At 32.3% G+C, this 139,014-nt stretch overlaps 5 protein-coding genes across 9 annotated transcripts; 2 read left to right on the top strand and 3 right to left on the bottom strand.

The window, feature by feature from the left end:
* Positions 1-1,994: 1,994 nt before the first annotated feature.
* On the bottom strand, positions 1,995-15,698 carry LOC124360620. Its single transcript, XM_046814382.1, has 3 exons — positions 15,487-15,698; positions 10,084-10,213; positions 1,995-3,666 (listed from the first exon to the last, which is right to left on the bottom strand). The coding sequence occupies exons 1-3, from the start codon at positions 15,510-15,512 to the stop codon at positions 3,589-3,591; spliced, it is 234 nt and encodes a 77-aa protein (XP_046670338.1). The 5' UTR covers positions 15,513-15,698; the 3' UTR covers positions 1,995-3,588.
* Positions 3,145-3,537, bottom strand: LOC124361296 (phosphatidylinositol N-acetylglucosaminyltransferase subunit P). Its single transcript, XM_046815343.1, has one exon. It carries the CDS (start codon positions 3,535-3,537, stop codon positions 3,145-3,147), a length of 393 nt encoding a protein of 130 aa, XP_046671299.1.
* A 1,588-nt stretch (positions 15,699-17,286) lies between the features above and the next one.
* Positions 17,287-75,986, top strand: LOC124360621 (anoctamin-1). 3 transcript variants are annotated; one of them, XM_046814384.1, is made up of 19 exons: positions 17,287-17,481; positions 21,667-21,828; positions 27,317-27,421; positions 27,706-27,855; positions 32,676-32,747; positions 35,804-35,955; positions 40,126-40,297; positions 40,985-41,217; positions 41,566-41,726; positions 45,864-46,111; positions 47,469-47,633; positions 53,152-53,355; positions 54,689-54,786; positions 56,714-56,847; positions 60,744-60,949; positions 63,951-64,117; positions 68,266-68,371; positions 69,981-70,242; positions 71,276-75,986. In XM_046814384.1, exons 2-19 carry the CDS (start codon positions 21,778-21,780, stop codon positions 71,314-71,316), a joined length of 2,727 nt encoding a protein of 908 aa, XP_046670340.1. In that variant the 5' UTR covers positions 17,287-17,481; positions 21,667-21,777; the 3' UTR covers positions 71,317-75,986. The 3 variants fall into 3 exon arrangements, with proteins under 3 accessions (XP_046670340.1, XP_046670339.1, XP_046670342.1); XM_046814383.1 differs by having other exon boundaries at positions 69,981-75,986; XM_046814386.1 differs by lacking the exon at positions 32,676-32,747 and having other exon boundaries at positions 69,981-75,986.
* Positions 75,987-77,834: 1,848 nt separating this feature from the next.
* LOC124360624 lies at positions 77,835-79,270 on the top strand. Its single transcript, XM_046814390.1, has 2 exons — positions 77,835-78,162; positions 78,877-79,270. Exons 1-2 carry the CDS (start codon positions 77,869-77,871, stop codon positions 78,889-78,891), a joined length of 309 nt encoding a protein of 102 aa, XP_046670346.1. The 5' UTR covers positions 77,835-77,868; the 3' UTR covers positions 78,892-79,270.
* Positions 79,271-84,847: 5,577 nt separating this feature from the next.
* On the bottom strand, positions 84,848-137,718 carry LOC124360622 (conserved oligomeric Golgi complex subunit 1). Of its 3 annotated transcripts, XM_046814388.1 has the most exons (18): positions 137,262-137,718; positions 130,693-130,848; positions 129,337-129,482; positions 127,116-127,252; positions 124,857-125,067; positions 122,707-122,851; positions 121,211-121,376; positions 116,912-117,099; positions 113,330-113,421; positions 108,752-108,944; positions 105,527-105,662; positions 105,110-105,256; positions 103,234-103,379; positions 98,126-98,279; positions 96,589-96,711; positions 92,132-92,290; positions 89,551-89,576; positions 84,848-85,025 (listed from the first exon to the last, which is right to left on the bottom strand). In XM_046814388.1, exons 1-17 carry the CDS (start codon positions 137,396-137,398, stop codon positions 89,559-89,561), a joined length of 2,454 nt encoding a protein of 817 aa, XP_046670344.1. In that variant the 5' UTR covers positions 137,399-137,718; the 3' UTR covers positions 84,848-85,025; positions 89,551-89,558. The 3 variants fall into 3 exon arrangements, with proteins under 3 accessions (XP_046670344.1, XP_046670343.1, XP_046670345.1); XM_046814387.1 differs by lacking the exon at positions 89,551-89,576; XM_046814389.1 differs by lacking the exons at positions 84,848-85,025; positions 89,551-89,576; positions 92,132-92,290 and adding an exon at positions 92,534-92,677.
* Positions 137,719-139,014: the final 1,296 nt, after the last annotated feature.

Here is a 139,014-nt window from a genome sequence, read left to right on the forward strand (position 1 = left end):
ACAAATTCAACTTGATATTGATTTTTTTCAACTGACTTGAGATCAAATCATATTTACTGGCACAATTGAACTTAACAGTTGTGTGGTCATGTCTCAATACATTATATCAATTGAAAAGGTTAAATCATTTACACAAGCAAACATTTTTTTCAACTATATTCTTCATGTAAATTGTAATATTTGGTTTTTACAATATGTATCAAATTTATTATCTATAATATAAAAATGAATCGCCAAATGTGTTGGTAAGCGCAAATCTTGAGAACGACTGGACCACTTTGGTTAATTCCTTTTGTAAAATGTTCATTAAAATCCATGGATGGTTTTTATGAAGCAAAATATAAGAAAAGTTACCTAGAATATTTTGAAATTCAGAAAAAATGGAGTTTTTACGTTGCATAATCCAAATTAAACTGGCACTAAACAGCTGTTCAAACCTTGAGTTTTATGTCAACAAATTAGCTAAAACATCGGTTTACATTTAAATTTGATGCAATATTAAGTAAACAGTGATTGGTCAGCAGTGTAATGCAGATAGTAAATATGAAGTTAATATATAAATTCTAATCCAGATTGCACCAATGATGGATTTAAATAATCTAATGCATTTTAAATATTATTTAAACATTGTTATGTAACCAAGCTTAATGAACAAATTTATGAATGTTTTCACGTAAGTTACTTTAAACTGGTGGGTTTCCTTGACATTGTGATATTGCATTTTAACAGTGGCTTAAGGAAACAAAGAAATGAACACTAACATGCCTCAAAGATTCATTGTTTCCCTGGCTACAGTCCAAAAAGCAAGACTGGTATAATGTAAAACTTTAATAACGATTATTTTGAAATGTTGCATAAACTTAATAAGGATTTCCCCCTTATACCGAAAGTACATAAGTAGGTAGGACTTCCCCCTAGGTCGTAATAGGCTTTTCAGTCCTACTTATGTGTGTATTTTCTTCATCAGAACAAGGCAAACTCAACTATGTCAACACCATTTTGACCTTGAACATATATAGTATTTTGATCAAGGCAATATGGCAAGCTAAACTGTGACATAGTAGGTAAGTGAATTTAAACGGTCTTAAGTAGACACTTTTTAACCGAAGTAGACATCTCGGTCCTACGTAAGTAAATGTATTTTTTCTTCGTCAGAACAACAAGGCAAACTCTACTATGGTACTGGAAATATCTTAGACCTGAAATATATGACAAGGACTGGCAATATACGCTTTTTGACCAATGTAAGTTTCAGAGACCTGTGTGATCCAAGATTTGTGTTTTCTTGATCGAGATGATAAGGCAGATTCAGCTGACGTTATGTATATAATTAATAATTAGAACCAGAAATGCTCCTACACGTGCCAAACATGATATAATAATTAAGTTAAACTCAGATACTATTTACCATGAACTTAAATAATATCTACTTATGTTTTAAAATTTGTATAGGACTCCCATCATATTACATCATAATTGTTTTTACTAAGTAATATAAGGACTTCGGTTCTAAAGATTGCATGCGAAGCCGCGGTTAACAGCTAGTATATTCATATAATTGTGATAAATACATTAGTATTAATTCTAAGTATTTATTTGGTACAAGTGATATTATAATAAAAACATTAATACTGTTTACAGCACTGAATATTAATTAATAATTGTTATAACTTCATTTTCTGTGACAGTTATGGGTACACATCAATATAACAAAAATCTATTGTTTGAGTCCACTCAGTTCTCCAGGTCCTAGGAGAATCATAGTTAACTTTTATGTACCTACCACTTAAAAACAATTTCTGAAACTGTCTAATATTACTCTAGCAATAAGTATGAGTATAACTCAGCAAGTTAGTGGGAAGTGCGAGAGAAAATAATCAATTAGCAAGAGCACAGATCTCGTAGTTTTCTATTGAGCCAGATAAAAGATATTCACAACAAAACCATATGAAATAAACAACACAAATGCAGGTTACAAATAAATGTACACATTCTTTTAGAAATACTCTACGTTTATTTCAATGGGCTATGGTAAAACCTAAATTTAATCTGAATACAGTAGTCCCTCATTAGTCCGGCCCTGCGCCAGTCCGGTCCCCCAGTAATCCGGCCAATAGACAAAGGCAGGGTGTCATCATAGCCGTCAATTTTCTATCACAGCTCATAACGACAGTGTATTTAACAGCATTGCTTCTTCTGTTTTTATAATAGAGTACATACAGTAGAGGAAGTTTCTGACATACTTTGCTGATTTTATTTTTTGATTATTGTGTCATTCATAATTTATTAGTGGTTAGTATTTGTAGTGTGTTAAGTTAATACATTTTGTACTGTGTATATAATTTAATGATAGTAACACAGTGACGTTGTACTGTACTGTTACTTTATTTGTGGTTTGAAATATTATCTGATATTGGAATCAGCATTTTTTTATTACTATTATTTTATGAATCAGCAGTTGAGTCTTATGAACAAAATTTTCCAAAAGTCAGTGATTTGAAACTTGTTCCGGACAAGGTGTATAATGCAGGCAAAAGTGGACTTTTTGGAGGCTTTTACTTAATTAAAAAAAAAGTTGTGCATAAAACTGAAATTAGTGCTCCAGGCCGATAAGTTTCGAAAGAAAGAATGACATTTATGACATGCGAATGTTGAGTTTAGCTCCAGTTCAACTTCCTCTTGTGTGCAACATTTGAAATCTATGCCATGTGCTAACTTCTTATTTTAAGACTCTATTGTACATCTTTATGGTAAGAATTAATCTTTTTAGTGACAATACATTTTATAATGTAATTTAAACGTGATTTTTAATTGAATTCCAGTAATCTGGCTTTTTTACTAACCTGACACATGTCTGGTCTAAATTGTGTCAGATTATTGAGGGACTACTGTACTGTTGTACTTGTTTCCATGACTTGGACCTATAGAGAATCTCATGGGAGTAAGTAGAAATTGGTAGACCTAGCACTAATTGGCAACAGTATGGCACTTACACAACTAAAACATATGTGGTAGTAAAATAAAAAAAAGAAAGTGATCAATGAATACACAAAAATTAATATAAATTTAGATTTTTAACATCCAAACTTCAGAATAAATCAATTATCTATGGTATAAATTTCAAACTTACAAACTACGCTCACTTCAATCACCACCCCTGAGATATAAATTTTTACAAACTTCATCTAATGGTAAATCACACACTGCTGGTATACCTTTTGTAGATATTTTAACATTTTCTGGCTTAATGGAAAATTCATCATAGATAATTCGGTTATCATTCATTGGAGGAATGAGTGTCAAGTTGATTGCTGGGTAGAAACAGAAAGCAAACAACGCCAGAGTGACGAGCACGTGGATAGGTACAGCCAGAGCCCAGTATTTCTGTGGCCAGTACGTCAATCCCACAGAGTGTAACAAATCGTCCGGCACAAATGCCCAAATCACATAGATGCCGAACACAGTGTACGAGCCCAGGTACAGAGCAAAGCCGTAGTTAGCTCTGCTGGGGGTTGGAGCTGGTGTGCTCTGAGACATTATTAGTGGGTGTAACTCTCAGACAGTGGTGGTCCAAACTTCTCCACAGTCTCAATCGACAAGATGGCTAAATCCATGAATGAGTTCATTCCGATCCTCAGGCTTTTTGCGTCTGGAGCAGTTAACTCCCTAAGACAAATGAATACCATAATTTTAGGTGATTGATTTGCAACATTAAACACTTTTTCTTTTGCAGTGCAGGTATAAATTTAATTTACATCAATAAGGTACTAAAATTTCTAAAAAAATATAAATTAGAAATAGATGGTAGAAGGTAGAAATTTGGAAAATAAACTTTACCTTTGAAAGATAACGATATACCGTGATATAACGAGATAAACTTTCTCATTTGATAACCAGACATTTAGACAAGACTACATTGATTTTCTACAAAAACTGAACTTTTAGATTTACATGTTTAGGATATGTCATACTTAAGAGACTGATGATAAAACAGTGTAATTTTTCTATTAACATCTGATCAACTCTAGAAGTGACAATTGTGTAATGTTCCAATATTGAAATATCAAGATCAATTAAATCGAATTTCAATGATTGCACAATAGCTTTTTTCATCTTACAAATTCTACTTACCTGTATACGTATCTCTGTCCAAAACAAGAGTTGTACATTGATGGAAATAACATAATATAAACTTGTATATCTTTTGGTAACAATCATTAGTAAACATTATTTTTTGTAACGTTGTAAGCAAATATTACAACTATTAAAATTCATGAACATTCTTATTGCTCTTTGTCTATGTTTCATTACAAATATATTTTTATAAATTATATTACATTTTTATAAACATATCACATATTATACTAAGCATTTCTTGAACAATATTAGTCTAGAAGACCAATGCCTAATGTTTAAAACCAAATACATATCACTATATCAAAATATTTTTTTAACTTCAGGAATCAAAATATTATCACCAAAGTACTACAAACATAATGTAAACAAATAAAATAAATATGTTTTAATGCAATGACTTATTGTGTAGCACCACAAATAATATGTTTCAGTAGTTAAAATTTAAATTATAAAAAACCTGTTACTGTCTATTTTAATCAAGCACAGGATTTTATATAGCCATTTGTTTTCCATATAAAGGAATCATTCCAAGAGGTATGTTTGGATATAATTCAAGCTTTTTCCATAATAATAAGATGTTAATTAATCAAAACAAACATAAATCAACAATTCATGCACCTATCACACACATATTTCCAACAAAGTTCTTTAACAGAATAGAATGAAGTGGTTAAAAACACACACACACACAAAATCTCATTAAAAGTTGGATCACTAGTTTTGTTGATGAAATAAAATATTGTAAAGGGTCTTGTAAATGGGACAATATTAGAAGTAAGAAGATTGTTTGATAATACTATGATTGCAAAGAACTCAGGAAGCTGAAAATTAGGGAGTATTTTTATTCACTGCATTGATCTAATACCTTCAGATACACACTTGCATTCATAATTTAAATCAGGATAGCATGCTCGATTTCAAGTACCAGTATCACATATTACTCTAGGATGTCAAGTTTCCTACCATTATTTCCAAATTTGTAAAACCTCCAGATGTCCCTCATGTGATAATTATTTTCAAAAATAAGGACAAATTACTACTTGTAGATAGATTTTGTTACAGGGTCAACAAAAAGTCAGAGAACAGAATTTTATTTTTTGAACTATTGCAGGTAAAGCAACGAAACTTTACACATGAGTACTATGTTAATTACAGAGTGTCTCTCATTATTTAATTTCTAAATTTCTATCATCAAAATGTGCAGTGTCTTTCTAACAAACATTCGCTGATTGAAAAAGTGGCCATTAACTTGAACCTAGATATTACTATGTTTATCGGAACATTGGCTTTCCTCTGAGGAACTCAATGAATAATTCTAACATTGGTAACCTTTCATTAGCCTATGGTTACTGCCGCTCCTCAAGGATACACGGTGGAGTAGCCATATATTCTAGGTTCTCACCCACTCAATATAAGGTAATTGAAAAATAAATAGCCTATCCACTGAACTGGATTGCGAACTAGCCTGCATTTGAACTTGTAGATCTAAACTTAGTTTTAATTAATGTGTACAGAAGTCCAAATGGACACTATGACAATTTTATGGATATAATGGAAAAAAGTGTTAAGCCATATTAATCAAAAAAGTGGAAACGCAATTGTGTGCGGAGACTTCAACCTTCACTTTTCGCCTCAAGGCCAGGACAAGAATGCCGGAAAACTTTGTTAACCTTTGCTCCATGTATGGACTTAAAATCACAATAACTGACCCCACTCGACATAACACTTGTTTAGACAATGTTTTCACTTCCTTTGGGGATCAGTTAAATGTTAGCTTAAGAAACTTCCATGTTAGTGATCACTTAGGTCAACTTTTTTGTGTTAAAAAAAATGTAGAGTTAGTTTCAAATTTTTAATAGCAACCCTTGTCCTAGTCTATAAAAAAATGTGCCAAATATTAATGATAAAAACCATCAATCTGTTTAAGTATCTGTTAAGTAAGGAAAGCTGGTCTGATGTTTTTATTGACGAAAGTATTAATGAGAATTTTAACAACTTTGGTAAATAGTTTTAAATATTATTATGACATAAGTTTTTACTAAACATATTAGAATAAACCCTGAAACACTAAGAAACCCAATAGGCCTACAGGAGGTACACATTGGTACACCTCCTGAGCTTGGAGAAATAAAGAATAGGCTAGACTTTCTCTACTCACTAGCTAAAAATGGGAGTGAACAGCAAAATTTGCAATCTCTTTAGAACTAGTTTATAATAGCTTAAAGCATGTTATAGAACAAAATAAGAGAAGCAAAAAGGAGGCAAATATGTTAAAAATAAAGTGTTCAGAAAACCAAACTAAATCATTGTGGAATATTGTAAAATAAGTCTTAAGAAGGGTCAAGTGGAACTCATAGGTTTGATAATAATGTTTTTACTCCAGATGAATTTAATAATTATTTTGTAAATGTTTCAAAAGAAATCAAACAGACCCTGACTAGTCAAAATACAACTCATTGTGCTTTAGATTTTTTAGTTCGTAGAGATGTTCCTGAGACTGTAACTTGTTTTATTTTAATGATGTCTCTGAAAATGATGTATTAAATGTAGATTAAACAGTTGTCCAATAAGTCAAGCAAAGATCATTTTGGTTTCTCAAACAGACTGGTAAAAAGATACCATCTGCTGTTACATCACTCCTCTTACTGCTCTAATTAATAAGTGTCTGTCCTCAAGGTGAATTTCCTAACATTTTAAAGGTTACTAAGGTGATTCCTGTTTTTAAAAAGGGTAAAAAAGATCAACTTAACAACTTTTAGACCTATTGCAATTGTTCCTGTCTTATCTAAGGTAATAGAAATTATAATCAGCAAACAGCTTATGCATTACATGAAGTTTAACAAGTTAATCTGTAGTTCACAATTTGGTTTTAGAAAAAGGTCTTTCTACAGCCAATGCCTTAATAAAATTGGTGGAACAAATTCTAGGCTGCTTTGAAGAAAAGGAACTTGCTGCGGTCACCTTTTGTGACCTCAGCAAGGCCTTTGACTGTGTGTCTCACGAGCTTTTAGTAAAATAAACTTCAGCACTATAAAATTGAAGGCTCTGCCTTAAAAATTTTCCAAAGTTACCTGAAAAATCGCAAACAATATGTAGTAAGCAACAACAAGGAATCAAGCAGCCTAGATGTAAATTGTGGTCTGTTCCCGCAAGGGTCAGTGCTTGGCCCCATACTTTTCATTATTATGATCAATGATTTGAGTGAATGTGTACCTGCGGATGTCGTCCTCTATGCTGATGACACTACAATCATAAATAAACAACCTAGTAGCAGTCTAGCATTGGGCACATGGCTAAATCAAATCAAAATCTCATTCAAAATTGGTTGACTGCTAATGAATTGGTATTAAATACAAATAAAACAGTGACAACCATTTTTTTGGCCTTAAAGAAAAAACCAGAACAAAATACAGAAAATCCAACTTTTTTTGGGCTTAACCCTTGATCCAACATTATGTTGGCATCAACACATAATTGGTCTCAAAATTAATACTTAGCAGAAGCATTTATGCCTTAAAACGCTTATGTGGTGAATTGGACCAGAACGGGATCCGCACCTGCCTATTTTGGTATTTTCCAATCACATATTACCTATGGTCTTGTTGTATGGGGTGGAGCCCTCCCATGCGAAGAGGTATATACTACAGAAAAAAGGCTATCCGTATCATTTGCTGGAGCTGAGGTAGGCTTGATCACTGTAGGGATATTTTTGTACAGCTCAGGATTCTCACTCTACCTTGTCTGTATATAATGCAATGCTTTGTTGTATCTTAGAAAAAATGAAGACAGAATTATGCTCAGAAATGAAATCCACTCGTACAATACAAGAAAAGAAATAGCCATTTAATAAATTTACCTCCACATAGACTTAGCAAAAGTGAAAAAAACCCTCTGCACATTGCATCTAAATTCATGAATAAATTGCCTATGGAAATGAAAAAATTAAAAGACTGTTCTTTTTAAATCAAAATTATATAATTTCTTGTTAAATAATGCATTTTATTCAATAAGTGAGTTTTTATTGAGTCAATGGACTGACAATGACTTCTTTAACTAGTGAAGTACAATTATAAAATTATACTGACCTGCCTATTGTATTTGTGTGAAATATCTTGTGGCCAATAAATTATTCTATTCTATTCTATATCTAAAAATGTACTTTTTTTAGCAAACTTATATTTTTTCCATCATACTGGGGTTGGTCCACAAGGAATCAGAAGAAAATCTTAAACGAGAGCATACATCAAGTTGCACAATAAATTAAAGGTTAGGAGAACACAATGCCACAAACCCAACTTCAAAAAGTTCATCCAAGCCAAAGGTGGTTTAAAGCTACAAACTGGAGGTTGTTCAATAAAGCTTAGTTGTCATCCCTTGAGTTAGATAAAATAATGAAACTCCAAAAATCTCACAGCGTACAAAAATAAATTTTGTAATTGTGAATGATTTTACAAAACATTCAGAAACGGCCTAGGAGCCTTTGAAAATGTTCTACATGTCACAAAATAATAGAACTTTTAGTAGTTCCAGATGAGGTTAACTTTATAGCTTACCTTTTTTTACAATGGATGCCCAAACTGTTTTCTCTCTGCAGTTTGACAGTGAGCAAGGCAGTTGTAGTAGCCATCCATAACATTTCATAGCATCTCGGCAGACATGCCTGCTGCTTCATGTAGTATTTTTTGTGTTAAATCATTCAAGTTAGAGGGCTTGGTCTCATAAACTTTGCCCAAAGGTGACATACCGAATTTAATGTACAACTTGACCTATACTCTCATTTAAGATTTTCTTCTGACTTCTTGTGGACCTTCTCCAGTATGACAGAAAACTTTATATTCACTTAAAAAAGTAGATTTTTAGGTATAGTACGTACTTTTGTGTAAAGTTTCCTTCCTTTACCTGCAATAGTTCAAAGATAAAATGCCGTCCCCAAACTTTTTTTTGGATACTGTGTACGAAATCAATCTATTTCAATTGACTTTATGGAAGTAGAAGTTAATTAAAATTTCTACATAACTTCATCGAATATGATTCCTAGAGTTCAAAACCACCCCTGATCTAAAGTTTATACACATAATACGACTTATAAAAACGATAAGTATCCCCAAAAAAGGCTCAAACAAATTGAAACTTGGAACTGTACAAAAATTAATCTAATAAATATCTTGGATAGAATACCATTTTGTTCTAATATGCTGGCCTTTCAAATTGATAAAAATCACAACTCGGTTCTTTGCAGGCCTATGTAAAATTAAAAAGATGTTTGTTTCAGAATACATATAACATGTCCTAAACATTTTGTTATAACCATTTTTTTGTGTCACTAACAGTTTTCAAGATACTGAAGTACATGAAAATCTGATGAGAAATTAATTATTAACATTGTGGTTATCATAAAATCTACCTACTTCTTCTAAATGAGCCAAACGACTATTTTATTTTCTGGTTGGGACAATGCTTTTATGAATCTTACTTTGAACTTGTGACAAATTCAAAGTATAACCACTCATATTTTCCATAACTTACCTTGCACACACCAGTTCCATAACTCTTTCTGTTTGTTATTACGGATCATGTTGAATGTTTGGGAGGTTAGTATTACAATTACATGTATAATAACTAGTGAACTAAAACCCTTTTTCAAATTATTTATTACACTGATGATGGTTGAATACTGAAACACGTTTATGGCTATAAAAAAAAATTTTTTAAGGGTTTTAGTTTACTATTCATTATACTAATATAAAGATAACCCTTTAATTTGGAGTTAATAACTATTGTCCTGGCGGAGCAAGTACTTTTTGTGATTCAATGTTTATTGAAATTAAATTAGGCTATTGCCACTTATACAAATTTAATGAATGAATATATATATATATATATACAGAGACCAGTATCAAACAAACAAAATATTTTAAACTGCTTTATTAAAATTTAAATACTTACGCAATCAGTTTGTTTTCTTCCACTGACAATAATTTTTTTTATCTGTTTTCTTGTTGGTTCAATGTCAACTCGAAGAGAGTGATACACTATATTAGCTTCTCGTTGGCTTGGGAATGGAATTTCTATTTTTCTGCAGAATTGTTAAGAATTATAAAAAACATACTAGTTGAATTAGTTACTATAGAATTTATTAAAACTTACTAGTTCAATTATTTGGATCAAGAACTTTAAATAAAGTCTAACAGACAATTTCAACTGATTTACGGATGGCCATCTTGATTGGAATCCAATAAAAACAGTGTTAAGCTTCAAACACATTAAACACACTTTTACTTTTAATCATAGCAGTACAGGAATTGTCTCTTTTTTTTAAAGAAACACATGCAAAGACCTTTGATTTTATTTTATTAACCAATAAAAATATCAAAAAATAAATCTTAACTATTTTACCTTCCAATGTTTAAATATTCAGAAAGTATAAACTTTATAATAAAAACTGAACAGTACTTGAATAAGTATATATCATATTTTTAAATAAGACATCCCATAACCAAAAAGTTAAAGTTAAAGTCAAAGTTATTTCACCACAAGGGCTCCTATTGTAATTAAAAGAAAGACTGGCAAACACTTACTATAACTATGGTGGGAAGGGTTGATTCAATGTAAATTGATCCAGTCACAGACTTGACTTTTAGAATCTGTTGTCATGATTGTATGAAGAGATCCAAAAAAAGGGGCTCAAAATGAACTGTTTACATATTTCAACATCAGAGACACCTAGAATACAAAGTATAGTGTAATCTTCAGCCGAGAGCAGCAAAGAAAGCCGTTGGGGTCTGGCCAATAGTGTCACAGTCCGTCATCGCTGTTGCCATATCGCCTTGCACCTGGCAAACTGCTTTTATTTTGGTGGCTTACATTTTTTTAGGAAACCTAGTTAAGGTTTATCTCATTCACAAGTGGTTAATCAGCATAATAAGTGTTACTGAAATCTAATTTGTGCAATATATAGACATACTAAACACTTCTTTTATTTATTTTATTTCTATCACCATAAATTAAAAATAACATTTTAATTTGTATATTTTTAACACTAACTAGTTAGGAAGGAATTTGTAAAAAAAATGTAAAAAGTAATTCTTGGCAATTATTGGTAAACTTAATGAAATCTAGCTCGTTTTCACATTCTTGTTTGACATGTATGTTTTCTCTGCACTAGAAAATAAAAATATAATATATTTCGATATTTTTCTAAAGGGAGCAATTTTTTATAATACTAAAAAAATAATCAGTTGTGTGTAAATATTACATTAATATTAGTTTATTGAAAATATGAACAATTTATGGAACGTTATATAGCATTTCCTACATGAGCAATTTAAAATTTATTGACTATATATGGTTGGAAGAAAATAATATGCAAAAATATTTTAGAATTTAATTAGTGGTCTCAAAATATAAGTAAAATAAAGTGTAATTTCTCAAGAAAGGGTCTGCAAATGTAGGTACAGTAAGACAGCGTGTTTTTCTAGTAGTCAATTTTGATAACGGGATTACAGTAGGGATGGGTTAAGTTGACAATGAATTTCTCTGGCCTTGTGACTCGATAGTCGGAGTCCAATTGAAGGGGTCATTGGTTATAGTTCGGTTAAGGGAAGGGGTCGATATAAAAACCTCAGACACGCGCATCTCAGCGTCTTTTTGACCATTGTTTGTGTTTTTCTGATTAATTTATTACTCTACAAGTCTGCACGGGATTTTGCGTATGTAGCTCTTTTATAGTCGAAGTACGATTTTCATGTGGGAAATTTGTTGTCAAGTAATGATAACTTTCTTTTGCAGGGATTATTGTATTATTTTTATACAAATGGAAATAAGAATATTTGGAATTCATTTAATACCTAACTAAAGTTTACAAGTGAGCACTTGTCGTTGCAAGTATTGATACAATATCATACAACAGTCAGAACTACATCAAGATAGTGTTTAATAAATATTTTTAGGTAACACATAGTTAAATTCCAATTTGAACTTTGAATCTGATCCAACAGTAAAAAGTTGTGATTCACATTGGACAAAGAATTTTCTAGCAAGTTTTTTAGTTCAGTTTTATTTAACTTCATAGGCTACATGATTTTCAATGTATTTGTAATGCCAAATTTAGAATGTTCAAAACAAGTTTTCTCAAGTGTTTTTTTTTTTCAACGCCATTTGTTCAGACTTTTCTTGCAGCGAAACACTATTTAATTTCCGCCTTTAATTCTAGTTTTCATCTCCTCACTACAAACTGAACACTTCAGATTTAAAGTAGCAAGGTCTTCATTATCTTGTAACCTTTTAAAACATTGTTCAATGTTTAAAAATACATTTTGAGACAATTGCTTGTTCATTACCATTGTTCTTGCCAATATCACTAGCCTACTAAAATTGGTAATGTGTTATTCTTGTTGTTAATCTGTCATAATTCTTGTTTAATATATATTGAATTTGGATAGTATATAGATTAGTCCCATAGTAACAGCCGAGTGTAGGCCACTTGTTACAGTCTCCCCATCCAATGTTGTACAGTTTCAAATTTCTAATCGATAATCATGATTCAATATTGTAGTAGTGGTCGCTTAGGGTAGGGTACGATAAGCGGACCCGGTTTTTTATACCGAAGAATGTAATCATCGATACCTAATATTCGCATCTCGAATCCTAGACTATCAATCGATATAAAAGTATCTATAGTCATCGATAACAATCATATCGTTTATATTAAAATATGGATTTAATATTTACAGTGATGAAACACCACATTTGCTCCTCTCACAGTTACAATTGTTTCTTACCCACAAATTTCACATAATGGATTTTTCGGTACGAGTCCAACATGTTGAAGCCACAAAAACAATATATTTTATTTATGTCTTAACATCTTTCAAAGCAATGTCATGTAGTTTTCTAACATTGACTGCCATTTTTCATAATTAAAATTACTTCAATGTAAAATTGAAATATTACCCTACGTGTATTATTTTAAAGTGTTTACAGCTATTTATATAGATTATTTAAGTTAATTGTTCAAAATAATTAATTAATCAGTATCGATTGATTATATCTGTGTTTATGATTAAGTAATATCGTTTGCCAATTTCGATATAAATAACGGGTCCGCTTAACGTACCGTACCCGTCGCTTATTAAACTGCAGTCGAAGCGGAACCTGTAAACATTTTTACAAAAGGTTAAGGGTAGGGTACGATAAGCGGACCCGGTTATTTATATCGAAGAATGTAATTATCGATACCTAATATTCACATCTCAAATCCTAGACTATCAATCGATATAAAAGTATCTATAGTCGTCGATAACAATATTGTTTATATTAAAATATGGATTTAATATTTACAGTGATGAAACACCACAAAACACGTCTTATATTTCAAAGCAACGTCTAGTTTTCTAAAATTGTCTGCTATTTTTAATAATCAACTGTTACTTATCTAAAATTGAAATATTACCTTACGTGTATTATTTGAAAGTGTTTACAGCTGTTGATATACAGTGCTGGCCAAATTATTAGACTAAAGTACATTTTTGTGTTTTTTCTTCTCAATTTTTACTAAAAAAATTTTTAATTTCATTTTGGTTTATGTTAAAGTATATACCCTCATTCGTGTGTTACTTTAGAATAGTATTAGCAGAAAATTTGGTAATTTTATGTTGGCGGGTGGCAACACTGCCTGTTTTGTTTATAATCTGCCTTTACAAATCTACCAGCTCCATAACCACAATCAGGCTACAGTTAATTTTTCATGTGGTTAACATGTTTTAGGTTCAGTAGATCTTTCTATTAGTGTGTTCTGTTATTATTAAAGTAAGTTTAAGGTCATTTGTGAGTGTATGGAATCACTTTTTTACTTCCTTATTGGCTATTTATAAAATTATCAGGAAATGGGTAAAAAGGCGGACCTTTCACCAAGGAAATGTGCTGTGGCCAAGGTTCTTTTGGAAGAACAACATTACACACAAACTGAAATAGCACACAGACTAAATATTTCACAGAAGTCAGTTAGTAGGATCAAGAAAACACTTGATATCAGTGGTATTTATAAATCCAGCTGTATCGGAAAATGTGGCCGGAAGAAAGCGTTAAGTCCAAGGATGGCCAGAAAGTTGAAAAACATGACACTAGTCAATAGAAAAATGACCAGCAAGGTTCTTAGTGACCAGTTAAGAGATTATGGCACCATCAGAAGAACCTTGAATAAACAAGGTCTTCGCGCATGCAGGCATACAAAAACATAAAAAATAACACCAGCAATGGCTAAGAAGAGATTGGAATGGGTGAAAGGGATTCAGTTCTCTACTGAATCCTGAGGATACTGTACCTTGTTCCAATCATCATCAGTGAACTGAATGCCTTTGGCCCATTCCAATCACTTCTTAGCCCTTGCCGGTGTTATTTTTTGTTTTTTGTAGGCCTGCATGCTCAAAGAACTTGTCCATTCAAGGTTCTTCTGATGGTCTTGGGCGAAACATTTGTGTCATAATCTCTTAACTGGTCACTAAGAACCTTACTGGTCATTTTTCTATTGACTAGTGTCATGTTTTTCAACTTTCTGGCCATCCTTGGACTTAACGCTTTCTTCCGGCCACATTTTCCGATACAGCTGGATTTATAAATACCACTGATATCAAGTGTTTTCTTGATCCTACTAACTGACTTCTGTGAAATATTTAGTCTGTGTGCTATTTCAGTTTGTGTGTAATGTTGTTCTTCCAAAAGAACCTTGGCCACAGCACATTTCCTTGGTGAAAGGTCCGCCTTTTTACCCATTTCCTGATAATTTTATAAATAGCCAATAAGGAAGTAAAAAAGTGATTCCATACACTCACAAATGACCTTAAACTTACTTTAATAATAACGGAACACACTAATAGAAAGATCTACTGAACCTAAAACATGTTAACCACATGAAAAATTAACTGTAACCTGATTGTGGTTATGGAGCTGGTAGATTTGTAAAGGCAGGTTATAAACAAAACAGGTAGTGTTGCCACCCGCCAACATAAAATTACCAAATTTTCTGCTAATACTATTCTAAAGTAACACACGAATGAGGGTATATACTTTAACATATACCAAAATGAAATTAAAAATTTTTTTAGTAAAAATTGAGAAGAAAAAACACAAAAATGTACTTTAGTCTAACAATTTGGCCAGCACTGTAGATTATTTAAGTTAATTGTTCTAAATAATTAATCAGTTTCGATTGATTATATCGATGGTTATGATTAAGTAATATCTAATATCGGTTGTCAATTTCAATATAAAAAACCGGGTCCGTTTATCGTACCCTACCCAAGGTTAATAAAGTAGAACCTAACCTATTTCCAAATGAATTTGAAAGGATACAAGCTGACCATGTCATTTACTTCCATGTCCACATTTATTTCTCCATTATATCAATGAAAATTTGTTTATATTTGATAATTTACAATTAGTACATTATAATTTATTTGGTAAAAGCACAATAACGTACTTAATAATAATGTACAAAATACTACTCAAATAACCTCACTTATGACAGTATGCGACAAACAAACAGGCATGACATAGGATAGATAGACCCATGGACAGCTGCATGGTTGATTTTTCGGGTTAGCTAGCACCAACAGGTAAAAGGCGTTGGGGAAACCAATGCTGCCTCGTAGTAAACAAAATTTGTGCTGTGTTTTTTGTGTTGTCACTTTCTTATTGAAATGTAAAGGAAAGATTTGGTCAGTTGGTAAAAGTTTGTATTTTATTATGTATAAATATTAGTGGGTGGACATATATATTTCTAAATATATACATGTTATGTAGTTTATATTGTTAATTACTTAAACTAACCAATATATAATCATCAAATAACAATGAATAGTAATAAATTAATAAATGCATGTATAAAAAAGTATATGGGATAAAAGAAATAACAACTACAAAAGTAGAGTAAATAAATAATTTAGACAACAAAATTTTGTTGAGCTATGATTAATAGCAAATAATAAAATAATACATAACATCACAAAGTTAGCAACAACGATAAATAGCTTCATACATATTGTTAAGTAATAACACAAACAATACCAGATACTATTAACACTACACCTTGTTAATATAATTTATTGCACAGCAAAAATAAAATAATATCGTAACGTAATAAATTATTTAATTCAATTTAGTAATTTTAATTTATATCAAAGACATCTGAAAAAAGTAGCTAATACAGCAGCAAGCAAGCTCTCTCAGTGCGTGACCAAGTGTTTGTGCGCAAGATTATTTCTTCTTTTATATTCTATGTACAAGATATTGTTCTGTAAAATAGAACATTTTATGGCAATATCCAATATATTGCCACCAAGACGTGATTAAAAGGATCTCAACATAATAAATCCTAGGGAGTTTCCATCGAAGGAGTTGCGTTTTGTCTTTAGTGAAAAATTTTTATTTTCACAAAACATTATGGGTTTTTTTATGAATATTACAACCTCATTGGATATAATTAAGTTAAAATTTAAAATGTATACATTTTTTTAATCAAAATGTGTAAAAGTATAAGATATTCCCAAGCATTAAATAAATTTTAATAGTAAATTTAGTAAAACTTAATAATAAATTATGTCGATTATTGAAATATTGTGATTTTTTTTAGCACAAACACAACACATACTTAAAATTTTGGCTAATATGGTTAATATATCTTAAGTTGTTGATTGCTGCAATTGCAAACGGATGTCATAATATTGAGTTTATGCTATTGTGAAGCACATAACTTAATGAATTGCTAATATTAATCTCCTCGAGAGGTTTATAACTAGCAAAGGGAGATGTTTAGTATTGCAAAACCTGTAAAAGTAGAAGTGTGCGTTAAATAAAAAAATAAATAAAAACTGAAATCCGTTCCACTTTATACGTTGTTGAGTGCAAACTAGCGACACAAGAATGTAATTACGATTATAGATATATTTAAAAAACCAACACGCGTTTTAATATATAAAAATTAGCATTCTCGAACGAAATTTCTGTCATACAACATATGGTTGTACGGTCTATTCACTGGAGAGATAAAGATATGGGGTTTAACACTGTAATTTATATTTGTCATTTTCTTGTGTGTAATACAATATCTATGCTCGTCAGCTGTCATCCTCATTAACAGCTGGTGCGTAAGCATCGTCTGCTTCGCGGCCCTTGTCGGTTATTATTATTAGCTTAGTTGTTATTGTAGGGATTTAGATTTAGAAACATGTGAGTTCGTTTTAAATATAATTGTAAATTGAAATATCGAAACTTATGAACCGAACACAATTTTAAAGTTAAACTGTAAAGGGAATTATTTTCATGCAAGAAGATGTTAGTATGATAGAGGTAAAGTCAGAAACCCAAAGGTTATAATTATACTTATAATAAATGAATGATTAACTTTAAGAACGAGCTCTTGGTATGGGAAAACAAATTATTGCAGTAATAGAAAATACATAATTGCACAGTAATTTTAAATGTATTGCATGAGGTTTTTCAATGTCAAAGATGCTATCCTCGGGTGTGAATTCAAACAATTTGAAACCCTATTAATGTCTTAACAATTCAAAAACAATTAGGCTATCATCTGAATAATCTATACTATTATGTAAAAATGTAATGTCGACTCTCTCTCTTTCTGTGTCTGTGTGTGCCTTACACAAAGAATAAAAGGTACTGGACCAATTTTACTGATTTTTTTATGAACATTCTTGGGATCCTTGGTTAACATGTAAGATTATTCATATTTTTTAAAATCCCTCAGGGTTATGCCTCTCTGGCCTCTGAAGTTGTAAAAATACCTGTAAGAAATGAATAGCAGCAAACACATGAGAGATCCTGTTAAAAGTTAATCAATTGTTCCATATACACATATGGAACATATGACAACACAATCATTTGCTTAATTAATTTAAGTATAATTTTTTTATTTCGTTACTTTTGTAATCTTGAAAGCATAGAGTAATCTTAAAAGTAAGGGTTACAGTATAATAAGCGGCCACCACGACAGTCAAATCAACTATCAACTAGAAATATTTAAACTATCGAATATAAAACTGTTTGACCTATAGATGTTTATTATAAATTCATTCAAACAGTGTAAAATCATGTGTATGGTATTTGAGTAATGGCCGGCTGCAAGTACAATGGGGATGTACATGTGTTATTTGTGTCACAAAGTGTCGTTATGTTTATCCTTCGAAGTAGTAAAAAGTGACTAAATGTTACACTGCTTTGTTTGCTACATTCTGTAAATATACGTAGCTTAGATCATTATTTATTTATCATTAATTTATTACTTTTTAGTATATAAAAATAGCTGAACTATACTCTAATATGAAATACCTATAACATAATTTTAGTAGTTAAAACAATAATTCGTTACTCATGAATAATGATGATTCGATTGTCGTCGTGGCTATTTATTATATTGCAGCCAAAGTAACAACATGCCTTATTTGAACCTTTTCTGTAATCACTATTGAGCATATACAGTGTTGCCAGAAAGTTTAGGGACACCCCACATAAAGTGATATACTACTTGTGTCCCTATACTAACAGCAGATTGGCTAACTCTATATATATTTCCACATTAACGCAGTGAAAAACGAAGTATTTTGGTGTGACTTTCATAACTTTATGTATAAAATCTTTCAAAAAATGAACTTTTTTGTGATTTTAAAATTTTGGAGGAAACACCTGTTTTTTGAAACATTAAAATTTATAACTTCTAAAATAAATGTCCAATCATCTTAATAATTGGTACATTGTTTTAACATAAGATATGGAGTAAATAAATGCTATTGTGGCAACTAGGAAAAAATTACTTACAGTTTGGTGATCGCTCAAAGTTCCTTTATTTTTTTTTACAAACACGGAAATGGCGATGTTTGTAGCTGACAGCAACAAAGCAAATGATGAAAAAGGACTGCGTGCGCATCAATATCCCTTCCTCTGTTTTGTGAGGAACAAGCTGGTGTGTGTGGATTACCTACCACTCTCATAGTTCGAGCGCTACAACGCACCAAAGTTATCAGTTTTTCATTTCCGAAAAAAATAAAAATAAAGTAACTTTGAGCGGTCACCAAACTGTTAGTTATTTTTTTCTAGTTGCCACAATAGCATTTATTTACTCCATATCTTATGTTAAAACAACGTACCAATTATTAAGATGATTGGACATTTATTTTAGAAGTTATAAGATTTAATGTTTCAAACAACATGTGTTTCCTCCAAAATTTTAAAATCTCAAAAAAGTTCATATTTTGAAAGATTTTATACATAAAGTAATGAAAGTCACACCAAAATACTTCGTTTTCACTGCGTTAATGGGGAAATATATAGAGTTAGCCAATCTGCTGTTAGTATAGGGACACAAGTAGTATATCACTTTATGTGGGGTGTCCCTAAACTTTCTGGCAACACTGTATGTTATTGAAGTAATAAAATTGAAAGTTTTTGTAAAAACATACTTTCAACGTTACATGTGACCAAATAAGTATGTCTTTTTTCGTCAGTAGTGTAATATAACTTTTGCTACAGATTTAAAGGCTGTTATAAAACCCACCTTACTTGTTTTCTAAACAGTTGCAGGTTTTAGACCTATATATATATACATTTTCTTAATTGGGCCAAGAAAGTACCTAAATTCAATTAATGCGTTGGAAATGTAAGTCATTTGAATCTGAAGTGCTAATACATGGGCACTGCTTAAAATAATAGCAATTCACTATTTTACTCAAGTATTCTTGACGTGCTTTTGTGCCATAAGGTGTTTGACACACTCAACTTGTTAACCATAAACACAAAAAATGTACCTATAATATGCCTACTTCCATTTAAAAATGACATTTAAAGTCTCATTGTTTATTACATCATAAGTGCATTAACTGAAAAGCTAAGGACCTCGAGTGTAGGATTCCTCCACATTGACCTAAAATAGTTAAATTGTTTTTAAAATCGGAGTATTGAATAAAAAATCCTGAAATATTGGAAAGAAATAATTATTTCATAGGTACTTATTAAAACTAATCTGTATAATACTGTGACAAGGCATGGCCCAAATTTATATTCTCAACGAATAGCCATCAGTAACAAATTTAATAAATGGCAGCTCCAGAATATTTTATACCTTTTGTTGCTTTTTTGTCTTGTGATGCTAAACAATTTAAGTTCAAATATTTCAGGATTACCTAAGGATAGTGTAGTGTTAAATATTTTATGTTCAATGAATATTTTTAAGATTTGTTGTTTTAAGGATTTATTTCCTTACGGACACTTTGTATGTTTCATAAGCGTTAGGTTCTTCTTGTTTATAAACTGATTTTAATAATTGGAAGCTTTTAAAGATGTGATTGGATTCTAATGTATGTTTTAGAAATTTGCAGATTTTTTTTTAGTTTGTCCATATTTATAATACCTTTCATGTTTTTTATATCTTTTTTAACAGTTCTTTTTTCAGACTAATTTAAATGTTGTCATAATTTTTACAGTAAATTTTGTAAATTCCACTTTTATTTTCATCTAAAATTTCGTCTTGGATTTCCAAGTAAATGATTCGTCTTGTTCATTGTGGAAGAAGATTATATTCATGTCAAAATTTTTTCTAAATATACCTCTTTTATTTCTTAATAAAATTGATCATACCTCATGGATTGCCAAACACGTTTTTCTTCTTTGTCACTTTTTAAAGGGGTTCTTGATTTTTTTGGATAAAGTCTTATTTTGGTTTTTAATAAACTGTCAATTAATTAAGTTGAATGTCTGTTGAAAACTATTATACTTTATATATTATTTAGTTCTTCGTATATTCATCGTTCTTAAAGTGTGTTGTAAGTACTCTGTTAATCATAGTGTAGAAGGCAAAATCCACTCTTCCAAAAAAAAAAACTGCTTTCCACACTACGATTAACATATTACAGATTATTTTGTGTTCTAAGGTGTCCGTCAGCTTGTTAAGTCTTATTCTACCTGTCCTCAGGGGCCACTGGCCTGTGCTTGGATCTTGTCAAACATATAAAGGAGAGTCAATACAGTACAAGGTTGATGGTACTGATATACAGTGCTACTCGGCCATCGGCCTACAAAACTAGTTTTAAGATATTAAGGTAACATGTTTGCAACGCTCTTTGCCAAATTTTATTCACCATTATAAGAAAATTCTAAAAGCTTATAAATTAATCTTTATCTTATTAGATATAATTATAAATTTATGTATATGTAAGCACTATCTTCTCTACCTATTAACACATCTTCAAGTAAGAAACTATAGTATTGAACATTATAGGTCATGAACATTTCCTAACCTTATTTACTGGTCATGTTAATGTCATAAATTGATTTTATGGTGCAGTTTATAAAATAAATGTAAACTGTACCTCGAGTTCTGCAAGAACATATTATATTGTAGTATTACTCAGTCTTTTATAAAATATAAACTATACTTGTACAAAGCATCTGGATAAACACCTTTTACCAATATTGAGTTTTCTTCCTCACAAGTAATTATTTCTATGAAATTTTCTGTTTTAGGATCTACAAATTAGTTCTGTATCAACTTGTTATAGAGAAAGCAGAACATACATAGCGATATCTACATGTTTTAAACTGTTTAATTACAGTACTTTACCAGTAAATTAAAATATGGAAGGAAAGATGGCAAACGGTGATAAATATAAAGTACCAGAATTTGAGGTGAGAATGATAAGTATTTTTATATTAACATATTGTGTTAATTAATTTTGGTGGAAATATAATAACCAATAGTGATGAGAAATGAGTTAGACAGATTGATACTAGTCTGATAATGAACAATACCATGTGCTGAAAACTGTAAAGAATCATATAGTCAACTAAATGTTTTAAGTGACCTTTATTTCACCCCTATATCAGTAAACAAGTACCTAAGTATAAAATATAGCTATTCATTTCTCTTCATTCTTTGGTGGTAGTATATGTGATTAAAAAATGTATAAATTGTAAAATGACATAATAACAAGTTCATTATTATGAAGTCCTATCAAATATTGTTTTAGCAAAACTGTTAAATAGTTTCCAAAGGTTATAGAAATTTCTTAGTCCATAGACATATTCCTTATTTGTCATTTCATTAAGGAATACAATGGCGTCTTATTAAGTAAAATAAAATATTTTAATTGCAAAAATTTATCTATTTCAAACATTATTATTATTAGCTTTTAATTCTCCAGTCGTCATGCAACTTACTTTAGTATGAGTGGTTGCAAGTCTGTCTACACCACGCTATTGTGTTTATTTATTATCTTATGTAATTATAAAATAATATTTACATAATATGATTTAAAATAATGTTTTAAGATAAGATATAAAATATTAGATAAAAAGTACTGTAAAATTATCAACACCATACATTACAATCATTTTGATCAAATTTAATAATATGAGTGCATTAATGTACAATGTACATACAATTTTAGGTTCTACATACCACCTTGTTTCCTTATCCTTATATATATATATATATATATATATATATATATATATATATATATATATATATATATATATAAGTGACAGATCAGTATCTTGTCTTTATTGCATAACAATATCCTCATTGTCAACTATGTTTTTATTAGCTGAGCCATCACCACATGGTTCTTTTTTACTTTACTTATTGACTCTGTTTTCTCTCAACTATAAATTCAACTAATGTCAGTCATGCTCATGACTTGAATCAGTCATGATTACATTAATAATAATCTTCAATTTCATCAGGATCCTCAATACCCAGAACACTTTCATAATCATTGTTTTCTGTTTCAACTATAAGTTCAACTATTGTCTGTCGTGCTCATGACTTGAATCAGTCATGATTACATTAATAATAATCTTCAATTTCATCTGGATCCTCAATACCCAGAACACTTTCATAATCATTGTTTTCTGTTTCAAGTATAAGTTCAACTATTGTCTGTCGTGCTCATGACTTGAATCAGTCATGATTACATTAATAATAATCTTCAATTTCATCTGGATCCTCAATACCCAGAACACTTTCACAATCATTGTTTTCTGTTTCAAGTATAAGTTCAACTATTGTCTGTCATGCTCATGACTCAAATCAGTCATGATTACATTAATAATAACCACAGAAACAATAAAGGTAAAATGATTTTTTGAAGATTTAATAACCTGCGAAATATAAAAAAAGCTAAATATATAACTTAATTACAAGGTATGTCCACGAAGTAAGTTCTATTAGGTTATATAAAAAATGTGTACAGATATCGAAGAAATACTTATTGTACAAAATCTGCAAATCTTATACTACTTTTATACACATTTCCAGAATTTTGTAGACACATGTCATAGTGTGGCACAAGATTTTGTATGCCTTCTTAATATTAGGTAGCCACCTGTGTTTTGCCAACCATGTGATTACATGTTCTTTCAGCTTGTCGTCATTGTTGGAATGTTGATCACCAAGGAAAGATTTCAATTATAAGAAGAGATAAAGTCACTAGGAGCAAGGTCCGGGTTGTAAGGGGGATGGTCAAACACATCCCAGCCAAATTTCTGTAAGAGATTTTTGTCACGTTGGCAGTGTCCACTTCGTTCTTCATCATGCACTTTATCACTTCCTTCATTGAACAGTCTGACCCATCTTCTAACTATTAAATCACTCATAGCATTTTGTCCGTAAACCTCACAGATTTGCTGATAGATTTCAATTGGCTTAACTTCCATTGCATTTAGAAATGAATCACAGATCTGATTTCATAAACGGTAGTATTTTTAATTAACGCTGACATTATAAAGAAGACTACGAAGCAAATGTTGGCAGCAGTGATCTCAAAATGGTGTACGTTTCTTCTCCTTCAGTCAGAATAACTGTCACACATGCACAGAACTGCAATGGCAGTGGTGATGCAGATAGTCATTTGGATTTATGGAATGAAAATTACTTTATCAGTGATCAATAGAGAAAGAGATGGTCAAGCAAGAACTGATGTAGCCTATTCAGAAATACGCAAATACAAAATTCTTTTCATTCATACTGTAAATGATTGTTTATCTTTCAATACATAACTAAAATTTCCACCCACAATATCAGAAGAAAAACTGTTAGTTCCAATTTCAAAGTAGATCAAGTTTTTCTCAAGATACCTCAAAAGTAAAAGAAAAGGTAGGAAGAAACTGTAAACACCAAGGACATGTTTTTTTCCTTGACTGATTAAGATGACAATCTGTTAATGAATATTTTAATGGAAATAAGTAATTTGACTCTTTAATTTGAACTTACTTTTCTGTAATACTTATTCTGTATATACAATTTAATAATAAAATGTAATATATTGAAATTATATTGTGAAACTTTTAATGGCACACCTATAATGAGATTGACCCTAGTTATGCAACTTAACACGTTCGCTACCGAGCGTCACGTATGTGTGACGCATGGGTGTTTCTAGTGGACCAAATACGAAACGTTGTAGTTTCACTACAGGCCAGTGCAAAAGTAAACTACCATAACCTCAGACTGAAACTCTTTTTTTGTTAAAACTCATTTATATTTCAAATTTATGTCAATTAAAAAATGCTTAATTTACTATATTAACCATTTTTTTAGTTCTAAGGTTCTTTTTTTACGTCACGCATGCGTGACGTCGGGCCACAGCGTTGTGATAATCTGCTGCAGACCGACCGTCACATATGTGTGGACTGTCAAGAAAAATGTGTATTTAGAAAATCTATTACACATCTATATTGCCATCTTTATTTTGTTTTTGTTGTTGTTTGAATAAAAACGATATTGTACAAAAAAACTTGTGTTTATTTTACAAACTACATATAATAGGGCTAAACGAGATGAATAAAAAAGAACAAGTTTTTAGTTCTTGATTACTCCTTATGCCAATCTCCAAAACATGGGGCTGCGCAAAGTCCAATTTTGTTGTCACTGTTATCTGTGCAAACTTCACAATAGTAAATCGTTGCCTTCCTCTTCTTCTGAGTCTTGAAGCACTGACGACATCTTACTCTTCGGTCCCCCCTTCACGAGTCTGTGCTGTTCATTAGGCCTAGGTCGAACAGGGCGTTGTGGGCGTTGGCTGTACTTGAAGGAAGTGTGCTATGATTGTGTTTCTTAAATCCAAATAGGTTATCTTTACTTCCCCGGTTCTTGCATAGAATGTACTTGCTATTCCAGAGAGATGCATCAAGGAGGTGGAAAAATATTTTGACATACCAACGAAGTGACTTCCTTGGAGTACTATAATATGAAATCATTTGATCACAGCGATCAATGCCACTCATGTTCTTGTTATATGCAAGTACCATTGAGGGTTTGGTTATGGTTTCCACCTCTTTTGTTAATTACTTCTTCTGTTCCGGGTCCATGGATTGTGGAAATTGTCAAAACATTGCGTTTGTCCTTCCATTTCATAAACGGTTACACTTCCTTTTTGGCGACTTATACATTCACCCTTCTTCAGTTTTGCCGTGATGACCTGCTGCGGATTTTCCTGCTCGATTTGTTTTGTAAAGTACCACAAACATTGGTTTTTGCACTGCATCAAGTGCTCTGCAAGGTCCACGCTGTTGTAAAAGTTGTCTAGGAACAATGCATGTCCCTTACCTATGTAATCCTGCATCAAGCGAGTAACAACTTCAAAGGAATGTCCTTTTACGGGATCTGATATCGTACCTTTTGCCTGTGTATACGAGAATATTTAAAATATATCCATCTGGAGTGCAAACCTCATAAAGCTTAATGCCATATTTTGTGGCGCTTTGTTTTTGATATATTGTCTAAAAGACAATCTTCCCCGCCACAATACCATGGCCTCATCAAGTGACAGATTCTTCCCAGGACTGTAGGCTCTTGTGAAATTCGTCAAAAGATGCTGCAGTACATTTTTTATTTTATGCAGTTTGTCATCTGCAGAATCAACATTAGGGTTATAAAAACATAAACATCTAAGTATCGCCTCAAACCTATTTTCTGGACATGGTTTTACCAAAGATGGGGTGGTCATAAAGCTCACAAGTTGACCAGCAGTGCTTCATGGAAGGGAAGTGCAAGTTTCCCATCAGTATGGAGAGGCCTAAAAATTTCTTAAATTCCTCTAAATTTACAGGCTTCCACCATCGCATTTTTGAATGCTTGGTAGTAGGAGTTCCCTGAACAAATAAGGCACGAGTATTTATCCAAGCTACAATTTTCTTTAACAGATCTTCATCAAATATATTTAAAAATATTTCAACAGGATCTGTCGATTGAATGTGTATCTGTTCTTGCCCAGTAAAATTGTGGACCTGAGGTTCATTCTTTGTGTCAGTCCAAACACCTTGTTTTACTCTGATAATCATCATGGATGTTTGAAACAACAAACAACACGTTTGGATCATTGGAAATGTTTTCAAGATTTATTACATCATCATGTACTTCTTCGAATTGAACCTCTATGTCAATCTGCTAAAGGGCTATTTGGGTTTAGGCCCAAGTCAACGTACATATTTATTGGTTTCAAAATGCTCACCCTCATCACTAGATGAACTTGGAATGTCTGAGTCAGGAACATACTCAGAGGCAACCGTCAGAACTAAATAATTCATCACTGTCATCTTCCGTCCCATCTCACGATCGATTTCGCTCACAGACATAAAAGGTCTCTTCCTTTCACCCATCGCGCACGATAAAACAAAAAGCAGTTCAGTTTTTAACTACAAAAGCACATATAAATCTTCCACTGTTATAGGTTAGACAACACACGAGGATTGGAAATATTACACAGAAAACCAGGTTTGCCAATACGATTCCCCAGGTTTTGCCAATACGATTCCTCCCGCATAACAAAAATAAAAATCCCACGCTCAGACCATGCGACCAGTATATGTGACGGACATTCCCACTGACCGACATGCAATAATATAGTTTGGAAAAGTAGACCGACTGCAACCAAAAAACATTTAGTAATACAATCCGTGTGTCACAAATACGTGACGTCGGGCTATAGTTTGTGCCCCGAGAGTCACACATGTGTGAAGTTGGTCTATGGTATGAATCGGTGCGTCACAAATACGTGACGTCGGTCCTATTTTAAAAGTCCAATTTTAGAGTCGGTAGCGAACGTGTTAAATAATTTATTCAAATACATCATACTTTAGCTTTAGTATGTTGGTTTAATTTTTTATTTTACAGACACAATGGACATTTAAGGATAATTTAAGAACAATAGACTTTGTTCTTTCCTGGGATGAAAACTGCGAGATTGCAAGTTCTTTATCCAGCATAGAAAAGAGAAAGGTAAATATAAAGATGTTATTATAAAAGAAGTGGAGCATGTGACCACACAAACGTACAATAATTTACTAAATACTCAAATGCTTAGAATAATATAATGTTCAAAAAATTTTATATATAATTTAATTGTTTTAAAATTGGATAGTTATTTTAAAATTGCCCATTACAAGTAATTGTTAACATAATACAGTTCTTGCATATACATTTTTAATTATTAGACATTTTAGCTGTAACAGACATTTAGTACAGAATATTAAATAAATAAAACTTTGCCTGTTTTGCCATAGACTTATGAAGAAAATCTGTGCGAGGAAGGTTTAGATATTGAAGCAGAATTTATTGAAGAAACTGGATTACACTTTCTAAAAATCCATGCTCCACTTGAAGTTCTTCACCGTTACACTGAGATACTGAAGTTGCGCATGCCAATGAAAGAGGTAAACTTATGTATGTGATTGTTTTGTAAGTTGAGTTTGACTTCCATGGCAAATAACTTTCCTGTGTTGTTACATTAATTTGAATATTATGTCACTATGTAAGTTTATTGCAGAATGATAAGAGTATCAGTTATAAATTTGTACAAAATAATACGTTATTAGTGTCAGAATATAGGCAATAGACAATATCTTTATTAACAGTAATATTAATATATTATGCTATAGTGTTATACAGTTGTTAGAGTTAGTTATTAACACAAATAAATTAATAGTCAAGTCATAGTTCATCATTCCATGATGATGCTCTGGCAGCTTGTTGAACATTTTCACCACAGCATACTAGTATTTTTGTTTTTGTTTTTTTTGTAAGGCTGTTCTGTGTACTGGTAATGCATTATCTTCTGCTTGTGTGGTGTAATTATTATGTAGATATTTTTGTTTGGAAGCATCCTTGGTTGTACAGTAAAGGATGGTTTCTAGAATATGTATTGATGTTACTGTTAGTACTTTACAGTGGTAGAGGTAGGACCTAGAACGTTTGATCTAGGTTCTACTTCTACCATTTTTATTACTGCCTTATATTGTATTACCAGAACTCTGTAAGTATTACCATGAGATGAACCAGTCCGATTGTATAACACATGGTATGCTGTTTTTGTGGCTTCATGAGTACTGATGTTCTTGACTCTAAGTACAATATTATACAGCTTCAACAGCCTCCCTAACATTCTGGACATAGCTCCATGTGATTTCTGGCTGTTACTAAACTTGAAAACTCCTCTTGTGAGTGAAAAAGATTTGAGAACATAGAAGAAATCAGACAAAATGCAATCTGTTAGCCATTTCAAAAAATGAGTTAAAGAAATATTTCTGAAAAAAAGATGACCGCTAGATGATGACAGTGATTTGTGGTAGAAAATACATTGAAGGGGACTGGCTTGCAGTTACGGCAGAGTCAGTTGCCAAAAGTTGATATTGTATATTTTTATATAAACCTTGTATACCAATTTAAAAGTAAAAGAAAAATCAAATACTAGTTTTTCTCAACAGCAAGGTTAGGAAGTTACTGACTGAACTTGTCAGAAAGAAAGTGGGGAACCACTAGTTGAATGTGTAATCTGAACTAAGTAGGAAACAACCAAACATCCATATACTGGCTCTTGAAGTAACAAAGGGTTTATCTCAAACAATAACAATTTGATCATTTCAATTGATTCACTTCAGTTATAACTAAAGAAAAATACTAATAAATTGTTTGAACACCCTATTTTGGGTGAATTATAATAGAATAGTAACATATACCCAAGGTGCGATTGAAGTGGAGTAAATAGAATAAAGAAGGAATTGTGAATTTAAAGGGGGGGGGGGGGGGGGTGTAAAATCTTTACTAAGGCTCTTGCTCTTGAACAGTCCCATGAACATCAACACTGTTCTCTCACTATTTTGTACAAGGCTTCTATTACTACTGACTGACAAAACTTTAATAGAATAATTAGTATCTAAGTTATAGTGCAGCATCTGATGAAATTTAATACGTCTCCTACATTTAAATGTGGTATGTATGTCTACATTATTCTTTCCCTAGTGTAGTTGCTTTTTCTAATTTGTAATTACTGTATGTACAGTTTACTAGTAGTATGACTTTAAAAAATACATGTTTAGAAGTACTTCAATGATGTTCTATTTATTTATATCTCTTATCTTATTTAACTGTCAGGCAAAATTACTCAACATGTTTTTTTGAAACAAATAATGAATCTCATATACACATTTTTGCCTTATGTATCCTTTACTGGTCTGTTTCAAATCTGAGAAAAATTACTTTCAAACCTTTGAGTACTGTTCTTATTGTCACTTCAATTGCCAAAAGCATTACAAATATTGGAGAATTTTGTATTGCTCTAATAATAACTATCTCAATCCACTTGTCTTCCTTCTATGTGAGGCTCTCACTGAGAAAATATGTAGGGTTGCAGACTTACTTCCAATATTTGATGTGCTAAAATTAAATGAAGGAAGACAAACACACAAAACTATTATTAACAATTTCCATAAATTGAATTTATTCATAAAAATAGTATTTACTGAAATAGGAGCCTTAAATACTTGAAGGAAAAACTGGTGTTAGACAAGTTTGGTAATTATAGGACTTGTTGACATCACTGATAAGAGTTTTCATCAATTGATAAGTCAACATTATTGTATTCATAAACTCAAATTTAAGTTAAACAATGAGAAGTGTAAGGAAAGTAATTAATGGAACAATGTTCTGCCATTCGATTTTTAATCACTGAAGTTGAAAAGCCAACAAATATCTAGTCCAGAATGATTCAATTATTGTTTGAACCTTTGCAATTTATATGAGTGTGTAGAATATTTTAAAAAAATGTCAAAATACTGATAAAGGTTTAATGTTCAAGCTGGCTAGTTGGTTTTCAACTTCCTTATTTGGAACTAAAATTGATAACATATCAGTGGAGTGAATAAAAAGTAGTAGTTGCTAATGCCTAGTTAATTTTAAGTTGCAACTAAGTTTTATCTGAATAACACGGAGCAGTACCTACTCTATTTGTAGCTTATACTTCACTAAACCTGGAAGATATGACATAAATTTGAATTGAATAAAAAGTAGTTACTACTTATGTCTAAGTGTATCTTACTGTATGAGGCAATATCATAAATATTGTATGGATCACATTAGTTTACAACTTCATTTTAGTTTATTTTGAAATTCCTCCTTTCTCTCTTATGCAGGCTCTGGCTTTAGATCGAACTAATTGTATGGTGCTCCACGCAGCTGTGTTTGTGCCCTGTACACAAAAAAGAAATCTAGTATCATCAGCGTAATTTATACATTATTTCTAAAAGGTTATTAATTTTTTAAATGGGCTGAGTTAACTCAGCATTTCTGATAACCAGAATTAAAACAAGGACTTCTTCTACTGTATGAGTTTTTGAGGCAAAGCTCGTTTTTTATTTCATTATGCTTAACAATCTACAGTACCTACATTTGGAACTGATTTGCTGTTAATTATTGTTAATTTTTTATCAAATTCGTGTCCTACAAACAGTTGAAGCCTGGAATATAAATATTTTTCTCTTTAAACAAATGGGTACGTCCTAGTATTACAAATAGTAATTTATTACAGTTTTAATTTTTGTAAGGTTAGCCTTGGCATAGGCATAAGAAAGGTTAAGCAAATTACATATATAATAAGCCAATTTGGTGTATGCTATAGTATAGAGAAAAGATAAATTTCTATTTCTAAAAATTTAGTTGTAAGTAGTCTGTTTTTATATGGAATATGTTCAAAGGTTCATGTTAAATTTTTAATATAATTTTATATCTCAAGGAGGCAACTTCTTTCATTGGTAGGAATTACCAATGGATCATACAAGCAATTGAAGCATTCAGGAATGAAAAATACATAAAGCAGTGTCTGTATTTGCTTGGATCTTTACTCAACACATTTAATTATTATAATTCTATGACAAAAATGTTATACACGAGAATATTAGTTAGAAACTTTGATCAAAGTTTTCTTTTAATAGTGTCAAATGAAACATGAAATATGAGGGCATTTTGATAAGTCTGGTAAATTTGTATGAAACAGCAGGAAATTTTTGGAACCTGTACTGTTGTTGTTAAGCCTGATATTTCTACAGATATTATAGCAAGTTTCGAATGGCAGCTGTTATTAGTTGATTGTTGACAGCCAGCTGAAGTGGTAACTGTGTAGTGAGTTCTTTAGGATGGAAAAAATGACTTTTGTGCGTTCATTAAGCATTTGGAGTTGGACAGCTGCACAGATCAAATCCGAGTTGGATGAAGTCCATGTGGGTCCTGCACCAACATTTGAAGACCATTTACTTTTGAATTAATGAGTTTAAACGTGGCCAGAGAAGCAAGGAAGATGAAGCATACTTCGGTTGGCCTGTTAAAGTCACCCATTGGATGAGAAAGTGTCCGTCGGTGTGACAGAGTATTTTGTAGAGTTTGACAAAGCCTACTTTGCTAATGGGTTGAAAAATTGGAAACTCCAAGTGTATAGCTTTGCAAGGAGGCAATGTTGAGAAATAAAGTGAGTTTTTGCCTATAAAACAATATTTTATTCCATTTTTTAAAGACTTATCAAAACACCCTTGTATCTTTGACTATAAGTCTTCTGTCTTATACAGTGCAATATGTCCGAAGAATATGGCAATTCTGACAACCCCAGATCTGCAATTATCACTTCGCTTCAAATGTATCTGAATACATTATAGAACCCCATTTAATATCATAAACATGCAAAATTTTAAACACAGTATATTATACAGTATAATTCTTTATTGCTGTATCTTTTACTGTAAACTTTTTATTTCGTTGAATAATTTTCTCAATTCATATATACGTGTTGTATTCTTTTTTTAATTCATATCATATTACCTGCAAGTTTTACAATAACCCCCTTCCCCCCTCCAAGTGTGGAGTCCTGACTGACAATCCGTGCCTAGTCTCCTTACTAGCAACTGTACTTCCATTCTACAGAATATACAGTTGACTGAATATTCTGTCAGAATATATAATGGATGATGATATTGGATTTGTTTCCATTACTAATCATAGATACCATTTGTACGTAAAAGTAGTTTGCAGTGACATCTGTCTACTACTACCTTTATGATAGTAAATTTCATTGGACAATAAAGATGCTATTTTAAAATTTATATAATTATGTGATCTATGCAGAAATCACATGATCAAACAGCATGCACAATGAAATAAGTTCTGTAGTGTAATTAAAAGTTATATGTTTTGTAAGTCTCTTCTGTTTTAGGAGTTTTATTCAGGATCTAAATATACCAAGCAAAGTTCTCTCATCCAAATGTCGCATTATATATCAGAGAAGGTAAATAAGTGGTCAAGCTCTGTACGCAACATGTTACTAATTGCTGCTGTTGCCTGGCTCTTTTTTGTGTATTAGTTTCTCGTTGTGTTGGTATGCTTTCATATTGCAATTTCATATTAATTGGACTTTGGTTGTTACTTATCATCTGTTATGCTGTAGGCTAACTGTGGTCCTGTTACTAATCTTTATGAAATTATGCATATTCTTTATGAAAACAAAACTGATCTATTTAAATGATAAAATATTGATGGAGCCACCTGAAATGTCCCTCTCTCTCTTCAGTAAGATTTTCTTAGTATTATAAGAGTCTGTTTTTATTATTTTGGTGCTATTAAATTGCTTTACAGACTTGTTAAAGAATTAACACTATGATAGAAATATCACCTAATTGACCCAAATCTGATTCCATTATACGTTTTTTTAAATGTGGTAAAATGTTACTCTAAATGATCAAGGCTTATCTAATGTTTTTTAAAGTATGTTTGCAATTTCCATCATAATCAAACCGTAGTCAAGTTTGGTCCTTTTTATTTATTTTATGTAATTATTTATATATTTTTTTCTATAGAATGCTCTAAATTATGGGTCAGTCCGTGAAAAATGTATAGAGAAACTAAGATCGTTATCCAGCAGAGGTGCAGTATTAATTTTCCTTTAGTTATCCTAATGTTACCTTCATTCCGTATAAAATCCTTTTGCAAAATAAATTAACTAATTAAATAAATAATTTTTCATAATGTTACTAATATGTAAATACATTAAATATTGACGTATTGATGTCATTGGTAGTGATACACTTTTTTTTAATATGTACCTTTTAAAAATAGTTATGTGAAATAAATACCTTCTCCTCAAATAATTAATTTTAAAATAGTTATGTGAAATAATTAGACATAATTAGTCACAAAATATGATGATTTTGTTAGCAAGTCAATTTTTACAATGGTCATAAGTGGGTACAGACCTTGTCAGCAGTCTCAACATACTGGTCAGCGATGCTGTCAGCCCTTCTGTCATAATGACATGTGTGTCACTGCTGACAAGCTTGTGATACTTTGATTGTGTATGAGAGCACTGATTGTATTTGTATTAATTGTATTAAAGTATTCCTGTATTTTTATTTTCTATACTTTTGTATTGTTTAATGGGCTTTCAAAAATCTTCTTATTTAAGGACAATTAAGAGAATAATAAATAATACTACATGTTCTCTACTAGGAGCATAGTAACTTACGAGTCACATGTATAGTTTTTTTTATAGCTAGTTTTGGAACATCCTGTAGTATTTTATATGATAAGAAGATTGTTTTGACAATTGATCATTTAGACTAATACTGTCTGAAGTCATAACCTTCATATTTTTTTGATATCCATTTGTTAATACATGTAATATTTTATAACTTTCCATACTATTTATTTATAAAATAACAGAACTAATATTTATATATGTGTACAGTGTTAAGGATTGCAATTTGTGAGTTAATTTTGGCAGATTTAACCAGTTTTTTATTTGCGCTTGTACAATAGTTATCCTTTACTATTAAGGTATCTGGCACTAATTCTACGTTTTATTATTGGAATTGGAGATTTTGAAAAGATTACGTTGTTAATTTATTTAAATTTAATTTGTACATAATCCACCAAGTGCTAGGTTAGTATATCAAGTTTACAGGTACTGCACTAAATAAGTGATATGTTATATTTTTAGATGATGTATATATTATAGTACATTACTGGTATAATAGTTTTAAAGTTCATGGTCTAATGCATATTGTTGATTTTTAATTATTTAGTTTATTGTTTACGACTTTCCCTTTAATCTCTGAAGATGTGCTGAAGATGTAACCTACTTTCTTTACTAGCTATGACTGTATACTGAAGCACTGATACGTTGTATTAAATGATATAATTGTATAAAGGATAAAGCCAACAGTTATTTTATCCTCGGTGAAATACTACTGAGCTTTCAATATGTGATCATAACATTGTTGTATTAATTGTTGACTAGCATGGATTTGATTAATGTATTCATGAACATCCTAATGAGCAAGTGGAAATACAGTTGTAGTAAATATAAAGCATTTAATATTACTAGGATGTTTATTTATAAGTAAAAGATCCTATCTTAATAATTAGTTGTCATTAGGCTGCAACTTATGATGGTACATTAAAGCACTTACCAAACAACCTGCACCATCACAAAATAATAAAATTGTGCCACCTGTGAATGTAGCCAGTTGTTGGCATCAAATTTGTGGTTATTAAATTTTCTCCGTCACAATTTCATGTACAAAAGGAAACTATCTGAGATTCCTGTGGTGGTATACTTCATATCCCCTCATAATTTTGTTGATTGATTACAAAATCTCATTGACGAACACCCCGGTCATTCTTTTACTAACATGACCCTCTTGTACTAACATTTCTACTAATCGTTAATCGTTCAAATACGTTTAAAATAATATCCAAATTTATATATCTCCTGAAGTTAAAACAAATGAAAGAAATAAAAGTATACAATTCTCTTAACCCTGTGATAGGGAATTTACTTGGGAATCTTATAGTAATATTTGACTCAACATCTTTGCAGATCATATATATATATTTTTATACTAAGGATAACTAAAAGTTTAACACACAAGAAAACTTTGAATTTAATTCTTAGATATTGTCATTTGGAATCTCTTGTATCAGTGCGCAGTATGACAGTCATTTAGTTGTTAAGCCTGCTAGTTAACACTGTGGAAGCATTGTTTAATGCAATGAAAACCCTGAAATATTTTTTCCTCACTGCAGGGAGCCATGTTTATCAACACTGAAGATAGATTTTAATTGTGTTTACAATATTTTGATGCATTAGAGGAACCCAGACGACATTGATAATAGTCAAGACACTGACTGTATAAGGCTTTGAACTAATAGAAGACTATTATCATTACAAAACTTGATTATTACAAAATTATATCAAATATTACAACTATTATTACAAAATTTGATTTTTCAAAATGGTATTAATCTTTTTACTTGCTGATATTTAACATTTGTATTTGTTGCCAGTTACCCAATGTAAGGGGCTCATGGAAACTACTTGAAAACCTCTGTTCGTGTTGTGGAGATTGGTTTACTCGACACATTTTTGTGGACAGAAAAGTTTTCCCAGAACACCGTCAAAGATTTACTGCCATCTATAGTCGTGACAAACATTATCTGTAAGTTGAAATAACACATCACTGGATGTTATAAATGTCAAACTCTTACCTATTTAAAATTTTAGTTTGTGTAAATTATTTCTTTGTTCGCATGTCTATACAAATTAAGATGTTTCTTTATTTCCCTGTCTTTACACTAATTCTCTTATTTTAACATAGTAGTAGTTTAGCTTGTTTTCTTAATGTTTCTTTCTAATTTGCATTATACTTGTGTCCCACCACGTCTCTTACAATGACTGACTACATTTAATAATGGCTTAAAGGAATGTAATCACTGGAATAAATAATTTCTATTATTTTAAACATGTGTATTACTGGATTTAACATAAGGTGCAGTGAAGTTGGTGTTATTGAAAGCCAAAATAAATAATCCTTATGGTTTAGTTAAGAGAAGTAGGTATATTTTGTGACAACTGATATTTTAATAACATTTCTTATGGGATTGATATGTAATTGGTAAGCCTTTTGAGATACAATAACATTTATTACATAACGTTTAGAAAAGCTTAAAATTAAGCATTACAGAACACTACTTATTTTCTTCCCTAGTTATATAAATAACAAAGTTCTGAATTTGTTTAAAGTTTTGATAGCCGCCAAATTTGGAATAAAATGGTACACTAAGTCTGAAGTCAAGAAACATTTTGTGCTTAGAATTTTACATTCACCATCTCTTATTCATGTGAGACTGTTAGAAAACATGTACTAAAGAAACTAATCACTCTATTTCAAAGTGATATTTGAACTTCAAGAGAAATGTTTTCATTTCTAAGAAGGAATCAACAGGTATGCCATAAGTAAGAAATGACATTGTGAATTAAGTAAGAGGATATTTTTACATAGTCAGAAACAGGATCACTGCTAGATTTTGCTGAAAGCTAATATCACAGAAATCAGTTTAGAATATTGTATGTTAATATATAAAATTAAAATTTTACAGACCTCAGTTTATAAAAAGACAACTACAGTCTGTCATCTTATTTTGAATTCTAGTTTCGGATAGCAGTACACTGGATAGCAGTAAAAACCTTAGATAAAACCAAAGATTACATCAATCATATCTTTACTGTTCCTACTTTAGATCAGCCGTTACCTGTGCAACTATTTGAGTCTTACATGAAGACAAAGTGACATGTCCATTGCCATGACATTTTCTGTTTAATCAAAGGAGTACAATAAACTAAACTTGAAACCATGCTTGATTGACCATACCTTTCTTGCCAAAACTAGTAAGTAATATTTTCCATTTTTTGGCTTAATTGTCAACAAATTTTAAACTATTTAGAACGAGAAGATTTCTAGGTTAATACCCACTTGATTGTTCTGGAACCAATTTAAAAGTTACTTTTTAAGTTAGCAGACCTAAGTTCAAACGTGTAGTATCCATTTCTTAATTTGTTACATACATAAAGTTTAGTATCTTTAGTTTATGTACTCTTAAACTTTTGAAAAAAGTTCAAATAAACCATTCAGTACCCTTTCTATAGAAATATATACAAGCGATATCTTGCCAGAAATATGCTCTCACTTAAATATTGTATTCTGAGTTTCTCGCTCATCTAAAAGTGCTTTAAAAACCCCAATTTAATTTAAACAAAAATGTGTATGTATTATGTGGCAAGACAATTCAAGAAAGATTTCATCTGTAACTTGAAATTTTGCATGAAACTTCACTTATACTTCGAGAAGAAGGGCTGGTGGTGCATGTCCAACCGTGGAATTTGACTGAGGACTACTGAAGGCTCAGTAGGTTGACACAATTTCTCTTTTGTTTGCGGGGTGATGTAACAATTTCTCTTCCATATGATTGTCTGTCATTCTATTGATCAATAATAAAAGTTTACATTGGACCACAGTGAAGCATGTTATAAGACACATGGTGTGGCAAACTCTTACTTTGTAGAATAGAGAGGAATCAAGACTATTGCTTATCATGTTCTTTGTTTGTAATCCCAATAGAAAAATGTTTGTAAAATAACTTTTCTAGATTTTACAAAATGTAATAAAAATTCCTGCTCATGTAGTTTTTACAGTCTAAATATACAAAAGAATATTCTTGACTTAATAATTTTATGTTCAAGAAATGTGCTTATCTTTTTCACACATAGTGGTTATTGGTATCTAGTCTGTTTCCATTGTAAAATAGAAATATTTTAGTGTAATTGTGTTTATTTGTTGAATAATTCTTTGTTTAACATGGTGTTTTAGACAATTTGGCTGGCATGGAAATCAGTCTCTCTTCAGTAAGGTATTATATTATCTCACAGGTGGTGGTTGCTTCTCAGTATAAGGTTGTAGGATTTTTGTATAGTCTTCCCTGATGACATGTCAGAAAATATATAAAATCAATTTTATTATTCCTCCATAAGTAATTATAAGAATTTAAGTAATAATGTTGAGTAGTTTTTAAACCAAGCTCTATGAAAAAAAGTTAAAGAGAAAGATACAAATTTTTTACAGTTAGTATATAAATTCTGACAAGGGAATTACATTTCTTAATTAAATATGATGATTACATTAAACATCAGGTAAAAATTAATATCTTTTAATTGAATATGACACAAAAATAAAACGTTTTCAAACACAATACCTATTTGAAAACGTATATAATGTCCCTTCAGTCATACATTATATACATACTGTGAAGAATTAATATCCTTATATTCTGCTGTTTTTCTATGGGTTTGATTTCAAGGTGGCCTTACATGTTACTGTAAGCATAGCAATTCCTCATGTAAAGACCCAAAAAAGTTTTCTAGCATACACATTTGTCTGAAGGATAAATGTGTAAGGCAGAACAATATCCTTATATTTTTCAAAATGGCAGTGTTTAGAAAATCTATTTTAGAAATGCCATGATTTACAAAATGTAAAAATAGCTTATGAGTTTTATTCAAAATATTTTTTATTCTTACTTATTTTTCATATCTCTCAAGATTTAAGACCGCAACCGTTGAAAGTATAATCAGTTTTAATTTGGCACGATTACTTTTCAACTATAAAGCCCTTTTAGAGCAAAACTTAATAGTATTTTGGAATTGTTGCTATTTTATATATATATATATATATATATATATATATATATATATATACACACACACACACACATATATATATATATACACACACACACACACATATATATATATATATATACACACATATGTACATATATATATATATATATAAATGTATGTATGTATGTAATGTTATTATTGAATAGCATTGTTTTCTATGCATAAATAATCACTTTGGTCCTACAATTTCAAGCAATTAAAAATTATTATGTAAAGCACTGGCCACAGCAATTGACTAACTTAATCTCTTCTTTCAAAAAATATTCGTTTTACTTTATAGACTTCACAAAATTCTAATAAAATTTTGTTTGGTTTGGTTTTATGAAATAGGTAGTATATCAATAGTTTAATGTAATCTGATAAACGATAATGTTTACGTTCATGCAACATTTATATAGTTTTGTCTATTATGATTGGCATTATGTTTTAATTATTTTTTTATTGTTGGTAAGTATTTGCATCATTTGTGGCAGGTAAACCCAAAATAACCCTTTTCATAAATATTGTGTAAATATGAAACATGTTGTGGAATATGGGTTCTTCTGAACTGAAGAAATTCCAAAAAAGTTGACGAATTTAGATGAAACTCACCACACATATTTGGATTAGAGAAATCTTGGATAAGTTTATGATCCAAAAAAGTAGACACTAGACAATAGACAATAGGCTTTATTTATACATTCTTAGAGAGTTACAATTGCGTCAAAACAAAAGTATAATTCAGGGATAATACATGTATTCAAGTATCTTGAAATCTTTTAAAATGACACTTGGAAGATTATACTTGTAAAATAATTAAGAGTGACTACTCTGTTTTGTAATAGATGAGTAGTTAGTTTTATTTGTAACAAACAGATTCAAGAGCAGACAGCTTACAAATAGATACTGATTGAAATGGTTTGGTAGCAAGTGCAGGGAATCTAAAAAAAAACTTAGAAATTGAAAAGTATGTAAAGGAATATATTAGTCTCCTTAAAATATTTTTACTGTCACTTAGGGCACATAAAAACACTATTACTTGCCAGTCCTGCTTAAACACATTTAAAAATCTTATTTTAGGTTGATTTAAATAAAATGTTATATATATTTTCAGATTTGACTGTCAAACACCTGGATTTTTTACCCCTGCAATCAAATCCAGGATAGTTCAGTTCATTTTGGACAGAACATTTTTCATGAAGACTGATGCTTCTGATGTGTTCAGCTTTGGTATTGAAAGACTAATTGACTCGTCAGTGTACACGGCTGCTTACCCTCTGCATGATGTATGTACAATGCAAACAGTATTTTAAAAATAGGAACACCTATAAAAATATTTGAGGTTAATTGTTGTGTTATTGAAACTATTATTTTAATAAGTATTGTAACAAAATATATAATAGGCAATAAACTATAGATAAACCACTTATAAAAAAACATGGGTGATTTTAGTTCATGCAGGATGGGATAAATACCTCTCTGCGGCTGTGATGCCACCCGCTCCCAGTATCCCCACCACTGCTCGGCACTCGCCCGCTTACTCTATCCTCTGATCTGGCCACTGCCACTTAGTGACTAACCTCACTCCAAAACACAAGCTCTCTGGATGTGTCTATGGCTACATTAATGGTCTAATTAATATTTTACGCTTGTATAAACATACATACAAAAATACAATATTTGTATAGAATAGGTAAGTAACTGCAGTGTAAACAAAATGGCGCGAGCGAGACATGATCCACACAGCTGATCAGAGACGAGGAAATGCTTGTCCAACTCCCCACCACTGGGGGGGGGGGGCCCTTCTGCACATGGCCACTCAAATATTTGCTTCTGCGCAGGTTTCTTTGCGAGCGGTTTATCTATAGTGCAACACTCAAAAATAAAAAAGTGCAAACAAATAAGATCAGACGTGTAAGTAATTTTGTTTAAATTTGATTTGGATTTGTAAAACTAAGTGATTTATTTGACAGGGGGACTTGTCCACTCCTGGCAGTGTGCGCTACAAGTTGTATCACCACTGGGCTCCTGTCCGCAAGTGGTACAGGTACCAGCCCATTGACCATATCAGGAACTACTTTGGCGTGAAGATAGGCTTGTACTTTGCTTGGCTTGGCTTTTACACTCACATGCTGGTACCGGCCTCAGTAGTGGGCTTGGGCTGTTTCCTTGTGTCACTCTTCCTCCTGGGAAATGATGAACCTACGTAAGTGTCATTAACATATGACGGTAAACAAAAAGATTTAGTTAAAGAGAAGTTGGAATTGGAAATTTAATTTCTTTAAGTGAAGTTATATTTAAAAAATTATTATACTGACCTTGAGATAAGTTGTAGAAGCTGAAATGTAGTGCTATTTCTAGTTTAAAACATAAAATTGTGAGTTTATGATGCAGGCTAAGTGAGAGAAAGGAACATGTAGCCCTAACTTTGCTCGTCAACGTGAAGATGTTTTCATTTTTACCCTGTTGTGTCAGAGAACTCACTCATAGAGCTCTGATTACTTCTATCTGTATGTATATAACTGTTTAAAATCTCTTTTGTTTGTTGCTGCAGGAAGGATATATGCTCAGGAAAATTGGATGCCAAGATGTGTCCTCTCTGTGACCACTTTTGTCACTATTGGGACATTACAGAGACATGCTCTTATGCCAAGATTACATTTCTCTTTGACAACTATACCACTGTGTTCTTCGCTGTTTTCATGTCTTTTTGGGGTTAGTATAAATTTAGTTGTGTGATCGTATAAAGGTATGATCTTATACTAAAGTTACATTACCGATAATTATACCACTGTATTCTTCACTGTTTTCGTTTCCTTTTTTTATTTTTTTTATTTATTTTATTGCACATATTCATAGAGAACAGAGCAAAGGTCACTTGTGTTAGTGTTACAATTTGTGTTCAATTCAGTGTCTGTTATTACAAGATGCTGGTTCTCCATTGGGTGAACTCTTGTACGGTGTAGTGTGGACGCTCCAGAAGCCAGCATTTTAAGGAAGATTTGAAGTTCTTCTCTGGAAGCTTCCTCAAGGATTCGGGCAGTTTGTTGAAAAACAGCGCTCCTCTGTACGACGGTTTTTTCTCAAACAAGCTCAGATGGTGCTGATTGAGGAGGAAGTTGCTCCTGTTTCTGGTGCTGTAGGGATGGTTGTCACCAGTTCTTGCTTGGCCTGTTCTTATTGCAAAGAGGATTGTTTCTTGGATGTAGATGTTTACCACAGTCAAGATTCCCAACTCCCTGAAGGCAGCTCGACACGAGTCTAGTGGTCCTAGTTCTTTTAGAATCCTAATAGCACTTTTTTTGGATAATAAGTACCCGTTGAAGGTTTGCGATTGTCGTGCTTCCCCAGACGATCAGACCACATCTCAGGTGAGATTCTAACAGGGAGTAGTAAGCTGTTAAAGCTACTCGGGTGCTGCTGATTTGTTTCATTCTCCGTACTGCATATAGGCTGCTGTTAAGTTTGTGACAGAGTTGGTTTATATGGGGTTCCCAAGAGAGATTTTGATCTAAGATTATTCCAAGGTATTTTCCTGTTTCTATTGTTGTTATTTCTGGGACGCCATGGAAGTTGTTTGGTCTAGCTGTGAAAATTAATTGCTGTGTCTTCGAGTCATTTAAAACTAGATCGTTGAGACAGCAGTATTGTTTTGCCTGGTTATATGCAATAAAAGAGTCTATGTCGAGTTGGTCCTTGTCCTTATTTGCTAAAATTAGAGCTGTGTCATCAGCGTACATTACTATTTTGCAGTAGTCCTTAAGATAGTCTGAGAAGTCATTAGTTACTAGAATGTACAAAACAGGTCCGAGTACGGAGCCTTGAGGTACTCCTCTGCTCACTGATAGTTGTTCGGATTTTACTTTCTTCACAGTACCTTTTGGTGTTAGTGTATATTTGCAACTCCCAACTATATTCCTGCACACAAATACACACAGCAGGGCTCAAGGAATATAAAGTGGGTCTACTTTCCAGCATACAGGTATAGCAGTACAGGTGGTAGTAGGCTTAGACAATCAATAGACATGCAATTTGGCATGGAACTATAAATAAATAACATAAATGCTTACTATAAATCCAAAAAGCTACTGGTAGGATTATGCAGACTACACATTGTGCTAAGCCTTTAATAACTAAGTGGCGAGCAACTCACTATGACGATACTTAGGACTGCCTATGCTACTTGTCAGATTAACTGGAGAAAACTTTCATAAATCATCAATAAATGCACCACTACTTAGGTGACGGGGTGAGCAGGAACTAGCCTAGCCTAACCTCAATACTTTTTTCTACAGCCCATGTGCTGGTTCTATTTTCTATTTATAATTGTAATAAATAGACTTACACCAGCTTTATAGTTACAGGTAAACTGTCAAAATATAGTCAATTAATTCAAACATTGAATTGGCAGACCAACCAATCAGTCAAGATTAGGCCGCTTTGATCGCCATTCTGAAAAATGAACTAAAACGAAAACCAAAATTATCAAACAGTAAAAACAAGATGGGGGCAGAAACCGTGACGATTGCCATTTATTATTGGCCTCTGGTCAGTGTGGGTGGATAATCGGTGAATGCAGACCTATTGTGACTTGTATTCTGTAGTTCAGTTTTATTAATTGTGTTGTGTTTTGTTTTCATTAAGTGCATGTTTGAGAGTTAGTGACTTGACAATCATGTCACAGCGTTCTGGTATGATTTGTTTATTTTAACCTACTTTGTAATTATGTGTTAGGTTAGTTATTTTCCTGAAGAAGAGATCTGATTGTAAACTTAGTGTTAATGGTTTTTTTTGTATTACTCAACAACATGATGGCAAATGTCAGGAAAAATCCTGTTTCCTTCACAGTCCTTCCATCCTCAAAAACAAATTTCAAACACAGAGTCAATTAATTATTGCCAGTTTACAAGAGGGCATTCTATTAGTTAATCGCTATGAGTTTTACCAGCAGAGGTCTACAATAAAAGACTGGCTATCTAAGCCTGTATAAATATCATGTAATCGTTCGTAGCCAATATAACTTTTAATTAATATAGCAATATCGTATGACCACATGCACCGAGCTACAAGTGCAATAATGATATTATGGACTAGAATTAATTATGAAATTTAATAAATAAATCTTTGGTACTTACCATCTTATGGATCTGAATACTTTTTCTTTCAATAATTTGCATTGATAACCCAGCTATCTTGTATCATTGTGCTATAATAATGAAATGGTCTTTATTTACAGATGTGGAGTTAGGACTAAAGAGTCTCTCTACCACTCAACCTCAAAACAATATCAACAGATACAACAAAAATATTAGAACATTATAGATACTTAAAACATAAATAAAATTAACAAATTCTTAATAACACAAATCATAGACCTTTATAGACAAAAGTAATAAAATGAAATACAACTCTTGATAATCTTAATTATTATTTTACATATCTTTCTCATTCATACGTAAAGCCTCGTCACTGCCAAAGCACCATGGTTTATGCCTGCCTACCACATACAAACCATTCCTTAAGCCTTACTCCAAAGCTTACAAAGTTTTCAGAAATTTGATGACGTCGTGGAAGAAGTTCCACATCCTGCAGGCAGAAACTGTGCATGAGTTGTAGTTGTTCGACAGGCAGGAATAAAGAATCGAAAAGACACATGCAAGGTTTTATGCATACTTACAGAAGACATAAAGACAGATTGCTTGGAGAAGTACTAGGAGATCCTGTTTTAAGAGTTGCGTACAGAAGATTGTGTATGTTGTAGTTACATAACTCCCTCAATTTAAGAATAGGTAATTTGCCTAAAATATGGAGTCACTGGTCATATTTAGACTAAAAATGAAACAAGAATAATTTTGTGAATATTGAAGCCTGTCAGAGAGCTCAAGTTTTATGTAATTTATTACTACATCGCAGTAGTTAAAGTGGGGAAAGATTGGTGTCTTTCATTATCTTAACATCACAAAGTGGGAACAGAGCAAATCATTTATGGCTATGATCTCCAGCAAAAACTCTCTTGGCTGTGTTCAAGTCAAGGATTGTGGACATAACAGCACAACAAATCTAATATTTCTTGTCACAGTTCTCATTTTGTTGAACTCTTTTCCTTGAGATACTAATATTCATTTGCCAGTAATTAATTCGTGGAAACCCAGCATAATGAATAATAATAGCCTACAACAAAATAACACACAAAATCACCATAACAACCAACCCACAAGGCCCTTTGCACGGCTTCTCTTTTTTATCCCTCTCTCAATATTCCATTCCCATTCAATTCCCAGTTATACTGTTCCACAGTGCTAAGTTTTTTATTGCTGAACCAACATACGATAACGTTACATTGTGTAAATTATCACCGGTTGTAGCCACAGCCGCCTATTGAACTGTCACTGCCTGTTGTAACATTACTCTATCAGGTAATTTGTCCAATATTTGTAGCTTAAGTCCTCAGTAAAATTTGCCTTGTTAAACTCTTACTAACAGAGTACAATATAAAAAAATAAAACTTCTGAATATTCTAAAACAAATGGGGGCAGCTACAGCGGACTATCCAGTACGTGACCTCTCTGTCCATTCTATCAGAGCCTTGTAGAATATGTATGAACTGATTATTCATGCATTTACTTGTCAATTACATAAAAAAGTGTGAATACTAGCCTACAGTTTGCATTTCCTTTATTGAAAAAACCAGATAAATTTTGTGAATATTTAGTTAATTTCATTTTAGTTTGAGAACATAATGTAATAATTAAACAATTAATTAATTTTATATTGAAATTGTAAAAAATAATATTCTTTTAATTAGGTGGTATTAACGTGTTATTTATTTCAGGATATTCACATTGTTCACAGCTGCAATGTTTCTGGAAATGTGGAAGAGATATTCTGCAGAAATAACACATCGCTGGGATCTGACAGGTTTTGACACACAAGAAGAGCACCCTCGTCCTCAGTACCTAGCCCGGTTAGCGCAGTTAGACGCAGACAATAAGGCTCAATACAAGCTTAATGTAATAACAAACTATGTTGAACCAAGAGTGCCATTTTGGAAGATCAGATTTCCTGCTACAATATTTAGTTTCTCAATTGTTTTACTATTGGTAAGTGATATTTTCTTTAAAATACCTGTGAACTACATCTAACAGTTTGTTAAATGGAAAGGTGAATCTTTTGATTTTTTAACAACTTGAACATTTTCAGCAATTAATTATGAAACTCCACAAACATTCTAATAATAGTTATAATCATCTTCAAATCTAGTAAAAGGAAATAACATTCAATAAATAAAATAAGATCATGTTTGAAGTTACACCCTACACATTTCAAACGTTCATGACATGTACCCCATCAGGTACATGCCATCTTTCACAACTGCTGTCGTGTACCCGATTGGGTACATACCGAGTTTTTGTAAAATCCATACCATCTGATAGGGTACACGTTGCTATGCATTTCTTTATTGCTTGCGTGTCTTGGTGTTTGTTAAATTTGATCCCGCGCTTAAATAAATACCTCAGACTATTGTGTACCCTGTTGAGCACACGTTTACTTAATTTTTAAAGTAAATTCATTTTTTAGGTATCTCTTGGGGTACACGGAGACACATTGAAATAATTTTTTGGTGCAGAAATGTGAAGCCTACATACCGTACTTTTCTTGTTATACTTAGACGATAAGGTAAAAAACAAACTATTACATTTTTTTGCCATTATTATTGAAAAACTCAATGGAAAATAAAAAAATCCGGAAATAAGCTGTTGTGAGATGAATGTGTTAATGAAGTAATAATTGGAGATGAATGTGTTAATGTAATAATAAATGTATTTCACAAGAATGAACTTGAGTGTAAACAAATTGCATACTAGGAATTATACTGCCACTGTTTATAGTGTCAAGGCAGCGCTACATAAAATAAAACATAAACAAAAGTGGTTGAGTCCAGCTGTTTGATTATTACAAGTAGGAGCAGTTCCATAGTTCTTCCCATCTGATTGCAGAAACAAAATTTATACTATCTAGTACATAATTTTAAAATCTAATTAACAAAGCATTGCAGAAGACTTGAAAGGTTGTATCCGAACATGAAAAGTAACTTAATAGTTACTTTTCATTTTACAATTATAATTAATACAATACAGTGTTACAATATGCAATATTTCAGGTACTATGAAATAAGCAACTTTTACTGTCTTCAACTGAGTACACTGTTTAAAAAGCAAAAATCAGCATTAATAAGTACTAATTTTTTACTTGTACAGTAAAACTTTCAAACTTATATAACCTTTAATGTCTGCTGTTAAAAGAATGTGGGCCTACATAGTAAACTAACATTATCTATGAACGCACATGCAGGCATTAAGTACACTCATAGCTTGCACTAAGGACTGTCAGTCTTTAAATGTCTCATTATAATATCAATACTGTTGTAAACATTTTGTGATGTGAGGTGTGGTCCAGGTCTCACTGGCTATCGCTGCTGTCATTGGAGTGACTCTGTACCGGATGTCAGTATTGGCAGCTCTCAGTGTATATGGTGAATCTGTCATCACCAGCTATGCCATCATAATCACATCAACCACAGCTGCTACCATCAATCTCGCTTGTATCTTTGTTTTTAACTGGGTAAGTCATTTTTCAAATTAGCTATAAATTAAGGAAGTCATAAAATTTACAAATTCTTCAGCTTTGAAAATTGTACCATTCATCTGTAGTACAATAGGGACATGATTATTTGGCATGGGGTTATCTGAAGTACATTATAAGAATGACTTTTTTTTTAATTGAGTCGTTAGTAGTAAATATCCATTTTAAACAGAAATTTACTCAATAAACAATTTTTGTGAAATACTATGTAGTCCACATTACTACAACATGAAAAACATATTGTTAGCTACAAAATGTCTTTCATGTGTGTTATGGCAGTTAATGAATAAATTATAAGTGACCACTACTAAGAGCCAGACTATGTTGGCCATAGCAATACTTGTGTACATGTTCTATTGCCTTGACTGACAATCCATTGGTTGTTACATATGCAATCTTCCCTTTCTGCCAATCTACTAAATGTCACCCCTACTTTAACACACCTGTTGAGACTGGTTACAACTACAATTTTATTCAGTTGTTGAATCTTTTGCCCTTCATAAGTGTTACTGTACTTACTTATCTGTTAACTGAGTGGTCCTCCAAGTATATGTTCTTTGACCAGTACTTTTCATTCTCTTCATTAACTACTTGCCACAATACATTGAAGGTGCATGCTTAACCTTGATGTATGCTGACAATAGAACCCTGGTATGTAGTGGAACCTCATTCTTTATAATCCTGACCTGGCATATCAGTACTGCCAAAAAATTGCAAAACATTAAACACCACCAAAACTGACCAAATAACTTTTGGATGGGAATCCAAATGTGTGTAATGTATAGCAGAGGTTACAATGAACAATGAAGTCACTTTTTAGGCATAACTCTTGATAAAAACTTATCCTGGACTTCTCATTTAGACAAACTCTGTAGGAAGTTAAGTTCCAGCCTCTTTGCAATTAAAAACGTCAAAGCTTCTACTGATGAAACAACAATAAGAGCAGCTTATTTTGCTTGGTTTGAAGTTCACATGAGATATGGCTAGTATCATGGGGTATAAAAATAACCTCAGCTGGTTAGATTCAAAGTGTTTAAAAAAAAAAAAAAACAAGAAATGCAGTCAGAATACTTGCAGGCCTGCAACCTCTTGACAGTTATAGATAGACATTTAGAACGCACAAGATCCTCACTAGTATCACTATACATTCAATAAACTGTGATGTACTCAGTAAGAGAGGGCTTACCAAAGCAGTGTGAAGCTCATCAGTACAACCTGAGACACTACTTTGCATGACTTTCTAGCACACCACTGTCACAGTTCGAAAAGAAGCCTGCATACATGGCGAGGAAGCTTTATAACCATCAGAGTTGAGAGACAAAAGAGAGAAGGAACTCAAACCTGCACTACACAATAGCCCGTTGACCGTCCCTTTTACTCCATAGACGAATTCTTTCAAAAAGCATTTGAAATTTTAATTTTACAATGTAACCTTTGTAACATTACAAAAAATCACAGTAAGTAAATTTTGGCTAAGTAGGTGACATACAATTTGCCAACTTAAGGTCACTGGAGAAATATTGTCAGAAGATTAGGGGCTGTTAAGCAATACAAAACCAATTTTCAGGTATTTTTATCAAACAAAAATTGTAATCCCTCCCAGACATACAGTAGTGAGATAGGTTTATTTTATTTTTATATAAAAAAATAAATGATGCATTTTTGCTCAATTATTTGTATCAGCATTAGACAATAAAGTGGTGTTTGGACAATGACAATAGTTTTTAATGTTTTTTTAACATTTGGTCCTTTAGTTAGACAGGAGTTAAAAAAATATTTTACCTCAAAATATGACCGCATTCACCCACCTATGGACTGAGGCGTTATCGAGCATTTAAAGTGATGTTCCAGAGAACTGTTGCCTGGCATATATTGAAGAACATAAAGAAATTGAGGCCAAGAAGGAATTAATTTATGTTCTTAAGTATATAAAACATCATATATACGATTCCTGCAGCTTAGGAAGAAGTAAAAGAGTGTACATTACAAAATTTTTGGGGGAAACTGTGGCCAGATATATCTAAAACAAGTATTGTTAAAGAAGAGACACACAGCATCATTCTGAAGAAAGTTAAATAAAAAGAACTCTTCAACTTGTTGGAAGAAGTTGAAAATTGTGAGGACCTAATTAAAAAGGACATAATGCAATGGTAAACTTTGACAAACACAATCAAGAATTTTGACTTTTAACTGAAGACAAAATCTTAGACCAGTATTTGCCATATACAGTTACCGAAAAAGACGGAGACGATGATATGCCGAATGAAACAGTGCCTCACTCAGGAGCTATGTTGTCTATTGAATGTGTGATGTCTATCTCAAGAAGGAAAATAATACATCACAGCAGAATTTTTTAAACTTTTAACATCTCAGAGAACGACCAACAAAAAAAAGCCATGCACATTTAAATAAAGTGTATTACAGAGATTTGTACTAGAAAGTAAATAGACATATCCCTAATGAGAATTAAAGAGATCTATGTCTATAACCTCAATAATTCTTTTTTTCTGCCAACATGAACACAATTCTAATCCTTCAAATAAAGGCAATTAGAAACCTTGCAGATGTTCATCCCCTAGAAAGCTGCAGAGAGGCCTTCTCAACCCTAAATATCTTGATTGTGATACCTCTCTACATCTAAGAACTTGTATAGTATATGGACAAGAAAACTTCACAAGGTCAACTGAGACACTACTTTGTATGACTTTCCAGCACACCACTGTCACAGTTCGAAAAGAAGCCTGCATACATGGCGAGGAAGCTTTATAACCGTCAGAGTTGAGAGACAAAAGAGAGAAGGAACTCAAACCTGCACTACACAATAGCCCGTTGACCGTCCCTTCTACTCCATAGAAGAATTCCTTCAAAAAGCATTTGACATTTTAATTTTACAATGTAACCTTTGTAACATTACAAAAAATCACAGCAAGTAAATTTTGATTAAGTAGGTGACATACAATTTGCCAACTTACGGTCACTGGAGAAATATTGTCAGAAGATTAGGGGCTGTTTTATCAAATTTTAGGCATTTTTATCAAACAAAAATTATAATCCCTCCCAAACATACAGTAGTGAGATAGGTTCATTTTATTTTTGTATACAAAAATAAATGATGCATTTTTGCTAAATTATTTGTATCAGCATTAGACAATAAAGTGGTGTTTGGACAATGACAATAGTTTTTAATGTTTTTTTAACATTTGGTCCTTTAGTTAGACAGGAATTAAAAAAATATTTTACCTCAAAATATGACCGCACTCACCCACCTATGGACTGAGGCGTAATCGAGCATTTAAAGTGATGTTCCAGAGAACTGTTGCTTGGCATAATTATTGAAGAACATAAAGAAATTGAGGCCAAGAAGGATTAATTTATGTTTTTAAGTATATAAAACATCATATATATGATTCCTGCAGCTTAGGAAGAAGTAAAAGAGTGTACATTACAAAATTTTTGGGGGAAACTGTGGCCAGATATATCTAAAACAAGTATTGTTAAAGAAGAAACACACAGCATCATTCTGAAGAAAGTTAAATAAAAAGAACTCTTCAACTTGTTGGAAGAAGTTGAAGATTGTGAGGACCTAATTGAAAAAGACGTAATGCAATGGTAAACTTTTACAAACACAATCAAGAATTTCGACTTGTAACTGAAGACAAAATCTGCCATATACAGTTACCGAAAAAGACGGAGACGATGATATGCTGAATGAAACAGTGCCTCACTCAGGAGCTATTTATCTATTTGAATTTGTGATGTCTATCTCAAGAAGGAAAATAATACATCACAGCAGAATTGTTAATCCTTTAACATCTCAGAGAACAACCAACAAAGAAAAAAGCCATGCACATTTAAATAAAGTGTATTACAGAGATTTGTACTAGAAAGTAGATAGACATATCCCTAATAAGAATTGAAGAGACCTACGTCTATAACCTCAATAAATGTTTTTTTCTGCCAACATGAACACAATTCTAATCCTTCAAATAAAGGCAAAGCAAATCCCCTAGAAAGCTGCAGAGAGGCCTTCTCAAACCTATATATCTTGATTGTGATACCTCTCTACATCTAAGAACTTGTGTAGTATATGGACAGAGAAAACTTCACAAGGCTCGAAGGCTTACAGTACTTACAATATGTGCAACTCAACAATGTCCCCATTTCCTGCTCATCATTTAGCACAGTATGAGAAAAACCAACCAACATGAGATGGAAGCTGAACAATTACCTGCCAAGATACGTGCCTGATGGTTAAAGAGGGAGACACAATTCAAAATTGCACTCCGAAGATTGTTTTCACACTTGAGGAGTTCTACCAAGAAGTCTCAAACCAACAGCACATCATATACTTCAATGTCATGGACTCAACACTATCTTTGCACATGATGTTCAAGAATAAAGCATAATACTTTTAAAAAAAGCAAAATATGCAGATTAAAATATCATTGTGGTTTTTTTTTTAATAAAATGATAGAATAACTTAATCAGTTGTTCTTTGTTTGAAGTTTGTTTTTGACGATGGAAGGATTGTGAATGAAACAAGATTTTTCAAATTTGCCATTGTCCTGAACGATAACAAATGTACAAACAAATCATGTTTCCTTCATAATCAGTTGTATTAAAATTTGTAATGCTGTCTTTCACATCACAGCCCTGTGAGTAGGCTAGGTTAATGTCTAGTGAGAAGGTGCTTTGATAGTTGGCAAGAACGTTTTCATTAAACATGAATTATGTTCTACTTAAATTTTAATTCAGATAAAAATATTTTTAGTGTTGTTTCCGAACAACCTTGTATTGACAATAGAAGTTTCACTGGACCAACTATACGTTTTTTTTTTTATCAAATAATACCAAACTAAAATTTCTTAGTGAGTTGCAGGTCTCTAATAATTAAGATATTGTAACTAACTCATTTGTATATTAACCTAAACATAATAAATGTTATAACAACATTGTTAAACTGTAAATTAGATTAAAATTATTGTGTGCTATGCTGTAAGGTGAAACATAAAATAAAGTAGGTGACAGATAAATTATGTTCTTAAACATGTTCTTTTTTATTCCTAAAATACAAGTACAAAGATATGGTATAGAGTACTTTTTCAATAAAAAAATGTAAAATAAAATCAGTTCAACAATACAAAATCTGTAGACAGTTTTATTGTTGTTCTAATTTTAGATATACTACAGTTCTGAAGCATTGAAAAGCTAATAGGAGGACCAATTTTATTTAAAGTTCCAGCTACTTCTACATTTTTAATAAGCTATTACATACAGCTCCAGCCAATGATTTAATAATGTATATATTAAAATTAAAATTGTTTGATATCTATTGCCAGATATAGTAATCATTTGATATAAAGAAAGAAAAAGTTTCTGAGGATTAGTTGAACAATTAATTAAACGCATCTAAATTATTGTAATTTTATTCTTAATGAACTGAGATTACAACCTGTTGTACAATTCACATAGAGTAAATATTAAATGGGATGTACAGATGTATGGTGTTCTGGCAGAGTATTTGACAGAGCTAGAGTTATTGCGCACACAGACTGAGTTTGACGACTCACTCACACTCAAGATGTACTTGCTGCAGTTTGTCAACTACTATGCCTCTATCTTCTACATTGCCTTCTGTAAAGGAAAACTTGTAGGTTACCCTGCACATTACAACCGTTTGTTCGGCTATCGTCAGGAGGAGGTAAGTTACCTTCCTTGCCAATTATTAGCAGTTAACCTTTTTAAGTGCTGTGGCCATTGTATAAAGTTATGTGTATTAATTGCCAACATTCTGTAAATTTCTAAATATCTGGGGAAAAGAACTATCCAACACTTTTCATGATTCCTTTTTGGGTTTTTTAGCAATAAAATATGATGCATAACTCTAAGAGTTGTAAAATAAATAAACATAAAAGAATGTGTTTAGCGACATATTTTAATACTTGTTTACAAAATATACATTTTGAACTAATTTTAGTGTATTTGATACTTATATATTTACAACTATATTTAAACTGATTTTTACAACTATATAATATGAAATTCTTTAAAAAAATTAACTGAATTTAATCTATATTACACTTTTTTAAAGGGAAATACAATCTAATAATATAGTAATATTACATCAAAATGCAAGGAGAAATATAAAATAAAAATTTAACTCTAAACGTCACTGAAACAGTTAAAGGAAATTGCATTACATAACTATTACTTTTTAAAATGTTCTAATTTCCTAAGTTAACTTTTTTTACATTTTGATATTACTAAAGTATTGTAAAATATGTAGAAACACATCTTTTGTAAATTTTATTATACTGAGATGTATGCAGATCTCTATAAGACACTAACCTTAACTCAATTATCTGCACTATTTGTTAAATGAATATTACGTAAATCGGTAGTGTCTCCATCATGATCTACCAAAACCTGTTAAAAACAAATCTAATAGTTCATAGTATTGTTTAGCAATTTTGTATTATGCCCACTGATACTATTCTCAGACGAATTACTCTGTCCAGTCACTATGTCCTAACCTCTTTCTAAACATGAACACGTCCTTTACACTTGTGATGTTCCCCATTAATTTTTTCAAATAATAATTTTTTAACTCCACCATGAACCATGGTTGCCACCATGAACTCTTCTTAAACAGATAATTAGCTTCAAGCCAATACATTAATTAATATGAAATAAAAGAAAACCTGCTTGATCAGAAGGGTTAACCTACCTAGCGGGTGTGATTAGAACTTCAACAGTTTGCTTCAAAACATCTCTGAGCGATGAAATCTGTGAGGCTTCTTACTGAAGCTATCCATACAACTGGCTATCACCATGGTTAGCAAGCAAGCCTTCAACTCTTGCCTTGAAATTGTGTTTTCATAAGTTTAATCATTGTCCATATATGCAGTGTGGGCCTGGAGGCTGTCTACTGGAGCTGTCCATACAACTGGCTATCATCATGGTTGGCAAGCAAGCCTTCAACTCTTGCCTTGAAATTGTGTTTTCATAAGTTTAATCATTGTCCATATATGCAGTGTGGGCCTGGAGGCTGTCTACTGGAGCTGTCCATACAACTGGCTATCATCATGGTTGGCAAGCAAGCTTTCAACTCTTGCCTTGAGATGGTGTTTCCGTAAGTGTAATCATCGTTAATCCTGTTAATAAGTTCCTTTCAACCCAAAGGAACCATTGTTAAAACTTTTTAAAATTTGATTATCTTAGAAACCAGTAATGCTTTTCAAGAATAACATTTTTAGAGAGTTTAGTCACACATCTAATGACACCAAAAGTAATGAAATCAAATAATAAATTACTGGTTTCGAGCAAATTTACTGTAACAAGATATGACCCATATTGAGGTTATCAATGCATAGCCAATAACAGAAAAGTAAATAAATAGCAGCTTCAAAATATCTTATGATTTTTAAAATTATAAAAAATTGTATTTGTGAAGTTACCTAAAGATACATAGTTACCTCTTTAGCATAAAATATACTTATACAAGTGTTGTTCAGAAAGCAAGTTGCTTTAATAAATAATGTTTTATATGTAACTTTTAAAGCTCATATGTTGTACACATTAGAAAGAACAATATTCTTAAAATATGTGTCATAAAAATGTGGGATTGTAGAAAACATTGAGCCGAAATGTTTGTAAATATGAATAAATAAGACTTTAATAAACATTTTTTTGAATTGGCAGAATTCTTGTTTCTTGAAACAATAAATCAAGGGATATCGTCTAAACTGCGCAAAACCGGCTTTTATAATAGATTTCTGAACTATATATTAAAACTTTTAATATGTGAAGGAAAAGCACCCCCCAAGCTAGAATGCCATAAGAAAAAAGGGATTGCATATAAGCAAAATAAACGATTTTAGTTTTGATCAAAACTCAAAATGCCATGTAACTGCCTAAAATCAAATATATACTTTCTTGCTTTATTTGATTTAAAATTAATGTGATCTATCCATTTCATTCGAGAATCAAACAACACACCCAAATATTTGTATGACGACACTTTCTCGATTTTATTACAGCCACAGGCATTGTTATAGTGATTATTACAATTATGAATAATTAAATCGTGTAAGTTGTAATCTGAATTTCATGTTAGAGAAAGGGGCATACATTTAGTTTTTGAAACGTTAAGTGATAAAACATTTTGGTCCATCCATTTTTTAATTGTCACGAGGTCAATTAAAGGTTTATTTTGAACATCCTGCCAAGATTTACCTTTGATAATAATTAAAGTGTCGTCAGCAAAAAGAAATAGTTTACCATGAATCTGCAGTTTTGGAATGTTGTTAATGTATATCAAAAATAATATAGGACCCAGCGTACTTCCTTGAACTACACCATAGTCCACATGAAGCTCATCACCATTCACACCGCAGATAGACACAAACTGCCATCTGTCTGCAAGGTAGCTCCTAAACCATGCAAGAGCATTACCCGTTACACCTATTATAGCTGATAATTTATAAATTAATTTATTTCTATCTACGCTATCAAATGCTTTCTTTAGGTATATTTCTGTAATAAGAACAAACTGTGAAATAGGCAGGCTGATCCCAACCTGCAAATGTAAAGTTGTTAATTGAATTTAATTGTAGTGATAGCAATTCTTCAATTAACATTTCATCTTTATTTGAATAAAAAATTATTTAAGAATACAGTTGAATTAAAGAACCGTAATTTATAACATTATAATAAAGAAATCTCTAATAAGACAAAATATGGAAGTTTGTATTTTATAATTGGTTGTTAAATATTATGCTAAGAATAGATAAATCTGTCCATATAAAGTGTAATAAATAAAAATAAAATAATTTTACTATAATGATTAGAGGCAACCTACTTAATTCATATATCAGTTTAATATTCTAAACATAGTTTTAGTATATAATATTTATATATAGTTATTGATAGATAACCTATATTTACTAACTATCTTCGTCTGAACTCTATTCATCCTACCTTTCAGATATGTTACTTTCTCAATATTTTATTATTATGTTAGAAATATATGTGATAGTTTGGTAGTTGTTATGGTATAGGCGAGTGTACAAGTGGTGGAACTCACGTCACCTGAAGCGGCGCTGCTCACGAGCTCGGACTTCCCAATGGGAGAAGGACTACAAGCTAATGGAATGGGGTTCTCAGGCACTCTTCCCTGAGTACCTGGAAATGGGTGGGTTCTAATATTACATTAAAGGCAAAAAAAATCCTATTTTAAAAATTATAACATTTCTCTGCTATTTTGTGTCTTAAGCTTTCATTTTTAAACTCATATAACAACGTCAGGGCTGTTTTTTTTTTTTTCAGGCAACACAGAATATCTATATTAATTATTAATCAATTTCGACTTTCAAGAAATTTAAATCTTTGTTTCATTTGGTTCATTTTGAATTGAGTGTCAATTGACTGAATAAAAGTAAATGAATTTGAAGCAAATTTTCAATCAATTCTTTTAAAAGTCTTTTTATTATAGTACTTTATATGTGGTTGGTTGACTGTCACCGGCTGAATCAGACATGCCATTCATAAGCTGTTTACTTGTTGTTGTTGTTTACTGTAACTAGTGTATGATGTTATTTTGTTTACATGACTTTACAACCTTTTCAAGTTATTAGGTATTATTACTGCATTCCAGAGAAGGACATGGCCAGTAATTTTAGTTGCAGGTTGAGAGAATTGTTATCCCCTGACAAATTTGTTTTACAAATAATCTGTGTTGTAGTTAAACGTGTATTTTAATTATTTATTTAATTAATATGAGTTTAAACCATAATGAAGAAATAAGCTGCTATTAAGTTGGTTAGATGATTGAGAATAAATGCTTGATCAAAACATGTGTGTTAGTAACCAACTGTTTTAAACAACAAAATTACTCTCTTAAAATTAACATTGGTATTTTGGAAGCCCTATAATAGTCGGATGCATTTAAAATCTACAAATGGCATATCTGGAAAGTGTATAAGCTTTTGATTGATGCCAAATATGTATATAAAATGATAGTTTTAAATACCTAAACATGGCATAGAAAAATAAAAATTCTTTTAATGTATAAATATTATATCTATATATTAGTAGAATACTTGGAAAATAATGAATGTCTTAGTTATTATGTTTAGTCTTGTCCAATACCCTATTCATAAAACTAGCTTTTTAGAAAAATATCTTTACTTCAGTTGCATCATTATTTATAACCATTTCCCAGCCAAAAAGGGAAATAAACCATTCCTTAAGAAGTTTAAAAAAGAAACTCTTAAACTAGAGTTTCTCTCCCTCACGGTTTACTTGATTATATTATTGATGAATATTTTATATCCAAATTATAATTATTATCATAAAACAGCACTGAAACTTTTATCATAAAACAGTACATTTTCAATTTTGTTGTTAAGTAGGAAAGACTTTTTAATAAAAAAATTCCTCTTGAAGTCTTTTGGGATATAATGGCATTATTTAAATTCAATATGTATTTAGTCTGTGATAATTCTGTATACAATTTATATATTTATTTATGTATCATCTTGAATTTTATTTACTTTACAAAAAAATTTACATTAGTATTACTGCTACAAATATTAATAAAATAACTATTACACTTTCACTGCCTACAACGTTATTTGAAGTCGTGCATGTAATTCTATAGACTTTGGCATTGATAGTCATTCGCTATTTCCAATGTTTTTATTTCTTACTCAATGGATTATGATCTATGAAATGTTGTTGGCAGTCATCTGGAATATCGGAAAAAAAGTGGTTTGTTTACAAACTCGTTACGTCGCGTTGGCTGTTTGTTGTTTGTTCTGCTAATTCATCGTCTGCATTGTTATTCTTTTGCTTGCTATTACTTAAGTTTACAAAAATTGTTTTGTGAGTAAATTTATGAGTAAATATTTTTAGTGTGCAAGTCTTGAAACATGATTCTTTGCACATGGCAATTTTGCACTTGCTACACTGATAGGAAGTGTCTCTTCTTACAACCTTGCCTGATTGTTTTTTTAGCTATCTAAAAACATAATAAAATTTTTTATTTCTATTTTGCTTGTATTTGTTATTTGATTAGTAAAAAAACAATATCAGCAAATTTATACTTGAATCTCCAAGAAGTCTTTCGGTAGTAAAATCAGGATCATTATCTGTGTCATCTTGGAATAAATCATCACTGTCTCTCGAAAATCTGAGTAACTCTTCTAGCACTTGATTGTCTTCAATACTGTCACGATTCATTGTATTGAACGATGACAACAAACAGCTGACGAGTTCGTAAACAAACCACTTCTTTCCGATATTCTAGATGACTGCCAACAACATTTCATAGATCATAATCCATAGAGTAAGAAATAAAAACATGGAAATAGCGAATGACTATCAATGCACATTGTTGTCCACTTCCTGGATTATAGTAAGGCTTTTGACTGTCTGAGGCACAACCTAATCTCAAAAAAGTTACAATAACTGGGAGTCAGAGAAGGAGTAAACAACCAAGGAATTTGTAAATAAAGATTGTATTGTATTGTATTGTAAACAACTGGTTTATGAGCTACCTTGAAGGATGACATCAAGTAGTGGAGGTAGAACATACAGTTGACAAGTGCACCATCACATACCGGTCTAACCCTCAACCCATGACACGAGGTGTCCCTCAGGGGTTCGTTCTTGGCCCGATACTCTTTATCCTTCTATCAAATGACTTCCCTGGACTACATCTAAAGCTTATTAATCACCTGCATCATGTATGCTGATGATACTACACTTCTCCTGAACAGCTATATACGGCAAATGCCATGAAAGACATCACAGTCACATCCCTCATTAAGGTCCTAGACTACTGCAAAAGCAATGATCTTGTTATGAACCCAGCTAAAACCATCAAAATTAACTATAGTACAAAACATGACCCTATTTTCCGACATCCCAAACATCCCAGAACAAACTAGTACAAAGGTCCTAGGAGTCACTCTAGACAAAAACCTCATGTGGAATGGACATGTTAATAATATCTGCAAAAAGATGAGCACTGTGCTAAATATTGTGAGGCGAATAAAATGGACCAGCAACCTAGAGGCTGCTAAGATTGCGTACTATGCACTAGTTGACTCCCACCTGAGATCTGTGATTGCGGCATAGGGCAGATCATCGGCTGGTAATCTTACAAGAGTACTGATTAGTCAAAGAAAGGCCATAAGGGTTGTAGCTGACCTTAATCAAGAAGAAAGCTGCATGCAAGCGTTCAAAACTCTTGGCATCCTAACAGTCACCAGATTCTACACCCTTCAAGTAATCCTTCATGTTGACAACTTTAATTTCGAAACAAACCAGGATGTCCACAATTACAACACGAGGCATGCAGCAAGATACACTCTCCCCCGACATCAGACAGCCCTTTTTGAGAAAGCCTTTTCATACATTGGATGCAAACTAAAAAACTGTTACCAAATAATCTCCAAGGTCTAACTGGAAAAATCCTTAAGAAAGAACTCCAAAAGTATCTACAGGAAAATCCAGTGTACACCTTGGACGAGTTTCTGGGACTACTACACTGAAGTAATGCAGTTTTTGACATGAACCCATTTCTTGATGTTATTGAATTTGTAATGTAAAAACATTAATAAATAAAATGCCGAAATGCACTTTTATTGCTGTAAAAGTCGGTGCTGTTGATAGTCAATAGAATTCCATATGCGACGTCAAATGTCATTGTCTGCAGTGAAAGTGTTAAGCGCACTGAACCTAACTATTAAGTGTAATAGAGGAACTTCTTATTTACAATAAAGTAAGTTAACTTAAGAAATTTATTAAATATGTTTACTTAGAAATAATAATCTTTCCTCATTCCAATTTAGTATATATGACATAAAAACTCCTGCATATGGAGTTAGAATTTTTGTTTCTGTTGAAAATGGTTTATTCTTTAATATTTGTTAATTTTTTGTTTCTTTTTCCAATATTTTAGTTTACGTATATGGAAGACCATCAAATCATTTTATCTGAAGATGTTTGTTTTCACTAATGAATATAAGTCAAAATAATAGTTTCTTATAAAAATCTGTGATACAACAATTTGTATATTTTCAGTTTTACAGTATGGGTTTGTAACAATTTTCGTGTCAGCGTTTCCACTAGCTCCACTGTTTGCACTTCTCAACAACATCCTGGAGAGCCGGCTGGACGCCCAGAAGTTGTTAACTTATCATCGCCGCCCTGTCGCTCAGCGAGTAGCTGACATCGGTGTGTGGTTCAGTATCTTAGACTCCATCTCCAAGTTGGCTGTCATTACAAATGTAAGTTAACAGTACTTGCAAAATTTTACTTAATCAAAATTGTTTGCAAAGTTTTTATTAAATTTAACCTGATAATGTGACAATTTGTTTTATTTACATGCATTCCAAACATTTTGATACAAATACAAAAAACAAAACAAAAAATATAATAAACCATTTTTGTTTATATTTTTGTCATAGTTTGTAGAACTGATTACTGTTTTGTAAATCAATATTTTTCCTTTTTATAGTCTCAGAAGATTGAATTTTTACGTCATGTAGATCATAGTTTGCAGAAATTATAAACGTTTTAAAGGTGTTCTGAATCCAGGTAGAGTTTTGCAATGTTTTTAATAACTTCTTCATCAATGGTTTGTGGATAAGGCAGATATCCCATGGTGATGAAGATGTGCCTAAATCCTGAAATTATTGTAATCAGAGATTGGAATCCAAATTTAAAAGTATTTCGATTCAGTCAAGTTACACAACAGCAAGTTAAAAAAATTGTCAGTTCATTTAATAATAAATATTCTACTGGTTTTGATGAAGTACCAATTGTAATAATAAAAAAGCAATAAGGCATTTATTAAGACCGTTAACACACACAATAAACTCTTCTCTAATATCTGGTAAATTCCCAGATGAACTGAAAACGGCTAAAGTAATTCCTATTTACAAAAAGGGAGATCCTCAGTTGCCGGAGAGCTACAGACCAGTATCATTATGATCGACGTTTTCTAAAATATTTGAGAAAGTTGTTAATGAACAACTGTTAAATTATCTGTCGGAAAATGATCTTCTTGATAATCAACAACATGGTTTTCCGGCCAGGCAGGTCAAAAAAATTACTGCATCAGTAGAATTTGTGCAAAATTTAATAGAGGAATTAGATAAAGGTAATAGACCTTTTATGGATTTGACTAGAGCGTTTGACAGCGTAATTCATGACGAACTTATAAATGTTCTGGAAGATTTAGGCTTAAAAAATAAAGAAATAAATTGGTTTCACTCTTACATCAGTAACCGTAATCAATACGTTGAATTATCATACTTAAAAGCTCATAAAGTATGGCGTACCACAAGGTTCAATTTTGGATCCCTTACTATTTATTTGCTATATAACAGGAATTTCTACAGTAGCAGAGAAAACAAAATGTGTTTATACGCTGATGATGCAAGCGTAATTGTCAAAGGAAAAAGATCCTAAGGTAATTGAAACATCATCTCTTAATTGTTTGAATAAAATTAACTCTTTTTTAACTAAAAAAAAATTTGTTACTTAACCCCGGCAAAACACATTTTATACCCTTTAAAACACACCAATCGAAGTTTAATTTTCAATATGACATTAAGATAAATAACCAAAATATAATGGAGGTAGAGAAAACTTGTTTTCTAGGTCTAATAATAGATCAAAATTTTAAGCTGGAATCAACATGTACAAACCATAATAAAAAAGCATCATCTGGCCTGTACGCCCTTAGGCAGATGGCAAACCTTTGTAACCAGGATACTTTAAAACAAATTTATTTTTCTTTAATACATTCCCCATATAAGCTACGGGATCAGTGTATATGGAGCTACTTCAAATAAAAAACCTTGAAAAATTCTTATACTACAAAAAAAATCAATACGGTTAATTCTAAATTTACCATGGCAAGCAACCGTTAAACATTTATTTGCACAATTAAGAATTTTAACTGTTTACAGTCAATACATATACGATATAATAACTTACACAAAATTTAAAAATATACCTAACTATACCACTCATAGATATAATACTAGAAGTAGTATAATTTTTGAAAATCATAAATTAGAGCTGTTTAAAAAGAAAACTGAATACGCCGGTACACACAATTTATTCAATACATTCCTATTGACATAAAAAATTGAAGGAATCAAATCCGTTTAGAAATAAATTAAAAAAATTATCTGATATCACGATCATTTTATTCTTTTGAAGAATTTTTTGAGGGTTTGGGCCATTAAACAAAAATAAAAATTGTGTTGATTTTAGTTGTTTAAATTAACAATATTTATGTTAAGTTAACATAAGATTTTAGATAAGTTAACCTGTATCCGTGATGATATTAGTCTATCTGTATTTGTGACACTATTCTGACTGTATTTATAATATTACAGCTTTGAATAAAGATCTATGACTATGACTATGACTAGGTGTGATCTATTCTAGAATCTTTGTGGTCTTATTTTTATCTCTTTGTCTCTGAAAAATATATTAATTTAATTTCTCCTCATACACACATGGTGTCTTATGGAGGGACTTGGAGCCAATCCCAAAAAGTCAATAGTAGTTCCCTTCACCAGGAAAAAGACCTTGTGTCTCTTTCCCAATTGAAGCTGGGAATTACCCAGCTTGCTTTCATGGAGTTGTTGAATTATTCAGGACTCACTCTAGATTTCAAGCTGACATTGCTACAGCAGTATGTGATCTAATACTAAATATGACATCAGATGCTATGACAAAAGAGTCAGTATTTAGTAAGGCCTTTGTAGTAACCATCCGATCCTGGAAGGACTGGAGAAGAGGGAAAGAATAAAACTAGACAAGTGATATATTCTGGTACACAGATGGCTCCTTAATGGAGGGTAAATCTGGCTATTTACGGTTTGCAATTCATCTCCAAGAACAGCTCTCAGTGACAGTTTGGGAGAGCATTGAACAGTTGTTCAGGTTGAAATCTACGCTATTTTAGCTTACGCTAATTTAGGATTGACTAGGAATTATGTTGATCAATGGATAGTGACTATCTGATCTTAGGGCCCTTAACTCTACAGATTTTACTTCACCAATAGAATACCAAACTACAATTTTCCACACAACATAAGCTTTCTCTCTGAGAACTAAGAATATTTTATACATCCTTTTAATCTAATCTAATTATCTTCTTTATTTTTAGTATAATTGTAGTCTTACATTCTGCAAAGTAATTTAAACCATGTTTAGAGTGAAATCATAATATATAAAATTTAACAATAGTGTGTTAATCGATTACAGGGTTTTATAATAGCTTTTACATCGGACTTTGTGCCTCGGTTGGTTTACACGCTGAGTGTGAGTCCAGATCATAGCTTGACTGGTTACATGAACCACTCACTGGCCTATGTGAGCACAGCTGACCTAGACATGTTTGGCAAAACCAACAGCTCACTCCAATACTGCAGGTCAGTCATACTTTATGTACCCTTGTAGTGTTATTTTATACTTTTCTGACAAAGCCGTTTCTGTATTTTTATTCAACATTTTTATACAGAACAAACACGTCCCTGTATAACTTTTTGTAATGAACTTAGTCAATGCACCAATGTGATTTATGCACCATTAACCCTTTAAGGACCGGACCCTAAAATGGATGTTGCTCAATACTGTAATACCTGCTGTGTGGACCAGCTCCCAAAACTGTTCAGTTGTCAGTCATGCTGTTTTGAAGTGGTTCAAGAGAAAAATCATAAAAAATGTATTTATTGGCGTATGATTATATATTTGGTTTCAAAATGTACATTTTAAATCAGCCTAACTAGGTAAAACTCCAAATTGTCTTATGTGACCCTCCTTTTTTGCATTTATAAAAAAAATAAAAATAAAATAACAAAATTATTTAATAATTTTTTAGTTAATTATGTTTTACTGAAAACACCAAAGAGTTTTTAACTGTCGGAAACCAGTTTATTTTACAGAGAATATTGTTTTCTACATGTGTACCAAATTTTAACTTATTTGAAATACAAATAATAAAATTACACGAAATTTATCATGTTGCTACAAAAGCAATAAAAAAGTTGTTCGGAAATATCAGTACAGCATCGAAAATATAAAAATAATTGGAGTTATACAAATTCTTATTTTATTTTACAATATAGTGAAGATCAAAATAGGCATAAGTCAATAAAATGTACTGTTTACAATGGCATAAAGTAAAAAAATACGAGTATATACACTATGTACAAACAATTGTCACTCGGAGCACTATTTACACACGTTTGCCAAAGCAAAGAGAATGGCAACCCTCTTTGCACCAACTGCAAATCTAGATTATTTTTTCTTGATTGCTTGTAGTTTTAACCAGATCTTGAAGGTTGTAGAATAGGGTTATAGGTGGGATCTGCGTCCAAGTCTATCAAATGGAATTGAAGAATCAGACGAATCTAGCTCCCTATCTATTTCCCTATCAAGTTCACTTGTTCTAAAGTTCTCATATGCCATTTTCATCACAATTCACTCAAAAATTATTAGTACGAAAGCAAACATTACTACTCGAAAACACAAACAACAAACAACAAACGGACAGAACATAAACATGTACAGTTTGAGGACTTTAGCTGCGTGCGTGACCTTGAGTGTGTGGTGATAGGTGGGAGGGGTGGCGGGGGTAGCATTATGCGCTGCGTCCCGAAAACATTTCCTGTGACTCATGGGTAAAACCCTCGTTTCAGGAATCGTATTAGCCCAAATAACTCATCACACTCGCTAAAATCAGTCTGTTTTGTGACAGTGCTGATTATGGTGGAATTAAATAATAAGAAAATACCAAATAATAGAAACAATAGGACTTATACTTGTTTTTCAATTAAATCGTGAGTTTAAAGTCGTTAAAGAGATTGTTGCGCCTTCATCGCAACAGCTAGCACGTAAACGCAACCCGCCACACAGATAGCGTTTTTTTGTTGAAAGGGTAGTATTTGGGCCCTACGGGCACAGCTAAATTCCTCCAACTGTAGACAGTTGGCAAGGCGAGCCACTACGCAGTGATCAGCTGACAGCGCTATTGTATTGCTGCTGTGTAATATTTTGTAGTTCATTCAAAACAATATTTTTAATATCCTTAATACTTTTAACTAAGTGTATATGGTTTAGAGTATATAATAAAATCATATTTTAAATGCTAACATTATTATATTACTTATTAAAAATACCGAAATTCCGGCGTCCAGAAATCGATCGCCTGGTCCTATTAGCGTGATTAACGAACGTCCAGAAATCGACCATTTGGTCTTTTGAGCATACTCATCAGACGTCCAAAAATCGACTGCTTGGGGTCCAAAGGGTTAAATCAGGGAAAAATTGACTAATTGAAAGCTATGAATTTTCCTTTTTATTATTAGGGGTGTAACTGAAACGTAAGAAATGATTTATTATAACAGAAAAGGGCATTTCTAATTATTGTCCTATTCACCATTTTGCCATGCACTGCTATGTTAACAGTCTCTTAAGTGTTTCAGTGTTATAATCGGTTTTTGGTGAAAGTTTATAAGTGATAACAATTATGTTTTAAAATAAATAAGTGTATTTTTACTAAAATATGTTTAATAAATTATCAGCTCTTGATCAGCCATTGAGTTCAAGCGAGTTGGACTATCAGGTACAAAACTTAGTTCACTTTATTATGTCTACATACAGTAAATATTTAATTATTGATGTAACCGTTTTATGACTGATGACTGTAGTAAACCTCTACAGTAAAATTGATGTTTATAGCTCAATGGGCTTACCAGTCAACTTGTTTTATTACTAGGTTTTTATTATTCTAAATGTTATGAATCTCGAGATTCTTTTATTTTTACAAACTTCACAAAATATTAAAAATATTGATGTATTTTATTTTGGATTTTTTAACCTCTATGTAATAATCTTTTAATAGATAATAAATTAACTGTGAATAACCTACGAGTAATATATCTTTCACATACATTGTCATTACTTCACTCCAATAAAAGGCAGGAACTTTAAATTTATTCCATTTCACTTACATATACATTTAGTTTAAGATTATTTATTTTTAAAATGTTATAAAATAATATGGAGTATTTATTTATAGTAAAAAGAAATCATTCCTACGATTCATTTTTTAAAACTTATTAAAGAAACTAGGTAAAAAAGTATTTTTTTGCCTGAAAGCTGTTACTGTCAGCAAGTAAAAGCTAAATTAAAATATCAGTTTGAGGATTTTTAGGATGGGAGAAACCGCAGGGCTGTATTTTTTTGAGGACGGCATGGGAAGGACTGTTACCGTCAATTTAGCTTGCCTTGTGGCAATGCTAAGAAACTTTTTCGTCCTGCAGGGACTGGTTAAGAAGCTGTCTAGTGTCAGCAGAATGGTGTAACTTGTCACACATGTTTCTCAATGACTAAGATATTTGTTTCTGGAACAACTGATTCCACGATTTGATGTTCCGTGGTCTGTACAATCACCAGATCTCACGTCTTGTGACTATTGGCTATGGGGCTATCTGAAGAATAAAGTCTGTATCTAAACTCTGCGATATTCCTGAACTAAAGAAATGCATGTGAAATGAGGTTTGCTGCTGTTCCTGAAACAGTGTTACAGAAAGTAACTGCAAGTATGCAGAAAAGATGGAAGATCTGTGTAGATATTGTTTACCATAACTAGAAATGACAGTCATATAAATACAAAGGCTATACAAAGTAACTGCCGTTTGGTTATTAAAAAACACCCAATCAGATAAACAGATTTTATTATATACATTCAAATATAATATATACTACTGAATATCTTAACAGAAATCCATAAAAATCTGTGTATGGCTGCTTCATTGACATGTTTGGGCACTTATAAAAAAGATGGTGACTCACTGCTTGATCAAATTATTACAGGAGACGAAACTTGGGTAAAACACGTGAACTGCAAAACCAAATTACAGTCTATGGAGTGGGGCACACACACTCCCCCAAAAAACCAAGGAAATGCATGCAAACATTGTCGGCAGGGAAGATTATGGCAACTGTTTTTTGGGACAGGGAAGGAGTTCTTCTTGTTAATTTCTTGGAAAATGGTACAACTATAAATTCTGTGAGGCATTGTGGAACCTTGCAAAAGTTGAGGAGAGCAATGCAAAACAAGCGCAGAGGAAAGTTAAGTTCAAACATTTTGGTTTTGCACAACAATGCCCAAACAAAAACGGCAAATCGGACTCGAGAAGTCCTGGATACTTTTATGTGGGAGTTGTTTCCACATCTGCCTTAAAGTCCGGGCCTTGTACTCAATGACCACCACCTTTTTACAGCAATAAGAACCTGGCTTGTGACACAGCGCTTTGAAAACATAGAACTGCGGGAGGGTGTGAATACCTGGTTGAAGTCTCAGGCGGCAGAATTTTATAACTTTCGAAATTTAAAGTAGTTCACAGCTATGATAAGTGCTTAAATTTATATGGTGATTATGATGAAAAATAGTATTTTAGTGTCACTTTCAATTGTATTTAATACAATTTTTTTCTTGTACATTGTTTTTTGTTTATAACAAAACGTAATCTACCTTCTGGATACCCCTCATATATACAAGATTGTGTTTTAGATACAAGGAATACAGAGAACCACCATGGTCCCAGTACAAGTATGATCAGACAGCCATGTACTGGCATGTTTTGGCAGCAAGATTTGCGTTTGTTGTTCTGTTTGAGGTATGTAAAGTAAATGCTTGGTATGATTTATGTCGATAAGATCTATACTACGGGGTACCCAAAAGAAACTAATTATTTGTAAAAGCTACAGTGTATATTTTCAAAATTTTTACAAAATCTTATCCCCTTCAAAACACTCTCCATTACAACTAATACGTTTGTCCCACCTGTGTTTCCACTGTTCGAAACTTTTTTTTGTACTCATCTTTAGAAGTGGTTTCAGCAGCATTTTTACCGAGTACGAAACAAAATTTTATAGCTGTTTACTTAAACTTGCCATCATAAAAATGAAATAAGAACAAAACAGCACTAGCAAAAACACTTTCTGCAGATGAACGGAACAAGCCAGATTGACAATACAGGCGGCACTGAACTGTCTATATGTTTCGTTATACACTCCTAGTGGCAGAAATGCATACTGCACAAGCTCCACCCAAGGCAATGCTATTCCTGTTTCTTTTGGGTACCCCTTCGTATTATAATATTTTTTAACAACTGATTTGTATAGAAATATTGAAAGTTAACTTTCTGAAGTTATAAATATCTTGAGATTAAAATTTAACTCAATTGATACGGAACAAGAAAGACTTACTTACATGGTTGATACATTATCATAACCTATATGATGGAGTGACCTATTGTACAGTTAAACATATTAAGTTACAATAAACACTAATATTTTAGATAAAGTTTATAATTGACAATATAGGGTTTGAGAGGATAACAGGTTTCGAGCATTTAAATCAATCCTCTTCTTCAGCTGTAATCTTAAGATTTGTTACTAAAAAACTAATAATTAATATGTGTTACAATAAACACTAATATTTTAGATAAAGTTTATAATGACAATATAGGGTTTGGAAGGATAACAGGTTATGGGCATTTGAATCAATCCTCTTCTTCAGGTGAATCTTAAGACTTGTTACTAAAAAACTAATTAATATGTGGCAATGGATTTGATAAAGTCACGGTTAACAATAAATATGATGTCAAAAAACCAAGCAAATCTTAGAGTCCAGGGTGACTAGACCAAGTACCATGTCACTGCACAGAATAAGCACACTGACCGCACCCACTAGAGATTATGAAAGTCATAACAAAAAATTAATATACATGATTTTTAATAGCAAATCGACAATAAAGAATGATGATGAAGTATGAATGTGGAATGATCTGGTAACCAATGGTCTAACATCCTCAAATGGTTTGACCATTGTGATGTGTTGTGTGGTTAAGTTCTCATCTCCATCCAATATAAGATCCACTTACTTTATGAAAATTCCAATTGAACCTCTTAATTCATAATACCATACCACAATTTAAAATAAGATAGGAAACATATACAAAGCAATTGTTGTCATTTTTTTATACTTGTCCATATGATAACAATAAACCTAATCTAAGTACAAGCTGGAAATTCAGTACAAATGTTTCTATTCACAAGAAAATGGCACATTATTTAAACCAAGTTTATTATTATATATATTTAAAAAATATATGGTGACAAATTTGACATCTCTATTATAAAATAGTCTTACGTATATGATTTGTAGAAATATGAGGTTATGAAATTGTGAATTTAGTATAATCTCTTATTGTTATGTTTCAGAATCTAGTAGTAGTTGTTGTACTTGCAGTGCAATGGTTAATTCCTGACATATCAGGGAAATTGAAAGAACAAATAAGACGAGAAGCCTACTTGACAAACGAAATTATCATCAGTCAAGAGGCATTAAGAGCAAGGAAAAGATCAAACTTATCTTTGGATGGGAGTTTGGACTTTTCTCAGCCTAGTCATTCAAGAAACGTGGGAAATCATGTATCTGTAAACCCCATGGACTTAGAACTAGAACAGCCAAAATACTCTAGAGGTACTTTCACAAAAGAAGAAATAAAAGATGCTGTAATGTTACATAGACCTCAGAGTTTTGGAGAAATAGATGAGGTTTCAGTGTGATGTTACCTTAAGCTGATTAGCCTGCTAGAATTTTCTTTTTCAGTACATTTTGATATGTTTGGATTTACCGTAAAATTGTTTCATGTTGAAAATCAAAGATTTTCAACAAATGATTTCCTTAGATTTTTCTTGTAATTTTTACCTGCATATACAAATCCTCATAAGAACAAATAAGTGTTGTTGATAAGAATCAATTTTTGTATCTCTGTAAACACATACCCAATCACCAATAATGCATTTCGTCCAGTCCACTTTAGGGCAAACTCAGATTTAATTTGCAAAGAATTTGGTCTGTGGTTACATGTGATGTTTTCATTACATAGAGAGTTTGTTATATGCTCTGTTGTACCAATTTATTATAGATTAGAGAATTATATTGGCTGTATCATTATGGCCTGTCAATTAAGGTAATAAATTAAATTTATAAAATGTATTTCTAATGAAGGATTATTTATCAATATGACATTTATATAATTGAAGGTTTTAAGTAATTTTTTTTTTAATTATCATCCCTTGAGTTTTATATTTTGTTATGTGTATTATAATATATCATTCATTAATTTTTTTTAACAATGCTGAATTGGTTTTCAGTAACCAGAGACAACTGTGTATGAGTAAATCTCACAAAATAAAGTACCTTCAAAAAGCAAAAATAATTATATTCATAATTTCAAAATTATTTTTTGATATTTATAATTATTATGATGTAATCAGGAACAGCATTAAATAAACAGCAGAGCTGAATTGCACTTCCTTATGCATAAATTGAATCATATAAATGATCAGTAGTAAAATTCTAATAAGTAATTTCAGATTGTTCATATTATTACAGTTAATAATCATTTCGACTTATCTATAAAATGCCATCTTCACTCTAAATATAAAATACAATATACAGTGCAAACCGGATAAAGTAACTTTTAATTTGACATAACATATGATTGCAGGTGTGGCAGGCATCAGGAAAAAACATACATACAATAAATGAAATAGATTGGTTTTCTCATAAGTGTGAACAACTAAACTAGCTAAGATCATGAATGAGTGGCACTGAGAGCAAACTGCTCAATTGGTGTTGGTTTATTGAAGATTGGTACAACGATGAAAACACCAACTGTAAAAATAAAATTATTTGATTGAACAAGATTCAATAATATGTAATTACATTGTAGAAGCTTCTTTTGATTTTATTAATTACCACTTTGATTTCAGGTATTTGGATTTGGCAATGTTTTCGTGTAAAAACAAAAGGCCTCACATAAATAAAATTTAATCATTATTGAGGTGTTTCTTTTTACATTAATTTAAATGTTTATTGCCGCTTCTGTTATTTTTGTGTATATTATGTAAGCAATATTATTAAGAACAAGTAAAAAAGTAAAAATTTTAGTGTATTTAAAATTGATATGTGGCAAAAATTAGGGATGGTTCAATTCCGATACTCAATACCATGATACTTAACTGTATCAAGGTATTGACAATTCTTGATACCGCAGCCGTTTTCACTCGATTTCGATACCAAAATTCTCAAGATATTTTATTAAAAAACAATGAATTAAATCTATGGAAGTGCTTAAAATACATATTCAGACAATCTCCCACTTGTTATTATTCCGTTTTGACTCAAATTAAGATGTAATCCATTTTGGTTTGAGTACAATTTTTTTAATGTTATATTCACAATCCTTCAATGTACCCTTCTTGAAGACAGAAAAAGTACAACAAAACTTTTGTGGTCAATTTACAAGGAATTATAGACATTTGAAATAGTCATTTTGGGAAATTTTATAATCAGATCCAATGGAAAACGACTGATGATAACGATTTAACCACTAAGTATATGAAATATAACTGGAGGAATTGATGTGTTTTGATAAACACGAGATAATTGTTCCACCATGTATAAAATGTTACGGACAAGTTTTTAATTTTACATATTTTGGAATTAAAAATATGTTACTCCACCTGGGAGAATGGTCTAAAATTTGTTTTTTCATTTAAAAAAACGTGTTAATATAGAATCTGCGTTGATTTTTAAAGACACCATGCAGTTTTAGATTTTCAGTCTGCTTCCTGCCGCGTCCTCATAGATACACAAGCAAGGGTGCACTCACCTTCTCCCACCATTGGAAGTCACTCCTCCAGCCCGCAATTAGTTCCATTTAGAATATCCGCAATTAGAATAATAAAGAGCACACTACCCTAATTGGAAATTGGTGTCAGGTTAGAATAATTAATAATCTAACCATCTAATTGATATATTATTTATATATAAATTTTGATGCAAGAAAAATAGAAAAACCCATTGAAAGTTATCAATTGAAAAGGGTATGCATTTGATACACAATTTCGGATCATCTTATAATTAGGCTCAAAGTAAAATGGTTGAATATAAAGATGAGGTTTTTTTTACAAGATGTATGCAAAATATACATTCAGAGGAAGAACTGACGTGTATTTTGTATTAAAATTATTAATTTCTTAAAGAATAACTTTATCAACAAATACGTAATTTTTTACAATTATTATTAAAAAATTTCCTCAAGTCATAAATCATTAAAAAAGTATTACTTCCTGAAGTTATAATCACAGACTACAAATATTTCTAAAGAAACATTAGTATAGAACAGAAATATATACAGTCTGTGGTATAATAGTTGATTGTATTAGTTACACAACTAATATAATCTAAGATTTAACTCTTATATACTGCAAAACATTCAAATGATTATCTTCAGCCCTTTTTATTTGAGCCCTGGTTACATAATTGCCTAAATTTTCTACTTTAAATGTCTATAATTTCTGTAAAGTGGTTGAAAAGTGGAGAATAATAGTTTGCATTAGCGAATATTTTTACATGGACAGTTATAGTCTTTGACTTCTTGGCCTCCTATAAAACAGTGTTAAAAATGACACATAATACGATGTGTGCTAAATTCCGTGTATTCTACAGTTTCAGCTTCTTATAATAGTTTGTTCAGTGAAGACAGAAACAAATGTGGCACCTCAAATATGATGGTTATTTTTAAATTACCATTTGTACAAGTATCCACGAGGGAGTAAACCCACAAACCTAATCTTAAAAAATAATTAAAAAATACAAAAAATATCAAAGTAATATATCAGTAAGAATGGACTTCTCAGCTTATTTGAAATCCAAATGTCACGTATGGACGTTTAAAATTTTCAAAAATGTTACTGTACAATTATAAAAAAATTGTTATCCTGTCTATTGGAATAGTTATATGTATAATTGAAAACAGGACCTCCCGTGCTATAATTTGGATTTTATCTTTACTACATAAAAAAGAGTGACACTTGTGTGAGTGAATCTGCGGAACAGCAGAAAACAGGAAACGATAATGCTCATGGGATCTAGCGGTCATAGTGTAGGATACTGACATATGGACAACAATGAGTTGTGCAATAGTTATTTTTAAAGTAAATATTAAGATGACTGGCCGTGGACATTGAACAACTGGCAAATTAACATTGAACATGCTAGTGTCCGTTCTGAATAACATATAATTATGGTTTTGATTGTAATGTTAGTTGAAGATATTTAGGATTAAATGATTAAAACCACTAACTGTTACTTATAGTAAAGTGGTTATTGTTAATTTATGCCTAAGGCACTGAAATTCTGTCATTTTGTGAGATTTAACCATGTATAAAACTGAAATAATTTTATATGCTATAATTGTTATTGTAATTGATCAATTTTGTATTGCTTGAATAAACTTCTGGGCAAACAATATTGAGTTATAATATAGTTATATTTACACAACAGAATGATTAGGATGGACAGGAGTGATGTTTTTAAAGTTGAGTTGGGATCAAGTATAAATTATGTTCCTCTTAAAATTTGGGAATAAAAAAGGATAGGATTTTCCCCAATGTTTTAAATCTGCTTAGTTTGAATAAAAATAAATTAACAAATGTGTACATTTTGTACAAATTTGTGTAAATGTGTACATTTTTATTGAAAATTGTTCATATGAGTACAGTTTACCAAAAAGATATTTATAGAACTTCTCTGTTTTTCCAAATTTTAAATTATGATTAAAATTTTAAAAATGCATCTAAAATCAGCCAGTTTTCAAATTATTAATAACTTTTACACTATTGGACAGTTCTAAATTTGTTTACCAAGATATCATTTACCACTTCAGTGTTAAAATTTTTACCATATTGATTTACAATGCTAACATTTACGTCTCAGTTGGACTTTGTTGTCATTTGTTTGTGCCATGCTGTGTTCATTCATATCATATCACACCATGATAGTCAATGAAAATCGGTAATACTCTTTTTGCTCATTGAGTTTTGATTAATAATCAGTCTCTATAATCATAAATAAAATATTTACGTTAGTATTAATTTAAATTAACAAAAAATTAATGTAGTTTCTGGGAATATCATAAACCAAAGAAATTCGGGGTCTAAAATGAGATTATTCTGAATATTTGAGAAATATAAACCCTCACTTATTTACCTTTTTTGTAACCCAAGTAATCTATTGTTATATTATATTGTATAGATTCAGTATGCAACTATACAATATCATTAACGATTATCTGTTCATTTTTTATTGTAATTTAAAAATTTTTAGTATTGACAGAATATTATAATGTTAATTATAAGCTTTAATGCAAATGCTATGTTGTATTTAATGAAGATATTTCTAATAAAATAATCATTCACAAGATGATTTGCACAAGTAAGTGTAGCTTAACTATATTACAAACTATGCCAAAATACAATAATTTAATACAGTAGTGGTTAGAAATAAGTAATAATTAATTAGACCTATTTAGACTAGTTTAATTTACTTCTATATTATGAAAAATATTATTTGAGAGCATTGTGAAGGAATTTTTTCCAGACATTAGCCATTGTTAAGTGATACATTACCATCAGTAACACTACGTATCAAGATCTGCAATCTGATTAGTCATGCATTAGTTTAGAATGTAGAAGCAAATGAAAGAAAGAAATTTGTATTTAGCATTAATCACTGCAAAAGAAAAGTATTTGTGTGTTTGAGAAATTATGATTATAACTATATGCTGAATTGGAATGGTGGACTCCATGCTTCACTTCTATATAAAATAATTATACAAGTTTAAGATTTCTTTGGATTTACAACTCTGATATAATTACCTAATGTATATTATTTGTTTCATTGTGTTTTTGTATTGTTGCATTTCTTGAAGACTGCATAATGTGATGTTTACATAAATATTATACCAAAAGCCAAAGCCAACTGTAATGTACAGAAAATGTTGCTTCTTGAAAACAATGTAACCATTACAACACTATGTTATTGTATTACATTTTCTATGCAAACTTATAATTTGTACTACTTATATTATTAATGTGATGCTAGAAATTATTTTAATCATTTTACTGCCGGACAATTACTTTTGTAGTATGTTAAAAATGCGGGGCTAAAATTGACTAGAATGTAATGTTGAGTTTAGCTCCAGTTCACCTTCCTCTTACGTGCAGCATCTGAAATCTGATGCTGTTTCAGACTTGACTCCTGAAATCTAAAAATTGTGGATCTAAAAAATAGTCTGCAACAAAGACCGAAGTAGTTCATAACTAACCCCTCCCCCCCCCCACATAATTTCAACATCAGAGACTCCCAGACTAGTCTATCTATTGTACTCGAATGAATTGACAACTATAAGTGAAAATTTGTTAAAATTAAATGCCAGAGTTTCTAAAATTGAAAATGTTTTCAAATAGGCCTAGGACATTGTCTTCTGCGTTTATCACCGAATTGTAGTGGCAGTGACGTCATTGATGTAATGGGACGAACATGAAATCATGGATCAAACCGGTGGCTATGTCAAACCTATTTGAGGACGAAACGGTCATGGAAAGTAGTTCCAAATCTAACATGTCGTCCGAAAATGTAAATAAATGGAAAACTGTACAGACAAGGCGCAACCAACGAAATATAACTCGAACTGTAGTCAGGAATGAAAATAAAATGAAACCTGAAAGAATAAAATCATCAAGTGAGGTCATTGTTGGTACGTCCAAAAATCACTCCGCCACCATTACAAACAACCGGCCGGGCAAGAAAGCCGTTTTGTTTGTGTCCCGTCTAGGAATGAAAGTTACATCGAGTGAAATTACTGAACACGTCAAACAATATTGTACTGGTGAAGTTGATTGTGAAGAGGTGAAAACGAAGTTCCCGGGATACAGGTCATACAAAATAAGTATCCCATTTGAAGACAAGGACAAACTGTTGAAACCTGACATCTGGCCCGAGGGTCTTTTGGTTTGTAACTACAGTTATCGTAGAGGTAGGCCAACTCGAAATAGGCTTGATAGTACACTCCCAGCCTCTGGTGAAAATTTTTTAGGATTAGGCCCATGGCAGAGGAGCCGCTTAAGGACTTAAATCTTACAATTAACAACCCAAGACATGTTAACAAACTTTTAGGGCCTAGGCCTAGTTCTGATGTAAATAGACAATGTAGGCCTACTAGTAAACTAAAAATTGCCAGCCTAAATGTTCAGTGTATTAAAAATAAGTGTGATCTAATAACTCTGTTTATTCAAGAAGTAAATTGTGAAGTACTATGTTTATCCGAACATTGGTTTAACTTATGAGGAAAAGTTGTTGTTACCAGACCTTGGGTAACCTAGGCCTTACCAACATCTACTGCCGTAGTAATCATAAAAAACGGAGGTGTAGCCATTTTTTCCTCTAGTAAATTAAACTGCAAACAAATTAATCTTGATGCTTATTGTGTTGAAATGGTTTTGGAATTGACAGCTGTAGAGATGTCTAATGTGTCCACCATTCTTGTATCAGTGTACAGATCTCCATCTGGGGACTTTGAGCATTTTATTGACCTGCTTGATTTGTGCTTAAACTACTTGTCCAAACTTAAAGTTAAGAATATAGTTCTCTGTGGCGACTTCAATATACACTTGGAGATACCCTCTAGAGAAGAGGCCGCATTCTCAAACCTTCTGCGTAGCTAACGGTCTCTATATAACATCTCGTGTGCCCACCCGTGGGGCTGCTTGTTTGGATCGCTGCGGCCACTAACGCTGACTCGTGGAACACAGAAACTGAAGTGGTCAATCCCCTCGTAGCTGACCATTGGAGCTGTGGTGCTGACGATTTCAACAGACATGGTAAGACCCTGCAACCAATTCTTGGCTTGCTAATTACAGGATTGAAAAGAGAGTTATAAATTCAAATAACCTGTCCTTGCTACGTAGGGAATTAATGAATGCCCAGTGGAAATTAAGCAAAACACCTATTGACCCTGCTGATAATTTTGAATCTTTTTTTCTGACATTTAAGGACAAATTCGACTCTTTGTTTCCTGTAAAGTTTTTCAAGCATAAGCATAATGAGCCTAAACCATCTTACACCAACAGAGGACCCAAGGTTAAACAATGGTACACACCCCTGAACTTGCTAAAATGCGTGCATCTGTTTTGCTTCTTCATGACTATCATAAGGAGTGCTGGTAACCTGGCTCTTAAGGATGTTTATTACAAAATGTACTGTGAAAGGAAAAGGGAGTACAGTTGGATGGTCAAGGAGGCTAAAAAGAACAGTAATACTAACCACATCTTACAATCTTCCAATCCATGCAAGTCTGCTTGGGAAATAGTAAACAGTCACAGGAAATCTGGTCCTGTCCCCATGACTATGGCGACTCCTGATGAGTTCAATAATTATTTTGCCAATGTAGCTGATAACATCATTTCAAGCTTGCCTGATGTGCAGACAGACCCTGTTGCAACAATGATGGACCCTATACCAGGACTGAGGCTTATTAAGTGGAAGGAGGTGAGTACCATTTGAAGTACTAAGCATGGTTAGGGGATTTAAGGACTCAAGGAGCCAGGATGTTCATGGGTTTGTCTACATTTATTTTGAAATCTGTAATAAATGAGATTGTAGGGCCTCTTACTTTAACTGTTAATGCATGCCTCAGAAATGGGATATTTCCAGAGATTCTGAAAACCTCTCGAACAGTACCAGTCTTTAAAAAGGGCGATCCCATGCTGCCATCTAACTTTCGTCCGATCTCCTTGGTGCCTATCTTTTCCAAGGTGTTTGAAACCATAATGAAAACCCAACTTATGGAGTACTACTTTGAGCAGAAACAAATTGCTACTTGACGCTCAACATGGGTTTATAGAAGGGGACGCTCAACAACAACAGCCATGCTTAGCCTAGTTGATAGGATTACTGAAGCTTTTGAGGACAGAGAATTCCGTTTTACTTGGTCTATGTGATCTAAGTAAAGCGTTTGACGTAGTTTTTCCCACGAAATTTTTGTCAGCAAAGTTACGAAAATACGGGATAGGGGGCACAGTGCTAAGCAGCGTCTGCAATTACTTGTCCAATCGTAAACAGCTAGTGTCACTTATGGGGGCTTCTTCAAACACTAAAAGTATCCTGCATGGTTGTTCCACAGGGATCTGTTCTTCGGGCCGTTTTTGTTCACCATCATGATCAATGACCTGCATATGAACGACCAAACTTTGTTATTTGCAGACGACACGACCCTGATGAGCAGAGGGAGCGACATCACCCAACTACGTTTGGAAGCCAGTTACCTACTAGAGGAGGCTAAAGATTGGTTCAACTGTAATAGACTTAAGATAAATGAAGAAAAAACCCAGACGCTGCTTTGCACTCTGAAGACTGGGGTCCCCTTCCAGGAGGCGGTAAAGCTGTTGGGGTTCTGGCTGGACTCTAAGTTAAGTTGGAACGACCACTTATCAAAGGTATGTACCAAACTCTCTCGAGTCATTTACCTCCTGAGGAAGCTAAGGGCTTTGATAACCAGACCTTATCTTTTGACTGTGTATCATGCCCTTTTTCATAGTCACCTGATGTATGGCATTGTGCTGTGGGGACATTCCCCGGCTGTTCGGGATGTATTGCTGCTGCAAAAAGGCCTTAAGAATCTTAACATCATCGGCCCCGCGCGAAACACTGCCGGCCCCTTTTTATGGAACTCGCGTTTCTCACCGTATACAGCCAGTACAATCCTCAACACCCTGGTGCTTCTTAGGGAGAACTTGGCTGATTTTGTGACCAGAGACAACGTGCATAAATATAACACCCGCCGAGCTCAGGACCTCGACATGCCCCGCTGTCGTCTCAGTGGCACTCAAAAGGCCTACCCACAGTCTGCAATCAAGATTTTTAACACTTTGCCCGCAGAATGTGCGAGTACTGGAAATGAGAGATTTTTAAAAAGGTGTTAAAGGATCGTATTGCTTGAGAGGGCCTCTGTACTTCCCTGGAAGAACTAAAATCATGAGCCACTTTTTTAACTTTCACGTCGTACGCCATCTTGTAAATATTTTGTAATGTATTTTTACATGTTTTAATTATCTATTTATTGTACACTGTGTGTATTAATGACGCAGTCTATCTGACAAGTGTCGGTCAGCGACGTAGATCACAAGTATTCAAGTATTCAAGTACTACAAAAAAATAGTGCAATCTACTCGTAGGTAAAGAAGTATTTTCATTGTCTCATCAGGTGCAAAATTGAGAACACAAGAAAGCTCACAATTGTGCACATGATCAAAAGATTAACTGGAGCTAAACTCAACATTCGCATTGAATCAGCCTTTCCCATCATAGCTGCTTTATGTGTAGAATGTAATGATTTCTGTTAAAAATCATAGATCATCATTTTACATTATAAACTGATAAATTGGTATTTTATCCTTATAACTTTTACTTTGCTGCAAGAAAATTAAACCACTTCTGTAATTGAAAAAATATATATGATCATATAATCAAAATATGGAATGAAATGAATTTTTTTTTAGTTTGCACTATAATAAGTAGCTATAAATATTAAACCACCACCATAATTATTATTTATTATACAATAATTATTTATAAGCAACCCTAACAAATTTCAGGAACATACCTTGATGTTATTCAACATACTGAAGCTATGATGAATTTTCCAAACTGGTGCAATATCCTCAAATTTCAAAATCATACTTATTGTAGTACTGAATGTGTACTATGTTACCTTGTAATAAAGGAAACGTGCCCTTGGTAGGAAAAGAGAACTAGGTAACATTATTGAAACTTAAAGTTATAAAGTCACTTTGATTAAAAAAAAATACATACACAGGTATATTTTGAGTCTAAATCAGAAATATTGTCCACAAACATATCGGAGTCACCTCTTACAGTAACAGCACTATCCACAATATTATTGAATAATGTTCCTTCACTGACATGTAACCTTTTATCCTTTTACTCATTTTATAAATGATAATGAGATATATAATATATATTTTGTATTGTAGTAAACATTAAACAATACAAAATATATAATTATATATATGTAAAAACAAACAGAAGTATCATATAAAGTTTAAAACATGAAACAAATCACAACTGACGAGATTGACCATAATCACAACAAAGCAAACTCAAAGTAAAACCAATGACATTCAATAATAAAAATTCCATAGAATATAAAACATTTTTTCCTGTGTGTTGTCCATATATTAATGAATAACACAGCTGAAGTTTTGAAGATTTTGGACAACATTGAAAGCCATAACAAAAAGAAAGAAACTGCTTTTACTGCACACATTGGCAGTTTTCGCACAAATAAACATGTCAGCACTTTTACTGATGTGTGCAACTGTCAGCAGTAAAATAGTTAATTCACAACGGTTAATGCAGTGACTTAGTAATCATATTTATAAAATAGCATTTCCATTTTGTTCTGTAATTGTATGTGTATAAATGTTGCTGAATGGAAACAACAACTTCATTTTAGCTCATAAAACCTTTTGTTCTGTATGCAAACAAATTTTACAAATTGTAACTAGTTTAGCTTTAACTCAGAGTACAATAATTAATTATTCAAATGTGCAATATTATTCTGTACTTTGTCCTTTTAGAATTAAGAAAATGACGAGCAATTATGTACACTACATTATATAATGCCAATGCAGTAAACTTACATGTGTATTTTTACTCTGTCATCCAGCCACCAGAAACTGGGTCTGATTATTATAATACATATTATGTACATCATTCTATTTGATTACAATTTAATCCTAGATGTCAGTCGGGTGTTGGGAGCCTCGAGACGGCAAGTTCAGACAGACATTGCTGATAGGTCCAGAGGCTTAACTAGGCATGTTTGGTTTTCTTTAATTAGCTACTACATACTCTAAAAGCAATATTTTTATACAAAAATTATATTATTGTGAAGAATAAATTGTGATCTTTTATTTACATGCATAATGTATTAATAATATGTTCTATCTTAATCCAAATATATAAAAAAATTAATATTGCTTGTGTCAGACAAAATGCACATGACATATTATCAGTTATTTTAATTTTTTTTTGGGTTAGTACATAGAAAAAGTTTGCAGATTAGCAACAGTGTGAAATGAGTCAGCTGTTTTATTTTTATATTCTGGCAAGTCTTGGTTTAATCCCAATAAAAATTTATTTGAAAGTGTTAATAATTTTGTAAATTCTAAAGTGCCAATGAAATCTTTTGAGATCCTCAAGTTGTTCTCATAATTAAAGCATGTTTTAGATAATCAATCAATTTGAATATCTATAGAAATAGAATTATGTGATCGGTACTTTGTACCGGTAATAAGTTACTGTTACAGCGGTTAATAAATATAAAAATTTGTTTTTTTTTATTTCTTTAATATTCACCCAGTTTTATTATTTGTACATGTCACACATATGTTTTATGAAATTTTCAGTGTGCAGTAAATGTACGAGGACTATTCGAAAAGTAGATTACGTTTTGGAATTAAAAATTAACAAAGTATAGGGAGAAATTTGTATTATATACATTTGAAAGCCACACTTAAATACTACTTTTCAACATAGTCGCCATTCAAATTTAGGCACTTATCATATCGATGGATGAGCTTGACAATGCACTATGCTGGGTCTTCCACTTTGCTCTTCGTCATGAACATTTGTTCGGCCATTTTTTAAACTTAATGACCCATTGTCGCACTCCACCTTCAGTGATAATGTTCTTCTCATAAACTTCACACAACTGCCGATAGATTTCTATAGGCTTACAGTTTTTGGCAGTCAAAAACCTAATTACTGCGCGCACCTCACAGTTGGCGGGATTTTCAATCGTGGCAGACATTTCAAATAGGCACTGTGACTAGATGCGTTACGACACGAACTTCTCGCTAGCACAGCTGGATAGCCACTGAGCGGTGGGACATCCTGACACCAAGATGGCTGCGCTAGTCCCGCCCCTAGCGGCCACAGCGCAAGACGTAATCAACTTTCCGAATAGCCCTCGTATTAGTTTAGAAAATTGCATAGTCAAAGATTCAACATTATTTTTATATTGACTACAACAATTGTTAAGAAAATATCTAATAGATACTTTTATATAATGTTGAATAAAATATGGACAAGATCTAAAATATAGTCATTATTATTAGTTTAGGTATAATACTTACCCTTATCAGATTTTTATTTGTACAAACGTGTAGCTATTTTTAAAAAGGTAATATTCGAGAGGCAATTTGAAAAAAATTGTTTTTTTAATTCTTTTGTAAATACGCTAAGTATTTACTTTATTATTACTTGATTTACTTTCATATATAAGTTATCTCAATCTATTCAAATTAATACACAACACAACTATAATACTGAGGTAAAAAATATAAATTTCATTATTGTTGTGAGTTATTTCAAAGCAGAAAAAGTTGTTACTGACTTTTTTGACCGGCAAATCTAGTGTTAATAAATCGTGCACAATAAATAATGATGATCCTAGATATGGAACACCTATATCACCAAAATTTATCTTTGATTACATTCGAGTAAAGGATAATTAATTAATATGTCCAAAACTTCAAATTATGTAACATTTACTTGCAGTTTAAGAAACTGTTTATTAAAATGTTATGAATTTATTAGTTGGTTTAAAATGTATATAAGTACAGTTATAAGTATTCCATGTTTCTTGTTTATAACACGTGACAAGAGTATGACTGGCTGGATGACTGCTAGCATAATGTGTGACATAAAAGCTTTACATGTAAGTGTACTTATCAAACTTTGGATTGTGATATTGTGTTATAAAATTAATATTTAATTTTTGTTATGCAAAATGTTGTAAAGCACATTATTTTATTGTTAAGGCTACGCTCAATATGTGTGTAAAAAATAAACAATAATTTACTGTTGAATCTTTTTTATTAACCTTTTATAAAACCATTTCAGAAATAACAAAACAGAATAAACAGCTAATCAGTACAATAAATAAAATTAAAAATATAACTGATGATCAGGCCAAGACAGGATTTTTCATGAGCTGTGAATACCACTCTGAACCCTTCAACCATAAAAATTTCACCTCTACCTCTCCACCTAGCGAACAAGTGAAACACCACTTGAAATGATAGAAGAAAAGATACTTAATGTTAGGATATCTATTATGTTGGTTTTATACTGTATCGTAATTATCCTTTGAAATACAATTTATTTTGTAAGTCCACCATTTTTATAGATTGCTTGTTGACTTGGCTGACAAACGTAATTGCATTATGCATATTCAGTAATTTATAGTGTATCATAACATTGTGGTTTTACTTGGTGATCAGTGCTATAGTACCTGCTAATTAAAATAAGTAAACAATTGATTTGTTTACTGAAATTTGTATTTAGATTGCCCTATTGACTATGATTTATTTATTAGCATTAACGTCAAATATCAGTAATATTTTTGACAATTTATCCAGAGAAAAAAAATTGTACAAAATTATATGTTTTTCTTTATAATTCTATTTTTACAATTAGAATTATTTGAAAACACTAAAATTATGTTTTTACCAAACAAAGATGAACTATTTTTATAAATAATTTCTTTTAACATAGTATAAATTCTCCATTCTTGCTAAAACAAAGATATACAACATAGTGTTTATTATAGAGGATGAACTTGAGTCACTATACATTTCTGTGAATACACAAATTTATTAAACATCTACTTTATGTACTTAAACAAGTACCATAGTAGGACCACAAATCAGTACACTTCAATGTGATTGCCTTGAAATTCGGACACAGCCACCTGTGTTCTTCCAGAGACCGAAATTTGTAGTTCAAAATAGGTCATTAAATTTGCACCACTGTGTCTCTGTGTTCGTTCAATTGTTCTATGCTGTTAATCTTCACTTAGTAAACCACCCAGCAAGAGAATCTAAGAGAGTCAGGTCTGGTGAGCATGTGTCACATCTTTTGTAATGCACAATCAATCCATTTACCGGGGAATATTACATTCAGGTAATGTATTTAATGTATAGATATTTGTAATCTTTTAAATAGAATCTCTAAAACAATCAAAAATTGCCAACCAATAAGGAGTTAAATAACTGCCACATAGAGGGTTAAAGAAAAGGTTCAGAGCTAGATAAGGGAATAGTTTTGTAGCTAGTGGTTACAAGTTTTTGGAATGATCAAAATTTAATAACAAATAGAATATATATTATCATATATTATCTGTATAAAACATACGCTGACTGAAATGGTCAGCCAAACCAATCAGTGGCCATAACACCAAAGAAGGAAGAGCTACTGCTCTGTTTTGTTCCTGTTTCTGTTGTCATTGATACTGCTGCTGATGGTGAACTCACTACTTTCTTTCCCTGTAAACAAACAAAAGAACTGAATTAAAATAGACTCTCTTCCATGAAAAATGCCAAAATTATATTTACAGAAAACGCTGTATGCAGAAAATCCAAACTCATTAAGGGTGACTATACAGCTTTCATACTATAAATTCTTTGCGTTTTAAAATAATTAAATCAGAGAATCTAAAGTAAATAATCTATGCTTTAAGACAGTTCACTTGCATTTTGCAATTAAGCTGATTAAAGTATTCACTCACATTAATTAACCTATATTTGTCCGATCAAATACGCATACAATTTCTCAAACATAATAATGCAGTATTATAATAATTGTTATGATTTCAAATAGAAGTAAACTATTTATTAATTGTATATAAATAGAAAAAGCAAAGCAATCCCTTAGTACTGCAGTATTTTTACACCTTAGCTGCCGTGTCGAGCCAACTTACACAACACCTGTCGTCATTAAGACATAGCTCTTCGGGAAAAGTTACCTGACAACATTACTATGCAGATGGTAGCCACTTTCTTTAGCTTACCGCTAGTGCTGCATTCTGACATAACTCGTTAAAACTACTTGAACTAGAAAGAGTAGAACATTTCATAGAACAGAGTTTTTTGTGTTAAAGTGTTTTTCCAGCTGAGTAATTGAGATTGTAAAGTTGGAAAATATAGAGACAATTTGTCGAACTACTTCACCCGACAGTGTTTATATTAACACATAAACTGGGTTATGTTATTTGGTAATACAAAAAATAACACTGTCTTATTTTTTCACTCAATTTATAACAAATTTTATTTTATCTAATATTATAACATTAACATGTCTCTGAAATATTTCTGACACAAAAATTGGCAGTTAATGTGTTAAAACTGTTAATTGTTAACAAGAGTCAATAATTTTTCATGAAGTAGTTTTTTGTTAAGAAAACAATTAACTTTCAGGTTATAACAGTTTTACGCACATTCATTTTAGAAAAATGGTATATGATTTCACGAATATTGTAAATATATACAAGATTAACAACAAACTGACACATACTATACCGAACTTGCTCCACAAATAACAGTAAATAAAAAATAATAAGTAATAATTTTATTTAATCCTTGTTTTATCATAATTCTTGTAGGCCTGCCTTTGTTGATCTAGGTATTCTTACCCTTCCATGTATATTTATTTTGCAAAGCCTAATTTTCCTTAAAGAAAATCTTAATTTATATAAATTTAGAAGTTATGTCCATAACTATAGTACTAGATCTCAGAACTTGATAGACCTCAAATACTTTAGATTAAGTAAAACCCAGAACAGCTACATGTACATTAGTGTAAAACTTTTTAACCTCCTACCACCAGATGCAGTTACCACTACTTTAAGGAATTTCAGAAGTTGTCTTGTGAAATGGCTGAAGCAGAAGGCTTTCTATTCAGTAGAAGAAATACTTTTACATGATTTAAGTGACCTTAAATTTTAATAATGCTATGTTTTAATTTTTAACATTTATTATTTATTGTTTTTATTGTTATCTGTTGTTTGTTAATTCTATTATTAATTTATTATTATTTATTTTAGCATTAAGTTTTAATTAATAATATATTTTGACTATTTTTTAATTGTATATTTATTTGCATTTCTCTATAGAGATGGTGTTCTTGACTGTTGATGTAATAGTACATTATTGTAAACCTTATCTGACTTTGTCAATGCATACAACATATGTGGGACGACAATAAATGATTCTTGATTCTTGATTGATTCTTGATTCTTGAATTTATAGCTTTAGTTCTTAGTTTTCCAATTAACACTACGTCAAAACATTCTGTACAAAATTAAGCTTAGGAAATATTTTGTTCTCACTGTGTTAAGCAATACAGATGCTAAACCGAAACTATGTAAGCAATTTTTGATGTGGTGTAAAGCAGAAAACTTAGATTTTATTTTTTTATTTATAAATTTATTTTATCTTTCAAATTATTCTCAGGAACTTGGAAATCTTAACTAGTGGTGGATGCAGGAGAGGGTCCATTAAGGTCATAGCTCCATCTGATATTTTGAGGGAAAAACTAAGTCATTATTCTCGTATTGTACATTAAAATAGAATTAGTTTTATGAACTAAAATTTAAATATAAGTAAATTTCTTTCTAAAAGTTTTAAAATTTATTTTTTGTTATATTTAAATGCAACATTTCCTGGTTTTAATAACGATAAACTTAAACTCAGGTGGCCCCCTCCGAAATTTAGGACTGGATCTGCCCTTGAATTTAACTTTGCGAATATCACCAGCTAAATTTACTAAATTATTTTATCAAATTCCTTATGTATTTGAACCCTTTTAGTGCTACAGCCATTTCTCAAAGTTATATTCATGAAAGTAGTGGGTTGTATTTTACAGATTTGCAAGCATTTGGGATAAATGCAATTTATTGTACAATTACTATAAATAAGATTTTCATGATTTTCTTATTCCAGCAATGGAATGAAGAACACAGGATACATTCTAATATAATAAAACCAAAATTAAAAAAATAATGTGACTAACTTTTTTTATTCAAGGTTGAATCAATGTGCATTTCATGTTTTAAAACTTTTAACTGTACCATACCAAATTGTATAAAAAACAAACTAAATTTGATTTATTATATAGATTATTGAGTCCGATAGGCAATGGAATGAGGAACACAGGATATATTCTAATATAATAAAACCAAAATAAAAAAAAAAATAATGTGACTAACTTTTTTTATTCAAGGTTGAATCAATGTGCATTTAATGTCTTAAAATTTTTTAATTGTACCATACCAAATTGTATAAAAAACAAACTAAATTTTATTTATTATATAGGGTAAGAAAGACCACCCATCTGCAATGTATAGCGGCTAAACCAAGAAATCTACCTTCTTCATTTTAACGAAAACCCCCATATTTCAAGCCCAAAGAATTCAGGAAAATAATTTGTAATACCCAAAAAACCCCAAAATGGCACTTTTGGGGGGATAGGGATTGTTTTTTATAGATTTTCAAATGTACAGGTAGGTCAAGCAGTACCTAATTTTAAAGGTCTCTTTATTCACTGACCATTGTGAAAAAAAATGTTAATTTATTTCGCTTTGTTAATTTGTTTCTTACTATTACCTCATTAAAATTTTTAGCATATCCAAATTTTTATCCAACATTTTCAAAAAAGTACTTTTTTAAAATATGTTATACAGTTGTCACTTTTTTCAGCACATTTTCAATTTTTTTAATAGTTTAAATTTAGAGTATTTCAAATTTGTTGAGTTATTATAATTTATTACTAAGCTTTTACAGTATTTTGCTCTACAGAGAATTTCCATTTAGTAGAGAGTAGTAGAAAAATACTGTCTGTTCTATAAGAACAACATATAATCATGCAAACTTTACACAATTATTATAGCATGTTATATTAATCTATCTAAATATTAACCTATACTTAGTATCTAACCTATTAAAGTTAATCCAAATATTAAAATATTAATTACATCTTGGATGATAATTGTCATGCAACGAATTCAAAGTTATACATCGGACAGTAAGTTGTTCATTCTACAAACAAATTGCTGAATACCACATAAACCAAAACTATGTAAATAGCAATCCAACTTTAAAGAACACCTGATTGATGAGAACCATAGTTCTCACCATAGTCATTAGTTGTAATGATAATTAAAAAATACTGCACAAATGTAAAAAAGGACTGATTGTGAATTCCCTCAAAATTATGACGAAGGATAAGTTGCAGTATTGTTTCATCATGAAATCACCCCTGTGATTTAAATTAAGTGAGTGGTAACATGGTTTTTATTTTGTCATTGTCGCTGAACCTTTTGCTAGCAAGAGCAGATTTCATGTAAAAAAGTAGCCAAGTAGCCAATAGAACAAGTACTATATGTTGCTGGCCAAAAATTATTACAATTTGAATAACATTCACAATGTGAGAACAGTTGTTTCTTAGAAAGAATTTTCAGTGCCCACCAGGCACAAAGTGTACTAAATCACAATTTTTCATCAAAGATTTTTATGGAAAAAGATCTTGAAATTTGTGGAAGTTCCATAGAAAGAAAAGAAAAGAAAAGAATTTTTTAACTTGCAGGTTTCTTAAAATTAACTTTTTTTAACGCACAAAAAAGTTAATCAATAACCAAAGGCTGACAACCACTTCATTTGTTATTGTGTACATTTTCATGTCCATCATTGAATTACCTCGCCAACTCCTTACTTTTGAATCACTCATCACATTTTGTCCATACACCTTACAGATATCTTGATGAATTTTAAACTGTTTGATAATTTTCGCATTGGGCAAACAAATTACTAGTACAATGCGGTAAGATTTTCAATTTACTTAGCCATTATAAAGAAGCACACACACAATGGTGTCTACACCTTCAAGTGACCAGACACTGTAATGGCAAAAATCACTAAAGGTATTACAGTTATCAAAACTTGTGTGTTAAGGCAAGCAAACAAACAGAAGTCTTGTTAAGAGATCAGTATTAAATTAGACTAAATAGTAACGTACTAGCTCAGCTAAAAACTTCCTTCCAACTGAAACAAGCCACAAAAATAATAAAATAATGTTCTACTTTTTATATTTAAGACGCAATTTCAAATAGTGAGTGTGTTTTTACACACATACAATAGCCTAGGAATTGAGTGGCTGTGTTGTGTACAAAAAACTTATGATCAGCACCAAAAGTTTTTATCTACATAAACAGGACCATACCTGGGACGGCCTCATTGGGAAATTTCAGAAACTACTGTACTACACACAATTAAATTTCACACAATCATTCATGTAACCCCAGAGACACCCACAGGCATTTATATTACTCCAGAAGCATTCTGACATCATGTACCCCCGACAACCAGAGCAATTCACATAACCCCAGAGACATCACAGACATTCATTAATATTACTCCAGAAGCATACAGACGTTTACATACCCCTGACATCCATGGACATTAATTTAACACTCTGAGTTACCCACAGACATTCATTTAACCCCCAGTGACACCCACAGATATTCATGTAATCCCCAGTGACACCAACAGACATTCATATTACTCCAGAAGCATCCAGACATGTAACTCCCAGAGAACTAAATACAGACATTCATGTAACCTCAGATACAACCACAGACATTCATGTCACCCCAGAAGCATCCAGACATTCAAGTAATCTCAGAAGCATCTAGACATTCATGTAACCCTCCCCCAGTGACACCCACAGACATCCATGTTACCCGAGAAGCATCCAGACATTCATGTAATCTCAGAAGCATCTAGACATTCATGTAACCCTCCCCCAGTGACACCCACAGACATCCATGTTACCCGAGAAGCATCCAGACATTCATGTAATCTCAGAAGCATCTAGACATTCATGTAACCCTCCCCCAGTGACACCCACAGACATCCATGTTACCCGAGAAGCATCTAGACATTCTTGTAATCCCTAACACCCATGGACATTCAGTAAAACCCAGACACATCCATGAACATTAATGTAACCCTCAGAGATACCCACGAACATTAATGTAACTCCCAGAGATACCCATGAACATTAATATATCCCCTAGAGACACCCATGAATAATCATGTAACTCCAAAGACACCACAGGAAGCAATTTTGCAATTTTGATCATTAAGTTTCATACTGTCCTTAAAAGTTTCAATGAAAATTTAATTAAACAAACAAAAGTACAGAGGTACACTTAAATCTTCCTACACAATTAATTGCAACTTTTGAAATAATAATTTCTTTATTGAGATGTTATTATAACTCATAATGGGTAACTGTTATGTTCAATAAAATGTTCTGTGATATATTGAATATTATAAAGGCTGTACAACTGGATTTCTGAACACAAAGCATGACTTAAATGGTTAATTTTAATTTGCAAATTGTTTCTAAATGAATCCAGAGATTAATTCAAAATAATGCCTTCTTTTCTATCCTCCCAGGCAATTGATGAAATACAAAAGTTTGTACCATATCTTCCCGCTCCAATTCACTAATACATCTAATAGAATTTCACAAAGTAATTAATCAAAATTCATCAAATTTATACATTGTCATTCATATTACATTGTAAATATCCACTGCATTGCTTCGACTTCAAGTGATCTCACCATTTCACTTAAGTTTTAATAGAAACTATTGAGCTTCAAAACACAATGAACATCCCTGTCAATATCAAATTACTTTGGAGATATTCAAGATGACTTTCTAATATTTATAAAGAGGTATATCAACATTTTGTCCACATTTGGTAGGCTACACACACTTTCATAATTTAACTATAATAATTTTCAATGAAACCATTTAAAGTATATCTTTAAAAGTAAGTTATAATTGTTTTAATCATAAACTGCCCCCTGATGTCCTATAAAGTTACTGCTCTGGTCTTTCAAAATAATTCTTTTAAGAGATATAGAGATATTTTACAAATAATATACGAATGTAATATTTTACCGTATAAATTAACTTTTAAAACAATACTACTACAGGTGAGACAACAAATAAACACTAAGAATATGTTACAACTGGCAGTGCAAATGCATTTCAAGTAACTTGAATCTGTTGAAGTAACATGTGAGTGGAAATTTGTTTCACTCTACATAGCAGATGTAGTCCCAGACTAAAAGGAAAAATATTAATACTTTTATACTTATACTTATATTTATACTTTAATAAAACTGCTTTTACAAAAGTATACTCTGGCCTCAACAATAACAAGATTTGACAGAATAAACAACTCCATCTGAAAACTTACATAAAAGTTACATTGAACACTCTCACAAAGCAAAACTTTTCAGTTATGTAACGATACCAAAGCAAAAAGGAAGGAATACAAGATTTTAAATTCGAACAGAGGGTCGTATTAATTTTAGATATAGTAAGCATCTCTACCCCAAAGTTGTAAGTGGGATAACCAGAATGGTCAATGCTAGCTTTGTATTTTGTTGTTGTAAACTTGGTGCAAAATCTGGTAGATAGTTTATAAATACCAGTACAATTCCTTTCTTATTTAGTTCCTTTTCCCTCTTTCATTATGTTTATGTTTCCCGAAATAGAAACAAAACGACAGACTGCTTACCTTTGGCTTAGCTGGTGTCAGTGAGGTGCGGGGAGCTGTGATGTGAAGGAGGGGAAACCATGTAGTGGCTGAACTGCTGAGAGCTAGTACACTGGGCTGTTCACTTGAGTGGCTGGACACTGCTTGGCCCGTAGATGTTCCGGACACACCCAGCAATGCCTAAACAATAAAACTATATGGACCCGCAAACCATGTGGGTGAACTGCTGAGAGCTAGTACACTGGGCTGTTCACTTGAGTGGCTGGACACTGCTTGGCCCGTAGATGTTCCGGACACACCCAGCAATGCCTAAACAATAAAACTATATGGACCCGCAAACCATGTGGGTGAACTGCTGAGAGCTAGTACACTGGGCTGTTCACTTGAGTGGCTGGACACTGCTTGGCCCGTAGATGTTCCGGACACACCCAGCAATGCCTAAACAATAAAACTATATGGACCCGCAAACCATGTGGGTGAACTGCTGAGAGCTAGTACACTGGGCTGTTCACTTGAGTGGCTGGACACTGCTTGGCCCGTAGATGTTCCGGACACACCCAGCAATGCCTACACAATAAAACTATATGGACCCGCAAACCATGTGGGTGAACTGCTGAGAGCTAGTACACTGGGCTGTTCACTTGAGTGGCTGGACACTGCTTGGCCCGTAGATGATCCGGACACACCCAGCAAGACTTACACAATAAAACTTTGCGGACCCGAAACCATGTAGTGGCTGAACTGCTGAGAGCTAGTACACTGGGCTGTTCACTTGAGTGGCTGGACACTGCTTGGTCCGTAGATGTTGTGAACACACCCAGCAGGGCTTACACAATAAAACTTTGCGGACCCGAAACCATGTAGTGGCTGGCTAAACTGCTGAGAGCTAGTACACTGGGCTGTTCATTTGAGTGGCTGGACACTGCTTGGTCCGTAGATGTTGTGAACACACCCAGCAGGGCTTACACAATAAAACTTTGTGGACCCAAAACCATGTAGTGGCTTAACTGCTGAGAGCTAGTACACTGGGCTGTTCACCGCTTTGTTCGTAAATGTTGTGAACACACCCAGCAAGACTTACACAATAAAACTTTACAAACCCAAGCTTAAACATCAATACCCATGAAAGTAGCATGGGTAAGATTGTTTGGGGTAGCTCTCATATGTTACTCTCCTCATTAACCCCAGACCATCAAACTACAAACAGGAGAAAGTTAGCAAGTTTGCCCATCTGGCACTTATTGCTTGCAAAACTTCAGTTACAAAACATTTTACAGCTTGTCATCATATCCAATATCAGAGGTGCTGAATATTGTAGACCCACAGATGTCAGCTTTTTTACTCTACATTGGTTTCTACTGATTTAGGCAGTTTTTATAAATATAATAATTAAAATATTAAATAATACAAATGGTGATCAAAGAGTAATATTTAAATTGGAAATAAGACAGTTTTATTCAATGTATACGATGAAATAGAGAAAAAGTGTTGCTGTGCTGCAACAGGTCACACAATTACTAGTAAAATGGTCAGTATTTGAAGGTACTCTATATGAATTTTTTTAACTTTTTACTACTTTGCAATATCTAATCATATATGTGTGTGAACGGTTTATACAGTCTAAGTAAAAAGTATGGATACACTCTGTTTGGTTTTTTGTGGATAAAGATGGAGGGATGGAACTCGGGACACCTTTCTAGGAAATAGAAGTGAACTTTTTAGTCACTGTTACAACTTTGCCGGGCACAAAATTTAAAAGGTAGGAATTTCAAAAGGGGAGGTGACCTTTGTTGACTTATCCAGCTAAAGCAGACTAGCCATACCCTCTTTGATCTTAACACAATACAGCAGAACAGAAGTACTGCTTCTGGACGAACACTATAATATTGTCTAAACGTGTTGTTATTTATTCAATTTTTACTAATCCCAGACTAGATTACTAAACAATTGTTATCTCATCATAGATGAACTCTTCTGGAGTTTGCTATCCCACTCTTATCCCTTCAATGCACTATTTAATTTGAACTGAACACCCCCTAAGTGGCCCACTTAATTTCTTGTTTTTCACAGTTTTGTGACAACATTACCTATACATGCATTAAATGATTTTCTGTTAGGCCTATACTTGTAAAAGTGATTGTATTGCTAAAACATAAGTATACCCATACAAACATGTACAAAATACCATTACAAAATTTTTTTAAGACATGTTTAATGGAAGTTACTTGCTTTAATTACATTAGAAATTTGCAACTGTGTGATATGTCTTGAAGCAGTCCTCTAGGCATAGGCCAGCCTCACATTGGGGACACCAGTAGATTGTGTCCCTTCTTCTGCCATGTTTGTAGCAAACCACACATCTCCTTTGAAGCTTTGCTTTTTTCCCAGTTGGTGGAATCTTTTCAATAAAATGTCTTTTAGTTAGGCACATTGGTGGAGGCTCAGTGGATGGTCTGCCCTGAACTGTTCTTGGTACCTCTTGTTGAAATCTTTCCAAAATTTCTTTTACTAGGCCTAATCTAAATGTTAAGTGATCAATATTGTTGTGTTTTGACTTCCAAATTATGTATGAGTTCAGAATTGTAATGTTTAGCATACGCTTGAAGACTTTCATGTACCATTTAGTACCTCTTTTCCTTTCCAGTAGATAGTTCTCTAGCATTTGATCTCTAAGGTCCACACCCCCCATATTCTTATTATATTCTACTACAAAACCAAACATAACCAAACAAATAAACAGCTAAACACAAACAATAACATCGTCATGCCAGCAGACAAAGTCGTTTCACAGTCAATTGCGTAGTTAGAAACAGCTGACAGCAAGCGCCACCTTGATCGATGTTTTTCGTCTACTATAAACTACATGTTGAACGGCTTTCGATACATAGGTATCGATACACCGATAGTTCATTTCATCATCTTTCCAACGATGTATAACTCGAATGTATTACACCGAAAATAACCGAAATGTATTCGTTATAAGATCGGACTGCGCCATGCATACAGCGTACGTCGCGGGCCGAGTTCAGCGGAAAACACTAGATGTACGGCGTACGTCGCGGTCCGTCGAAGGGTTAACCCCATGCACTCAAAGGCAGTATTTATAACTTGTCCTTGGAGCTCATATGGCCAGCTCTACTGGCAGCTGTCATTTTGTCAGAAGCGTGGATTCATTTTTGCCGTAATTTTATCTCAGCTTGTATGTCCAGCTGTACTGGCCAAGATATAAAACATCCATAGCTCGTAAGGATAGCACCACAGGTCACTAAACATAGCAGTTATTTTATAATATTCTCTTTGTTTTATAATGATTGGTGAGTGCTGAAACCTATTGAGCAACTTTATTTTAGAATAATTTTTACGTAAAGCAGTAAATTTTAAATTATCCTATAATTTTCTAAGTATTGACTGTGCAAATAAGACGATGCGCGTAGTGAGCCTATACAATGAAGTGATAGAAGGGATAAAAACCTACAAAATTTTACTAGAAGACGTGTACTAACTATTCTTGACTACACATAGGTATGTATTATTAAGTTTTATTCCACAAAAAATTTAAAGACTGAGAAAACCGTAAAATAGTTCATGTCTAAGTATAACATAACTGTAAAGGCCCATTTTATAAAGTTTTATTTATATACCTTTGTTAACTATATACATATAAGATTTAAATTTCCAAAATGTATGTTTATCTTTGTATTAGAAAGATTCATTCAAAATAAATTTCAAATTATTTTTCATTTCTTCATTAAACATTTTAAATTATTATACAAATAACGTGGAGGAAAGTGAAAAATTCTGATCTGGGAAAGCAAACAACATATATGGCCGTCGAGCTGTCAGTAAAAGTAACACGGCCATCTGTACTGGCCATACGAGTTGCGAGGACAAACTACAGCAAAACTAACACGAACTGTCAGCAACCTTGGTGTGGCCAGTGCTGCTGGCCTTTCGAGCGCAAAAGGTTAAGATATTTACTTCTAAAGATAACTCTCAATGAATTATAAATAAACTTTATCAATACAACTAAACCTAAAATTGTATAACTAATTCCATGGTAATATCAGTTTTGTGCACTCCTTTGAAATTCTCATAACATTTCTCAATTTAAAAAAGTGCCTCTAAAATTTGACAAAATAACGTAAAATGTCAATATGTGAAATTTAATAATCTTCATTGGTTACACAATTTTTACAACATTAATTTATTTTTTCAACACAGTTATTATGAACTTAACTGAAATACAGTTCTAATCTTTGCTCTTCTACACATCAATGTAGGCAGTAATCTCAATGGTATGAAGTTTTGCTATCGTAACCTCAATAACACTGTCTCAAATTCTCAACATTCTCAGATTTTGAGATGCATGTTATGGAAGTACGATTGTCTTTTCTCATTGATGGAAAATACTTAAAATATATGTATACATTTTTTTATATAATAACTACTTATATTTGTAATTAATCTTTTAATCATACCTGAGTTTGAAATGCTGTTCTTTTCACATTGTCATTTATATATGGCATGAATACATTGAGATCAAACGGATCAATTTTAGACTCCACTTTCAATATTACATCTTGACACTTCTCTTTAAAATCCTGTAATCAAACAAGAATATTAGAGCATGTAACATTATTTTAAATGTTCTTGAGTTATGACAATTGAGATAGAACATTGGTTCCTTTAGTAGCACGTCATGAGTACACTTATTGTCAGTTTGTTTAGCTCAGAAGCTAAATAATAACCCAATTTTCAATAACCGTGCAATGTGTTTAGTACAGCGTCAATGTTTTACTGTTTCTTTTCTGAACTTTATGCAATGCCAGGATCAAGTAGGGATTAGGATAATGAATGTTGTTTTCAGTGAACTAGAGCCAAGTGAGTCAGAAATGTCCAGTGGCAGCGTCATTGGTAGGAACCTTGACTGTGCAAAACTCAAGGTAACTACTCATCCACATAAGGGTGGGCAGAAGGGAACGACAGTGAAGGAGAAGATATGGTTTACAATCCAAAATCGACTCGCTTCTCGTGGCTGCAACAATGATAGGAATCTTAACTATGCACAACTCAAGGTGTCTCTTCATCCATATGAGGGCGGGCAGAAGGGAACTACAGTGAGGGAGAAGATATGGTTTACAATCCAAAATCGACTCGCTTCTCGTGGCTGCAACAATGATAGGAATCTTAACTATGCACAACTCAAGGTGTCTCTTCATCCATATGAGGGCGGGCAGAAGGGAACTACAGTGAGGGAGAAGATATGGTTTACAATCCACAAATGACTCCCTTCTCGAGTTCATAAGAAAACCTTAAAGTGAGCAGAATGAGCCTTTGGTACCTTTACCTGGCAACAACAAAGCAATTTACTGACCTGAACTTGATCAGACCAGACTCTAATGCAGAAAATAGATCACGCTACAAATGTGTATGCTTGACATGTTTTGTTGTTACCAAATTCAATGCCTACTTCCAGAATAATATCAATAAATGGAGGATCTTACAGTAAAAGAATTTAGGCAATTTATTTGAGTGATTTATTACATGAGGACACTGTAATGTCCCTAGACAAATAGAAGTGAGGGTGTGGGACTGTTATATAGTGACTGTTTTATTAACAAATTAAATGAATGTGAAATCAAATAAGTTAAAATTCAGGGTTTCAAATTTTGAAGTGAAGAATTTTATAGGCTAATATAAATCCATGGATGGACCAGTTATTTATTATAATAGTTAAATATTTGTTCTGTACATGTAAATGTCTTACAGCTTTAGATAACAATATTCATTCAATACACACATTGTCTAGAGCTGTGTGTTGGTTCTCATGACATAACTCCTCTCATACTTCCAATAGTTTTTATAGAAGGCTTAGTACAAACAAAACATGTGGTAAATAACCAATGAATACAATTTGTTACTTGATCAAAGATCAAAAATAGAAATAATTCGTTTTAAACTAAAGTACATTAATTGTTAGATACATATAACACCCAGTTTTATTTTTAATTTTACCTTATTGCTGATTGAGTTAAAAAGACAAGCAATATATTTTACATCCAACAGCATCTGCAGATATTGTGTTTGTGTTAGACTTTGTTGGAGGTTTTCGTTGTATTTACCAAGAATACAGATGAGTACATTACCCACAAGCTGCTCGGATATCTGTCTGCAACAAAAATAAACCATTCATAAGTTATATTTCAAATAAGAGTGTTGACTTTCAAAACACTGTAAGTTTAATACAAAATTACCACAAATAAAAATCATACTATTTAAAGCCTGGATGGGTCGATTCCTCTATTTTTAGTGGTATTGAAATATTGACCGCTGCTGTTTTCACTTTATTTTAATACCTATATTTTCATATTTTCAGAGTGTTTTATATGAAAAAATAAAATCAATAGAAGTGCTTAAAATACCCTAGGAAAGTCACGATTTTACAATATCATGACTAATAAAGTGTTCCAAGCTGAATCTCGAATCCACTGAATTTTCAAATAAGTCCATAATAATAGCTGATTAGCACTACACAAATTATAGATCGCTAAAGTATGTTATTATCATAATTTCTATATGGAAAATTTAGATAGATAACCAAAGTAACAAATTGGTATAGATTTATCCTAATAATATTATAAATGCAAAAGTGCATTAGCTTGTTTGTTTTGTCTTCACGCATAAACTATTCAACCAATTGTACTAAAATTTTATATGGACATTCTTACGGTCCCTGGGATGAATATAGGCCTATTCTTATTTGGAAAATCCCTCCAAGCTATTCGCCACTGCCTTCTAAATTAGTCAAATATATAACAAACTTTTAATACAAATTCAAAGATTTTTATAAAACTCATCTTAATTGTTTTTTGACACTAGGCTTATTATTTATGTGTATGTATGTGTATATATTTATATGCACACACGTTATTGATCGGAAAAGAAAAAGAAAATCAACTATGAAACAAAATACACTGAATAATTTACATTGCCCATAAAAATACACTTTTTGATAGATTTTCTTGATCGTGGCTACAAGGTAAAATCAAAATTGGTATAAGAAATTATTTACTTGAACCAGAAATTCCCATACACGTGCAAAGCCAATGGTAAATGCTAGTAAATAATATTTTGCATTTTCTATAATTATATTTGTGCATCACCCTGCAATCATTCCATGGGCGTCTGTTTCTCTGGAATAAACAAACAGACATCCGCTAATTTTTATTTATCTCATAATTTGTGTAGTTGTATAAATATGTCCTTTATAATAATATATGTATATTTATATCTTATCATGGCTAAGGGTGATTTGAAATCTTTAGGTGACTGCTCCTACTGACCAGACTTGCTTTAATGTTAACAAAACAAAACCATTTAGCGTTTTATACTCTTAGTTAGTAAGGAAGAACAGGTTTACTTTAACCACAGATTGAGAGGATATTCTCTTCTTCTTCATAGAGTTTGTTCTTTTAATATACCTGAGACTAAGAGGAGGAATATCCTTCCAGTCTTGTAAAGGTAAGCCTCCTCTTCATATTCTATCTTATCAGTTACGTAATTCTTTAGTTACTACTTATTAATAATATTTAGTTATTATTTACAGAAAAATCAACATTGAATCCAAAAATGAGAGTTGAGACCAAAGTTTGGTATCAGTATTAGAATTAAAACCAAATGTTTTGTATCACTAATAAAAACGGTTATACAATTTTTTAAGAATTAGGCTATATTGTTATTTCTCAGTAACAAATGACATATAGCCATGTTACTTGTTCAAATACTACGCTTATATGCTAGTCTAGGTATTAATTATTACTATAATTTATTTATTTATGGAAGAAATATTAACATATTTATTTAATACTTTTTATTCATTTTGAAAAATGGAAGAGGTAAAACATGAAATACTACACAGTTTTGTGGTACACTCAAAAGTACTAAGAAAATTTTATATGGCTAAAAAACAAGTAGACTGCAAATACTGAGATTAAATACACAAGTTTAGCTATAACATTAATGTAAATATTCTTTTCTGCAATACTTTATTACATCTATGTGGGAATAAAAGCATTTTGAAACATAATTCAAAAAGATATGTTATATGAAACCAAACAAAAAGAAAAGGCAGAATAATACAGGGGCCATCCAGAAAGTAACAAGCATTTTGAAATAAAAAGATAACCAACTGAAATAGGAACATTTCATTATATACATTTAAAAGCTACACTTTTAGGTTATTTTTCAACGTAATCCCCATTCAAATTGAGATATTTATCAAAACATGTCACAAGTTCTACAGTTCCAGCTTAACCATTAATTAATGCCAGTGTGAAGTTCAACGTCACTATCGAAGCGTTGCGTTGCGAGCCAGGTCTTCATCACTGGAAAGAGGTGGTAGTCGCTTGGTGCTAGAGCTGGGCTATAAGGCGGATGATCAAACACTTCCCAATCAAAATCATTTAAGACTTGTCCGGTATGATTGGCTGTATCGGGACATGCATTGTCATGGAAAACCAAAATTTTTGAGCTCAATTTTCCTCTACGCTTGTTTTGTATCACTCTGTATGGATTCTGCAATATTTCACAGTACCTCTCTGCATTGATTGTTGATCCTCATTCAAGGAAATCAACCAAAATCATGCCCTTAGCATCCCAAAAAACAATTGCCATAATCTTTCTCGTTGACAGAGTTTGGAGACATTTTCTTGGTTTTTTTTGGAGAATGTGTATGCCCCTATTCCATAGATTGCATTTATGTTTCACAATCGACATGTCTCACCCATGTTTCATCACCAGTAACTATACGATCGAGAAGTTCATTACGATGTTTATCGTATTCATCAAGTAAAGTTAACAATGCAGCAAGTCTTTGTTTTTTGTGATCTTCCGCAAGAATTTTTAAAACCTACCTGGCACAAAATTTGTAGTATCCAAGCTTCCCTACAGCAGTTTCATGAAGTAAACTTCATGAAATTTGTGGGAAATGTTCTGAGAGTTCAGTCATTGTAAAACGGTGATTTTCATAAACTTTGTCATTGATTTTCAACACCAAATCTACAATCACTAGACTAGGCTGACCACTACGACTATTGTCATGAACATTGGTGCGGCCATTTCACTCAATACCCCACTGCCTTACTCTGCTTTCACTCATTACTCATAAACTTCACACAGTTGGCAATAGATTTAATTTAGTTTATGGTTTTTGCCAACTAAAACCTTATCAGGAACGCACTTCACAAGTGGCAGGATTTTCAATTCCGGCACACATTTTAATTAATCACTGTGAGAAAAGTAAAAGAGATACAGGCCGTGTGTGACTACAGCTCGATGCATACTGTTTTGACACCAAGATGTGGGTGCTATAGCCCCATCCACTGCTGCACCATTCAAAAACGTCTGTTACTTTCTGGATAGCCCTCATACACTATATTTAAGAATTTTTAGACCACTTTAACCCTTCAATGAATTGCGACGTACGCGGTACGTTTTGTGACATTCGATCGTTCGTTCAGCAAATAACCAGTTATTTTTAGACTAATATATTCTAAACGCATACTCGTTTTAAAGCTACTGTGTTGAAATATCGAATGGTTAAGTTGTATATCGATTTATTGTTATCGATTCCGTTTAGCAAAACAATCGATAGTGGATCAGCTGATGACAGTCGTCACTGCGCAGTTCGAGTGCCGTCGGTTAAAATAGTCGTCCCGCGTGGTTTCTTTATATCATGTATTGTTGGTTTCTATTGTTGTATTGAAACCTGCAGTTGTTGCATACAACAAAAATATGGTTGGAGTGGACTTGAGGGACCAAATGCTGGAAAGTTATTTGATGGAAAGGAAACGGGGCACAAAATGGTATCTGAAAGTGTTCAAACGATTACTAAATATAACAATTCTAAATTCCTATGTAATCTGGAAGGCCAAACATCCAAACACAGACCATCTCTCTTTTAGATTAGGTTTGATCAAAGAAATTATCGAAAAATATCAACCTGGTGTTCCTAACAAGTACATGGTAGGCCATCAACCGACCCACCTCCGTCTCGTTTTACAGAAAGGCATTTCATTGAGAAGATTCCTGCTACTGGGAAAAAATCCAATCCTCAAAGAAGATGTGTGGTGTGTAATAAACATGGAAGGAAGAGAGACACAGTGTATTGGTGTCCAAATTGTGAGGCAGGCCTATGCCTTGAAGAATGCTTCAAGGTTTACCACACTAACACTAACTTTTAGTGTAAAGTAACCATGTTTTGTTATATCTCGGTCAGGATAAATAAGTAAAATAATTTATTTTATCACTAAATAGGTTTTTTCTGTTCATAGTTAATGTAAAAAATTATACAAAATATCCCTAAAAGAGTATTTTATAATTTTTATTGTCCTTAAAGTAAAAAGAATCAAAATAAAGGAAAACGGGTAAAAAAGTGGTGCAGACTGGGTTGGACTGAACTTTAAAAAAAAATGCGTTGAGGGGTTAATGAGACTGTATAATCCTAAATAATATGTACTTAAATGTATTCTCATTATTCTCTGTTATTATACATGTACAAATCAAATTTTGATTTTTATCTCATTCCCATTAACATCAAGCATCGCTGACTCTCATAGTTGTGCAACCCAAATCTTCATTATTACACAAGCTATTCTCACATTCTCCACATTTTCCTTTCCCACTCCTAATTTTGCTTCAAATGTTACTCTAGTAATAACCCACTTTTACGTAAATGACAATCCTTGTCTCCCACTATTGTAACATTTTATTGAGTAATTGCATCCACAGTAAAAAATGTGTTTTTTTAATTAGTAGAATTAATATGTTTCTCAAAATGGTTCTTGTTGGCCTATCTTTACTCTTTCTATAAACTTAAACTATTAACTGTTTAACATGAAAAGTATTGTATTTACTAATTTTCCCTTCCTTTGTTTTAACAATAAGGTATGGACATCAGGACATTTCCTCCACAATTAAACTGATTAATCAAGAATTGAGTCTTTATATTTTGAAATTTTGTAATATTAATTTTCTTTAGAATTCTATATATTGTATGTAAGTGAAATTTAACTGTTTTATACTCAACACTTTAAAATAATGTGTATACTGTGATAGGAACTTACTTGGGAACAGCTACATGTCCAATGACGGAAGCAAGATTATGAAGTGAGTTCTGTAGGTTCAAACTTGCGCTGCAGGGGACCTTCAAAACTGACTGAAGCTTCTCCCCTGTTTCTCCCTCTTCTTCTATGTTTATTTCTTCCCATTGCTATAAAAACTCACATTTCAGTAATATTACACATACAATTGTAATAATGTAAATATACAATCCATTGAATAGTTATTAAGTAAAACCTATTATAAATAATTCATTAGTATCTCTATGTATGTCATTTTTTTCAAAATTTGCAATAAACAAGAGTTGTTTGGAAAGTAAGCTGCTTTAACAAATAAAAATTAGATGAAACCATTACAGTTTTTTTATAATAGACAACTCTTCAACATTTTTTAACATATATAACATTTACATTTAAGCACTTATCGTATCTAAGTACAAGCTTTTCAATACCAATTGAATAAAATACTTTAACTCCATTGACCTCACTCCATTGTTTTATTTCTTCAACATTGAGATAAAAAACCCGTGTTTGATCACCAGTAACAATTTGGTTTAAAAACTTTGTCAACTTCTTCATGTTACTGTATAAAACATTTTTTAAAGCTTGTCCCATTCTCTTTGTTTTGAGGTAATCAGTAAAGAGTTAGAATATACATCAGGCATAAAATGTACGATTATGTTGTTGAAGATTCTCAGTCACAATTTCATATTTGTAGAGATTATTCAATTTTCCTCAACGTTATATGATTAATTTGTTTGGAAGGTCATTGATAAGGACAGGTGATGAGCCACTTTGTGCCAGATGTGTACTGAATGTAGCTACACAGCGCCACTCAGATCGCACCGCTACTCTCACCCGATCGGCAATCAGATGCCTCTGCAACTTACTTTCTAAACAACCCATTTTTCCTATATGTACTGTTAATTAAAACATTGATAAACAAATTATTTATACAAGATAAGAGCATGCCACATCATGTGCTGCGTAACAGTCGTTGCTGAGGTTGTATGTAAAATTTAAAGCCTGTAGTTCATTTCATTCTCGAGATGTCCTGCACAGTTCGAGAAACAGACATCTTACTGAAAAGACATTGTTACACCTCCCCATCAGGATAAAAGAAACTTTGTCAGTCTACTGAATGATACGCTTCAATGATGCTCAGCCAAATTCTATGGTTGGACATATACCATCATAGAACTTATTCTTGTTTATGTAGAAATGAAGTCTCATACAAAAATTGAAGTATTTAGGTAAGTTTATTTTGGAAGTATCGCACAGACAGTAAGACAAAAAAATATAATCTTTCCAACCCCTAAAGTGACAGGCTTTACTGATATAGATCCATAAAAATAAATTGAATAAAGTTTAAATTTCTATTAGCAACATCAACTGGAGAATAGCTCAATTAGTTTTGAAAGAAATAAACTGAGACAGTTACCTTTACCTTGATACTGCTGTACTATGCATATCTTTAATTTAAAGGAATTTTTATCAAATTTAGTTGCTTATCTAAAATTTAAATATTAAAATTAAAACACAGAATATTTAGTACATTTCTAACAACTATTAAATATCACATTGAAATATAAATAAATATTGAATTTACCACATTATCACATCGGTTTGTTATTTATTTTGTTATGTACTCTTGTTCTTGGACATATATTAGTTAAATTATCTCTATATGTCTATCTTAAATGTTGTTATATAAAAAAGACCTGATATGAGTAAATTAATTTTAATAAGGGATTAAAATTAATTTCTTTAGAGAGATTCCCTAAAGAGGATAAGATTAACAATGTTATTAATATTTCACCAAACTGCCTAAGATAACATTGGCTTGACAGTTACTAAAAGTACAATTAAAATTAGAACATACAGGGATAGAGTGGAGGTCTGGCACAACTGACCCAAGGGTTTGGGTCACTTGAGCTAACACATTCTCTGCAGCAAGGGTCAGCCACACCTGGTATACAGCCATACACTCTGATTGCACCAAAGAGAGACTCTCTTGCCATGACACTGCCTGATAAAATACAACAATTAAAGTTACAAATTTAGCTAGTAGTAAAATATAACAGATAATGTGGAGGTCTGGCACCAAAAACAGACTCTCATCCCAGCGATAACCAATTGTCTCTTAACTGGGTTCCCCTTGTACTTACTGTTTTTAAAAGAAATCAACATTAATTAACCTGTATAAGGATTTTTTACAGTGGCACTACACATTATCATTATATATGTAAATTGAGAATACTGAATTTCTAAGTGAACTTCTGGATGAACTTGAAATTACCTTGGTGTCAACAGAAGAGAGGCACTTGCTAAGAGATGGACAGAGCTCAGGCACTGCCTGCAAGAATTTTGCCAGTAACATGGCTGCTGACTCACTACTCACTCCTTTCAGCTCATCTTTCACAAACTGCACCAGCCTTCAACAGTAATTTTAGTTTAAATTTAAATCAAAACTTTTTAAATTACAATGTTAAATTCATAGCACAAAATCAGACTACAAGAAGTTTCTTATTTGAAGCATAATCTGTTACAGCAAAGTAACAGAGAATTATACACATTAACCTGTCCAAGCAATGAAGGAAAACTCAATATGTATATTTTTCAGTTGGAGTAAAAATTCATTTTACCATTATGTGACTGGGGATCAGATATGCATGGGAAAAAATACATGAATTGTAAAATAAAAATACTGTCCTTTCAGTCAGGACACACTGAATCTGAAATAAGGAAAGTGTAAGGAATATTATGGCCACTGTTTCATGGGAAAGAAAAGTTTTAATTGATAGATTTCCTAGAGTGTGGTATAACAATAAATTCACAAAGCCGTAAAATACTAAAAACATTACCAAGGGGGGCAAACCAAAACAAGCAAAGGGGAAGATGAGAAGAGAATTTCTTATTCCTTGACAACAATTTCTGCCCAAACACACCTAATCAGGCTTAGATACTGCAGAATTGGTTTAGTGGTAGTCTTTATATCATCCCCAAGAAAACCAGGATCTTGCTTTAAAAATCTAACATTTGTTTTCCACAGATGAAGAGAGCTTAAAAAACATCACCTGAAGGATGACATCTAACTGCAGGATGTTGTGATTGGTTGGTTGAAATCTCAGAGAAGAAAGCTTCATGACAATAGTACTGAAATGCTAATTCAATGTTATTTATCTGCTAAGTCAAGAACCTCAAATCTATGTCTTTGAAGATTACAAACAAAATCAACTTAAGAATGAAGCTTTCAATAATAGGAAACATCTAGAGCAATTAAATCTAATCACCAAATCTCAACATGGGTTCTTGAAAGGAAAATCTACCACTTCTGCTATTATTAGCCTTGTTGAATATATCGTTGACCAAAGTGACAAAGAAAATTACATCTCTGCAAGTTTCCTTGACTATAGTAAAGCTTTCGACTGCCTAGGGCATGATTTGATCTCAAGGAAACTATCACCTTTAGGTATCAGAGGCACAGTCAACAACTGGTTCCTAAGTTATCTGTCAGGATGATCCAAAATAGTTGAGGTGCAGAGCACTATACTTTGCCTTAAAAACACATATCAATAGCACCCAATGCCTGTTACACGAGGAGTACCTCAAGGATCCGTCCTAGTTCCTGTCCTCTTTGTTCTATTTGTCAATAATTTCTCAACATACTTCAAGACCACAATAACACCTGTGTGATGTATGCAGATGACACAACACTCTTGATACAAAATACCACTTCTGAAAGAGTGTACGTTGCTGCATCTAACTCGCTAAATAAGGCTCTGAAGTATTGCAGAGGAAATGACCTAAATGTTTATCCATTAAAAACAAAATAATTAAATTTCAATAAAAGAAAAGATCAAATTCCTAACATATCTGATGTAACAACTGAAGACCATGTAGGATTCCTTGGTGTCATTCTGGATGGGAATCTCACCTGGACTAAGCACGTAGACAGCCTCTGTAAAAAAATCAGCCCTGGAATATATGTTGTCCAGAGGATAAAATGGATAAGGAGTTTTCAGGCAGCAATGACAGTTTACCATTCACTAGTGGAAACCCATATGAGGTACGGGCTTATTGTGTCGGGTGGATCCTCTGCTGGAAATCTCAACAGGGTGCTCATACTACAGAGAAAAGCCATAGGAACCCCTGCTGATCTTGAACCCCAACAATGCTGCAGATATGCTTTCCAATCTATGGGAATAGTGACTGTTACTGGTCTGTACATTCAAGGAGTAATTTTGCATGCTCATCAGCTGAATCTCCAAACAGGGAAAGACCTCCACTCACATAACACCCGTAACACAGCCGACTTTGTTCTGCCTCCACACCGTACAGCACTTTTAGAAGAAAAGCCATCTTACATCGGCCGAAAACTATGGAACACTCTACCAGACACTTTAAAAGACTAAAGGGAGCAGCTTTGAAGAGGAAATCAGAAATCAGAAACTCTTTATTACAAAATTTCTTAGAGAAATGTATAGCGTCAGTTTACAGTGGATACAATTCAAATTGTATACAAAAATAATGTCACTGTTGAATGTCTTTCCAGTGCACATATTCATCTAGGGTGTAGAAGGGTCTTGATGTCAGCCAGTCATTCAGAAACTCAACAACTTCCTTGTAAACCAGCCATTTTACACCCTTGAAGAATTCCTAGAAGCTGCAGGTAAGAATGGAGATTTTAAGACTCATCCTGACATCATTTATTGTCATCAATATTAGTTTTAATATATTTAACTGTTGTGTTTTAAATACTTGTGACTCTGTTACTATTCTTGAAGAATATGTATATAAAGAACTTTGTCTGTCGTCGATATATAATAAAATTTAGTTCCTCTCGTTTTTTTCTTTTTATTATTCCAGAAAAGGTTAATTTCCATTGTAATTGGGATCAACCCCTATTCATAGTGGTAACTTTTTGTATTAACTTAAATAATTACAAATATGCTGTAACAAGAGGTAAATCATATAATTAATAATACATTATAGCAGTTTCTCTCAATGTTATATAATTATCTGTTCAGTATAACATTTATTACAAATTAGAATATTTATTAAAGTTATAGTTTTATACAATATACTTTAATCAAATATAAAGTTAAATATTTTTCTTATATATCAAAATGCATTTAGGTATTGAAGTTGAAAAAAATTTATGGTCACTAAGGCCCAAATACCAAAATTACTAGATTATGGAATCAAAAAGAGGTAAGCCCACTATTTTATAAATTCAAACATAATGGGGAACAAACAAAGCATGATGTATGGGGATCTACATACTTCAACTATTATGTGCCTAATCAGTGTGTCCTAGAAGTATATTAGCACATGTTACCTACTATTCCATCAAACCTGCAATTTTCCCGTGTGCCCACCTTTGATCTGCCTCCAAAATCTTGCCTCTTACTATATCCGACCAGGATTGAGCTACATTGACCGGTTACCTTTTCCATCATCTTGCACTTCTCCAACTTGCTACTCAGTTCATATTATCAGTATTAAATATTTTCATCATTACCTCACAATTAAAGTTGAGCACACTGTTTGTTGATGAGTCTTCAATGTATGAGAGATAGCTAGAAGTGCAGGATCTACCTCCTGTTCTGGACACAGAGATGTCAGATCAGCCAGCAAAGAGCAGACTTTGTGTTCCAATCCTACACACAGCTCAGCTACTCTTGGCGTCATTCCTTTCGACTTGAGCCATAGTCCTGTATACAGTACAGTTAGTAGTTAGCAGAAGTACTAAATCTACCTGCAGAGCAAAATCTAATCATGGCCTATATGCAGGTCTTATAATACAAGTAGTCTAGTTACAAATAAGGAAACAGAATTTAAAAACAATTACTCTGTAGTAATGTACATACAGGGCTCAGTTTGAAGTGGAACAGCTCACCAGAACATCAGGAGGTAGGGGCCCGGACCCCACACCCCTAAGTAGGTTACAATTGGCACCTCGTTATCTATAAATTGACTACTGTAAATTCTTAATGTAAATTTCAGTTTAAAATCCAAGAAACGTTGTAAGGTTTTATGGAATATAATTTAATGCGTTACAAACTGTAATAAAATGGTACAGCAAAATGTTATTGCTACAAAGACTGTCAATGATTATTTTATAAATGTGACAGCAAAATTAATATTAGTAGCAAATATGTACCTACCCGATAGATTTAGACCTGGTATTAGTAGATAGTAATTCATTAGCTTGTAATGTTAAAGAGGAAAAATATAATGTAAAAATGTTTTGACATGTGTGTTATGGGATAACATTACAGACATTTGCTATCATTAAGTCTTACATGAAAACACTTTAAATACTAGGAATGTGTGTTCAGCTTAAAATCTTCTTAAAGTGAAGACTTTTATAGATTTTCCAAAGAGGTAATTAGAAAATGAATAATAGATACAGTTTTTATTTATTAGCATTTTATCTTAATATAATACTTTAAAAAGCACTTTCTTGAAAATGTCAAATACCAATACAGTATATAGAAAAAAGTGTTGTGCCTTTAGCTATCACCCCATATAATTGATCCCAATTCTGAGCAATAATTCTTCAGTATATTACTATCTGAGTAATAGAGCATTATATACTCTTGTATCTTGAAGGTTCCTATAACAAAAAGTTGGTGTTATCTTTTATTGTTATATTTAGTGCATCAAAATATTCTTAAAAAATATAATAACATACCGTACAGATTTCTAATGTAATATTTATAATAAAGTAACATCATTTAATTCATTGTTAGTGTGGTTTACAGCAAGAAACTTACACGACTATTATAAGTGAATACGACTATTACAGGTATTTAATAAAAGAACTGTTAAGAATTAAAACATTTACTTCACATTTAATTTTATAGTTTTAACAAATAACGAGTCATAAAAATGTATTGTTTGTTTATCTACCTAATTGTGGGTAAACCACTGAGTCCATTTTGCACTGATGAAGGATATAATACTGATAAGATATAATAAACTTTGATACACTCAGCTGTCACGTTATTTATTTACAGATACAAATTCTTAACCCTATAACTAATGACTGACAGCACAGATCACAGAGCTGTGTTCATCAAACTGCTCATGAACTGATAAGGACGGCATAGCTGTCGGTCAACTTTCTGCTGTTACTACGTGAAAATCGGCTTTAGTTTATAGATGTAACTTGAAAAATCTATTCCTCTGATTTCAGATAAAAAGTAATTTCATATATTTTATACTTATAATACTATCTGTTATCAGCTGAAATTGATCCAAAGGTTGCACGCACGCCAGCTGACCAACTACATGACTCGTCGTAGGTTGACGCCTTACTCAGTGTTGAACGTTTATTGTTGCCACTGTTGCTAGGCTTTATGTAGTTGTTTATGGTTGATTGTTTTGTTATAAAATGGGTTTTGGTTAGCCAGCGAGATGAAATACATAACCCAAATGGTATAGGTGATGGTGGTCCTTTACTTGCATAATTATTTGGAAAAAACTAAGGAATTTGTTTTGCTTGAGCTGATAATCCAAGTATAAAAAGAAATGTGTTTTTTTGGTGTCCCAGTTGCAACTGTGGTACCTACCCTACATGTTACCATACTACATTGTAGCACTACCCTAGGCTTACACATTCAAGGAGATACAAATTTTAAAAAATCAAAGCTCTAGTACATTCATATTTGTATTGTATTATATGTACTCTAGTTTATAACAATAAATTACACATAACACTTATTTCCTTACCATTTAGCTTACGTTTTTTTTTTATATTTGACAAATACCAATGCATCATTCTGTGAGTCATTGATACTGGCAATTAGAGGGATAAAGAAAACAAAGTTATCTATTTAACTCAATTGTTTATTATTTTAGATTTCACAATTAACTGATGGGCCTGTTTATGATAAGTTTTTTACTTTTAAAAATTACAAATGTTTAGTATAATAGAAGTCTTTATTAATTCCTACTCATAAAACTTCGATTTTGTATTCTTTTTGTGCTCAGCACTATTTTTAACCAATGGCTTTTCCTTTTGAAATATATAACATCTACGTACTACCATTACGACTTGAAGATGATTAAATGTTTGCCTTTTGTACTAATTGTTGAAAAAATTACAATATTAGCTTGATTAATTATAAAATGAACGTCCAAAAGTAGCCTATCTTTCTTACATTGAAGAAATGATCGATTAAATACGGAAGATATTAGGAGGCACAGTGGGCTAAGTAAATAAAACCTGGCACTTGCTGGAACTAAGGTTTTTCTATGCATCTACTATGATTTGTGCTATTAAAATGGGCTAGCTGTAACTAGCCATAGTTGTAGCTAAGTTGTTCCGGACTCAGTTACTGCTTGGAAATGAAGTGAACAAAAAGAAACTACTAATCTTTGAGGTTAGCAACTATTAGGAAATTGTTATGTCTGGTCTAGGACATGCAAGTTGTTTAGTTATTAGTTTGTAACCTCCCGATATCACTGGGTTTTTACAGCTACATCAGGAGAAACAGTATTCTGTGCATCAGGAAGTAAAGTGCGCAGAGTTAGACGTGAACAGCAACTCACAGGCATGATAGTGAATTTTGCCCTCTTTACACTTGATCACTGTGTGAATGAGCACACATTGTTTCAGCTACTTACTGCTGTAAGCCATTCTGCCAAAATTGTAATGGATTCTCTTAGACTTGTATTTCTCTTGGCTTGTCTAGTCACCAGATTTTGTCCTCAACAGCTCCTGCCTTTTTTTTCTTCAGGATATTTCAAATCCCAGTTAGAAATATAGCCTCAAAAAGTGTTTAATATAACTAATAAGAACACACAATGGGATCACCACTATCTGGATTATTGCCTGACATATTCCTTGACAACACAGAAGACAAATTCATATTAAGCGATAAAAAGAAACATCTAACATAAATAATTTATTATTACAGATATTTTTGATATAATTTTTCTATTCAGATGAAAACTACCTCGATTTGGCTATAGCCAACATCAACAAAAAGCACTATTTCAAAATTTACAGAAAACCAGCATACACAGATTTAGTTATCACTTTCTCATCAAATCACTCAAGTCACCAAAAAATGGCTGCATATCAATTAATAATTGATAGATTACACAAAATTCAAACGACAAATGAATATTTTGATAAAGAATTAAATATTATTAAATACATTGCCCAAAATAATGGATACAAGCCAAGCATGATTATGTATTATTGAAGAACCACAAAAAGAAAGAAAATAAGAAGAGAGAGATATCAAATACATTTGATCAGACTGTCGTGGTAGATATTACCACAAAATTAATAAATCATTTTACAAACCAGGATATCAAATAGCTTTCAAAATTTCTAATAACCTCAGCCTTATAGTAAAAAATAAAAGTAATTCAACAAAACAAATTCAAAATTATACTAAAGTGGAGTATAAAATGCAACGATTTGTCAAAACTACTATATTGGACAAACCGGCTGATTCTTCAAAATTAGATTTAATGAACATATAAAAGCATTGAAGACATCATCATATTCAAAATATGCTGACCATTTAAATAACACCGGCCATACATACACAAATATCGAAAACAAACTTGAAAATTTACACACATGCAAAAAAAGTCACCTATTATCAACTTTAGAACATTTTTAAATTTACGAAGGTGCCAAAATTAATCCTAATATATTATTAAATGACTTAAAAGATTTCTTAACAAAACATTTATTATTTGATAGGCTTTTAAACAATACAAATTGATCACGTATATAAATTAAATACAAAATTTAGCCACCTGTTTTATTATTGTTTTTGTATCTGAGTTTTCACTATCATCAGTTCAGGACCTACTCAACTAGATAATAAAATTAGTTGGTAGCTGTAATATATTAGTTATTTCTAATTCTAAAGAATGTTTATATGTTGGTAAAGGCAACTATTTAAATGTGAGTTCTTAATTTCATGGTAAACTATATTTTAATTCTATGTGAACTAAGGGGAGACATAAAATGAGTCAATTTTTTTCTAACATGCATTTTTATCAATCGTGTTAAAAAATTCAACAACTATATAAATTTATTTTACAAACCAAGTAATATTGCAATTACCTTTGGTATTTTTAAGGTTATCAAGGTTATTGAGATCATTTGAGGCTTCCTTCCACATGTACCACATTAGGTCCACTTCTGTCTGCTTGCTCCTGCCGAACAGAAACCTTGTTTTAAATTAAAGTAAAATTTAACAAAATGATTGAAAATAGTCTGACAGACTTCTATTTAATACATTATATTTATTGAATCCTCAAACTGGCAATTAATGGATCTTCCGTTCTTTACATGTCTGAACTGGCATCAAACGGATATTCCGTTGATTACCATTGTTCACTATCGTTTCTTATTATCATCTTATTACAGTACTTATATGGTTGAAAAACCATGGGTTTATATACCATTGGAAACATAAGGACCAGCTGAATAATGTGATGTCTTTATATGTTCATTTATATTAATGTGACATCAGTCCAAATAATAATGATGATCAGTTTGTTTGACTGCGTATTGTATCTAATACTATTTTTGTCACAGTGCTTGGTTTTCTGTTCATAATTATTTTGAGGTAATATATCTTGTTTATTTATTTATATTTATATAGTTTATGCACTATATGTCATATTTAATAAAAGAAAATATAAAACTATACATTCCCTAAAACTAGAGTACATTTGGAACATTTTATTTATCTTAAACTTTCAATAGAATAACTAAGAATTTATATTAGAATAACTATATTTCGTAGGTATAACCTCAGCTTTTTATTATTTTTCAACTGGTTTCAACCTGACCCACAAGGAAAATGTAAAATATTTAAATTATTTTGATTGTACATTATACATCAATCTTCACAATCTTCACTAGTTTATTGTCAACAAAATGATACTAAACATGTGTAACTTTACAGTAAACAAAGATTTTTAAAAGTTTTTACATTTGAAAAAGCCTGCAAACACCCCCAAACAGCCTGCCAGTTAGAGAAAAACAATTGCAAGTTCTAGTTTCCAACTCAGTTGCCAAATAAACCTATAAAACTCCTTTTTTGAGATAAAATTATTACATTAAAGAGTAAAAATAAAAAGTTATAGTTTATTTACATGTGATGTTGACAAAGTATATTCTATTTAATAAAAATTATGTTATAACGTGTTTTAACAAAATTTATAATAAAATGTTATTGTGAACTACTTATACGCAATAGGTAGAACAATGAATGCAAGTTATCATATTAACTGATGATGGTGTTTGTTGTGAAAGTAAAGAAAAATACATCTTTGATTAAGTCTAAGTGCAATACAAATTCTAATTTTTACAATTATGTAACTCTCTTAGACAATAACTTGTAACAGTTCAGTTGTTTCTTTTTTAGAGAATTTTGGTATATCTAAAACCCATATCAAAAAGGTTTTCAAATTTAAAAACTAATTTTTGTACTTAAAAATATCCAATTTGAAAAGTTTGTATAACATTGTACAATTTTTAACTGTTTGGATTTGTAACATTAGTCACAGTAATTAAATTTTTACTCGTAATATTTCCTTTTCAAAATTTTATTTATTAGTTGTGAGAAAAATCACGGTTTGTCAAAAAAAATTATAAGTTTTTCTATAAGTTACTAAAAACTGTTATATCTAGCCAGCTCTGACATACGGCACCTCTGGTATCCAGCTTTGTAACAAACAATAAAATGCATTTTAACTGTGTAAATTTTGCAAGCAAGGTATGTCACAAGAGCAATCTTGATGACTTTCCTCCCGCATCTTAGCCGAAGGGTTAGAGTGAAAGATGTTTAGGACTTTATTTCCGTTTTTACAGCCTCACCCATTATATTGAAAAAAAGAATGTAAATATAAGAAAATTGATATAAAATAGAAATATTATACGGCATCTTTATTAACAGATAACAATTCATTAGTATTGAAACATTAAAATCTAAGTTTCTGTATTGAAGCATTTTTGGATTTTGGATTAGTTCCTATTTAAAACACAGTTTAAACTTTAGCTCCACGTTAAAATAGGTAAGCTTTTTGCCCTCTTAAGTTATGTACAAATATATTTTGTTTAATCTAACTCTGTTTTTATCATTCAAATCTTTTTATAGTACCTTTTTATAGGCTATTTAAGCAATCAAAACCAGAAACTTATTTAACAAATTCAAAAATGTATTGGATTTCAAAAATGAAATATACAAAATAATATATTGTAGCTACATTTAATATTAAACATTAATTAAACAAAAATTTAAGTTTTAAATTTTGTTTTAAATAATCTATAAATATATATATATATTTTAAACTAACATTTTGGTTTCTGCAAGGCACTGTTAGACAATAATAGACAAACTAAAATTGAAATTTCATAAATACAACGTAAAACTAATATTGACACTATATTAGTATACAAATAGATTGTAATATATTACCTCTTCTAATATATTCAATAATAATTCTCAAAAGTAAACAGAAATTAAGTTTATTTATTTATATTAAGTTTTGTACCAATTTTCAATTATTTAAAAGCTTTAAAAAAATAGTTGTTAATGCGTTTAATCTAGTCCAAACAACACACTGTAATCAATAAATTTAAAAATTAGACATAAATTTTTAAATTGTTTATTTTGTGATGAAGTTCGACAGAAAGGTTGTTTCCAAAAAAGTACATTTCACATTTAATTTTGAGACATGTCCGATGAATGTAGACTTGTTCTCTAAAGACCTCAGAAAATAATAAGTTTGAAGTATCAGTTTCTAAAATTTAAAAATTTAGTGATTACAAAATAAGCAACCAATACAACCCCCACCATCAATATTAACTGTAAGTTACACCCAACTCAATAAATTTTCAAGAGTTTCCAAACTTTCTGACTTGAAGTTAGTTGGTCAACAAAATTGTTATTATACTAGGGATGCAATTATATGAAACATGGTTATTAGACATTTTATTACATCTGAAGTATGTAATAAAACTTATTTATTTCTGTAATCCTTTTGTTATTAATAAAAATCATTTTTAAAGAGAAAGTTACTCTAATAAAACTGTTGAAGTACTTTTTATACATTACTACAACATTAAAATCAATCTGTCTGAATATAGAAAATATATTTTTTTAGTGTTATGATAGTGAACAAGTTACAAGTGATTGTTGCAAAAGCGAGACTGTGTTGTCAGCTGTAGCACAGGTTTCATGCACATATCGGAATACAGCCAAGTTTTAACAAATAATTATGTTTATTTTGTAAACCTTCCTACAAAACAAAATTAGACATTGCTGCATATACTATTTATTATATTATTAGCTTGCTTTCCATTGTAAATTAATTATTAGATTCTAAGGGTGGTATAAATAGCGAAAGCCAACCCCACCCCCTGGGCAAGTAATATGTGCATCATGTCGCTGCTTAGTTTTTAGAAATCAATACAAATCAGATGGAAGTTTAAGAAGGTGATCCACCATATCCAAAATATCATTTAACTGAAATATGCATGATCCCATCAACTTCACATAACCACATTACAAGTGTACTTTCATGGTTTGATATTTTAACACATAAATACAATAATAGTAAAAGTATAAATCTGTACATTACTTTTTCAATCACTTGACAATCAACTTAATAAAAAAGAAAAACTGCAACATACTCCAAGGCAGCACTATGTATGGCCGCTCGAATCTGATGTTGAAGTTGTTTAAGAGCTGCATCCCAATGGACAGACACCAGCTGCTGAGCCCGTGATGTTATAAGTGACCGGTACAGCTCACTCCACAGGTCCAGATTAGGTAGCAGCAGCACTCTTTGTACCACCAATGGCCACTCTTCACATGTCACCTGCCAGACATTACTTAATTTATCTTATGAGGAAGCTGTGCTTCCAACACTCAGGCATTCTACTGGCTATTTTTTTCTCATAAAAAGGTGTTTATTTTCTTATTTTTCGCTTTTCACCACTTTAGGAGTCAAATTTTTGTGTCAAATTTACCACCTGGAAGAAAAGAATTAAACAATGAGGTACATTTAGTCTTGTCGGACAGTTACAGTGACATCAATTAACCGCCCCCCAGTGATTATGACTTGGACGAAATGGCATATGACACTGATGTCTCTGAAACTAGAACCCCTATGATGCACAGTGGTTCTTGCAATGATTGCAATGGGGGAAATACAATTTGCCACAGAGGAAATGTTTTTAGTTCCTTTACCTGAGGAAATTACCAACAATCTTTTTAATTTATTCTTACTAAAGGAAAGGGAAATACTACTATCCTTTGGTAATAATCTTGGACTTTCAGCCCTAATAATTCAAAACTTTTTCAATTTATTATTAAAAAATTAAAAAAAATTTTTATAGAGAGCTTACTGAAAGTGAAGAACAAGTATGCACTGGATTTTCAACTGTGCCTGGTTCTAGATTCAAGATTCAAGATCTTTATTGGCCATTAAATAACATTTTCAGTTACAATAGGCTTCATCATGAAAAAACATTTCACATAAAAACTAATTTACTTACTACTAATTTAGTTACATTAACCAGATGTATTTTGTAACAGATCAAACATGTTGGACTTCATGTACTCGTCAACAGAATAAAAAGCTTTTGTCTTAAGCCAAGTTGAGATCCTTAATTTAACTTATTAATCGGTAGTTCACTTATAGCTAATGGTAGTTTATTGAATAATATAGTTTGTTGGGAATTGTAACTATTATAAGTCCGAGTTAGTCTTACTTGAGGTACTACACGATTATATCGAAACCTAGTGTTGTAATCGTGTACTAACTCATGAGAGATAAAGGTGTTGATATTTTCCCTAACAGACACTAAATTCTGATATATATATATATATATATATATATATATATATATATATATATATATATATACATATAAATACAAGCAAGAGTCATTATTTTAAAATTACAAAAGGACTATCTGCAGGACTCTTGATTAAAAAGATCCGCCATTAACCTGATTGCCTTTTTTTGCCACGAGAAAACTTTTTTGCCAGAGTTGCCCCATAGACGGGTACCATAACAAAGGTGTATATGACACAGTCCAAAGTAGGTCATTAACAATGCTTCAAAATTAACACAGTACTTAAGTTTACGTAGGAGAAAGATTACTCTAGAAAGTTTTTTACAGATACCTTCCACATGTGTTCTCCAGCTAAGTTTACTGTCAAGTACAATCCCTAAGAGCTTAACAGGTTTAATGTAGTTATTGTCTAAATTTAAATTATTTTAAAAGTTTCGAAGTTATTGACAAAACATCTCATCTCGCCACTTGGTGATCTCAAGGACGATCAAGGTAGACGTATTACTGAACCAGAGGGAGTTCTTCTCTTATGGAAACCTAGTTGCCGATGACCTGCTTGTGTCTTTGAACAACAGTTGTGTCTTCACACAGGGGTATGCAGATGGCATTGTGATTCTTGTGGGTGCAGATGACATTGTGATTCTTGTAAATGGCAAGTTCAACGCATCAGTCATGGAACTAACTAATGCTGCTCTGAACATGGTGGGAAACTGGCTTGATGGAATTGGCATTAGTGTCCACCCCACCAAGACTGCCGTGGTTGCCTCTACAAGAAGGCATCAATCTGAGGGTATTGGTCCATTCTTATTGAGAGGCTCTTCCATTGAGATAAAGTCTGAGGTCAAGTAGGTCAAGGGCGTCATCCTTGATAGGGTCCTGAACTGGGACCCCATCCGGAAAGGGTCGTCGCCAGAGGGAAATGTAGATCTAATGTATCTAATGTAGAGGGAAATTTAATCTATGATGCAATGCAGATGTGTGATAAGTGAGTCTTGGGGACTTAAGCCGAGACTTTTGTATTGACTTTATGTCTCCGTGGTTAGAGCTGGCACTAATGTTTTTGGAGCTGTGGCCTGGTGGCCAAAAATGGAGGCCAGGATCGCATTAGCTAGACTGGACTGGTTAGCATTCAAAGGATGGCTTCCCTTGTTATCACTGGGGCCTTTCCAAGTGTGCCGGACGCGGCTCTAGACTGCTATCTCAACCTCGCCCTCCTAAACATTGTCATTTGGGCTATGGCCAGGAGGTGTGCCTGATGTGCAGGATTTTCAAGATTTTCTTTCAACAAATCCTTCAGGATTGTTATACCTTCTAGGGAGGTCTTGATCGGAGGGAAAGAAACCTCTTTCACCAGTGTAGCTTGAATGGATTATGAATGACTAAAACAAAATGTATCAAAGGCACTGGGAGTTACTGGGAGTTAGGCCATGTAAGGGACTGGTGGTCCCTATGGGTCCTTATCCCACAGTTTTTCAGGCAGCCATTATTGTATATGCTTATAAGAATCTTTGTCTGCGATATAAGAGAAAGACGATTAGCATTTTCAGAGACAGCCAGGTACCATTAAAGGCGTTGGACTCTTGTGTGTTTAATTCCAAACATTTCTGAAATTGCTATCAAGTCGTTTCTTCTCTAGGCAGAATCAACAATGTGACTGTTTGTTGGGTTCCTGGTCATGGGGAACAAGAGCTGATGTCCTGGCCAACTTGGGCTCAGCGTCCAACATGATGGGGTCTCAACCAATCTCTGGTATTTATAGGTGTGACTTATTTGGGGCTGTCTCGAATTGGGTTCACGATGAACATGAGAGAAGGTGGATTCTGCATCCAGGTCTGAGAATGAGCAGAATGATCCTAGAGTCGCCTCCCTGCAGGTTGCCATCTGACCTCTCCTTAAGTAGATCAGTGTCTTCTCGGGTTATGGGTCTGATTAGGGAACATGGTCACCTGAGGAAGCATCTTCACAAAGTCGGCATTCTTCGGGAGCATTTAATCAGTAGAATGTGTGACGAGCAGGAGGAAACTGCTGAACACCTGCTCTTTGACTGTCCTGCAATATCAAGGATAGTCTAGACAAAGATATGAATTTCTCTGGGAGGACCTGATCGGTTTTCGGCGGTTTGTGTAAGTGCTGAAACCATAAACTGCTTACCCTCATGGTATACTTCCCGGGTTCCCAAAAGGGCCTTAAAGCTTAAGTGCATGGCAATAGGCCGCCTCTTAGAAGAAGAAGAAGGGTATAGAGGTGGTAGAACCTTACTATAAAGGAGTTAAGTATGTTTTTCAGAATTTTATAGCTGATGAACATCAATCGGCTACCTCAAGAACTGTGTTTCTGAAATTCATTCTCAGGACCACTTTCTCATTAGGGTGATTTTGAAAAATTTTCAAATGTAGAGGTATGTAGAGCCATACCTCAATTTAAAGATCTCTTGAGATTCACTGATCTTTTTAAAACAATTTTAATTTATTTTGCTTATTGTATATAGAATGATCCAAAACATCAAAGTTGTATGATTTCAGTTTTTTTCACTGTTATCTTGTCAAAAATTGTAGCAAATCCAAATTTTAAACTTGGATGAAAATGATTGTCTGCTTGGTCCTCCACAACTTGACCTCTTGCAGATCTTCCTCGCTGTGAGGCATTGGCTGTCAGGTCGCGTGCGGGTCCATATCGAGTCAGTTCCCTCCAGAATTGCATATTCAGCTTTTTCCAGAATTTCATTGATCACAATTGAAGGTCTTTCACTCCTCTGATTATCATGCACAAACGTACAACTGTTCTTGAACTCATAACACCACTTGTATCATTCATAGCTTTATTAGTATATGCAATTTTTATATCATTATACACCTCAATCAGAGTTTTTCGTTCCAAACAGGATAATGGATGGTGCTGCATGTTTCGCACTTGGTGTGAGATTGGATTGACATTTTCATGAAACGTACTGCAGCATTGACAGTTCAACGTACTGCCCTTGAACCGGTCAAGGGGAGGAAATCAGGCTGCAGGGCAAGTAGTCAACATGTCAAAAAAATCCCTCCATCCATGAGAGCCTCAGTACATTTACTTGCTGTTGTATATTTGTAAACAATGGCTAGCATCCACACTTAAAGCTGGACTACTCACTGCAGGAGGATCCCGAAGGCCCTGAAGACTACGCAGGGAGGAGAGACGCTGTAGTAGGTGTCCTCCCTGCTCCTTGACAAAACTCCTCACCCACACCAGCCACGTTGTGATAGCCTTGTGTACCTGACTCTCTGGCAGCGGCTCCAGAGACCAGTCTAGTACAGGCCTGAAACATGAATAGTCTCGTTTCTTGGGGGTTAATTTATATTGCTACTAATTTCTAACACTTATACCTAATATTCTTTACTTATATTCACAATTCTCTATAAAATGTTATAAAAATGAATAAGATACAGCTGGGGTATACAAAATTTGTGGTATGAGGATTTTAGAAATTAACTATTTTTATAATAACCCATATTAACAACTGACAAACTCTACAACATTTATCATGTTTTATTACTTATGTATTGCATTTTGTCTTATATATTTGTTACTAATATAATGTAAAATTTCTTCTCATTATAAAACATTGAAATAAACAATTACGAAGAAGTCAGGAAGATACTCTATGTCATCAAAACTTTTACATAACAGAGCAAAATTTCAATTCAGGTTTTTCTGACATGGCATCAATAATATATATTTTGTACACAATAAAGTTATACCATAACCTTTTATTGATCACAAACATTGTAAAATATTAACACGACAGACAAAATTTTAAAACATAATTTATCATCAATAGCTTCTGCTTGGTTTGTCAATATTCCAGCTAACCTCAAATTATCGTTTTTGGGGTAAAGTTAATTACTTCCTCATTTCATTTTGGTTTGATGACAATTCAAGTAATTGATCAGTTAATATTTTTATATGTGTAAAACACTGACAACACGTATCACTTTCTATTTCAATGCCAGTAATTTATTACACTTGTATTACACTTGTGTGTCCGAGAATGTTGCTACACGTTTTACAACTAAAATTTGATTCTTCATCACTGGTAAACTTGTAATCATGTTTTGATTTCCCAGCACACTCAAAATTATATGATCTATTGCATTTATTCTCACATTGAATACCTCCAGTCTTATTATTTACTACTTTAGAACAGAACCACATTTAGAGGCCATCTTGATTCCTCTCTCAAGAGGAAATCATTACAAGTATAGTTACTAATATGCCCACTATAATAATTGTAAGTTTGTGTAGTTATAATTACATAGTTAAAAACCAATCATTTTTGTTTAGTTCTACTACTGTGTGTGTATATATATATATATATATATATATATATATATATAAATACATGTAGTCAATACAAATCAAAATGTTTAAAACAACATACAATATTTATTAATTTTTACAACCAACATTTTTTTATTTACAATTTTGATAAGTATAAATATTAATATTTTTTTACTGAGTGTTGTGGAAGTATTAAGTGATTTCTTTACAGCATACAAAAGGTTAAGGAATTTTTAAAAATCCATATGCAATGGAGGAAAACTTATTATTATGTTAATATTGTCTACTTAATGCAGCCTAAACTGTACCTAAACTGTTTGATAGCAGATGGTAAGAAAGATGTTGGCATATCTTCATTTTCTTTTTCAAGAAGATGTAGAGTGGGGGGTGATTGTGGACCAACATGTCTAGCCAAGTCTTCCCACAATAGACCATTCTTGGTCTCAGCACCACCTTTAACAAATACATCATTATGACGACCTCATCTGCACAATTGGAGTAGAGTATAAAACATTTAACATTTATCTAGTTAAAAATACAATATTAGTACATTATTAGTCTAAAGATCACTTAAACTATATTACTGTTTAGTCCCTGCAATTAAAACTAAATAAACACAATGACGATAGACTGTGAATCAACCAAAAATTAAACACGTCATGTTGGATGTACACTTGCTTTGAAATATCCAGTTTTTAAGTTAGACATGAAATAAGGGCTTACCTTAGTATGTGTCTGTCTATTTACTGGAATGGAGAATTGTCAGCCCCTCTTTTATACTCTCTATAGTCAGCAATGTTAGGAGTAGTAGTGAGAATGAAAATGCTGAGTTTTCAGTGAAGTGAGTTTACACTATGTAATCTGTAAGCTCTGTAAGCTAATCTGTAATCTGTATGCTCCTAGACAATAGTACATTTTCTCATCATCTAGACAAGTCTAACTAAGCCAAAACCTTTGCAAAGGCAGCACAATCTTAACGCATTGAGTGCTCCTATCACCTTTATGCGGCATCATTAGTTGTGGTGTACACCGACAACTATCAAGTTCAGACGAACCAAACTACATTGCGTCAGTGTGAGCTTAGCCAAGGATGGAGGTAGTTGTTGCTGCATGTGTCATCTATTTATACATCTATCTACCATTGCCAGATACTACAGGTTTTTGTTCTTTGTGCCTCAATTGCGCAATTGTATGTTATTCTGAGGCTGGAAAACTATGCAAGAAATGAAAAAAGTGATGCTAAGTGTGTTCAAAAGAGGGTAAGAGAACAGATGTAGTTAACTTCTGCTCAGCTTATCCTGATAAATCAAGCCTATACCCTGTTCGCTACTTTAATAAGTTTCATAACTCCCTGTAAAGTAGAGACAGTTACACACTTCTTCCACCTGCACCAGAAAACAGGAAGAAGAAGAAGAAATAATTAATGACGACGATGATGATGAGTAAAATTTTTTTACAACCAAGTATAACGGAACTTGTCACTCTATCTGTACTTGATCGACAACGACTACTCTGACAAGAGTGCAACAACTGAAAAGAAGAAGAATAACCAAACTGGAATTAAATTTTACTGGAATATACTGTGAAATAGGCCTACCGGGGAAACATTAAAAACAACATGCTAGGTACCCTACTTCATAGGTGGCGTGTACATATTATAGACAATACAGCGTAAAAAAATTTTGTAACTGCTTTTTCTAAAAAATGGTTAGTGTTTTGAAAAAAAGCGTAAGAATTTTGTAGATAATTGCATGGTCTACAATTTTTGTTTGACATATTTCGTCATAAAACTAACCGTTTCGCTAAAAAGTTTAAAAAACCCATTTTTACGAAATTTGACCTTGAATAAAAATTTTGTAGACATGGGATCGAAGGGGACTTTTCACAATTTCATAACAATGATGTCCCTAACATCTATGCAAATTTCCAGCTTTCTGGGAATTAATGCAAGGTTATCCCTATTTTTGGGCTAAATTGACCGGACTATAGTTGTATATTTTTATTAATTAATTTTTGGCGTCGTATATCTGATTTGAATTGAGTTCCTGTCTAATAAAATTTTGTTCATTTTTCCAACATTAGGGATATATTTTGACAAAACAATATTAAAAGACACTTTAGCCATACCTCCTTTTATTTACAAACATTTAGAAATTTACACAGTTTAGAAATAAAAAGTGTGTAAAAAAATTTTGTATGAATCAAATAACAAGTTTTCACTGTGCATTACACAGAAAATCACTAATTAAACTGAACAAAATGTTGATATGTACAGTATTAGTGTAAAATTTACAAAAATTATCATCACAATTAAATCACTGTTTAAGCTGTTTGATAAAGAACTGATGAATAAAAACACATGTATCTAAAAATATATTTTATTTAAGCTGTCATATAGCTTTTTCTTTTAACATATGGATCCAAAATATCACATAAGAAAGGAAGGTAAGTACTTTACCTACAAAGCAGTCTGATATGGCAGTAATAGAATGAATGAGAAGAGTGTAACTATGACAGAGTCGCTGTTTGATGGCATCACTGTCCAGAGTTTGATGACTAGACAGAACAGCACGCAGAGCATCAGATCGTAAAGAGATATAACGCTGCAGCAGTTGTTCAGCAGTGAGACTTTCCAGCAGTGCCAGACTGACTAGTGAACTGCTGGTCACCTGAACAAACATCACATTAAATATCAGTTCCTCCTATGTCTCTGTCTCATGTTTATATCACTCCTCAGTTATCCAACAGACAAACCTTCCAGCAGTGCCAGACTGACTAGTGAACTGCTGGTCACCTGAACAAACATCACATTAAATATCAGTTCCTCCTATGTCTCTGTCTCATGTTTATATCACTCCTCAGATGTCCAACAGACAAACCTTCCAGCAGTGCCAGACTGACTAGTGAACTGCTGGTCACCTGAACAAACATCACATAAAATATCTGTTCCTCCTATGTCTCTGTCTCATGTTTATATCACTCCACAGATGTCCAACAGACAAACCTTCCAGCAGTGCCAGACTGAGTAGTGAACTGCTGGTCACCTGAACAAACATCACATTAAATATCAGTTCCTCCTATGTCTTTGTCTCATGTTTATATCACTCCTCAGATGTCCAACAGACAAGCCTTCCTGCAGTGCCAGACTGACTAGTGAACTGCTGGTCACCTGAACAAACATCACATAAAATATCAGTTCCTCCTATGTCTCTGTCTCATGTTTATATCACTCCTCAGATGTCTAACAGACAAACCTTCCAGCAGTACCAGACTGACTAGTGAACTGCTGTTGGCATACCTCCACTGCCAATATTGGGTTAAACAAGCTCAAATGAATATATTGTAATAAAGACATCAAAGGGTAGAAAATTTAACGATGATAAATTACTTTATTTGTGACATAATATACAAAAGAACAAATTTAGGACCATAAGACCCGTCTTACAATTAACCTTAATATGATAATAGCATTTCTTATACCAAGTAACAATAAGAAATCACTTGAAAATATTACTTTGCAATAAAGGTATTTTTAGAAATTTAATAGGAATAAATCATGTATACACTCATTCATTACACTTCTCTGTCCTCCAAGACCCACCCAACTAAGGCCATTTCACACACAACAGCTCAACACAAAGGGCCCACATTGTCAGTTTTAGCGAACCATTGAGGTATATGGAGTATGTATGTCAGACAGAATGGACCCCCTGGGTAGCAGACCACTTGTTGGGTTCGCTACCAAGTGACGGACACATTACACGGCTCAGCTTTGTTGTAGTTTAGCTCCACAGAGCTATATAGTACAGCATATTCTATTTACTGTAAATATGTTCATAGTTCAAAATTGACTTTTGATTTTTTTTTTACAAATTACATTTCTATACTTCAAAATAAATTGTTAAAATTTAATAATTTGTGCAGTTTTAGACTTTATATCAAAGTCTTACTTTATCCTGTTTTAAATAATAATTTTGTCTTTACAAGAAATAATATGATTCCTGGAAACAAGCAGCATAGATTTAAAAACCTTCCATTATATTTGATTGCATGCTTCCAATGATTTCATTAACAATTTACCTGTTTTAGACCAGTATAAGGGAAATCCTAATGTAGAAGTCCTTAACTTTTGAGTAATAAATGATAATGCTCTACATGGTTTAAAAACAACATATTTTAGGTTTATATTATGCCATTGTTTATGGTTTATTGTTTGTAAATAATTTGCTGTATATGTCTATACACAGAAATAAATATGTTAAATTTTAGTGCAGCTTTACTAGTAAGTTTATGGTTAAAGTCCAAACTCTTGAATCTATACTTTTTTATCTAAAAGTGAGTATGTGCTTTTATTGTTTTTTTCATTTTTTTTACTCTCATAGTGTTATTTGTTACTAATGTTCTACTTTTGAAATAACTCTTGGAAGTAACTCACTGTAACTATTGTGTAACAATTTCAAAGATAAATTTCACTGTGTTTTAATATCATTCCATCTTTTGAGGAATTATATTTTTATAAAGAATAGGCATGTTACCGCAAAATATGGCTGATGTTCATAAATTGCACATAACTTTCATTCAACAGTAAGACCATTTTAGTTGAGCTTGCAATAGTACGGTAGAGAATAAACAATAGACAACAATCTTTATTCATGTACAAACTGTTATTTTTTTATATAGAGACACAATGTAAAAGCATCTGAAGTCCATTTCATACCTGAGAAAGATTTTGTGATTTCAATGTGTCCTCAGCTCCTTTTAAAATTGTTTCTTTAAAATGCACAACAGATGACCACTGTCTTGACACAACCGGGAAGTACTCACTGGTCTTGAAGCTTGGGTTAATTTCCAGGCCTAAATAGTCAACAGAAATATTTTTATATCTTTATATTTTTCAATTGAAATATTTTAGCCATTACCAAATTAATTAACTTAATAACTAACTTTTCAATTGAAGATAACATAGTTCCCCTATACATTGCATTAATATAAAAATCATATATGTTTATATTTCTGCAGATCAATTGACACAGATAGGGGACAGATAGTTTGACTACATAACATGAAATGAACATTGCCTGTATCATAGAGACGAAGTTAGGACTTAAAAGTACTATAAGTTTTATAGCAAGCCTCAGGCTAGTACATTAGGCATGGGCATTAGGTTGCTCTAGAGTGGGTACCTCAGTCTAGCTTATTAGCCAAGGGCTTCAGGTTGCTCTAGAGTGAGTACCTCAGTCTAGCTTATTAGCCAAGGGCTTTAGGTTGCTCTAGAGTGATTATCTCAGTCTAGCATATTATCCATGAGTCATATGGACTACAAATCAAAATGTACACCTGAAAGAATAAATCTAAATAGCCATTATGACAATTTTTATTGATCAAACTTACTTGTATTATAACTTCTTTGAACTTAAATGTAAAAATAAAGATCTGAAATGAGAGTGTATTTCTCCAGACAGTAAACAATAAATTGAAACATTCATATCAGTCTACACTAAAACTTACAATTAGTTTATTCCATGAAAAATACTTTTGGTTGTTTCAGATTTATTTGTAACATGTGGCAGTAAAATTTGTCCTGAAACTGGTGAATTTTGAACAAATGCAGAAAAACTTAAATATTAATTTAGTGTATTATGACCACTTACTTGTTATAACAAAATTGACACAACCTTTTGATAACAAGTATCTGCCCTTTTTCAGTTGCAAAATGGTAAAATATAAGCATGATAATCCACTTATTATAATAGGTGATGAAATATGGATTTACGGACATGTCATAATCGTTGCAGTGAAGTGTCATATATTGAAAAGGTATTATGTGATCAATGTTTCTTAGGTTTTAACAGAATAGTGCATTATGAGTTCCTGCCACAAACATCTATACCACAAAATATCATTTTTTTTACTGTCAAGATAACATGTCTGTTAGAATGTAAACTCTATATCACAGGAAGTTTTTTTAGGCCATCAGTAATGAAGCATAAATCTAAACTTAAAAAAAGTTTCAGAATTTTAGATGTGGCAGGACAGTTGGATATATGAGTGGAGTTGAATATGCTCCACTGATTCTTCCTCTTCTCCGTAGGGTCTGCATTCATCAGTCTGGCTAAGGCCCACCTTCATGAAGTGTTTTCTAAGGGTGCCATGCCCTGTCAGCATCCCATTATCATTAATATATCCTCCTTACTCTGATCTAGGAGAGACGCCCACCCTTTAGCATAAGGAGAGATAAACATTTTTGATTGTCTCAATCCTGAGGCCCTACAATTAAATACTGTACAGTTTAACTTTTAAATCATATTAAATTCTGTGATATAAGGTCTTAAATTCGTTGATTAACTGCAGTGGCAGATGTATCTTCAACAGCTTTCTCGTTTTCCATTGAAATCTTCCAATAGAATAGAGTTTCAAAAATCTAGACTACAAGATATCATTACTCAAAACAACATTAAAAATAATGCAATTAGTTAAATAGCAGTGTTTGTCAATGAAAATGAATAAATATTTAATATAATTTGGTTTATACAATACAGTTTTTTTGCAGTAATTTGGCCATTTTTAGTGGTGCTATAATATACAACTTAAAGATCCAACAAACTAGTAAACTACTAAAAAACCAGGCCAGCGTAAAAAAATCACACAATAAACAAACTGACACGTAAAAATTAAGAGAATCGCTTGCAAGCCATGTTCCCCAACACTGACGCCTCCCTTGAAAATCCTCTATGCCTCCCCACACTTCAGAACTGCTGCTTTAGAGATTGCAATAAGCATTGGTACAAGTATAAATCTCTAATCAAATATTTTTAAAAGATCTTTTTGAAAGATATAATGCTAATGTCAAAAAATAAATAAAATATCTGTACTTTTTGAATATACCTTCTAAAACAAATAAGCTTATGGACAAAATATATATTTAGCATACAACTCACTTGTTTTGATATAGCGAGCCATTAAGAAAAGAAGTGTTGCTCTTGTAAAGTCAGCCTGGTCGATAGACTCCCAAATGTACTCAGATATATCAACCAGCACTTTGATTTGGAAAGCTACACAAGCCCAAGTGTTGTCCTTCACTTCCCTGTTTTAAAGTGAAACACAATCCAACTGGTCAATATGTTATTTGATCAAAAATCCTTATCTAATAACATATTAAGGTACTTTGGGATTATACCGACCACACCCAGACATGAATCATTATTTGACATTTTGCTTCTACTGATTACTAGATTAGCGTAGAACAATATTTCGTCAATATAAAACAGGAATTGTCTTATCGCAAACCCCTCCCCATCCTCAGACAGAGGTCAAAGTCGAGCGGTCTAGTAGATAACGTGATTGCAGAGTCTCGCCACCCGTTCAGCTGTTGCGTTGCTTTGTTGTACTTCCATGTTTTACCCCTACATTTCTCCAAACACAAAAATTCAACAAAAACAAACATTACCAAACAAAAACTAAACTCTTTATTGAAAAAAAAACACTCAAAACTTGTTTTTATTCTTGATCACACTCCGCCACCCAAAATGCGAGTGCCTCCGGCCATCAGCGCAGGCTTCGGCAGCTGCCCCGCGCTGATGTCAATGAAAGAAAAACATCCCTCGAGATAGAACCTATCAGTAAAAGATCAAATTCTAGAGGGGCTGATCAGAAATATAAATTGAATTGTAATGGAAAGGCAATTATGTACCGTGCAATAAATTTAAATAATCATGTGAAGCCGCGCAGCCTGCCGTAATCGGGATTCTCGAGAAAGATAAGATAACAGCGACAACAATACCGATCACAATATCTGGAAATGCTTGTAAGTTTGTAATTTTGTAATTAAAGAGTTGTTTTTTCATTCTGTCATGTTTGTTTCTATAAATTTATATTTTTGTGTTCTTCATACTGGTGTAGTCAATATAATCCCAAAGTACCCATATTAAAAAAAATTACTTAATACAATTTAAAAAAATCCCTTTCCTTTAGTTTGATTTACATATTTGCTTGCCACGTATAAATTACCATGCATACGAATTTAATCAATTATTTAAGATTTACTCTCTCTAATAAATTTGACATTACTTTTAATTTGATTCATTTTTTGTATTATATTAACGAAAAAATAAACTGCTACACAGCAAATGATGGTCAAAACAATCAGCTTATTGGGCTAATTTACTTTAGGCTTGTATCATCTATCAGCCAACTATTACACATCTGAGTCCAAATTTAAATTTCTGCTCTGAAAAAGTATTAATGTAATAAGTAGAATGAAAAAGCATACTATCAAGTGCATGACAAATATTTACCTAGTATAGTGTTCAATTTTAAAACCAGACACTTGTCTTTCTTGGAGTTCAGCAGTGGATATTTTCATGCTGTTGACATCATCAATGACTTTTTCAGACAATACTTTCATTTGTGATATTGTATCCGCTGCCTCAATCAAATCTCTGTAGCGTTCCCTGCAACACAAGAACAAATATTAAGACAACGATACTTATATTATAATATTATACTAGTGTAATAACTACTTTCAATCACTTGGAGTGCTGATGGCCGAGTGGTCTAAGACATTGAACTTCGGATCTGAGTTAGAAATAGCGCATGTTCAAATCCTGTCTGTGACCGTTGTACAAGATCCATGTACAGGTCAGTGGTCCATGAGGACGGACAGAATAAGGCTTAAAAGGAGATCGACCTCTCCTTAAAAAATCATGTATGTACCTATAGCACTGGTACATTTATTAGTTCTACTTCAGTAACAATAAAATTAACATTTTATAAGTACATACATGTGTTTACTATTAAATAGTATTGACATTCCAGAACGTCATTTACTAATTTGCTTATAAATAGTAGTGACGTTCCTTAATATGTCTATAGACAAGGTTTTGCTCAACATTTTTGTAGTTTAGTTCCAGTATAGTACATAATTTTCATAATGATATTAAAAGCAAGATGCCTTTAATGGTTTAGATTGTGTTTAGAAAGCTAAGAGAAGAAAATAAAATTGAAAGTGATAGGCCTAGGCCTACACATAATGATAACTGGTTAAAATTTCAGGCTAGGCCTAATCTAGGACGAGAAGTGGATGCAAAGAAAAGGAACCAATTCATCACCGGAAAATCTACAGAGAAACATAACCTTACAACATCTGATAAAATGAGGTTCTTATTTGTTTCTAGGCTGAGTGCTCGAACTGAGTGTGAAGACCTGAAAACATTTCTGGATAGCTGTAAGGCGGGTGATTACATGGTAGAAAAGCTTAATTCAAAACATCCTGAGTTATATTCATCATTTAAAGTTGGCATTCCATCCAATTACTACAGTGACATATACTCACCTGATTTTTGGCCAGAGAATGTATTCGTCTCAAGATTTATAAACAAAGTAAGAAAGACTAGATCTACCGAATCTTTAAACCGGGAGAATGGTCTAGCCCAAAAAGTTTCTTAACAAGTAGGCCTAGATCAAACCTTAAATTAGGTCAATGGAAATTAGTTGACCTATATAAGTATCAGTGTAGGCCCACAGCTTACCCTGAAAAAAATCAGTACGACTGCTTGGTTCCTATGCCTACCATAAACCAAGAGTTAGCTAAAATTTTCTTCATAAATATACAAGGTTTAAGGGAAAAATGCGAAGAACTGGAACTCCTGTTATGTCAAAACAAATACTTTGTTGCATGCCTTGCAGAACATTGGCTGAATACAGATGAAATTGAACTATGGGTACCTGAAGGCTTTTCTCTGGGCAGCAGTTTTTGTCGCAGTGTTCATATTCGCGGAGGGGTAAGCATATATGTTGCTAATAACCATATTTTTAAGGAAATTTACCTGAAGAATTTCTGCAATGAACTCCATTTTGAAGTTACTGGTGTAGAACTCACAGAATTCAATCTGATCGTGGTGTCCCTTTATAGATCACCAGATGGTAGTACAGAAATATTTCTGCAGTCATTGGAGAAACTTTTAATCTTTCTCTTTCGATTAAAGTGCAAGTTAATCTTGTGTGGAGATGTAAATGCTCATTGAGACGTTACTACTAATAAAGCTACAGTAGAAAGATTTCTGAATGTATTAAGGCAATTTGACATATATTGCACAAACAATAAGCCTACACGTGGAAATTCATGCTTGGATAACATAATTACCAATTTGAAACCACATGAATATATTACAGAAGTCATACGACCATCTTTGTCTGATCATGATGCCTTACATTTTGAGTTTTCGGTGAGTAAGCCTATTTCTTACACACATGATAGGCCTAGTCAATTAAAAACCGTTAGATTGATTACTCCCAAGAACATAAGTTACTTTATGGAACTCCTCGAAGAGGAACAGTGGTGCCAGTCTTTTTCACCTGATTTAACAGCTAGTAACTGCTTTGAAAATTTTTTCGAACGATTTTTGACCTTATTTGAGACTAGTTTTCCACTCAAGAAGGCTAAAAAATTAAAAGCTAGTACAGCTAATATGAATTTTAAAAAAGGTTCTGCTTCAACTGGTTGGTATTCACTGGAGCTGGCAGCAATGAAGAACCAAATACTACTTTGTAAAGACATGTGTAATAAATATAGCAACGATCAGCTCTTGCTATTATTTAAGAACCTGAAAAGACACTACAGACTTGCACTACGAGCAGCTAAAATACAGAAAAATGAAGAAATAATTGAACATTCTTACAACAAATGTAAAGCGGCCTGGAATATCATAAATAAAACAGCTAAACGCAGTCCAGTCAACAATCTTGGTAGCAGCATCCAGCCTGATGACTTCAATAACTATTTCATCACTGCTGTAGAAGATATAAGTTTAAAAGTCAAAGCTTCCCCGGAGAGTGCAGTGCAGTGTCTTAAAAGTGTAAATTTGGTGTCAGCCAATTCGTGTTGTGTCTTTTCACCAGTTAGCTCGAATGAGGTGTTTAACATAATAATCTCGTTAAAAAATTCCTCATCCAGAGATGTCTACGGACTGTCCAGTGACTTAATAAAAAAGATTGCTTCGGTGATTATTGAACCATTAACTTATTGTTTTAATAGGTGTATAAATGATGGTGTTTTTCCAAATAGTTTAAAGTTTTCTAGAGTGGTACCTATCTTTAAAAAGGGTAATCCAGATATACCCAGTAGTTACCGTCCGATCTCTTGTATCCCAGTCATTAGGGAAAGTCTTAGAAAAAATTCTTAAAATACAAATTTGTAAATATTTTGAGTCTTCTGGTTTGTTTAATGATAGTCAGTATGGTTATCGTCCTGGTAGATCAACTACACATGCCATTGATGGCTTAATTAATCAACTTTTACTGACCTTAGAGAGTAAAAATGCTGCCCAGGTCACCTTATGTGACCTGAGTAAAGCATTTGACACAGTCAACCATGTAATTTTATTGAGTAAGTTGGAATGTTACGGTTTCTATGGCAAAGATTTGGAAATTTTGAAGTCATATCTTTCAGAGCGTAAGCAATTGGTCGACCACAATGGCAGTTTGTCTGAAGTTTTAGAATTTAAGTTGGGAGTACCTCAGGGGTCTGTTTTAGGGCCTATACTCTTTCTAGTTTTAATTAATGACCTAAGCAATAATTTGTCCTGTTACTCTACAATATATGCAGATGATACAACATTGTTATCTTATCATAATGATGTGGATCAGCTAAAAATAATTTCAGAAAACACATTGTTAGAGGCAACTCATTGGTTTGAAACTAACGGACTATTCCTAAATAAAGAAAAAACACAGCATCTGTTGGTAACCTTAAAAACAGAAGATCTCTTAGATTCATTAAGTACAGTGAAGCTTTTAGGTGTAAATATTGATTCTAATCTGTCATGGAAAACTCATATAGCCTATATCTGTAAGAGATTGTCTAGAGTGATTTATTTACTTGCAAACCTTAAAAATAAAGTGTCTCCAAGATATTTAAGAATGGCCTATTTTTCATTTTTTGAAAGTATTATAAGATATTGTTTAATTGTGTGGGGTAATGGAATAGGCATTCAAAAGGTTCTTATTGTACAAAAAAAAGCTATACGAATCATAACTAGCTCTAATCCGCGTGATCACTGTCGACCTCTTTTTAGGCAATTAAACATTTTAACTGTTGTAAATTTGTATATATTTGATGTATTAATGGTAATAAAGAAAAATCTGCATCTTTATACACAAAGAAATGCCATACACTCTCATAATACACGAAACCAAGAAAGAATTGAGCTGCCTAGATTAAGACTTTCAAAATCAATGAATTACCATAAAAACATGGGAATAAGGCTTTTCAATAAGTTACCAGTTTCTTGGAAAAATTTAAACCATCGTAAATTTTCAGAGAGATTACATGAATGGCTTGTAAATAATCCACTATACAACCTAGAAGAATATTTTAAATTTAATTTTAACACTTAGTCTAGATTGTGTATAGGCTAGTGAGTACTATTGCTTAATAGGATTGTTTTTAAAACACTATTGTGACAAATTAGTCAACTAATAGTTTCTAGTATTGACGATGTCTATTGCTTGTTATGTGACTTGCCGAAAGATAAATAAATGTCTTTAATTGTCTCTTTAATTGTCTTTAATTGTCTTTAATTGTTGATAAGATTATCTTCATGTAAAACTTAAATAAATAATTATATATATATATATATATATATATATATATATATATATATATATATATATGTCATATATATATAATATGACATTCCAGAGAGAAGGGTAAGAAGGACTTTTCAAGAAATTTCAGTACTTGGGATTATACCGACCACACCAGTATGAAGAACACAAAAATATAAATTTATAGAAACAAACATGATCGAACGAAAAAACAACTGTTTAATTACAAAATTACAAACTTACAAGCATTTCCAGGTATTGTGATCGATATTGTCGTCGCTGTTATCTTATCTTTCTCAAGAATCCCGGTTACGGCAGGCCGCGCGGCATCACATGATTTGCACGGTACGTAATTGTCTTTACATTACAATTCAATTTATATTTCTGATCAGCCCCTCTAGAATTTGATATTTTACTGATAGGTACTATCTTGAGGGATGTTTTTCTTTTGTCGACATTAGCGCGGGCTTCGGCAGTACCTTGGTATGGTGGTGGAGTATGATCAAGAATAAAAACAAGTTTTGAGTTTTTTCAATAAAGAGTAGTTTTAGTTTGGTAATGTTTGTTTTTGTTGAATTTTTGTGTTTGGAGAAATGTAGAGGTAAAACAACGGAAGTACAACAAAGCGACGCAACAGCTGAACGGGCGGCGAGACTGCAATAACGTTATCTACTAGACCGCTCGACTTCGACCTCTGTCTGAGGATGGGGAGGGGTTTGCCATAAGACAATTCCTGTTTTATATTGACGAAATATTGTTCTACGCTAATCTAGTAATTAGTAGAAGCAAAATGTCAAATAACGATTCATGTCTGGGTGTGGTCGGTATAATCTCAAAGTACCGAAATTTCTTCCAATGTTTGGCATGAATCTATGTAAGTTTTATTTACTATCCAAGGTGACTGGGTAGTGTATCAATTCATGTTAAATCAATATAACTCAGAAAATAGGTCTGGCTTAAGAATAAGGGTAGTAATATCATATAGTAAACTACGTATTGAATGTGTACAAAGTTTTATTGAAATCTGCTTGTACATTTTTGTGGTACAGCAATCCATAGATTTGTTTTTTCAGTATTTGACCAGTAAAATCGATATAGCTCAGAAAATAGCTGCAGCTTAAGAAAAAGGGTTGTACGTTTTTTTCAGTATTTGGTCTCTAAACTTGATAAATAAAGCTCTGGTCTAATAATGAGGGAAGAAATATAATATAGTAGACTACGTTTTGAATGCGTATACACAGTTTTATCAAGATCGACTCATACGTTTTTGAGGTACAGGGCTATCTATAGGGTTGTTAAGTAAAATATGTGTAGTCCCGAAAATAGTCACTGCAAATGGCGATTATTATAATAAAAGTAGACTTTGTTCATTTGAAACCTGTATTTGTAATATTTATTTTACCGTTATTAAATTAATATATATTTTGAATGGGATAAGCTCATAAACTAGGTTAGGATTGAGTTAGAAACTAGATACAAGTACTTGTTCGTTCTATGGATGGAATCTATAGCCAGTTTTCACATTGGTGAAACCTCGATTCCTCTTAGTCCCCTAAATCTATAGACAAAAAAAAAAAACACCTAAAATTAAAACATTTTAAAATGTGTGTGTAATATATAGTTTGCGACCACCTAAAAGTTCTTTCTGGGAATGAAAATAAACTATTTTAAGAAATTATTCAAAGTAGTTTTGAATGGTTTTATGTAATATACCAAAAGAAAACATTCTCCAATAACTTAAATTAGATTATGAGAAATGGTCCTAACTCTAAAGCCGAGAGTTACAAGATTTTTTATGAATTAACTTGTACAAAGTAAGAATGGGTAGTAGTATAATAAGCAGTCACCATGACAATTAAATCATAATTATCAAACCATCACATTGTTATAAACAATACAATAATATTTACTTACCTTTAACTAATTTCAAGGATAAATGTGTCTGATTTCTTGTGAAACAAAGAACACAAGTACAATCAAGTTTTACATGTTGTTCCAGGTTTAACATGGATTGTTGTTCACTAGCATACTAAGGGTGTAAATGAAGAAATACAGCTGACAATGATTAATTAAGAATTTCTATAGGTCGAATGTTGAATTCGATAGTGTTGATGTTTATAATCGATAATTATGACTCGATTGGTATGGTGGCCGTTTATTATACTGCAGCCTAAGAATGTAAACTCTAATAAAACAAAGTAGGTTTAATTATTTTCAGAATTTACAGGCAGCTAATTCTCTAAATTAAATTAATACTTACCCAACCATGGTTCTCAATTCCTCGCGTTTTCTTTCAATTTCATTTTGCAGTTTCCTCTGTACATCTTCAATTTCAAGAATTGAATATTGCACAAACAGTTTGTCTGGATCAATTGTGAGCAGTCCAGGTACAGGCATATTTCTACTAAATCTACGGCTCTACCAGGCTAAATAATTTTACTTCGTAAATATTTAATACCTCAGTAGTGTTCTATCTTCTATAATTTAATTCCACTACAGTAGTTTTTCTGAGTTTCTACACAATAATTTTGTTATCAGTTCCAGCACAAATACTGAATATTCTTATAAGTTAATAGGAACAATTAATAAAGTGTTAAACAACAAGTAAAATTGTTTTAAATTGCATTTCAACGCAATTCACAATAATTTAGAAAATTATTTATTTATGTTAATATAAGTTGGGTTAGGAGTTTCAAATAATAGTTGACAATCAGACAATGTTGACATTGACATGTGTTTTTTTTATCAGATTAAAGTTAACAGATGTGTGGTTTTATTTTGTGTTTTTGTCTTGCTGCAGCGTACGGTCCCCATAGACTACAAAATATATACGAGTATTTTGACGATCCCACGGCCCTCATAAAAGAAGAAGAAGAAGAAGAATGATTTTATTTCTTGAGAACACATTTTTACAACAAATACAAAATACAGCACTGATCAAGAATTAGTTACATTTGAGTATTTAACTACACACTAATAACAATGTATACTTATAAACTACTAATACGTATTTTTTAAAAACACTGCAATTTTTCTCAAGAAAATATAGGGCCTCTAAGGCAGAGCCTGATTAGAGGTTCCTTCTGCTCACATTAAACATTGAAAATTGAGCGTTCAGAAAGCAATAGTTTACAATGTTGTCGGTTTTTCAAAAAAGCCTCTAATTACTAAAGATATGGCAATAATATGTGTTCTTTACTTAAACTAACTTTAGCTTGAACAAACTGTTGCATTTGTGTGTAAGAAAAACTTTGAGCTAAATTGGTTTTATTAAATAAATTGTGACCAAAATATTAACTAGGACAAACCTATTGTTGAATTGTAAATAGAAAACTTATATCTTCTAATTTAATAAGCCATTTTTTTAATCTGAACTGAAAAAAATACTTGTTTTTTGCAACCTTAATTTTTTTAGGTAGCAAATTGAACATTCTAGGCGCAAGAAAACTGTAGGTTTTAGTAAAAAAGACATTTCTAGGTTTAGGTACTATGAAAGTATCAACATTTCTTAGTTTTTGTTTATAAGCATTGTCGTTTTGGGGCATGTTCCCACTTTTTAAATAAAACAGTTTAAGAACTTTATATACAAACAAATACTTAAGAGGCAATATTCTTAGGGATACAAACAAAGGTTGTGTGTGTTCAAATTTAGACTTGTACAAAATTAATCTTACTATATGTTTTTGTTGAATTAAAATTGGGTTTAGATATGTGTTAAATGTGTTACCCCATAGTATAATTCCGTACTCTAACCTACTTTGCACCAAAGCAAAATACAAAGTTCGTAAAACATCACTGTTACTTAAATGTTTCAAGAAATAAAAGTACCTTAAAATATTATTGATTTTACCCTTAAGTTTATTCAAATGAATTTTCCAAGAAACCTCCTTGTCCACAAAAACCCCTAGGTACTTGATTTCATTGGTTCTACTTATGTATGTACATTTATTATTCACACAAACACCTTGTTGATCGAGGCAATCAGCACATGAGTATTTTACTTGTTCAAAGGC

This window comes from Homalodisca vitripennis, chromosome 4, assembly GCF_021130785.1.
Source record: "Homalodisca vitripennis isolate AUS2020 chromosome 4, UT_GWSS_2.1, whole genome shotgun sequence".
Classification (NCBI taxonomy): Eukaryota; Metazoa; Arthropoda; class Insecta; order Hemiptera; family Cicadellidae; genus Homalodisca; species Homalodisca vitripennis.

Bases quoted from the DNA above. Each gene is read 5' to 3' on its own strand.
- LOC124361296 (XM_046815343.1), bottom strand. From the start codon at position 3,537: ATGTCTCAGAGCACACCAGCTCCAACCCCCAGCAGAGCTAACTACGGC.
- LOC124360620 (XM_046814382.1), bottom strand. From the start codon at position 15,512: ATGGAAGTAAATGACATGGTCAGCTT. The intron at 10,214-15,486 runs GTATCCTTTCAA...ACAATTCTGCAG, and splicing joins GTAAATGACATGGTCAGCTT to AAAAATAGAAATTCCATTCC. The intron at 3,667-10,083 runs GTAAGTATTTAA...CATTTGTCTTAG, and splicing joins GAAGAAAACAAACTGATTGC to GGAGTTAACTGCTCCAGACG.
- LOC124360621 (XM_046814383.1), top strand. From the start codon at position 21,778: ATGGAAGGAAAGATGGCAAACGGTGATAAATATAAAGTACCAGAATTT. The intron at 40,298-40,984 runs GTATGTACAATG...TTTATTTGACAG, and splicing joins CTGCTTACCCTCTGCATGAT to GGGGACTTGTCCACTCCTGG. The intron at 41,727-45,863 runs GTTAGTATAAAT...CATTGTTCACAG, and splicing joins TGTTTTCATGTCTTTTTGGG to CTGCAATGTTTCTGGAAATG.
- LOC124360624 (XM_046814390.1), top strand. From the start codon at position 77,869: ATGTACTGTGAAAGGAAAAGGGAGTACAGTTGGATGGTCAAGGAGGCT.
- LOC124360622 (XM_046814387.1), bottom strand. From the start codon at position 137,398: ATGCCTGTACCTGGACTGCTCACAATTGATCCAGACAAACTGTTTGTG. The intron at 127,253-129,336 runs GTGAGTTGTATG...TTGACTATTTAG, and splicing joins GGCTCGCTATATCAAAACAA to GCCTGGAAATTAACCCAAGC. The intron at 105,257-105,526 runs GTAATTTCAAGT...GTATTTTATCAG, and splicing joins TCTCTTCTGTTGACACCAAG to GCAGTGTCATGGCAAGAGAG.